At 42.4% G+C, this 107,511-nt stretch overlaps 2 protein-coding genes across 5 annotated transcripts; both read right to left on the bottom strand.

The window, feature by feature from the left end:
- Positions 1-5,090: 5,090 nt before the first annotated feature.
- DISP1 (dispatched RND transporter family member 1) lies at positions 5,091-87,909 on the bottom strand. Of its 3 annotated transcripts, XM_088666663.1 has the most exons (9): positions 87,593-87,674; positions 81,650-81,680; positions 40,334-40,875; positions 23,084-23,113; positions 20,762-20,885; positions 17,774-17,901; positions 16,684-16,781; positions 15,306-15,403; positions 5,091-8,709 (listed from the first exon to the last, which is right to left on the bottom strand). In XM_088666663.1, the coding sequence occupies exons 3-9, from the start codon at positions 40,843-40,845 to the stop codon at positions 5,800-5,802; spliced, it is 3,900 nt and encodes a 1,299-aa protein (XP_088522789.1). In that variant the 5' UTR covers positions 40,846-40,875; positions 81,650-81,680; positions 87,593-87,674; the 3' UTR covers positions 5,091-5,799. The 3 variants fall into 3 exon arrangements, with proteins under 3 accessions (XP_088522789.1, XP_088522786.1, XP_034967302.1); XM_088666660.1 differs by lacking the exon at positions 81,650-81,680 and having other exon boundaries at positions 87,593-87,909; XM_035111411.3 differs by lacking the exons at positions 81,650-81,680; positions 87,593-87,674 and adding an exon at positions 50,650-50,926.
- Positions 87,910-93,989: 6,080 nt separating this feature from the next.
- On the bottom strand, positions 93,990-104,290 carry FAM177B (family with sequence similarity 177 member B). 2 transcript variants are annotated; one of them, XM_060272983.2, is made up of 5 exons: positions 103,778-104,290; positions 102,837-102,995; positions 100,775-100,841; positions 99,703-99,800; positions 93,990-94,274 (listed from the first exon to the last, which is right to left on the bottom strand). In XM_060272983.2, exons 1-5 carry the CDS (start codon positions 103,802-103,804, stop codon positions 94,068-94,070), a joined length of 558 nt encoding a protein of 185 aa, XP_060128966.1. In that variant the 5' UTR covers positions 103,805-104,290; the 3' UTR covers positions 93,990-94,067. The 2 variants fall into 2 exon arrangements, with proteins under 2 accessions (XP_060128966.1, XP_088523501.1); XM_088667375.1 differs by having other exon boundaries at positions 102,837-103,021; positions 103,778-103,948.
- Between the last annotated feature and the right edge of the window lie 3,221 nt (positions 104,291-107,511).

A 107,511-nucleotide genomic window follows, 5' to 3' on the forward strand; every position in this document is an offset into this window, starting at 1 on the left:
TTGTTTAAACACATGACTAATAACACATGTAATTTGGCCCTAACACGGCTACTCTTCTAAACTCTTCACTTACATTGCTTGGGGCTAGTCTTTAAAAGAACAAAAATAAACACTAGTGAGATATGAACCAGCAATGTGTGACTTGCCTTTTCCTTTGCAGAAAATGATTGTCAGTCACTTCACTAAGTGAGTTAAATTAGTGGCTACAGATGCCAGCCAACAGAGATCCCTGTATTTGAGTCATATAGGACGCACTCAGTGCTCAGTTCTGATTAAAGAGAATTAGTTGAGCAAAATTACAGTATTTTCACAGTTGAATTCTTAAAGTACCTTCTCTCTCTCTCTCTCTCTCTCTCTCCCACACACCCACACCCACACACTGACCCAAGGCTGAAAAGCACATTTTTGTACTTTGAAGATAGATAAAAGGTAATGGACCCCTGGATGGTTTAAAAGTCCAGTCAAAGGCTGGAGATAACTTCGGAGATAACTGGTTTACCACCATGTTGAATGAGGCAAATTTCATGCAGCATGTTCAGTTAAAAGAAAGTTGTTCTTGAACACTGAGACACATTGTCCAGGTAATTGTTTAATTGCACTAATGTGCTCTATAGGGGGCTGCCCTAGAAGGTTGTTCATAAATTGCAATTAGTTCAGAATATAGCGGCAAAGGAACGATGTGCACAGACTTCACTTGTTGCCGATTTGTTTCTGGGCTGTGCTGCTGCTTACCTTTAAAGACCTTGATGGTCTGGACCAGCGATGCCTCCCCACTCTGAGAACCTTTCACTGGCCCCAGACTGGCGAATACTGCTGAACCATCTTTTTCAGGACTGGCTCTAAGATTCTGGAACCATGAGCCTGCCCTTTTTAAACAGGTGGCTATGTTATTTAGGCAGTCTCTCCATGTTTTAGCATTTGTTTTTGTGTCAACTCTCGTGGCTTTGATTTGGCCCTGATTTACTGTAGTATTTTAGCGCTTTCATAATTACATCCCAAGAGTTCTAAACTTTCTAAATAAAGACTCCCTGGGCATTAAAGCAAGCAACAACAGGCAAGTCACTATTATTATTATTTTAGGATGGCTATGGGTGATAAGGATCTCAAACAAGTGACAGGATTTAGTTTCCAATTGTGCCTTTCTACCTTGCTGACATACTGGAAGCAATCTGTATAACGGGAGAGTTGTATTTACAGCAGGCATCCCCAAACTTCAGCCCTCCAGATGTTTTGGACTACAATTCCCATCTTCCCCGACCACTAGTCCTGTTAACTAGGGATCATGGGAGTTGTAGGCCAAAACATCTGGAGGGCCGCAGTTTGGGGATGCCTGATTTACAGCAACACTTTAACAATTGTAATGGCTTTCTATTTCAGGCACAGTTCAATATATTGGTTGTTGTTTAGTCGTTTAGTCGTGTCCGACTCTTCGTGACCCCATGGACCATAGCATGCCAGGCACTCCTGTCTTGCACTGCCTCCCACAGTTTGGTCAAACTCATGTTCGTAGCTTCAAGAACACTGTCCAACCATCTCGTCCTCTGTCGTCCCCTTCTCCTGATCTTTCCCAACATCAGGGTCTTTTCCAGGGAGTCTTCTCTTCTCATGAGGTGGCCAAAGTATTGGAGCCTCAGCTTCACAATCTGTCCTTCCAGTGAGCACTCAGGGCTGATTTCCTTCAGAATGGACAATATATTGGTAGTCCTCTTTAAACCCCTAAATGCGGTTGCATGGAGTGCTCCTGTTCAGGGTGCCTGCCAGTGGACCATTCCAGGATACTCAATTCCATCCCATTCCAGTGAGTATGCTGTTCTTATTGAGATATATTTTGGGTGAAGGGTACCCCCCCTTAGGCTTCCCACACAAGATCTTGGTTTCCCAGAGCCTGCTGATACCTCCTCCTGTGTGTAAATCGATGCCAGTTCAACCACAGAAGATATTCAGATGGCCTGGGGGTGGGCGTGGGCAGGAGGAAGATGAAAAAGAAGTACCGTGTTTCTCCTAAAATAAGACACGTCTTATATTTATTTTTCTTTTTAAAAAATACATTGCGGCTTATTTTCGGGGGATGTCTTATTGTTACGTATGGTACGGGGCTTTCTTGCACCGCCCGCTGAGCCTGCTGCTGGGTCCCAGGGCTTCATGCGGCACGACTGTGGCTGCTGCCGGCTCCTGCCGGGTCCTGCAGCATCGCGCGCCGCCCGCTGCTGGGTCCTGGGGCTTCACGCAGCGCGGCGCGGCTGAGGCTGCTGCCGGCTCCTGTGGCTTCGCGCGCCGCCCGTTGAGCCCGCTGCCTGGTCCTGGGGCTTCGTGCGGCGCAGCTGAGGCTGCTGCTGCTGGCTCCTGCGGCTTCGCGCGCCGCCCGCTGCCAGGTCCCTGGGCTTCACGCGGTGCGGCGCGGCGTGGCTGGGACTGCTGCCGGCTCCTGCCGGGTGCTGCGGCTTCGTGCGCCGCCCGCTGAGCCCGCTGCCGGGAAACTGGGGTTCACGCGGCGCGGCTGGGACTGCTGCCGGCTCCTGCCGAGTCCTGCGGCTTTGCGCGCCGCACCGCACTGCGTGAAGCCCAGGGACCCAACAGCGGGCGGCGCGCGAAGCCGCAGGACCCGGCAGGAGCCGGCAACAGCCCCAGCCGCGCCGCACCGCACCGCGTGAAGCCCAGGGACCCGGCAGCGGGCGGCGCGCGAAGCCGCAGGACCCGGCAGGAGCCATCAGCCTCATCCGTGCCGTGCGAAGCCCCAGGACCCGCTGCTGGGTCCCTGGGGTTCACGCAGTGCAGCGCGGCGCGGCTGGGGCTGCTGCCGGCTCCTGCCGGGTCCTGCGGCTTCGCGCGCCGCCCGCTGCCGGGTCCTGGGGCCCGTTCAGCCGGAGCTCCGCGCGTCACTGTGCTGGGGCTCCCACTGTGCTGGGGCTCGGCGCAGCGCACGCTGCTGCGTTTGCCGGCTCGCTCTGGGTCGTCCCGCTGGCTCCCCCAACACGTCTTATTTTGGGGGGATGTCTTACATTTTTTGGCCTTCAAAAGATCGTGCCATGGCTTATTTTAGAGGCACGTCTTATTTTAGGAGAAACACGGTAGCAGCCCTTAACCTGTTTGGGATGTAGCCAAGTGGGACAAACATCCTACTCGTTTTCCTTCCCCTGTAGAAAACTATGGGAAAACAGATAAGGACTGTCATTGTGCTGGTGATGAAGCAGTATCGGAGGCACACATACGCTGTGCTCTCCGGAAGAGAGCAATGATAATCATGAATTTAGATCCAATTTTGCATGGGAAAATAGCAAGACTGGAATATAGCAAATAATGAATTCTTCCCGAATTCTCCAGAAAAGAGTGATTTCTCCATAATGTTTGGTATCATCTTGATTTTATGGAATAATTGGCCACAATATAGATTTGCACTACAGTGGTACCCCAGGTTAAGAACTTAATTCGTTCTGGAGATCCGTTCTTAACCTGAAACTGTTCTTAACCCGAGGTACCACTTTAGCTAATGGGGCCTCCCGCTGCCACCCAATTTCTGTTCTCATCCTGAACCAAAGTTCTTAACCCGAGGTACTATTTCTGGGTTAGTGGAGTCTGTAACCTGAAGCGTCTGTAACCCGAGGTACCACTGTATATGCTCAAAGCATCCAGCCCCATAGAGCAACCTGGCCACTGAATTCTGCACCAGCTGGAGTTTCTGAACAGTCTTCAGAGTCAGCCCTTCATATAATGTGTTGCAGTAATCTAACCTAGAGGTTACCAGAGCATAGACGACAGATCTTAGGCTACCTGTGTCCAGGTAGGGGTGTAGCTGGGACATGAGCTGAAGCTGATAGGAGGCACTTTGTGTCACACCAAAGCCACCTGAGCCTCAAGCAACAGCAATGGGTCCAGAAGTATCTCCAAGTTGCATACCTGCTCCTTCCGAGGGAGTGTAACTCATGAAGAGCGGGCTATTTTTAATTGCTATTCCAGTAGGTGCCCATGGCATTCATTTATGCCCAAAGAGCAGGAGGAAACTGCTTTTTCTGCTGGAACTCTTGGGGAATGTAAAGTGAGAAGCACACAAAAATGCAAGCATTTGTTTGAACTAATTTGCCCAACGGTACTATTCCGTGAGTTGTGAAACTGATTGGTCCATACAATTGAGTCCGTACAATTTGTGCTTCTGGTTAGGTTCAGTCTTCTTTGTGAATGTTATACAAGCAATAAATTTGGACAGATCTCATTTATGACATCATGCCAATAGCTAATGTGTGTTGGTGCCATTTTAAACATGTAAACTCTTTAGATCCAAGTCAATGTGCAACATGATACATATGGTAGAAGCAGATTATTTTTACAATGTTAAAAGCAGATGAGAGAATCTGTGTGAAGGGAATTTTGTTGTTTTATTAGCCTCCCTGATCCTTTAAGAGATGTCTCTAGCTGACCCAAAGTAAATAGATAGATAATAGGAGAGAATAGTAAGTAATGGCAGAATAATACTGCACATTGGTTCACAATCTCCACACCTACACCCACACCACTTGCAAAATGCTGAGTCTTGGCAGACTAGGAAATGTTTTTCCCACCTGTTGTTTAGGAACTGCAATGCATTCTCTTAGCTTCCTCCTCTTTTTCTTGCTGCGTCCTTCATTCCCACACATTGATTCTCTGTTCATTTCAAGTACCTTGTCTGTCTCTTTCCTCTGCTTGGGACCTTCTTGTTTCCCTGCCAGCTGCGACTTTATTCCTCTGGGGAAGGCAAGAGCCTCCATCATTTATGCAGACCACACTGCAAGAAGCCCTCAGCAGCATAATTATAACCTCAATGACTAATCTCTTGCCAAAAGGTGATTAGTAATGTTTTATTTTTCAGCTTTTGTGGATGCATTGCTGTTCTTCCACCAAGACCTAAATTAAACATGGCTTCATATTCTTGAGAACAATACCTAATTAACTTGTATGAGTTAAGAGAACACACACACATACACCTTTCTTTTTAAGGAAGCATTTAATCCAAGAGTGTTGACTTTAATGTCTTTTTGTTTGACAGCTTGGGCAGGTTGGAATATTCTAACTTTTAAAAAGAGAAAAGATCCCCCCGCAAAAAAGACAGAACCAACAAGTTTAAGATTTATTATAGTTTTTTTATTAGCAAACTTTCATTGGAAAGTTCTGGGTGTGCTAACAACAAGCAGGCACATGGGCTTCACTGTTTGGCATATGACACTCAACAGAATTGCACTTTATTGTTATGGTTCTGTTACAATACCAGGAATTTTCAGGCCACGACTCAAAACCAGCCTTGTTGATGTACTGTTTTCTATGTATTTCCATTTATTCTGGTTAGCCCTCACACCTGAAGCAGTTTTTCGTAAGTTCTGGAGGCACTCAGTTTCAGTTTGCGGATTTTGCTTTGATTCAGATGCTCTGTTTTCGTTCCCGTTTACACCCATTTGTCTCTGCAGTTATCACAAGAGTCCCTTCTGATTATTAGATACGTTTTTCCCCATTTCACAACAAGAGTGAACCCAACACCCTTGAAGATAAACAGAGAAGAACTTGCTTCCTTTGGAGGAGTTCTCAAGTTCTCCTTGGCATTTAGAAGACTTCGGGATTGAAACTGTTGCTGTAAGTGGAGGGAAAAAATATTTCGGGGGAGCAATTTTCTGAACTGGGGCTATTTTAACCTGCTTTGTAGACAATCACAGTGCAGAACTCGCTGGGACGGTATTCACATAACTATCGGAAGAATGATGCAAAGCAGTTGTGTGAACTACAGAACTCTGGCTATGCACATTCCCAGACAAAAGAGGAGAGAGGTAGCATGAAGTTTTATTTGACCCCAAATTTCAACTGCTGACATGGGTGGGGGCTCCATTTCATGCTCACATGCTTATAATCAACTGAGCAACTACACTGCTGGTTTTGACATAAGAGTTGGCAAGTGGTGTCCTGCTCACCAGAAGACAACATGCCTATCCTGAATTCATTTTTACTGCTTACATTCAGTTCACTGTTATACGCTGACTGGGGAAGGACGTGCTCATTTGCAAGCCTGCCATCTAAGAGCTCCGAGCACATGTGTGTTTCTTCATAGGTTCTCTTCTCTAATGTGCTGCAGTTGTTGGCATGGCATGCCAAAGGCTCTAATTCGTAATGCTCATGTTCCATGCCCGTTTTTTGACCTCTAGAGTCCAACTGATACTTACTGACAGGCTGAGCTTTGTTTTGTTCCCCGTCTCCTTTGTTCCCCGACAACGCCTGGGAAAAGGCGCTGCACTGCAGCCTTTTCGGCAGAGGAATCTGACCAAAAGTACCTTGAGGCCCAAGGCAACGGCACATGCACTGGAAGAAGAAGGTCGCAAAGCCCCAACTAATGCACATTATAAGCATCATGAAGGTCCCAAGCTGAGTGTATGCCAGAACGGTAGAAGGCATCATCATGGCGCCGGCTACAAATGTGGTCAGTGCAGCCATAGCAATTGCCGAACCCATGCGGCTGAGGGAGAAGACTACTTTCCCTTCTCGGTCAGGATCGGGAGCTAAGCGATAAGCAACGCCGTAATGGACTGCGAAGTCTACCGATAAGCCGACAGCAACAGAAATGGTGACAGACTCCAAAACATTTAGCTCCCAACCAAGAAGGACCAACGATCCAACTGTGACAAAAATGGTTCCTGCTATCGAAACTATTGCATAAAGGCTTAGTATGATATTCCATGTTGTGAGCAGCATTACGCTGAATGCGACAGCCACTGAAAGACCCATAGCAATCAAAGTGCCATCAGAGAGACTGTCCTGGAGATCATAGAACTCTAGATTGCTCACGAACCAACCACTGCTTAGACCCTCAGGGGCAGTGCTCAGCTCATCCGCAATCCAGGTATCTACCTCTTTGTAGAACTGATGCATCTTCTCGTAAGCCAAGGTGAAGAGGTAGGTGCTCTGGAACTCCAGTACTACTGCTCTGATGGTATCGTTTATGTCAAAGCGAGGCCCCGGGGTTTTGCTGTCTAAATGGTACCCTGTGCTCCTTTCAAGTTCCATGATGGCCCTCTTGATGCATAACTCAAAAACCTCCTGCTTATAGGGAAAGCTCCAGTGACTGCAGCATGGATAGAGCGCTGGCTCGTCGCAGTCCTGATTTTCCATCCACTGCTTAAATGTCTCAATGAAGCAGCTTGTGAAGTCCTGCTCTTCTGTTTGGTAGAAAAAGGTCTGATTTCTCAGCCTCTGGCAAAACTTCAGAATCCAGAGCTGTGAATCTGGGCTTGCAATATTGAAAGTGCTGTCCAGTTTCAGCTTCCCTTTGCTTTTGGGATTCAGGGGGTCCCCGTTATCCTCAGGAGAGACCCCCCAGATAATAGTGATTGGCATATGAAGCTCCTCTCCGTGATGGACACGTTCAAACATGAACAGCTTTTTGTACTCGGCATCATAGCGTTCAAAAGGATGAGAAGACCTGAACACTTGAAACTCGGAGAGCTCCAGGGAGGGCAGCTTCATCTTTGGATTCACACAGACGATATATGCTCCCCCCACAGTTAAGGCCAGGAACCAGACCAACCAGATGTAGCGAAACCTGATAACTATGTGTGGCAACACTTTCTCGAAAAATATCCGGGATGCTTCCGAGGCTGCGAAAGCAACCTTGCGGAACATTTGGCACAGCACTGTCCAGCAGCTTTTGTTATTGTACACACTTGCCTGAGGCTTTCTGAAGCAACTAAATATATTGAGTAGATACCGTTCGTGTAACACGACAACTGCAGGTAACCACGTTACCATTAATACATAGTTCACCAATATGGCGGTGCCAGCATAAACACCAAAACATCTGATTGCTGTAATATTGCTGACATAATTGGCATAGAAGGCAGCGGCGGTGGTAAAACTGGTGACAAACATGGAAAGGGCAGCATGTTGCAGGGTGATGCTCACCGTCTCCGAAGTGGCAGCATGAGACTTGTCAATTTTTGTGTAGTTCCACACATCGCACAATACGAAAGCATCATCCGCCCCAATACCGACGAGAATGATCAGTGCAGTGAGGTTCATAAAGGGGAAAAATTCAAAATTAAATACCACCCGATAAAGAAAATAAGAAACGATCAAGGAGCTAATTATTGCAAACATAGTCATCAGTGTGATAAACATGGACTTCGTATATATGCACATGACTAAGAGAACAATCACAATGGCTATAGCAGGATACACAGTATCCATTAAAAGGTAATCTTGGAATAAACTATGCTTTATTCCAAACTCAATCCCTGTGATGGTGGTTATTCCATCTGAAGAGTTCCAGTTCTCAAAGTTATCCAGATAGATATTCATCATGCTCTCCCCTTTTTCAGTAGGTGAAAAGAGCATGCTGTACTTTAAAGCTGGTAAGACATAGTCCGTAGTCTTTGGGCTTAGAAAATCTTTGTCTACTAGGTAGTGGAGAATCTGATAAACAGCATTGTACTTTGTACATTTACGAGGCACATTTGTACACTTGAGTTGGTCCTTCCTTCTGGCTGCCATATCCCAGCAATCTGGTCCCAGGGTCCCATTATAGTAGTATTTGGCACATGTACGGAGCTGCTTCAGAGTGTGAGAAACATCTTTCTCCACAAGCTTTTGACAGGATGATCTGTTGTTTAAAATGGCAATGTAATTGCCTAGCGTCCAGCTGGGGCAGCACGAAGCAGCAGTGGTCCTCTGGCAAAGATCACCAAACTGAGCATGGGATCGTATCTGCATAAAGAAAGACAGACAGAATTATAATAAGAAGCAGAAGTGCAAAGCTCAAACACCATTTTAGCATTTTTGTCGACCACAAGAAAACCATCTTGCCATCTCTAAAAAAATTAGTTCCAACTGTGGGATTTCTCAAGAAGCATTTGAGTGATTTGGTACCAATTCTTTATGATCACTAATTGCACACACTTTTGAGCTCTGTCCTTCCCTTATGCACATTTAAGCAAGAGCAATTTAAATTAAGCAATCAGTGGTTTTGATAGCAAATGATGAGCAAATGAGATGTAATTTTAAAGGTAACATACTTTGGAGACTAAAAATTTACTGCTCATAGATTCATTTGAACACATACCAAAAAAGTCAATATACTCCATCAGAAATATTTTTTTCTGTATACTGAAGGCAAAGGAAAATACAGGCGCCGGGAATTATCAACTGAGCACACTGCTGAAGCTACATTTATACAAATGTGAGTGCAAATTGGTTAAAACTGGTCACCTGGAAGTCTTGAGTGTATCTAACTACAGCCAAGAACAGAAAAATCAACTGATATAAAACAGACTGACTTGTGTGGACAAAACTATAATTAAATTTTGCTTCTTTCCTCGGTTCTCAGTCAGGACTGCGAATCCTTTTTTCACCAGATCAAGAAAAGGCAACAATGCAGGCAGGCAGGTAAGAGGCTTGGTTAAGTGTTTATGTGGTACTTCACTTGACAAGGCTGCCATTGCACAATGTTTCTAGGGTTATCACACATCTATTATAGTTGCTGATGAGCACAGGAAAGTCATTTTCCTAGACACATTTAGAAGTTAACTGACACAAACTGTGGCAAGGCTTCAATACGCATGTAAAGACCCTTTCAGACTAGTCTTTTGAACTGGTTCCCATGCTATCTTTTCGCATAGGGAATGTTGGAAGATATCTGAGAGAGTTCCTTGGAAAAGTTTAACAACTGCAATATGACGTGACAAAGAGGGTATGTGCATACTATATCCCATAAGAGCAACAAACCTGCTATACCCCTCCCCCAAAACCCTAGTGTTACTTTTTCCTAACCAGTCAATGCATTCAGAGAATATACTGCTATATAGACTCCTTCCTTCACTCCCAGAAATCAGAATATATATATTTATGGAAATACAGGAGGGATAGGCTCCTTAATTTGTGTTGGCACACCTATTGAGGTGTGTGGATCTTTGTGGCACTGCTATTCAGACGGCCAGGATTCTCATTAGTTAGGCCTGCAAAGCTTCAGAATTAAGTTGTGCCTAATGTACATCTGGACTCACTAGTCAAATTTCCTACTTGGAATGCATAACAAAGGACCAATCCTGGATACACTTATGTACTTTCCCAATATTATCAGAGGATTAGTTTTACTAAGTCACTTACACATGTGCTTAAGCTTTTTGAAAGCCAGGCACATTTCAGACATCCAAACATTCTGGTTTTGAGTCATATTGAAATTGCTTTGGCTGATTATGTGCAATCCTTTTATAGCAGAGGCAAAAAAGAGCAGGATTTAGGAATTCTCCCGATCGTTATAAAAGATTTAATATGGCCTTAATTTTGTCAAACAATTTCAGAACAATAATGACCTAGCATTCCATAAAAACAGGATAATTCACATTTGATTGTTTCCAGATAAAAACACTCACACATGCAAGCTCAGGAAAAAATGAACAACCTAATAAATAAAAGGAAGCACTGGAATGCCATCTCTTTATTTTTCATGGCACATGTCCAGTTGTATCAGGGAGGATACAACATGAAAGCCCTTCAGGTCAGCCAGACAAGCTGGGAGAAAAAAAACTACCATCCACTTTACTTATTCAAGTTCAGTCTGAAACTGTGAGTTTGCTTGCTATTCCTCAACACATTGCAGACCTTACATATTTGCTGTTAAAAGTAAGCCTCACAAAAGATAAAGATAAATTGGCTGTTAGAACTTGGAAAGAGAGACTTAGCCTGGAACTTATCAAAATACCTCATGAAAACATTGTTTTAGAAATACTGCTAACACATGCAAGGGTTAGGGTCTGTTTTGTTGCTACATCAAAAGGTGTTGCCAAGGCCACTTTGTGTATGCGAGATTAGATGTATCATTGTGATGTTTTCCACTTGTTCTGCAGCATCTAAAGAAAATATTGTGCTTAAATTATTTCTTCTTGGTTTTCAGATTTCTTACACTTCCAATGTGACCATGTGCTCTAGAACCCACACATTTCTTAGTAATACTATATTGTACAGCAGGAGGAACTTACCGTATTTTCCCATGTATAAGACTAGGTCCCCCCCCCTAAAAAATAATGTCCAAAATTCCAGAAAGTCTTATACATGAATAGATCTCCCCCCATTTTCTTAAATCGGAGTCCCCCAAAATAGGGGGCGTCTTATACATGGGAAAATACAGTACCTCTGCTCCTCCCGATGTTGCTGGACTGCAACTTCCATCATCTTCCATTACTTATGGTGGCGCTAGGGCTGGTGGGAGTTGGAGCCCAACAACATCAGAAGGATAGCAGTTTAGCCATCTCTGTTTTAAGGGAAGACTGGTAATGGCAGATGACCTGTCTTTTAGGGGGCTTTATCTATGTTTCACACTGAAGAATGAGGACACGTTTCCAAGAAACCCCAGAGTTCTTCAGAAAACAGTTTGAAAGCAGCTGCTACGTGTTTGTTTATTAATCCATGACTTGGCTTCCACATAAATTTTAAGCTGATTAACAATCATACAATAGAAAGATGCTGTTCCACAAAATGTGGGCAGTGCCAGTAAAAGCCCTGCTGTAGACGGGAGCTTCTGATATTTTAGAGACTTCACAGAGGGGTTCTTTTGCAGAACAAAGTGACCTCCTAGATATATAAGAGGTAAGACCTCAAGCCACCTGGTCCCCAAACTGTTTCAAGCCATGTACCAAAACCCTGAACTTGACCTAGCAGCAATTAGCAAGCATTGTAGATCCTGCAGAGAAGGTGTTGTGTGCTGGCTGCAGTTTGCCCCCCCCCCCATTGGCAGCCTAGCAGCCATATTCTGCAGCAGCTACAGCAGGGGTAGGCAACCTAAGGCCCTTCTCAATCCGGCCCGCAGATGGTCCGGGAATCAGCGTTTTTTTACATGAGTAGAATGTGTCCTTTTATTTAAAATGCATCTCTGGGATATTTGTGGGGCATAGGAATTCGTTCTTTCTTTCTGAAAATATAGTCCGGCCCCCCACAAGGTCTGAGGGACGGTGGGCCGGCCTACGGCTGAAAAAGGTTGCTGACCCCTGAGCTACAGCTTCCAGAACAATGTCAAGGGTTGCCCCCTCAGAGAGAACACTGCAGCAATTCAAACTTGAGGCTACTGCTGCATGGTCAAGCTGTCCTAATTGAGAAACTGCTGTAGAAGTCTGTAGAAGGCACTCCAAGACCATCAGTAACAGAGCTGCAGCTAGGGCAGGCATGTCAAAAGTTCGCTTCAGGGGCTTAATTTGGCCCACTGGTCGATTTAATCTGGAACCCCATGGCAGTATATGTCTGGGGGTAAAATCCTAAAAATAAAAAAAAAAGCTCAACTTTGGTCGGTCCTCATGCATGGTCACTTAATCAAATCTGGCCCTCTTTGAAAAAAGTTTGGGCACCCCTGATGTAGAAGAATCTCCAGACTACACACCTGCTTCTTCAAGAATAGTGCAACATCATACAGGGCAGGCAACTGTCCGACTTCCCTAACCTGCGAACTGCACACTCACAGCTAATACATTGCCCTGCAGCACTGCGTAACTCAAAAGCTAGGAAACTGAGAAACACTCATCCAATACTATCTTCTGGAACCTTTCCTGGAGATAAGACCAGAACCATGGAAGAACAGTGCCCCCAGTGCTAATCTCCCAAGAGGATAGCATGGCTGATAATATCAAAAGCCAATGAGAGTTCAACCAGAAGCAGCAGGGTCACACTCCCCCCTCTCCTGGCCAATTTAGTCCCAAACCCTGTTCTAAACCCAGACTGAAATAGTTCTAGACAAATCTATACATCTACTTGCAGCAAGATTTTCCTATACTGGAATCTCACTTGTGAGTCTGTTTTTAGGAAGCACCCTAGAGAAGATTTCTGGGTCAGTTAAAATCTAAAAGCATATGATCGATTTTTTTAAAGGGCTTAAACGTTAGCAATATACAAACTGGGGGCTGAATCCTGTAGCCATTCTGCATATGGCATTAACATTAAGATTATGTGGGTGCAATGTGTGAAGAATTATAGGATCTTTTCCCAGGCATAAGTAAACCAGATGGCTAAAGCTGATACAGCATGCCCAAGACAATTTGTGTATGACTGGTACACAGCTGGCAATACAATTTATAATATCCCGCCTCCTCTTATGGAAATGCTGGGAATTTAATCAAAGTTTCCATTAAAACACATAATGGCACAGAAAGGAAATATGGCAAACCTTAAACTTTCAAAACACCAAACCAGTTGGATTTGCTTCCACATGAGTTAATGGCATTGACTTCAGTACAGAAGGAGTCAGGCCTTTAAAGGAACATGAACTGGAAAGAGATACGGATAGCAGGCAACAAGAGAGAGACATTAATAAAGATGAAAGACCACAGAAGACATCAATGCCTCATTACTGGGCAAGACAGCCTCAGCTCAAAGATCCAGGGTTTGCAATAGGGTAGAGCTGTTTTCTAAATACAACACACACTTAAACACGCCACCTATTTCCATATGGCTTGAACAGCCAATGAATCTTTTAAAAAATGATTCTGTTAGAATAACTAAATGCACTTCCCATTCCCTTGGCTCATTCAGTATTGAAAGCTTTTCTAACAGGAAGTAATCATTTTAATATCTGGGTAATATTGCTACTTCTCCAAATACTCATGATACGAGTCTACAAAGATAGCAAATAACTTAGAAGCTATCATCTGGTTTAAAAGAAGCCCACGATTTCAACTCAACCCGAGTTGGGATTATGCTGGACATTGTCCTCGTCATCATGATAATAAAAATTATTAAAGTGCCTCTAAAGTAAACATCCATGCAAGTGTGCTGCAAAGCTGTCCAGCTGCTTGAATAAAATTATGTTATAAAATAAATGGCTCGTTTGCTTTATTATAATCACCTAGAACTGGAAAAATTTTTAAAGCACTATTTACAATCTCTTCATCTTGAATTCAGTTTTCTTTTGTAATTTTGTGGCACTTCAAAAGCAGGTTTTTCTTTTGTTCTTTTTTCAAAAGCAGATATTAGTATTAAGCAGTAACTGAAACATTTCCCCTTATATCTAGCATGCTGGTTGGGTTGTGAAAGCCTTGCAACAATGAATTATTACGTGAACCAGTTCCTAAAGAAGTTATTGCCCTTTCATTCCTGCACACACACCCCACAACTGAGTGCTCGTACTTCCACTTGCATGGATTCTTGCATTGTTGGGCATAATAATCCGATAACCCACAAAAATCTAGTTTTACATTTCCCCACCAGCCCGCTAAGCAGCACTGCCAGGGGCAAACTACACGTGACACCAATCATGTGGTTTGTCTGTGGCTTTTCTTTCAGAAATAGCCAGCACAGGACACCAGGCCCAGATTGGGACGGTGGTGTGAGGAGCAGGGGGACAACAGCCCTTTTGTCTCCTGCTACAGTCCCAATCTGGACTGGACCCCAGCACATGCAGTTTGCATGGTGACCCAATCCGGATCAGGACAATGAACCAACCATATTTTGAGGCTCCAGCACCTGTCAAAGTATACCAACTACTGTAGATTCAGAGAGTGACAAGCTCACATATCAGAGATATACAATATGAACATACTCTCTTCACTTTACCAAAGACCTTGCATCAGTTAAGGTCCATTAGTTAAAACCAGACTTCATTCTCAACTATATGCAATGTTAACTTCTAACACATGCAGGAGGAACTCACGAAGTCCCTGAGGCTGCCTGTTACTTTTTACATTTTGGTTCCTTGGGGGAATAAAAAAAGGCCCTAACTATTTTGATGATGGAAAACATTCTCTCCTGATCAGAGCACTCAAGACCAAAGTGTCTTCTTTCATCCCCCTGTGTTCTGAAGAGGAAGCAAACTTTGCTTTCTCAGAACACCACGATCTGGATTGAATTATTTTGGGGGGCTGCAGGGGGGTATTTACGCAAGTTACTGTATATATGTCTGAGTTCCCTATTTCCAACCTATTCCCTTTTGGACTTACAAACCTAAGCAACACACAAGAAAACTACTTTAAAGAGTATTGTAAATGGGCAAAAAATGCTTCCTCGGTAAAATGACAAAACAATTAATGAGGAAAAAACAAAGTCTTATTCTGAAAAATCCATACTAAATCTTGCTCCTCTCCTCAGATAAAGTATTCAGAATAGGAATGGGTAGGGGGGGAAATGAAACAGACAGCACTGTTAAGCTTGAGAAGGGGTCATAAATGTTGGGCAGCATTATCATCACTGTAAAAGGCAAAGTTTCTTTTGTCCTAATAGTTGCTTGCCAATAAGTACTCTGTGACAAGCAAGACTTTAGTAATTATCAAAGACAAGAACACGAAGTTTCACATTTAGTCTTATGAAAATTTGATATCTGTACTTACTCTCATATTATCCACATTGCACATTGATTTTATTGCAGGTAAATTCCACAAGTTATTTCCATCTGCTGATGTAAATACCACTCTGGAATAGCGATCACCTGAAATAAGATTGACATATCAAGAAGGTTTCTGATGTTATAGACCTTGAGAGTTAAAGTGTAGGGTATGTTCTCAGTTCAGTAGCACCCTGGGACTCTGTCTTAGTCTAACCTACCTCAAAAGGTTGTTGTGGGAATAGGATGGGTGTGGAGAAGCATTTACGCAGTCTTGAACTTCATGGAGGAAAGGCGGAATTATAACATAATGAATAAAATATATAGCCAAATACAACCTAGCTAAATCGGTGTGCCTGAAACATATTCTGTACTATATTAACATACAGAAACTAATTGCCAAGAAAAGCAGCACATATAAGCTCTGGGGGGGGGTGTGTTTTATAAAGTTACCATTCATTTTCAGAAATGTTGAGTTTGTAATAATCAGTTGCTAGAGTGAAGTGTCTTATTTTACTGCATATACTTTCAGTATCGATATACTTTGAAAAATAGCGCCAGAGTGATCAATGTGTTATTGGTGTGAGTGTGGTTGGGCTGAAAGAAGCAGCAGGAGGATTTACACCTCTCCCATTTGTTCTAGCAGCAAGGAGAAGCAAGCATTCAGCTATCCATTTACTTCCAGCGGTGAGAAAGGAGGACATGCAAAATGCCATTTCTTCCCACACCACAAACTTCACAGAGCTGCAGTTAGTAAGGAAGTAAAAAGTTGATTTCCTGGAAATATCGTGCAGGATTCATCTAATGAACCCCGATAGCAGAAGCCATGCGCAGGACTTCTGGTTGTGTGACGTCTCCTTCCCGTGTGCCCCCCACAATGGGCTTGGGGTGTGTGTATCTGGAGACTCCCCAGTGACTGCAGAGGGGAGAGAGGATTGTTCTGTCTGATATGCTTGTGTAGACCCACTGTTTCTAGTACCAGGACTGTTTCTAGTACCCATGCACATTTTCATATCTCTAATGGGGAGGGAAACAAGTGCATGTTAAATGCCAGTACAGTGGTGATAATCTCTAAATGTAGTAAGAACTTGCAGCTTGGTAATCACCCCTTGCTTTTCACAAACTGAAAAGAACATTTCCTAGGAAATTGAAAAGGCCAATAGATAGCACCAACTGTAAGCAAAAGATTAGTTCATCTTCCTCACATGCTTTAGATCAGGCATAGGCAAACACGGCCCTCCAGATGTTTTGGGATTACAACTCCCATCATCCCTAGCTAACAGGACCAGTTGTAGTCCCAAAACATCTGGAGGGCCGAGTTTGCCTATGCCTGCTTTAGATTCATTTCCTAACATTTTTTGCACACTTAACACTAATCAACTCACTTGGAATGTCGCAGAAAAAGCTGTCCTTGTGGAAATTCCAGTCTGCTTCCCTCTTCTCTCTTTCATAGTGATCATCTGAATATCGGTTATCTCGATGGCTAAGAGAGAACAATTTTTCATCTTAAAAAATATAGCATTTGAACAGCTTACACTTTTAACCAGGCACCCCCAAACTGCAGCCCTCCAGATGTTTTGGCCTACAACTCCCATGATCCCAAGCTAACAGGACCAGTGGTCAGGGAAGATGGGAACTGTAGTCCTAAACATCTGGAGGGCCGAAGTTTGGGGGTGCCTGCTTTTAACAGTTATCTTTGTTTCAATAGTAACTGCACAAAAAGGCAGCAGCAGCGGGGGGGGGGAGTGCCATGAAGATACATGTGCTCCAAGTGCCATGAAGATACATGTACTCCAATGTTTGGGAGTTCTTGAGGGTGTCACTGGTTAGAGTCAGGAAAATCTGGTTGGCAGAACAGTATTTGGCAGGGATGGGAAACTTATGTCTCCCACTACCTGCAGGATAACTCTGACAAGTGCGTGGAGCAACCCACCCACGAATCACTTAAAAATAAATAAATTAAATGGTAGCTGAATGCAGGGGCGGGTGAATACCTACCCACAACCAAACAAAGAACAAGCTGCTACTACATGATTTTCAAGAACAGTTCTATCCTTAAAAGAACACTAACATAAAACAGGGTCAACAACATCATTACTCTGTGTTCTCTGCTTTTTATACTAATATGGGCATACTGCCCCATTACACATTTTCGGCTGTGACCGCTGGAGAAAGTAAGAATTCCCTAGGAAAATAAATCAAGTTTCACATGACTTCCAGGGTTTAAGAATTCAAATATTCAAAATAGTTTTTTATATCACTGTAAATGTTTGTTAGCATGCCACCTTGTTATTAACACTGAACAGGGCTTATGATTAAGAGAGCCAGATGTTAAAAGTGTGCAGTGCTGTTTTTGTTGTATGGTGTGTGGGGAAGGGGGAAAGGAGAGGTTTAAAATAAGTTCCCACATTTCGTTTCATACGATATGTAAGTGGCAAACAACAGCAGAAGAGAACATGGTTGAAAAGCTCTTACCTCTTAGCCTGCTCATCTGCATATTTGAAAGGATAGTTTGCTAAGGTTGCTTTGTAGCCTGTGTTTTTCACCATATTATTCCAGGTAACCAGCCGCTGTCCTATTGCAGTTCCTCTTGGCTCAAAACCCTATGGCAAAACAGAGAGCTTCTTTAGCGCATGCCATCCTTTTATTTGAAAAGGATGTTAGCAAGTCCAATTGATGAGAAACCTTCATTAGAAAGCCCTCTCTCTGTAGTCCTATGCAACAAATTCCTATGCAACAAATTCACTACCACCAAGTAAACAGTCTTGCTCTTCCATAGGCCAAGGTAGACACAGATTGAGCATTCTGGGGACCAGTGGATAGAAATGTTTAATTATTCTCCACCCTTCCCTCTCGATCCCCACCATGGGCCTTGCAAAGGTCATCTTTGGGAAGCTGCACTGAAAGGGAAGCTCCCATAGGTGACAATGGAAATTTCACTTGAAACTTCAGAGGGATTATTTTTGTTGGGATTGTGGCAGAGAGAGAGAGAGAGAGAGAGAGAGAGAGAGAGAGAGAGAGAGAGAGAGAATATGAGAGTGAAACTTCTCCAGTCCAAGGTCCCTAGGCTGCTCGTTTACACCATTCATGCAATAATGGTGTGCCTAACATGGTTCTTAGTTGTTTGAGTTTTCCTACAATGTATTCAATCCCTATGGTAGTCCAAGAGGGAAAATATAGCTGCTCATGTAATAAGCCTACAAACTGTGATGTCTAGACCCTGACTGAAATATAGCTTTAGGTGTGCCTGCAATAAAATGAAACTGTCTAAAGCTTGCCAACTGTTGTTTCTTTAAAAATAAAATAAAATTAGAGGGCTTGGACTCATATCCTTGCCATACCCTTGCCTTGTTTAACCGTTTATGGATTCTTATGTCTATGCCAACAGTGGCACATTTAATGTCTAATGAGGAGCACACTACAGCCGACTTCACCTAAATAGTTCAAACAGATGGTTCCGCAACAACTTTTAATAGTGCAGTTATTCTCTCCCCCTTCTCCCAGCCTAGAAGAGTCTCAGTACCTTTGATGGCTTGTTTTTTATTGTTAGCAAAGCTGATTACAAACCAAATATTCCTCTTTCATCTTCACGCTGCCATTGTTTGCATGCTCTGTTGTCTCTGTCTCGAGAGACCACCCAATTCCCATATTGCTCACAATGGGCTTTGAAATGTATGAAGCTGTTCTCCAATAACCTAAGTATGTGTAGACGTGCTCCAAATGAAAAACAACAACCCTGAGACCATGCAAAGCCAACTCCATAATACATGCAGCGATCCATCAGTACGAAGTGCCCCACTACTGGCTGCCATCATCTGGTTTGTCTCCATGTGACTGTAAAAACACCCTATCAGAGTTTCATTGCAGTACAGAGAGAAACTGACAGCATTCAATACATGTGCAAAAATTTGTATGCAGTAGTTTGCTGCATGAGCAGCTAAGTTATGCAGTCATGGCAGGGTGGGGTGGGGATTGTGTTAAGCAGGCTGTGATTTCCACAACTCCTTGATCATTGTTGTATTGCCGCTGTGGTCCTCTTTACTGTCTCCAATTACCAAAATGCCTGACCACTGAGGCTAAATGGCAGACAAGAACAGAAGACTGCAACAATTTCTTCTTGTGTTTTTAAGATAGACTGAGAGTTGGTCCAGTGTGGTGCAGTAGTAGAGGGTGTTGGATTTGTACCTGAGAGACCAGGGATCAAATCCCCACCCAGCCATGAACCTCACTGGGTGATCTTGGGCCAGTTTAGCCTGACCTACCTCACAGGGTTGCTGTGAAGAGAAAATGTGGGGGAAGAGACGTGTACCTTCTTGAAGGAAAAGTGTGATATAAATGTAACATAAAAAACCCCACTGGGTGATGACCCCACGGGTCATCTAGTTCACCCCACTGCAATGCAGGAATCTAAACCAAAGATGTTATTGGACCAGAGTTGGAAAGATGACAAAGACAAAGTTGATGGACTATGCCGAGATGGCAAAGCTGACTGGAAAACTCAGAAACCAAGAGGATTAAAACTTTACAAAAGAATGGGGAAAATTTACAAGTTATTTAGGAGACCACTGCAAGCTGATGGAAACAAGAGCAGGATTTTGACACATTTGTAGTGTAAAAAACATTGTGGATAATATGGTTTGATATAAAAACTGGAGTACAGATTAATATGCAGTTGTAGATGTTCAAAATAAGACTCCATGGACGGGACTGGGGGAAGTCGCAAGATTCAGATAATCTCCACATACAGTATTACTCTACTGATGTGAGTCTATTTGTACTTTTCATTTGTAAAATTAATAAAATGTCTTTTAAAAACACAAAAACTAAAGATACTCAGGAGTTCTTCACAAAGCCCCCCCCCCCGCTTAAACTGCATCCTCCCAAAATTGCCTCAGGAGGGGTCAGCAAGCAGGAGGAAGGGGATTGCTCCATTGAGTGAGCTGTTATGCTTACACAGACAGAATGTTTCTAATAGTGTAATGTTGAACTCCACCCATTGACTTCAATGCGTCTGCTCCAAATATGATTACACAGTACTTTTGGTAAACTCATTTTAAAATTTAACAGGATAGATATTCCATGTACGTTTCACAACACTGATGGTGTTAGACTCTATAATCTAGTCATTACCATCTAATAAACCCATAATCTTCCTTTTACTGGAGTTGCCTTCTATACAGCACATTCAAAACTGAAATTATTTTCAGAGGTGCTGCTGGAAGAAATCTTTTCAATTTGTGTGTTATTGATTAAAACGTTCGGCAGCTGCGCAGACATATTTGAAGACATCTGGGCTCAACTACCAAACTTCATAAATATTCAGATTTGGCGTTTTGATTTGCGCACATCTGTATTTGAAAGCAATATAATACGTTCGCAGAGAATTCTTACAGCTCTCTGCTTACCATTACTGCTGGAAATAACACAACGATTTGACAGCACAAGATGATAATGTTTACTTACCAATAATGGATCAGAGAAGTCTGGAAGATCTGGGACTAGTATTCCAACCAATGCACACACCACAATTAACACAGTACACATGCCTAAAACCACCACCGGCCAGTCAGCTATCAGAGCTGCATAGCTAGAAGAAAATGGAAAATAACTATTTAAAGGGGGAAGGTTCATGTGTGAGAGAAGATAAATTTTACTTTAAATCTGCTTTTAATTCATGATGCTTACCACAATGTTTGTGGCAATTTAGAAGTGGCACTTCCAAAATACAGGACTACTTCTTCCTCTCATTCTACCTGCAGCCTCCCCTGTGTCCCCTAAATCTGCTCCAGGGGATTGTGAGATTTTTTTAAACTTCTTCCTCAAGTTCATGTTTTTGGTCTGGTCAGAATATTTCCAAATTCAATACCAAAAGTAAACCCCATACAATGTTAGAACATGAGAAGGACTGGGCTCCAGCTCCTCTGTAAAGGGTTTCAGGGATTTAATGTAATTATATTGCAAAACTTGGAAATGTAATCTTGGGCCCAGCTAACGCAAACACGGTGGCTTGGACATAAAATAAAACAGTACTGCATTACTCTGTGCTTGAAGTGTTATATCCAGTTTTAAGGCTAGCACCAACAAACTGAAGAAGATTTATCTGGTATGCAAGGCACAATTAAAAGGTAAAAGACTGGCCAAATTTACTTAAAGGAAAGAAGGCTGAAGAGGGCCAAATAAGTAGACCATTGCCATGACAAAGAGGTCACATGCTTACCAGATGTACCAAGAAAAGGACAAAAAACATGGATTCAAATTGCAGTAAAGCAGATTTAAGCTAGATATCAGAAAGGATTTTCTAACTGTAAGAATTTTAGGGCAGTTACCCAGAGACGCTGCAGCCATAAAGATTATTAGAATACCGATCAGATGTTGGTTCTGTCTAAGGAATCTTGCATTTATTGGGACTGGTGTGGGTCCATGCTGAGAGTTAATTCCAACAATATGTTCTGACAATATTGAGTTGATGTGAGATTTCAACTGCTCTTTTGTAAACTGGAACATTCCAACTTGCAAGGGGCAATCTTAGAAGAATTAGCTGCTCTGTTGCACTGCTCACAAAAGTAGGCAACTCAGACAAACCCTTATTTTATTTAACACAAAAAAATATGCCAACAGTGTATTGTTAGACATCAGTATGACTGTTTTGGGCATCTTGGGCAATGTTTGGGAATGCCTGCTCCAGCAAGTTTCTCTTTTCACTTAACATATTTCTCTTTAACATAAGCTGTAAGGCAGAATGCTTTAACTGTCTTTGCAGGCAGTTATCCTCCTCAACTAAGGAAATGTGAATTCAGCAAAAGGGGAAGAGATGCCAACTGCTACTCTCAGCAAAAGTTTGCTGCCTAAGGACATAAGCATGTGTTGTTTTGTGTCTGCTAGCAACTCTTATGGCTTCTTGCTTTTGTTTTTCTTATTAACAAACTGGGAAGAAAAAGCAAATGTTTTGAACGGTCTTCATGAGCGAGTCACTACGAAGATGCACAATCAATTTCACCAGAAAAAAGGAGATAAACTAGGAAGGATTAGAAACAGGGACAATACCACCACCACCCCTTACAAATGAGCTGAATCTATTCTGCAATCTGCTGCTGATAAATGTTTGCTACAAAAATAAAATAAAAATAAAACAACATTTAAACAAAAACTGATAAAAGGTGGGTGATGTCAACCTTTCCCTAGCATGTGTGTGAGATGAGCAGATTTGTGTATTATAACCAAGGCAGAGAAAATTAACAGTGGGAAAGGTAACGATAAAACACTTGTCAGAGGTCCCTACCTACACTGTTTGATACAAACTTTGTTTAGATTTTTTTTTATAAAAAGAAACATTTATTCAAAAGTTACAATATAGCTTTGTCCACTGCCATATCACAGAATGATCACTTCAAACTTTGTTTAGATGAGGATTGTTGGTTGAGAGGTTGTTTGATAGAAATTTAGTCTTCAGCTTATAATACAATCGTCTCTTGCTTGTGGCTTGTTTTGGATTAATTTTGTATTCTTATGATCATTAGTCACCCTGCACACCAAATTCATATATAAATTTGTCACATCAGGTGTTGATGTGGTCAAGTCTATGAAGGTATCCTCCGGGATGCCCCTCAGCCCCTGCTGCCCGCAGGATTCTTGCCAAGCTAGATCACAGTACTTACACTTATTTGGCTTCCTCATTACTTGAGTCCTGCGCTAGATTGGACTAGTACACAAAAGATGTTTCCATGAATAAAAACCACAGAAGAGAATATAAAGCATGGAAATAATTCACAGGAAACTACATCTTACCTTTTTGGCCACGTTAATGTTCTGGCTGGCCTGAAAATCAAAAAGAAAAATAATCTTAGATAGATAACATATATACCAATGCCCAATAATTCCCCTCCCCTCAACATATTTATGGAGATCAGCAAGAGGCAGCGAAGGGATTAAACTAATAAGTTTGCTTTTCAAGGATCTATACTGTGCTAGTATTTTGATGCAGATAGCTCCTGCCAACCTAGCAGTTCGAAAGCACGTCAAAATGCAAGTAGATAAATAGGAACCGCTACAGCGGGAAGGTAAACGGCGTTCCCATGTGCTGCTCTGGTTTGCCAGAAGCGGCTTTGTCATGCTGGCCACATGACCTGGAAGCTATACGCCGGCTCCCTCGGCCAATAATGCGAGATGAGCGCACAACCCCGGAGTCGGTCACGACTGGACCTAATGGTCAGTGGTCCCTTTATATCAGATGTACTTTGTCATTAAGAGCTTGCAAAACCAAGGCAAATTTTACAAGTTAAAATAGAAAAGGGGGGGAGGGGGCGATGATCCATAGTACTTCCTTTCCTTTCTACAGAATCTATTCTGGAAATGTTTCCCAAGTCGATTTCCAAAGTCAAGATCATACCTAAGACAACACTGATTTTCGTGGCTAACAGGAAAGAAACAAACAGGAAATAAAAAACCTCTATTCTTAGATGTTAGAAAGCAGCTTGCTTTTAAACTGATATGCATTAAATATGAAAATATCTCATGTACACACCAAAATACAATACACATTTTCTTTACTTGGATGCCTAAGTACAAATATGCTAATATTACTGTAGTAAGAGAATGTGGCCAAGAGTTCTGAGCTGTTTGCTCCCTTCAAACAAGCAAGCAAGCAAGAAAACAAACAAACAAGAGGTCGTGCTCTGATTTAGAAAAAGCAATTCAAGTTTTGGTTTCCAAACTCTAATCAGATGGCTAAAAAAGGGCCCCCTGGGAAAGCTGAAAATCCTCTGAAAAATGTCAGATATATGGACATGACAAACATAACAAACAGATGTTCAGAAGTAACTTAAGCCATGGCTTCAGGTAAAAAAGAAAAAAGAAAGGTTACTTCACATTCAAGGTCAACTCAAAAAGGTGCTTCTGTTTGCTCCTAAGCTACTGAGTTGGTGGATACGGTAGTTTTTTCCAATAAAAGTTCATTTGAAGGAAGGTATTATGTTTCTAGTTTTGAAAGAAGAGTTTTCAAAATTGCTATATAATAATGCTATTTATGAAACTATGAAAAGCAACTATGAATTCAAAGACCATCACAATAGACATAGTGGCCCACTTTTGACAATGCAACCAACAGCAGTGTGTTCTTAAACACATGAGCCTCAGTCTTATGCACTCCATCTTCTTCAGTCTTTAATATACACATTTCTCCAGTATGTACGGTAACAGAAAATGCCTACACTTGGATCTAGGGCAAGGCATGTGGGGACCTAGTCATGCTTTATCACTGCTTTAATTAGGCATTCTATAGAATTGATTATACTGCAATGTTGTACCAAGCCCTGCTTGGAATGCACTTTTTGATAACATTTGGATAATGTGTGGATAAATTGCATTAACCCCCAACTTATGAGGAGTCAGGAGTGTTTCCCCTTCTCCACAAAGCAGTTTGGGGAAGGTGTTCTTGACAAACCAAAAGTGGAGCATAAAAAAAAACTTTTAAAACTCTGCATATCATCCATTAACGCAGCGCGAAAATTCTATTTTGCTATGCCTTTCTATGTTTTGGCATAACAGAAAAGACTGTTGAAGTCAAAGATGGATAATGTTCCTAAACAACATAATAAAGTCGTCATAAAACAGCTGCAACGTATTGGTTACAGTGCAGGGCTTCATTTTGGTGCACAGCTTTTGGAAACAAAACAGTTTGATAGCAGGTGTGACCTTTAACATTTCATACTTGAAGGACTTAATCATCGCTTTTGTGCAGCTCGAATATGCTTAAAGCCACTGAGTTGGTAGAAAAGGGAACATAGATGCAAGCTGGGATCACTCCAGAACAATTTTGGGCATATCCAGAGAGAGAAAGGTTTGTTTTTTTAAAAAAACACTTTCAGCATGCCATGTCACCAAAAGCTTTTCAAACTTTTTTTTTAAGAGTGGCTTGCTTTGAAGTATTGCTGGGGAAAGGTAAGGGTGGTTCCTGCTTTTTGAAAACAAAATGCAGTGCTGCAATTATTCAGATTCATGTCTTTGTTTCCCAGAAAGATGTGTGAATTATTTTTAAATGCTATATCAAATAAAATCATACTCAGCATAGGCCCATTGAAATCAGTGGACTTAAGTCCATTCGTTTCAGAGGGTCTCCTCCAAGTATGGCATAAGAAATACTGTATATTCCTGCATATAAGACTATTTTTTAACCCAGGAAAATCTTCTCAAAAGTCGGGGGTCGTCTTATACGCCAGGTCGTATTTCTTATACGGCGAGTATATCCCAAACTCTATATTTTAGCTGGAAAAGTTGGGGGTCGTCATTACGCCCAGTCGTCTTATACGCCGGAATATACGGTAAATACTGGCATAGATATTCACTGATAGCTTATGGTCTCTGAAGAAATCCATTTAATTTGCTCAAGAACAGAAGTTGGGTCTCTGGCTCTGCTTAATAAATTCACTCTCTAAATTATATGCTATGAAGAGAGTTCAAGGTTAAGTTAGTAAACCAACTCAACATTCAGAATGATGAGAGAGAAGACTGCTTTGGCAAAACATCATTTTCAAGATGAAGTAAAAGGGAAATTGTATTATTTGCAGAGCAGCCATTTCCTGACCAACTTAGATGTTGGTGAAAATGAATTCAGGGTGTTTTTTTTGTGGGGGGGGGGAGAAGCTTCACATTTAAACACTTGTATTCAGACTAACCTGTCTGCCCTGTAGTAGATGTAAACAAACTGACTGATAAACTATTGGAAAAGGAAAGCAGAGCATGCCAACACAGAAAGGCTCCATGTCACAGATCTGAAAAGGATACCGAAAGAGATCACCCCCATAGAAGCATCACTCTGGGAGAACAATCCGCCAGAAGAAGATGCTAAAACTTCCCTTTCTATGGGAGCTCTATGCTTTTGATTTTGAACAGGAACTCATCCTGGACGGTAGGCAATGCAGCATTTTACAGTATTTACTGTATTATGATTTTCGATTATTTACCATATTGTATTCATCCTTTATAAATAAACCCTACAGGACATTTATTAAAACAGGAACAATCTGTATTTCCATTTGCAGATACTGAACTGACTTGCCCAGGACAGTTGGAGTAAAAAAATAAAGGTTGATACTACTATAGATATAATTTAAGTCATGAGTGCATATTAAGCTGATACATGAACTTTAAGTACTTACAGTTCAATACAGATGATTATTTCAGGATGCTGGCCTTCTGACAAATGCAGAACAAATGTTCTCTTCTAAATGTATACAGTGCCACAGTTAAAGCTTCATATGCTTGGCTAGTAGTTCTGAGAGAAAGCATCCAATTTTATTGCGCCCCTCGGCTCTGCCTAAAGGATGGACATGACTTTTCTTCTCACCTTGTGTCTTGTCACTCATAAATAGGCCTGTATTTCTTCAAGGTTCTGCTGATTGGGTTCAAGTATACATAGAGCACAAAATTGGTACAGGATGCTATAGCTTGCTTAATAATGGGTGCATATTTGGGGTGCATATTAACAGAAGCTTTCCTGTCAGTCATGTTGGCTTCAAATGATTTCTAACTTTGTCTTTTGCTCCAGTATGTTGAAGTCAGTGAAAGTAATGGAAATCCAAAATAAATTGTTATAATTGAAGCTTTATATTTATGGTCTCATGTTGGAAAGAGGTTTGGGAAGTGTCAACTCTATTATATTCCATTCGTTAACAGTGACATTCTGCAATAGTTTCAAGCTATTTTACATTTCCCTAAGCACAACACTGTTACTCACATTGCACCAGTGTTCATCAATATGATTAATTGGTTCAAAATGAGTTTCTACTGTAGCTAAGAGTTCATGGAAGGTGAACACGTAGCCTTCAAGATGTTATTGGGCTCCAACTCCCCATAAGACCCAGATAGCATGGCCAACGGAGGGGGAAAATGGGAGCTGTAGCCCAATAATATGCGGGATGGGGGGAGGTACTTCCATCTCTGGTTGAACAGAATGTGAAAAATCCCAGTATTTGAAGGTCCTTGGATATATACAGCATGGAAGAGGGAAATCTTGCTGTAATTAAAGAAAAGTAGCTCTCATTATGACAAACCTTTGGAGCAGAGGGAGCCTGACTCGCACCAAGTGGGCAATATAGATAGTCAATTGCAGGAAAGTTACAGGGAAAAGCACTCATTTTCATTTTCACCCAATAAAAACAATGAAAAACTCAAGACAAATGTGTATCAAAGTGCCATTCATTGTCAATTTGATCCTGCCACTCTGTCTTTCAATATCATTGCAAAGTCCCTAATTTTCAAGTTACGGTATTTCTTAAATTTGCCTGCCACACGGGTGGCGCTGTGGTTTAAACCACTGTACCACTTGGACTTGCTGATCAGAAGGTCAGCGGTTCGAAGCCCTACGACAGGGTGAGCACCCATTGTTTGGTCCCAGCTTCTGCCCACCTAGCAGTTCCAAAGCACGCAGTGCAAGTAGATAAATAGGTACTGCTCCGGCGGGAAGGTAAACAGCGTTTCAGTGCGCTGCTCTGGTTTCGCCAGAAGCGGCTTAGTCATGCATGACCCAGAAAAACTGTCTGTGGACAGACATCGGCTCCCTTGGCCAGTAAAGTGAGATGAGCGCCGCAACCCCAGAGTCGTTTGCAACTGGACTTAACTGCCGGGGTACCTTTAGCTTTAGCTTTACCTACGCTAATAGAAAACCACCAGTGCAGTCAAATATATAGTGAAACGTGACTACAGTAGCCTAATCTAGAAACTGGTACATTGGTTGTGCTAGTAAAAATGATACTGGGATTTGTATCTTAGACCAGCTTGCATTGCCTCTAGCCTTACCTAAGATTTTACTAATGTTCCCTTCCCTGTATCATATTTTGGTAATGGGTCTGCATTCTTTACTCTCTTAGAGACTGATGGTTAAACCAGATCCCCTTTCCCTACTCCCTCCCTAGCACTGAAGCTAAATGTTGGAGATCTATGCATTACTATATCATCCAAATACTGTAGACTGTTACAAAGTCCTGGCAGCCTTTGAACACTAGGGCTATTCGTCTCTGGCACGAAAATCAAAGGAACTGACTATAAATGGATGAGGTCTTGCTGGGATCCAAAATGGTGTTTAAGCTTTGGATTTTGGAACAAATGGAATTTACTAGAAATGATTTACAGATCGCCGTTTTTCCAGCTGTCACTACATTTCATATTTTTAAAAGGGGGGGGGGAATCAGATACTGCAATTGAAAGGATTGTGCATCTTTATTTTTCCTTGAGCATTGCCCACTGCAATTATTTTTTTCTGACATTCTCTGTCTTCAGTTTTGGAACCAGCAGGTATATATGGTATTTCAAGAGAGGTAACAGCTATTTAAAATAATGTAAGGCAAGATAAAAGTAATTAGAAGATAGAACTACCAATATCCCTCACATCTATCCCAGCACAGGAATTATACGTCAAATGCTTGGCAGAAAAGGAAGGTGTTCATCTTTTTACTTGCAACTTTTCCACCTCCTCAACTGCTTTTCCCTCTAGCAATTACAGGTGCACATTTGTGAGAGTAAATGCACACATCTGGAAGTCTGCAGGAGGAAAGCAGCCAGCGTAGAAAGAAAGGGCCTTCTTGGCTCTTCTCTCGTCCAAATCAACCCTGCCCAAATCTGCTTTACCCTAACAGACATAACACCTTTTGGTGCACACATTTCTGCATATAATGTTCTCCCCCAACCCCACTTTCAGGCCTCTCATGAAAAGATACCGTTTGCTGGGCTAGCTAAATAAAAGGTTCTGAAATATTCAAAGACAATAAAAGTTTAATATCACTGTGAGTCACAATTTGAGAACAGGCCAACATCTAATTTGGAGCAGGCATTTTACTACTAAATACTTCATAAGATGAAATTCTTTTGTGCTGCCTTGTCCACATCCTTTCCACAACCGAAATGAAATTGAATAATAGTTGGCTTAAATGATGACCAAGTGGCTTTCAGCAGCATTTTTGGCACATAGTTGCTTCCACAACACACTTTATTTTTATACTTTCATTACACCTCCTATTTCAAGCAGCATCACAAGGTTAAGGTCACTAATATCTTTGAGAGGAAACTGAAACAATTCAGCAAAAATCACACTAGACAAAAACTGCACAAGAGGAGAGACATGAAGGGTGAATATTGATAGTCATATGCATGATTATAGTTGCTCATTAAAAACACTAATTCTCTCTTTACTGTATCCAAACTACAGTTTTGAAAACTCAACGCAAGCTGCGTGTTTCCTAGTACTGTATCCCTTAAATGTTTTTATGATGATGCAGAGACCTTCCAAAAGATAACACATGCACTTACACATAAACTCTCAAGATATTTGTGAAAAAATGCCAAATATTACAAATGTTTGTCATAGCATCTAAGGCAGGCATCCCCAAACTTCGGCCCTCCAGATGTTTTGGACTACAATTCCCATCTTCCCTGACCACTGGTCCTGTTAGCTAGGGGTCATGGGAGTTGTAGGCCAAAACATCTGGAGGGCCGCAGTTTGGGGGTGCCTGGTCTAAGGCTTTCAAAAGGCCACTCATGCATTATGGATCAGTGGGGGGCGGGGTTTGATGTACAGTGGTGCCTCACTAGACGAATTTAATTCGTTCCACGGGTCTATTCTTATAACGAAAAATTTGTCTAGCGAATCCCATAGGAACGCATTGAATTTTTTTTTTAAAAAAATTGCCCATAGGAACGCATTAATTGAATTTCAATGCATTCCTATGGGAAACCGCGATTCGCTAGACGAATTTTTTGTAAAACGAATTTGTCTAGCGAGGCAACCTCTGCTAGAAAAATCCTTTCTTTAAGCGAAAATTTTGTCTTACGGGGCGTTTGTTAAGCGAGGCACCACTGTATGTACCCTGTTTCTCATATTTTAAGACATACCCATAAAATAAGCCATAGCAGGATTTCTAAGCATTCAAGGAATATAAGACATACCCCGAAAATAAGGCATAGTGATAGGCACAGCAGCAATGCCAGCCGCGGCAGGAGGAGAAGGAAAAAAATAAGACATCCCTTGAAAATAAGCCATAGTGTGTTTTTTTGAGGAAAAAATAAATATAAGACATGTCTTATAATATGAGAAACACGGTATACACATATTTTTATCCCATATTTTTCTAGTGCTCATGCACCTAACTATTAAAAACACAATATAAAAACCGAGGCAATATAACAAACCAGATGGGTACACAGGAGACAAACCAAAAGCATCAGATAAAAAGGGTACTGAATAAATAATTTAAAAAGCCTGCTTAAACAGAAAGATTTTGAACATAGAGGAGACCAACCATGCCTCATGGAGCAAAGAGTTCACATATATTAGATGCAGCCACGAAGAAGGTCTTTCTTCCATTCCCACCAGTCAAGGTTCAATAGTTGGAACATAGAGAAGGGGGCCCTCTGTAAGAGCATAGGGAATGGAAAGGGTCATGTTGGATGTGGTGATTTGCAAGGTCACCTGGATCTAAGCCAGGGGTCGCCAACCTTTTTGGGTCATTTCAAATTTTGAGAGAGTGCTTGGGGCACCAGTCACATAACAGCTGTTGGTGTGTGTGAGAGAGAGTGTGTGTGTTATGTGTGTGGTACAACACAAAATTAGAGAGGCAGCCACCCCTGGCAGCCTTATGTGAAACCATAGGAAGTCAGCTTTGCCCTACTGGTCCCAATTGTGGCGATCACGATCACACTCACTCACTCCCTGATATTATTGCTATCTAATAGCAACAGGCCACATTCCTAAGTACCAGGAAAAATATACAAGGTGGCCACAGTACTCACTCTCATTTCACAGAAATCAGTTAAATGATACCTGCACTTTTTGCCCCACAACTTTCTTTCTTCAAGGGCTAGAAATATTTTCAAAAAGAAATAATTAAAGCTTAGAGTCTGCAGCATCTGCCCAGGGGCACCAGTAAAAAGCCTTTGCAGCTGTCTATGGCACCAGCTTGCAACCCCTGACATAAGCCATTTTATAGTTTGCTGCTTTGCCTTGTCTTGGATTTTAAAAATGAATCAAGTAGTTCAGCTTTGGAACATTGCTATTTAAGAGATGGAATTTAGAAACAGCCTGAAGGATGTTAGCTAAATCTATACCTTGTACAAAGCAACTCCCCTACAAACACACATACCCCTTCAAAAGAGTTTGCAATCCTAATTTTGGACATTTTACTCTTTGGGCCTAAGTCAACAAAATCATCATAAAGTAGTATTTGTACTCTCCAAACATATCTGAATGACTTAGATGTCACTTAGGTCATTTGGAAAATTTGGGTTGTGCTGTATTTGCTCATATAATTATACATCCCTCCCTCTTTTTCTACTGCTATTTCTCTCTCAGTTTTCATAGGAACTACCGTAGGAACCCAACATCAACATTAAGGAGATCTAGATTCTACTAGTAGTTTTTACCAAGCATGTGCAATGCTTAGCCACAAACAGTATTAAAAAGTCTGTTGCTTATAAATTCAGTAATGGGGGTTGACTCACTCCTGACACACCTAGCTATTAAATTTCTTTAGCTAGTTTAGACACCTACTTTCTTTGCTTAGGGGGGAAAAACACCTCTATTTCCTTTAATCTGGTGTCTTCATTAAGACAAAAATGAAATAAAAAAATTCCTTCAGTAGCACCTTAAAGACCAACTAAGTTTTTATTTTGGTATGAGCTTTCGTGTGCATGCACACGAAAGCTCATACCAAAATAAAAACTTAGTTGGTCTTTAAGCTGCTACTGAAGGAATTTTTTTATTTTACTTCGACCCAGACCAACACGGCTACCTACCTGTAACAAAAATGAAAGAAAGATTTGAGGCTACGTCCAAAGAAAATGCCAGTTAGTTCAGCATTTGATTTTATGTGTGGGGAAAGAACCAAAATAAAATAAAAATACGGAGAGCAAGTGATCAGAAGTGGGATAAAATTCAATAGCATTAAAGTGCATACTTAGCAGTCAAATGGAAGGGAGATTTGCACACAGAATTGTTTTTAATCTTTTAAAGCAAAAGTTGAAGATTTAGAGAACTACCAGATACAAACACAGTAGTATTTATTTACATTTATTTACATTTCTGTGCCATTCCAAAAGGCTTGGGACAAAGAACACAGAAGAGAACTAAGAAAATGCCCTCAAAGGATTTTTTAAAACTACTCCAGGGACATGCTGGAGAAGCCCCCAAGTCAACAGGGCTGGGCAGTAGGACCTTGGGTTACAGGCGCTTCAGGTTACAGACTCCGCTAACCTGGAAGTAGTACCTCAGGTTAAGAACTTTGCTTCAGGATGAGAACAGAAATCACGCAGTGGCGGTGCGGTGGCAGCAGGAGGCCCCATTAGCTAAAGTGGTACCTCAGATTAATAACAGTTTCAGGTTAAGAACGGACCTCTGGAACGAATTAAGTTCTTAACCCAAGGTACCACTGTATCAGCTTTTCAACATTGGGGTATATCACCAGCCAAAACATCAGAGTCTGGCGATATACCGCGATGTTGGGGGAAAAGCTGCATTGGCCTCAGCTTGCGGGGCGCCAGGTGAAATTGCCGCAGCTCTCACTGTGGGAGCCAAGGTAGTTTCGCCCCAGCACCTAGTGGGAGCCTGTTTGTACAGTTCAGCCAGGGCACGGGAGGGTGGAAAGAAAACAAGGCCATGTTTGACATGATAGAAGGGAGTGAATGAGTTATGTTACAGATAAGACAGCATATTGGAGCCATCAGGAGATGGGAGAATGCAACAAATCATGCTACAGAAGCTTCAAAGAGAATGGAAGATTGAGCACTTATGCATAGCTGATGGTGTAAAACAGGGTAGTAACAAAGGAGACTAACAGCATATCTAATTAAGTCAGCATGGCTGAAATAATGTTTTAATTAGTCAGTGTTGCTGAAATGATGCTTTGAGACTGTGCTGAACTAGCAGTGATTTTTCTCCTGGTATGGGTTTCTTCTGGAGTCTCAGAAGAGGAACAATAGTTGGTGAATTGCGGAGTGAAATGTAGTACTAGAGAGGAGTGGAGTGTTCAGCTTTCAACTCAACTGCCCACCCCCACCCCCCAAAGTTCAAATCTCCTACATACATTTACATTTTATTTATTACATGTATATCCCACCTTTTGTCCAAGAAGCCCCCCCCTTCATTTTATCCTTGGAGTAACCCTTTGAGGTAGGTTAGTCTGAGAAACTGCAAATGGTGCAAAGTTGCCCCACGAGCTTCACAGATGAGTGGGGATTCAAACTCTGGCCTGCTGCCACCATGTCTATTTTGTCCTGAAGGCAGACCGTTGTATTTTTTAAAAACTAGAACAAGCCAACAACAGTGGCTGGGTCCTTGCATGTTCTACTCACATTTATAGTGGAACACAATTATTTCAAGCATCATAGGAACAAATTTCATAGCGCCACTGTGTTAGAAGTTCATTCGGTAAAATGCAATTGGTTTATGATTAGTTGAGAAATTAGCATGTAAACTTCTAAAATTATATGCAGTCATGCTAAGAGCCCTTAAGTAAAGGAGGGCGATCAGAGGAAGCTATAGTCTCGGAAGACTTGTAGATTATCCATTAGAGAGAGAGAAATCCTAGATCTATAGTAAAGTAATGCCTCTATTAGAACCAACCAAAATGTCATGAAGTCATGAGTAACCTTTCTAATTCCCAATATACATCTGAAACTATGCAAATATTTGACATTCATGTTCCATAAATAAACTTCAGAAAAATAAAAAGTTCAGCACTTGCACACATTCAAGAATGTTGAAAAGCAGACACCCTTGTTGAGTCTGGACTCTAATTATCCTGATTCTTTTAAAGAATTGGGGTCTTGCTGCTTAAGTGTTTTGAAAGCTATTCATCTACGTCCCAAAATAACTCAGGCTTTTTGTCCGTGAATTAAGACACTCACAGTTCATTCAGGGTACATTTTGAGCACTATCAAGCATAGCTTGTTCATAACTTGCTGCAAGCTTTAAAATGGACTGAAATAGTACTGTTCATAATTAACAGTGGGATGGAGGTAAATTCTTGTTATATGAATTATCTCATTTGCACGCTACAGTTCAAAGGACTAACAGATTACTAGGTTAAGTACTGAATATTCTTCTGTTTCTTAGAAGGTGAGGGAAGAAGGGCATGGGAAATGAGTTTTCAAACATTTTGTTGCTACCATTTGCAAATGCCAGATTCTAAAGGTCAAAAGACGTAACTACTCTGGGATTGTGGAGCAGAGGCCAAAGCAAGAATTTACAAAACCCTTTTGGAAACTGCAAAGAACTCTGGTTCTAAAAAGACAGTAATTACAACAAAGCCTTAGGTTGACTATGTAATGTGCTATCTTATTAAACTAAGAAAATTTAGCCTCTACAGACTGTATGTAGACATTAACTTGCCAGACATTAACTTTGAAATGGTTTTCAATACAGTGTGGTATATTTGCATAGAACCTAAGGCAATGGGGAACACTTTAATGAAACTACAGCATATTGCTTTCATATGCACACTAAATAAGCAAAATGGGATCTGTGGAAAGATATTAATAAAGCCTGAACAAACTTTCTAAATTAATGTTGACTGCGACTAATTTATTTGAGCAAAGAGCTAGGCAGGCCTAGCAAGTGTCACTGATGCACTGACATTCCAGAGAACCCATAGATCAGAAGTTTCTGGAGTACAAAATGTGTCATTCTGAAGGCATCTGAGATACTGGAAAACCTGTTCCAATCTTGTGTGGACAAGGGGAAACATAGGATTGTATCCAGTGTTGCCATTACACCTGTGCAATGGAACTTCCCTCTCATCTCTCTGCTGAAACTCCTTGTGCACCCTCAAAATCTGCTGAAGGGGGTTGCAGGATTCTCTGGAGTGGTTTTGGGGCACATGTGGAGAGGAGAGAGGAGAGGAGAAGTCATCCTCTCGTACAAGCAAAAACACTGCTTGCACAGCACTGCATACAAACAACCCACAGCTTTTATGGGCATTAGTTTCTTGGGCAGTCCCCTTTTTACTTTGTCCGTAGAGGGGGAGGGGAATGGCAAGACAATGTGAAATGAGAGTGGGTGTAGAAACAAATACTATTTTGCAGAACACTATACCTCCATTCCAAAGCAAGCAGCTTTTGCACTTCTTTGAATAGCATTCATGCAGTGATGTACATACTGCAACAGTGGTCAGGCTACCACAGTCCTGAAACTGCCATAGCTGTCTCACCAGCCAAATATGGTAAAAGACACTCCTGGCAACTGAGGTCACCTGGGCCTCTAGCAACAGAGATGCATCCAGAAGCACTGCCAGACTATCACCAGAAGGCAATTGACCAATTGAGTGGCCTTGAGAACCACTCACATACTCCATCTTATCAGAATTCAGAATCAGTTTGGGTTTCTACGGCCTTTCCCGCTTCAAATGTTACGGAGAAATAGAAGTTCCATTGATTACATGCTGATGACACCTCACCAGAATCTCCGAATGACCATTCCCAACACCTTCCCAACACTGCAAGCTGCGTGTGCAGTTAGTACAATTCTTTTATGACTAGAGTAACAGCTGAGGCTGTTTGGGAGAGTAGATGTGAGCTCTGAAATTTTGTTTGTTCCTGTTTGGGGGCCATTGTACCAAAGGGATTATAAGATTATATACTTTTGGTAAAAATATATGGCCAGCTTCAATGTCATGCCAGCAGATACAAAGGGACTCCCTTACCCCAATTCCCCTTGTGCCTCACCAGTCTGCTCTGGAGGGTCCTCCAACTATCTAGAGCAGATTTGGGGGGCATGGGGGGAGGAGAGGAAGGAAAAGTTCCCTTGTAAGTGGAAGTCTGTTGCAGAAGTAGAATGCCACAATTGTTGCTAGACCCATTGTTTTATTACAGGAACAAACAAATACAATTTAAAAGGGTCCCAAATCCATTACACCAATTGTTTAGCCCTTTTGTGAACTTATCAAGTATGAGCTTCTGGTTAAACACAACTAAATTACATGGGGAGAAAGAAGGCCTCAAGCAATTGTGCTGGAAGTTCTGTAGCCGAGGTGAGAACCCTAAGGAACTTAGGACAATGTGGTGTGCGTGTGTGTTTTGCACGCATGGGCAAGAAGCGGCTGCTTGAAACAGAACTGCAGTCCCTTCTCCTTCCTTTTAAAACAAACAAACAAAAAACTCATCTGGGGGACTGGTTGGAAATCCTGAAGTGCCTATAGGATGGGGAACAAAATCTTAACTCACTTTCTCCCCCCCTTCTCCTTCAGCTTCTGTGTTTGTTTTTTTGTTTGTTTGTTTTGAAAGTGTGGTGTTTTAATAAGGTATATTCCCAGCTCCTGCCAACCTAGCAGTTCGAAAGCACATCAAAATGCAAGTAGATAAATAGGAACCGCTATAGCGGGAAGGTAAACGGCGTTTCCGTGTGCTGCTCTGGTTTGCCAGAAGCAGCTTTGTCATGCTGGCCACATGACCTGGAAGCTATATGCCGGCTCCCTCGGCCAATAATGCGAGATGAGCGCGCAACCGCAGAGTCGGTCACGACTGGACCTAATGGTCAGGGGTCCCTTTACCTTTATTCCCAGCCCTAATCTGCCAAAACCTGAAGGATAAGAAACATGCAATAAACACCACCACCACCACCACCATCTTTGAAAGCGAGATGAAGAAAAAGAGAGGAAGGGGGTATTTTTATTTTTTCATTTGGGGAAAAAACCCACCCTTTCACCAGGGTTGCCTTTTTTCAAAAAACAAAGCAAAGTCAAAGTTTTTTTCTTTTGGCAAGCTGCTAGGACCTGGTAAATTGAGCTGGCATGGGGAATGTGAGCTCTGGCCAGTGGGCTGTAGAAGCGACAGTGGGCGCTTCGCATGTTGGGAATCAATGCTGCGATCGGCCACAGCTCTGGGAGCCCCTCTCCGATGCTGAGATCGGCTGTAGGTTGTCCAGGCGCAGCATCTCCAATGTTTCTGTCCCGGAACTGCGGTTAATCACAGCATCATCCACAGCATCATTGAAGACGGGTACCGGCATCTGGGCTCCAGTGGATGAGCCCGCCCCACCCCCAGCCCGCCCCATCCCCTGGTGCATGTGCCCACCCAGGGCAGCAAACAGGGACACAATGTCCCTGCTGTCTACTACTCCATAATATAACAAAGCAAAAAAGTTAGTGAGTTATTGAGATCAAGCTTTGTAGTGTCCGCTTTACTTTTCGAAACAAAACCGACTACATTTATTTGAGTGTACATAGTTATTTCAAATTCATTAGTGTTTCTGTAATTCAAAGATAAATCCTATGCCAAATTCAATTCAGCTGAAAAACAGCAAGAGCAATTCTTCACTTTTTAAAAACTGATTTAAACGAACACTTCATCAACACGAAGAATCAACACTTCATTCTTTTAATGTTAGGTCACTGACAAATGCTAAGCTCTAGAAGGTTTGAAAAACCTGCTATGACCTGCTGTGCCAAACTGGTTACTTGCCAAGTCTCAATTTTTCCTTAAATTTGTAGAGAGATCTTTCTTCTGTAATAATATTGCTCCCCGCCCCCCTTTTCAATTCCCAATTAAAGTTAACAATATGGAGATATACAGTAATGAAAGCTGCTTTCATTATACACTAAATTTAATTAATGTGTCATACAAAAATGGAAGGACACCTGCGTTTAATATTACACTGTCAGAACATGCACACTGCAGTTCTGGATGACTTCCAACTAGGGCTGTTCTACACACTTTTTAAAAAAATTGCCTTCCCAGCTTTTGTACCCAGGACAAAACCGAGGTCCGTATGCTCTGTGCAGGGCAATGTGCACATTTAAAAATGGAAATAAACATAAAAACCTTAGATTTTTTTCTATGTAAGGAACCCCCAAACTTCAGCCCTCCAGATGTTTTGGACTACAATTCCCATCTTCCCTGACCGCTGGTCCGGTTAGCTAGGGATCATGGGAGCTGTAGGCCAAAACATCTGGAGGGCCGCAGTTTGGGGATGCCTGATCTGCGTTAATGCAATGGGGGAAAGTCAATTTCATGTCCATTTTTGAAATATAGCACCATTTAATAAATCTGAGGTTTAAAAATAAGAGAAGATGGGGATATTTATAGAACAACACACAATGTTCAACTTCCAAACCAAGGATGCTTAATTTAACTATAACTTACACGGGGTGGGGGTGGGGGCACTACCAGAAAAGTAGATTCGATTCCGTCTGCATACTAAAAGAAAGCCAAGCAGGCTGGGTATAGAGAAGAAGAACAGAAACTGAGATATAGGAGAGCTTGCCAAAGTACCAGAAAAAGTTTGAAAAGGCTATGCCAGCACCAAATTATAAAATAGCTAAGCAGGTGGCAGAGCCAGATGCCACGGTGCAATGTTGGTTTGGGCTGGACCACTAAAAGAATTGGGCAGATGGATCAGAGCCTGTTGCTCAGTCCTGGTGCACCGTCTAAAGAGGAATCAAGTATTCTGCTCAAAAAACTTTCCAGTAACGTCCACAATGGAGATAAAATTTTGACATTACGTATTTCGTGTGTATTTTCTTATAGAGTTCATTCCAAAAACACCTTATACCTAATGCATGTGGGGATCAAAGTGCTGTCCATTTTGGTTATGAAAATGCCATTTCCTACCAATACCAAGTGTTTGGTGTTGTTGTTGTTGTTTTAAAAAAAAACTCTTTAGGATCGTCATACTGAAGAGTACAAAGAATCAAAAAAGTTAAAATCCACAGATCACAATCCTTGTAAACACAGATCTAACTGCATTTAGTTTAGCTCAACTCAAAAGGGTTTGACATGAAAGATGTTGCTGAAGAACAACAATTCTCATTACAATTTTATATTCTGTGTATTTTAACAAACGCCAAGAGATCGTCTGAGGCAACTAACTGTCAGCTAGTCAAGAGAAAAACCTCCACCTTGCAGTAATCTGAAAGATACATATATGCAGATAGACACAGCTTGCCTACTGTCCTGGTCAGATGTTCAATTTGATTTGTCTTCAGCCACACTATAAGATATTACATATATATGATTAACAATGAAATACTGTGTGTCTAGGGACGCGGGTGGCACTGTGGGTTAAACCACTGAGCCTTGGGCTTGCCGATCAGAAGGCCAGCGGTTTGAATCCCCGCAACAGGGTGAGCTCCCATTGCTCGGTCCCAGCTCCTGGCATGTCTTAATGTGAAAATATTTAAGATAGAAATAGTTTTAGATCATGTGTAGCAGATGTTGGGGTGATAAGTAATAAAATACTATTTTTGTAGTGAAATAATATGCTGTGTTGACTTTATTACTACAAAATTTAGTAACTTCAAAACTTTAAAACTGAAAGTGGATTGCACTTGGATTATTCCAAGATGATTAAACTTGCCTTATCAACACAAAAGAAGGCTTCATACATAAATGAGAGACTGCACTTCAGCCAGACAATTATGTACAGTAGTCTGTAGGGTTAAATAGTCTGATGATTTTAGTTTTATTCTTTATTGTAAACTGCTTTGTTTTACTACAATCAAGCTTTGTGAGATAAACAAATAGTGATCCTTATTATCCCTGTTCAGAGGGGCACCAACAATCCCAACCAACTAACTTGGGTCAATTTGGAATTCTGCTACCCCAACATCTTGCCAATCAATCATTAAGACTTACAATTTTTGGATATGCCATGACTTATGTAAGGTATCTAAAATAACCAAACCTCCTTCTCATCTATCTTTAATTCAACATGGGCTACGGGAGCATAAGTTTGCACATACTTCTAGATGAAACATGTCTGATGCACTAGAACTATAGTGGGAAGGATTCAACTCACTATAGGCTTGCTTTAAAACCTCTTATCTACATTGTGAAACAAGTAGAAAGCATATAAAAATAACAATTCATACACTATAGGAAAGAACCACTGTCCTCCTAGTGGTGCAGCAATAAAACTGCTAGCACATTTGCAAAGCTAAGCAGGGTGCGGTATGGTTTCAAATTGGATGGGAAACCATATGTTGAGATTCCTGCATTGCAGGGCGATGGACTAGACGACCCTTGTAATCCCTTCCAACTCTACAATTCGAATATACTTACCGTATATTGGCTATATGTTGTTGCACAGGCTGATGCTGAAAATGTTCAGGCCACTGATGATGTAGACAGAATGAGGGCGAGGACTGAAGACAGCAGGCAGTCTGATACAAGGGTGTATGTTTTTGGCAAGCGGATGCTGAATATTCTGTATGAAGGTTTGGGCAGCAGGAAGTTAATGGAGATGGCGCCGCATTGCCAGACAGTGAAAGGCATTCTTGCTGATTACAATGGTGATTTAGAGGCTGATGATGGTATGGGCAAGGGCGACAACACTGTGATAATACCTGTGGAGTTCTTTGGTCATCTACAGGCAGAAACGATGGTTTTAGCATGCCATTAAGTTGAAGGCACCCATTTGCACTCACTTTTCTTCTTGTGGTTTCCTTGGATGGGAGGTTTTGGACGGCAACATTGCCATCACTGGTTGCAAGGAGATCAGGACTAGTTCCATTGGTCGGGATGTTACCATTGCTCAGAACTACAAAGTCATTGCTCCCATTGCTTGTAGCCATGCTCCAAAGTTCTGGTGGTCTGCAATGCTTCTAGAAGGGAGGAAAAGAAAGAAAAAGTTTAAAATGAAAAAGGCACAATTTTGTCCATAATATACTGGTCTCAGTGTTCTACATGATCTGCCGAATAAAAATAAACCTGGATTAAGGATGCACCAAGTATCTGTACAGTTACAATTACGGCTGCGCAATAGCTGGTTTTTCACCATCTCGATATATCGCCAGGTAAACATCACGGTATACCGATATATCACAATGTCTGAAATAAGGATGGAGCTAAGTACAGTACAGGGACGTGGGTGGCACTGTGGTCTAAACCACTGAGCCTAGGGCTTGCCAATCGGAAGGTCAGCGGTTCGAATCCCTGCAACGGGATGAGCTCCCATTGCTTGGTCCCAGCTCCTGCCAACCTAGCAGTTCGAAAGCACATCAAAGTGCAAGTAGGTAGGGAAGGTAAACGGTGTTTCCGTGCGCTGCTCTAGTTTCGCCAAAAGCGGCTTAGTCATGCTGGCCACATGACCTGGAAGCTGTCTGCGGACAAATGCAGGTTCCCTCGGCTGGTAAAGCGAGAGTCGTTCGCAACTGGACTTAACTGTCAGGGGTCCTTAATCTTTTTAAGTATACAGTATAGACATTGGCTGGCTTCATGTTTTCCCCGCATCATGACTTCTGCATTGTCCTTGACCACTGACCAAGCTAACTACAAATGAATTTGTGTTCAACAACACTGGGGTGAGCGTGGGCTCAAAGGTTAGTCACCCTGATCTAGAAGAAGGGACTGCTATCAGTGATTTAACATCTTTATAATGTACATAACATTAAAGCTTTGTGATTGTTAATAGCTTGCTAAGATTCTGTTTGCTCCACAGGGACCCATAAACATTAATTTTCTCTTTCTTATCTACTACTGAGCTGTTAAGAGTGCCTGAAACTGTACAGCCAGCCAAGCTATTTAATTGGTTCATCACTAATATCGAACAGAAGGTGCTATGCACAATGGAATGCTGCCCATAGCAACCCCGGATGCTGATTCTCAGAGCCATTTGGGTTTGGAATCCTCAATGCCTAAAGCTAAAGCGGGGGGGGGGGGAAGAGTCTTGAATAATGTAACTTAAAACTATTTATTCTGTTATACTCAGACACTCTGCAAAGTTAATACCAAACGGCAACCAGTCAAAACTTGACAGCATTTTCTAGACAGGAATATTTTCCTTCAGAATCCAATTCCTCGCATTCCTATGTTTAATATTCTTTCCCGACCCACTGCACCCTAAACCAGTAGACCCCATTAAAAAGTTACTGAACACACACTTGCCAAGTTTAAATTTAAGCAGTTGAATGAAGTTGGTTGCTGTCTGAAAACATTTAATTTTTAAAATACTGTATGGCTGAAGTTAGGGTAGTTTACTCATGGATTGCATGGCAATTTCAGAATGGCTACAAAAAGTAATGTAACAATAAACACACAATTAAAAAGAAGAATATCCCCCCCTTAAAGAGACATCTGTACACTTTTCCTTTTGTGCAATAGATTCAGAAGCACGTTGACATGCTGGAGAATCACTATCTTCTGAACAGGAAATTCAAGCATCCAAGACAACCAACAGCTTCTTCCATATTTTCATTAGAATTTCTAAGGCATAAGGGGTCAGCAAACTTTTTCACCAGGGGGCTGGTCCACTGTCCCTCAGACCTTGTGGGGGGCCAGACTATATTTTTTTGGGGGGAAATGAACGAATTCCTATGCCCCACAAATAACCCAGAGATGCATTTTAAATAAAAAGACATATTCTACTCATGTAAAAACATGCTGATTCCTGGACTGTCCGTGGGCCAGATTTAGACGGTGATTGGGCCGCATTTGGCCCCCGGGCCTTAGTTTGGGGACCCCCTGGAATAAACATTTATTGATCTGAACTCTGGGCAACCCAAAAAAGTCATGACTGGGACAAGGCAGACCAATTCCTTTGCTGTTAGGATGCAAATACACAAAAAGGCAGCTGAAAAATGACTATGACCTACCAAGTCTACAGAGAACATTTTGTGGTTTCTTTGTTCTCTATGATGAGAGGGCAAAGATGAGTGGGTTCCCGGCTGCTCATGATAAGAGACAAGAGCCGCAGTACACACACACACACACACACAAAAAATCAGCAATAAAAGAGCAGCAAGCTAGCAACAAAAAGCACAGTGAAACCCATGTGAAAGGGAAAGTGTCAAACTGTGGAAGGCTATTCCACAGAACCTGGTGGCGAAAGAGGTCCTGCTTCTCATGGGGCTCCTTCAGCAAGCTGTTGTCCCAAAGAGAAGAACAGACAGCGGAGAAGGTTGAAAATTGTAGTTCTGGTGTTAAGAACGGAGAGGGGGCTGCCAGGGTACCATTTGGAGAACTGGTTTACCAGGCTTCAGCAGGCTTGTCTGAATTTGTTCTGAGTCTGGCACTATGACCAAAATAAAAGAAGCAAAGGTGTATATGGCTAAGGTAGCAGTTTATTACAGAACTCCAGAAGAAAAAAGCTCTGTTCCTTCTCTTTTTAATCCTACAACAGATTCTCCATTCTGGGGGGTTCTCTTTCTGCTAAGACAACCACTCAAGTACAGGATTTACCTTGGTATGGGATGGTTAGCACATCAGCCACGGCAATATCTTTCTCTTTTCTCCCACCCACCCCTTTTTTGTTTTCATTTGGTGTCCTCTGCTCAGGGCCAATTTTGGAGTCCAAGGATTACACACACATGAAGGCGGTGGGTGAATGGAAGGACACTGGGTGAGTGGCAGGGGAAGTAAAACCTCCCAGGATGAGAGATTGGGATAAGAAAGGAAAGTTCCCAGGTGAGAGCTGGGAGGGTCCACCACTTTCTGGGTGAGACAAGGGTTAAGAGCTACCTTTGAGACAGGACTCTGTTTTCTTCTCTCTCTGTTTTTATTTATACCAATTTCTTTTATCTTATTGTATTATGGAAAAGTTTTAATAGTTTTTTTAAAAAGAATTTTTTATCTGTAAAAATGATTCTGATATTATGTCAAGGTGCAGGAATATCGTTCATCTGAGTTTTGAGACTACAGACAGAAAACTCATGACCATCAGGTTTAATTTCAAAAGCATCAGTAATGTACTTTGGAATCAGTATTAAATGAAGGTAAAGGTAAAGGGACCCCTGACCATTAGGTCCAGTCATAACCGACTCTGGGGTTGCGGCGCTCATCTCGCGTTATTGGCCGAGGGAGCCAGCGTACAGCTTCCAGGTCATGTGGCCAACATGACTAAGCTGCTTCTGGCGAACCAGAGCAGTGCACGGAAACACCGTTTACCTTCCCGCCGGAGCGGTACCTATTTATCTACTTGCACTTTGACATACCTTCGAACTGTTAGGTTGGCAGGAGCAGGGACCGAGCAATGGAAGCTCACCCCGTTGCGGGGATTCGAACCGCCGACCTTCTGATCGGCAAGCCCTAGGCTCTGTGGTTTAACCCACAGCACTACCCGCGTCCCTCAGTATTAAATATCAAACTGCAAAAAAACAAAAAACAATAGCAACTTCAATCTCTACCGACAGTTGCACAGAAGGCAATGTGACTCCCAAAAGTTCCTCTAGATCAGGCATAGGCAAACTCGGGCCTCCAGATGTTTTGGGACTACAATTCCCATCAACCCTGACCACTGGTCCTGTTAGCTAGGGATGATGGGAGTTGTAGTCCCAAAACATCTGGAGGGCCAAGTTTGTGTATGCCTGCTCTAGATAGTCAGAACCCATACCCATATCCGCAAGCCGAACCAAGTGAAAGTGATCCCACAAACCTGGACCAGACAGTACTCAAGGAGCCTCCCTGAGATCTGCTTCAACAGTAGCATCAAATTAGGAATGGAAATGAGTGACTTTGCCCTCAAAGTGCTTCACAAAACTAATACAGTGGGCTACTCAGTGATCTGTTGCTACATCTGCTGGGCTGATACTAACCAGGCCCTTCAGCTTTAGGAAAAGTTTCCCTGGGTAGTACACAGAGTATGCAATTGTGGCTATAAAGTGAGCAGTCTCTGATGCCATCACCTTCACATAGACTCTCACCTGTGTTTGGTCCAAGACTTTGAGGAAGAACTGTAATGCTGTACTGTACTCAGACATGTGTGCAGGATTTTGTGTTCGCTCAAGTGAATATTAATTTTAGATGTGGGTAAACCTCTCCCATTCCTTCAGGCCAAGATGACGTATTTCATTACTCTGAAGAGGTTTTTTATGTTATTATTAAGAAAGGGTGCGGGGGTGGGAGAAGGAGGCTTAAAAAAACATTGGTTCAAGAAACGCCATCTGGACTAACACCACTTACTATTGAAAAAGACAAGTGCAAAATCAGGTGGGAATGAAGTACTGGAAATGTGGTTTCATTTGCTATTTAGTGCAGAGCATTATAAATCTTTAGATCGCCTTAGGAACCAGCTAATTAGCTATTGAACCATTCATCCCCAGCCTCTCCTAAATCCAACAAAAACTCAACTTAAAAAAAAGACGACAGTTCTATAACATTTAGCCTAGATTCTACTTGCACATGAAATTATTTCATATATAAGCTGAAAAAGAAAGCTCCCAAGCAAACAATCCTGGTTTAGAGGGGTTGTGCTGTTTAAATCAGGCATAGGCACACTCAGCACTCCAGATGTTTGGGGACTACAGCTCCCATCATCCCTGACCACTAGCTAGGGGTGATGGGAGTTGTAGTACCAAAACAGCTAGAGGGCCGAGTTTGCCTAGGTCTGGTTTAAATCATTGAATTCCTGCCAGATAAAGAGATTGCAGTATGCTAGTTGATGGAAATATGCATTCTCATTCTAAAGTTTCCATTAAGGTGTTTTCCTTAAATGGTGCAAGACAGACAAACTGAGCAATAATCATAGCTGTCAATTTCTCCCTTTTTTTAAGGGAAATTCCCTTATGCTGAATAGGCTTCCTCACGAGGAAAGGGAAAACTTGACAGCTATGCAATATGCAACAGAGTGACATGCAACAACCTGTATAATTATTAAAATAAATTCTATCATTTTCTACAGAATGTTTATACAGCAAGCCTGCACCCTTCTCAGTCATGACACATTCACATCCAACATCATACCAAGAGTTTCTACTTTAGTTTTACAACAAAATTATGTGGTGTGTTTGTGTGTGTGTGTGTGTGTGTGTGTGTGTGTGTGTGTGTGTGTGAGAGAGAGGGGGGGGGCGGCTCTTGATATTTGGATTTTCTATCTATCTCTCAAGCCCATATTCCTAAGGCAATTAAGGAGATTTTAAAATGCTTAATATCGTTGATCCTAGCCAGTGCTTTTTTTCTTAAAAAATGTTTTAAGTGTACAGTACTCTCATTTTCCTACTCATTTTTAAAATACTGCCCCTCAATGAGGTCAAACTTAGATTCACAGAATGTTTAGGGGTATGTGTACCCCTGCGTCCCCCAGAAAAAAAGCACTGATCTTAGCTTCTGGCTCTCAGCTAGACATTTTTGAAATTCCCTAGTACCTTTGCTATTCACAGGCCAAGGGAGTCTCCCACAGTTTCCTGGCACTTGCTTTTTATTTTGTTTATAGGCCGCTAGCTATACACTGAACATTCTTCTTTAACTATGATAACTTACTCCTCGAGGAAGCTCTGTTTCTGCAGAATGTCATTCCCTAAGCAAAGTAGTTTAGGTCTACTTTAATGTGTACAAAGAAAATGTGTGTGTGTGTGTGCGTGTGTGTGTTAAATCCAACAAGCTTGCGGTAATGAGTATTAATAAGTATTTTAACTCCTTTCCTTCAAACAAAGGTGGAGGCATATGCTTGCAAAGCCCTCTTCCCTTGATCACCACCTGACCACCTCCCTTTCCTGTCTCCTCCTAATAGGAGCTTGGAGCTGAGAGCACTCATTATGTGTTAAGAAGGATGCCCATTATCTGATTCTTCACCCCTGAAGCTTGGATGTGGATGTTTCCTCAGCAACGTTTTGCACAGGCAATGGCTTTCATTTATGTACAGGTGTAAGTATATGTTATTGCAGATACTACTTAAAATTTACATCCTTCTTAAACCTAAATCAATCATTAATGCATAGCGTTTGCTCACAATACATGAATTCAGAGGTACTGGGGTCACTCAGCTGATTGTTGCAAATATCATTTGCTAAAATCCTCTTATACTGGTACTGCCTTTCATCATTCTTGACCCTAGGGTGTGTTACAAACATATAAAGTAGATAAAGCCAATTCTCAAATCAATTATTTATTCATTTTTGGAAAATGCTATGGATGTCTTATATAATATCAACACCTATGAAGGCTGGGGAAGTATGTAATCCACCAAAAGAATGGCCGGGGAAACCCAGCCAGATGGCAGGGTGTGTTTGTTTGTTTGTTTATTGCTACTACTACTATACCACTGTAGGTGTTGTTGTTGTTTAGTCGTTTAGTCGTGTCCGACTCTTCGTGACCCCATGGACCATAGCACGCCAGGCACTCCTGTCTTGCACTGCCTCCCGCAGTTTGGTCAAACTCATGTTCGTAGCTTCGAGAACACTGTCCAACCATCTTGTCCTCTGACGTCCCCTTCTCCTAGTGCCCTCAATCTTTCCCAACATCAGGGTCTTTTCCAAGGATTCTTCTCTTCTCATGAGGTGGCCAAAGTATTGGAGCCTCAGCTTCACGATCTGTCCTTCCAGGGAGCACTCAGGGCTGATTTCCTTAAGAATGGATAGGTTTGATCTTCTTGCAGTCCATGGGACTCTCAAGAGTCTCCTCCAGCACCATAATTCAAAAGCATCAATTCTTCGGCGATCAGCCTTCTTTATGGTCCAGCTCTCACTTCCATACATCACTACTGGGAAAACCATAGCTTTAACTATACGGACCTTTGTCGGCAAGGTGATGTCTCTGCTTTTTAAGATGCTGTCTAGGTTTGTCAATGCTTTTCTCCCAAGAAGCAGGCGTCTTTTAATTTCGTGACTGCTGTCACCATCTGCAGTGATCAAGGAGCCCAAGAAGGTGAAATCTCTCACTGCCTCCATTTCTTCCCCTTCTATTTGCCAGGAGGTGATGGGACCAGTGGCCATGATCTTGGTTTTTTTGATGTTGAGCTTCAGACCATATTTTGCGCTCTTCTCTTTCACCCTCATTAAAAGGTTCTTTAATTCCTCCTCGCTTTCTGCCATCAAGGTTGTGTCATCTGCATATCTGAGGTTGTTGATATTTCTTCCGGCAATCTTAATTCCGGCTTGGGATTCATCTAGTCCAGCCTTTCGCATGATGAATTCTGCATATAAGTTAAATAAGCAGGGAGACAATATACAACCTTGTTGTACTCCTTTCCCAATTTTGAACCACTCAGTTGTTCCATATCCAGTTCTAACTGTAGCTTCTTGTCCCACATAGAGATTTCTCAGGAGACAGATGAGGTGATCAGGCACTCCCATTTCTTTAAGAACTTGCCATAGTTTGCTGTGGTCGACACAGTCAAAGGCTTTTGCATAGTCAATGAAGCAGAAGTAGACGTTTTTCTGGAACTCTCTAGCTTTCTCCATAATCCAGCGCATGTTTGCTATTTGGTCTCTGGTTCCTCTGCCCTTTCGAAATCCAGCTTGCACTTCTGGGAGTTCTCGGTCCACATACTGCCTTAGCCTGCCTTGTAGAATTTTAAGCATAACCTTGCTAGCGTGTGAAATGAGCGCAATTGTGCGGTAGGTGGAGCATTCTTTGGCACTGCCCTTCTTTGGAATTGGGATGTAGACTGATCTTCTCCAATCCACTGTAGGTGCCACTAGCCAAACATCCAAGGGGAGGATGTTTCACATTTGGGTCTCTACCGTCCTATTCTTCTCCTTCTTTGGTGATCATTTGTAGCAGAGTAAGATTGTCTTCCATGAACAGGGCCTTAAGGAGAAAGCTGGTTCTTGTGTCACAACATAATCCACCAATTCTTCATAAAGAGCTAAACTGATCCATCACATTATTCAACACCTTCCAAGTCACGAAACATTTTTAAGATTAATCTTCTCCTCTCCTATTTAAGTGTTTTGTTGCATTACTGCCAATCCACATCCCAAAAGACTTGATGTGTCTGCCCTGACCTTGAGAAATTATTGCATTTCCTGGGCTGAAGGCTGGGCTAGGAATTGCAATTCCACTGACAGGGATTTTCCAGATATCACCATGCCAAGGTAATAAAAATTGCTTTACAGATAGGCACAGAGAATGCACATTAATTCAGTATTGGCAGCAATAGAGTGAAGGAATGACTGCTGGGAATAGCAGTAAGGTTGGAGAGAAGAAATTAAAAGCCTTATTTTTTTTTTAAAAAAAATCTATCAACAGGTTAATTTACCTAAAGGTAAAGATTAAATGCAAGTGCAAGAACAATCCACTTAATGGGTTCTTGCCTTCATTGGGATGGTGCCAAACTATCTAGAAGGGACTTTAATATACAATTGTAGTTTCTGTTTAGAACAACGTATTGTGCAACTTAAAAGTAAATCGGGTTGAAATAATTAAATGTATTAGGTAACTTGAGGAACTGGCAGAACTCTTAGTTAAATATGTCAATAGCTTCTTCACCTCACAAACAGCAAAAGAGCCATTTTTAAGAGTTAGGTAAATTTACAAATAACATTTTAGACTAGAAATTACTGGTATATGCTTGCAAGACTTCCCTGTATCAAGCAAAGAAAGCTGTGCACTCTTACGGTAGCACTATGCAAAAAGGATTCTAAGAATTGTAATGCAATAAGTTTAAATCATACACTCTACAATTTTAAGCACCGTCTTTGCACTAAAACTTATATACACAGCTTAATGACTTTTCATTGCTATGTAAAGGCTAGCTTTCATTATGATAAATCCCTTATGCTTACAATAATGCTACACACACACACAGTGTGATATGCTATTTTTCAGCTGAAAACGGAAGTAACTTGAACTGAAACTTGTACAGGAACTCACAATAAATTATGTAAACAGGGAATGTCAATATTTAGAGTAACCCACAGCAGTAGAAAATCCTGTTAAGATAATGCACAACTGTAAAAGAATTGTTCTGCTACATGCATTTGAAAGGCAAATAACACAATAAGTTTGAAACCAATTTTGGATAATGTGTATTATCTAGAACCATCCAGTGTGCTGTGCTAACAGAAGTTGCAAAGCTGAATTAAATTAAACTGGCTTTGACACACAGGAATCGTTAAGGACAGCTGAGCTATAATTTTAGCATATAACTGGTTAAAAGCTTTTGTACCTAAACATGCGCACACTTTTCAAACTGACAAGATACCTTTAGACTTCTGCACTTAATAGCTGTGTTTTGTTTAAAAAAAGGGGGTCATAAAACCATACAATATTTTAGTATTCTAAATAGCCATACAATGAACATGTTATAAATGACATTCAGTGCAGGTTTCCTAATCTGTTTATCAGATAAGAAAATTGCTTGTTGTACATGCATATCCCCAAGTAAATTTAAGATACCAATCAAGTTTAATTGTTGAATGCCTTCTGCCAGTTTTGCAGGCACGTTCTGCTTCCTTAAAAACAATACCTACTTACATTTGTTCTCTTCAATCACTATAAAAGCATTTTGCCTTCTGTTGGGTCAGAACAAAACCAGGAAAATCTCTTACTTTAGACACGTTCCCTGGCAGCCTTTAAGTTTTGCCACACTTATTTTCAGGCTTCTTAAGTCTCCCCCTTCAACTGCAGTCCCATTGTAAGTCAACAATCATATGCATACTTAACACAGCTTTGCAAAAACAAATAAACAAACCCGTAAGTTCTTAATACTTGCATTAACTCACCCAATTATTCTGAAATTCCTGGCTTAAGCCGCATCAAAAAATGTAGTGCAGAAACTAGAGATAAATATTGCGGGGGGGAATCTCTCCTTGATTGCCAAATAAAAACAGTGTTGAAGAATTAAAATCGTTATCTTGAAATGAACTAAAGAAAACTCAAAGCTATATGCACGATCTTTTAAGAAGCCTCCATGGCAAAAGCTGTTGGTTAACTGCTCAGAACAGCAGAGACAAAATAGCTGCTTCAGGCTGCTCTGCAATACTGCAAAGAGCAGTCTGTATGACACGCACATGCAAATTGCCTTAAATCAGGCTTGTTGGGGGCTGGAATTTCTAGCTCTCTTTCTCCTATTGGACAGTCGAATTTCCCTCCTAATGAGCCTCAAGGGACAAGGGCTCAGTGGTAACAGCTGGTATGGCAAAGGCTTGATTTCCATGCAAGGTTAGAAAGGCAGGATATTACCATTAACATGGCTCTCTCCCTCCCCCCCCCCCTTTCTGCAGGAGACGCTCAAATACAGTATTGCTGCTAAACATATCTGTGTTTTTGCTTTTAAACTGAACTACTCGCTAGATTAAGACCCTTTCAGATGGCCTTATTTGGTTTGCTATTTTAGAGAAACTTTAAACTCCAGCGTCCAGGTACCTCATTTGTAAGATCTATCACATACTGTATATGGATTTTTCACTACACTTTGCAAACATAGGCCCACACTACACTAAGAACAGCAGAGAAGCACGGCTGGGTCAGTCCAAAAAGAATCTACCAACTCCAACATTCAGCTACCAACAGAGGCCAGGCCAGTCAAATGCATCTGGGAAGTTCACAAGCAGGGAATAAAGGCAATAACCCTCTCCCATTATTATCCAGATCCCGGCAACTGGTATGCAGAGGCATTCCGTCTCTGAACCTGGAAGGTTCTATTTAGGTATAATGTCGAATAGATCTATCCTCCACAAACTTGTCTACCCTATTAAAAGACATTTAAGTCTGGAGATGCCACTGCCGCCAAATCTTGTGGCAGTGGGTTTAATAAATGAATCACTTTCTTTTATGTCTCCTGAATCTGTGGTCAAACAATTTATGTGTCCGGAATCTGAGGTCAAAAGGTGTGCAAAAGGAGGAAAAACATAGAATTGTAGAGTTGGAAGGCATCCGTAGGATCATTTATTCCACCCCCTGCAACGCAGGAATATGCAGCTGTCCGATACGGGGATTGAACCTGCAACCTTGGCGTTATCAGCACTACGCTCTAACCAACAAAAGCTGAATGAATTTGTTGCATCTTTACTGAAGAAGATGCAGGACAGATCCCAGTCCCTGAACTAACTTTCTCAGGAAGGAAGTTTGGGAAACCGAGGTAAGCAGTTGTGACAAGAGATGAAAATCTAGGTCTTGCTGACAAAATAAAAAACAATACATCATCACATCCAGATGGCATCCACCCAAGAGATTTCAAATGTGAAATTGCTTATCTTCTAACAAAAATTTGTAACTTGAAAGATCAGCCTCCATTACGGAAGGCTGAAAATTGGACAGTGTAACAGCTATTTTTATAAAGGGATAGAGGGCAGGAAGATCTAGAAAATTACATGTCCGTTCTGGGAAAACTGAAAGAAAGCAATAATGATGATGAAGCTAGAATTACCAAGCACTTAGAAGAATAGTTCTTTGTGAAAAGAAACCCTGCCTGTATGACCTTTTTAGAGTTTATTTATTTGGATTATTTTTATAGACCACTTATATTTAAACAAATCCACTTGAAGCTGTTTTGTTCTTCGAGTGTGAAAAAGCATGTGGATAGGGGTGATCTAGATGGCACTGCATACTCTGACTTTCAAAAAGCTCTTGGCAAAGTCCCTCATCAAAGAGGAAGCTAAGCCAAGCTTGTCATGGGGTCACGAAGAGTCGGACACGACTAAACGACTAAACAACAACAACAAGCCAAGCTTACTCATAATGTAAGAGGGCAGGTCCTCTTATGGATCAGTAGTGGGTTAAAGAACAGGAAGCAGACGGTAAAAAAAACAAAAAACAAAGACAGTTCTCACAATGTAAGGATGTAAGAAGTAGGGTCTCTCAGGATCTATATTGGGAACTGAGCTTTTAAACTTGTTCATAAGTGATCTAGAGTTAGGAATGAATAGTGAGAGAGCAAAGTGTGCTGGTGACAACAAATGGTCAAAACAAAAAGGCACTGAGAGGAGTTTGAAAAGGATCTACCCAAACCTGATAAATGGGCAGTAAAATTGCAAAGGCAAAACAATCGAGCGGAAAGCAATGCACATTGGGGCAAAAATTAAAAATAAATTAAAATCTAGCCTCACATACCGGTATATATGGTGCCTGAACTGGCAGTGACCAACAAGGAAAGAAATCCTGTGGTTGTTTTGGATGGTTGGTTGAAGATGCTGACCCAGCTATGGCAAAAGCACATTGCAGGCTAGGGAGCACAAATAGGAAGAATCATACGATTGTAGAGTTGGAAGGGACTCTGAGGATCATCTAGTCCAATCCCCTGCAATGCAACTGTCCCATATGGGAATCGAACCTGCAACCTTGGTTCTATCAGCACCACACTCTAATCAACTGAGCTATCCATTCACATATTGTGCTCATGCAGACTTCCCATAGCATCACTGTGAGAACATGATGCTGGCCTAGATGGCCAGTTGGTCTGATCCAGAGGGCTCTTATGTTCTTAAATCAGCGTTTTTACTTGTTGATTTAAATCCCTGAAATAAAGTATCTCTCCACTGCGATTCATAGCATTGCAGTAATTAATCCAGAAAGGAACATACCATAGTGCTCAAATCACCATCTTCCAGGAAGGCATATTACATTTTACTTTACCTTTTTTTATTACACTATATCAGAAGAGGTGGATGACACTCCTGGGTACAACTGTCAACTAAGCATCTGGGAGCAAAGATGAGGCAGAAAGAATTCCCAAGTTATGCAATTGCTCCTTCAAAAGTAACTGGAACCACATCCTTCCACAAATGACATGTACCCTGGGAAAGCTACAATGGTCAAGGGCTGCAAAAAAGATTCTATACAGTGGAACATCATTCCTTAGGTTTTATATGCAATACTCTGGCCTTTACCTCCTTGAAGGTGTTATTCAGGCATCCCCAAACTGCGGCCCTCCAGATGTTTTGGCCTACAACTCCCATGATCCCTAGCTAACAGGACCAGTGGTCGGGGAAGATGGGAATTGTAGTCCAAAACATCTGGAGGGCTGGAGTTTGGGGATGCCTGGTGTTATTAGTGAGCAAGAGCTCGTGCAAAGGGGTTAAGTTGTATAGCCCTAGACAATACAGACCCAGACATGAATTACTGTCAAATCAGAGACTTGCACATATTACTCAGCTCAGCATTATGCAGGTTCCTAGTAGCCAGAGAAATGTTGAAGAAAGACGTAGCCAAACTCTCACAAATAAGAACAAGCATTTTGTTAGCATGTGAAGACAGGCTGAAAGCCAATGGAAGATTACAGAAATGCAACTGGCCTCTATGGCAGCCACTTCTTATTAAACACCTATGAAAAGCAGTAAGATGCCTAGTTGAAGTCACAGCAGTAAGATGCCTAGCTGTGAAGTCACAATTTATGAACAGTAGAAATCTGTCTGTTTTGTTTCTATGGCTAGTGATGATCATTTCCACAAGCATGATTTTATTGGCCAATGCCCTGCTACCTACTGCTTTTCAGACACATAAATAGGCGTGGTTGTGATAGAGACATGTAGTGAAGACAGGCATTTAAGTAAAGAAACCAAAAGGGTTCTGTACAATAGAGGCCGACTAATAACCTCAGCAGGCATGCTTTAATTTCAATTCTTTATGGATAAGCTAACCAACAATATAAGCTCTTGAGTTCAAAAGGAACACTACACACACCTGTGGAGTTTCAATCAAAGCACAAAATCTGTTAAACAGGCTGATCTCCGCTACACACAATCAGCTGGTTATAAGCAAAGGAATGTGTGACATTGGTGGAGTTGGGTCATATGTATCTTACCTTAGCAGCTTAAAAGCTCTGGTGGCGTATTATGAGGTATGATAGCTGGCCCTATGCCAACCTTAATAGCACTTATGGACCTATAAACATAAGAATGCATACATGCATATTATATTCTGCAAATATGCAAGAATAAGTCCAAAAAAATTAAATAAGTACAGTCTGACTTGCTTTTTCCCTTCTTCTGACTTTCCCTTTTTCCCTTCCCTTCAGAATAAGTATAAAAATGTAATTATTCAAATTTTAAAAGTCACAACACAAACAAATCATGCAGATCGGTTCAGTTTCCCCCCATCATACACCATAAAGGCTTGTTAAACAACTGATGTAAACAAACAATTATTGAAAGAAATCAAACAACTACAGCGTATGGTTTAAAATATTAAAAAGTGCAAAAATTTGCATGTTTCTAATAACATTCAAAATGTGTACCTTTCTCAAAATGTATAAAATTGGATGAGGAAATTAAATTGTTTCAACAGTCATAAAAGCTTGACTTTCTAAAGCAGAGTTTAACACGCCTGTTTGTAACTTCAAGTAAGTTGCATGATCTGACAAACATGCACCAATAATAAATGACTTACACTGGAGTGCAGCTGTACTAACATTTATACAAAGTTACACAGTCATATGCATTCCATTATCACAGGTGTTGGCTTTCCACTATGAGTTACAACTAATAGGAAACTTGAACAAGTATACGCAAACCCCCAGACTGGGCTATTTTTACAAGCAGCCAAGGCAGGAGATGATATGAGTCCATCACCCGTAAACATAACAAATGATGCAAAAAGCCACATGCAGCACTTCATAAATTGGACAAGGTTGGTACTTTAGAAATCCCACCATCTTGATGATATACACTGATTACATTGCTTGGCAGGCATCTAGAGAAGACACCACCTGTCCATTTGTGTACAATGCTGTTAGAACAAAAAGGAAGTATTCTCAATTCTACCTTGTGAGAATTAAGACAAGGTGAAAAGCAGAGCCACCATATTGGAGCTAGCTGTCTAACTGCACTCACCCACACCCTGGTCAACTCTTACATGTTTGGAAGCCGCACAGTATTCAAGGGAAACCATTCAATGGAAACCCAGCCAGATGGGTGGGGTATGTATTAATTATTAGTAGTATCATGAAGAATCCTGGCAATCTCTATCGTTACTCGTTTCAGGAGAATTACTAACAATAGATCTCTCAGCTTTCAGTATCATCACTCATGGAATTCTGGAGCAGCGGTCCAAGCTTGAGTGGAGACAACACTGGGTTGTAATGATTCTGCTTACATGTGGGTAGCTGGTTCCAGGTGATGCTGAACCTCATAGCATTGACGTCTCAGGGTCTTGCAGCAGTGTTCAAAATTTCCCCAGTGCCAGGCGTGTTTTGCTACTGGCACGGGTCCAATTATTATTCATTTCAACTCTATACCGCTTTACATTTTAAAGGGGGGAAAACCTCAAAGCGGTTTACAACACATTTAAGCATCAAATACCGGTACATCAAATACAGTGGTACCTCGGTTTAAGTACACAATTGGTTCTGGAAGTTTATACTTAACCTGAAGCGTACTTAAGCTGAAGTGAACTTTCCCATTGAAAGTAATGGAAAGTGGATTAATCCGTTCCAGACAGGTCTGTGGAGTACTTAAACTGAAAGTACTCAAACCGAAGCGTACTTAAACCGAGGTATGACTGTACAACAATGCAGAATAAAACAAATTCAAGCTTCAAGGAAAATATTTCAGATCCTTCTCTAAGTGACATTTTGCTTTCTTCATATTTATTTACCTACTTAATTTATATAGCTGCCCCATAGCAGAAGTACTCTAGGAAGCCAGTGTGGTGTGGTGGTTAGAGTGTTGGACTAGGCTCTGGGAAAACAGGGTTCAAATCCCCACTCAGTCATGAAGCTCACTGGGTGACCTTGCGCCAGTCGCTGCCTCTCAACCTAGCCTACCTCACAAGGGTGTTATGTGGATTAACTGAGGAGTGGAGGAACCATGTACTCCTTGTAGAAAAAGGTGGGATGTAAATACAGTAAATAAGCTCTTCTGCTTGCCTGCTTAAGAAAGCTGGAGGGGCCAGCTAGATGGAGACGTCCATTGCCAACCTGGCACCCAGAGATTTCCACATGGTTGCCAGTCGCAAAATTCACCCGGCTAATTTAGAATACTACCTTTCATTATTAACTATCATTATGCAAGACTGTTATTGATATTTTATGTCTGTTTTCATCATGGCTATGTTTTTAAGCTTCATGAGATGATATCAACTCTTCACATGGCTAGATGAATCGGAGTGCAGCCATTAATTTTTTTTAATGCTGCTCTGCATCTTATGATGGCTCGTTTGGTTTACTCGATTTGTGTTTTTTTGGCATTTAACAAATGAATATTCTATAACACTGTACAGTATTACATTCTCTGAAAGCTTCTGGAATCTGCCTGTGCTAAAGTTTTTCCATACACAAAGGGGGAGGCTGTGAATGTTCAATTAGGGACAACTATATGGCTCTCATAAATGTTTCTTTTATCAAATGAACAGTTATGGCATCAACCTGGGAGGTTGATCCTTAAGACTCTAATAGCTGCCTTTATTCAGCACTTACACTTTTTCCTGCTTAGGGTAATGAAATAAGTATTAGACTACAGGGTTTTTTTCTTTACAAAAGAGGTCCAAGTGATTTGAGTAAAAGGACATTGCAACAGCTCATACAGAAGGTTTTATCTGATCGGAGATTTGCTGACACACTAATGAAGGCTGAAGCAGACAAGGCAAGAGAAAATGTTGTTTGAGCACAAATTTAAATGTTTATTCACCAGGCTGCTTGGGTTTGAGAGCACTGCCCAAACACAGCTCTTCCAATGCGGAGACAATATTTTCTAGTTGTCTGTTGGCAAAGAGATGGGAGCCTGGGAATTCCTCTTGCATGCAGATAAATCAATGGCCGGGCTTTGAGAGAGCTAACCTTCAGTGCCTTCAGAAGCATGTGTTAAATGCCTCTGGGATGCTCCAGTTTTGCATAGCTCACACTAAATGAAAACCACCAGCTCTAATTATAAGCTGGTAACTTTTAAAAATGGATTAGTTCAACAACAAAATGGATTAGTTCAACAAATATTTGAAAATATATGTTTTCAAATATTATTCGAAAACAATGCATAAATTCAACTATTTTCTTCAAACCAGAGGCCCAAATTCAACATTTTTTGGACTGTCAGTGCAAGGGCTGTTGCAGTAGCATTAAGCACAAGAATAATGGCTGCATAATAAGAAATCCATCTCAACACTAGCGGAAACTTGTTATGCAACAAGTATCAGGGATACCATAATCTGTTGCACAACCAGCAACAATAACTGTTCTGCTTTCCTGCCCGTCTCCTGTGCAAGCCATTCCACTAGCACAACTAGTACACCACTAAGGAACTTTAACTTACTGTGACTTATTTAATAAAGTTATCATTAATTTCAGGGCAATAAGTCATAGAAATTGCTAATCATCATGTGCATTTAAGATTATTTGCACATGTGTTGGCTCACTCTCGCAAGTACACCATTTTGGGCGTAGTGGGAAACCCAGCCAGATGGGTGGGGTGGTAATAATAATAATACCCTCATACCTTCATTTTTTAAAAAAAGCACTGACATTACATCGATTTGACAGTCTCTGAAGAGACAGAAGGATCCATTGTGCCTCCTTGCCACAAATTTATCAGGGCCCCTTTCCAAACTCACCAAGGCTATATGGGAAAGGTTCAACCCATTTACTGTTGCACCAGCGTAACATTCAAAAAACCTAAATCTTGGGCAATGAAGGAGGTATATGCTCCCACTGCACAGCTTTCCGTAGCCCTTAAATTAATGCAAGATTTGTCAGCATCCTCACTGTTATTCACAAGTAAGAAACTATAGTTGAATGATGATCAATTATATATCTACAATATATATCCTAGCTGTTTTTAAGAAGCTCTATATGTGAAGGAGCTTCAGGCTCCATCTCCACCAACAGCAATGAGTGAAGAGCTGTACTTGCAGAAAAGCTAATGTTACGCATATGAGACTGGTTCGCTCCCCGCACCCATGACAACCAAGTGCGGGGGGGGGGGGGGAGAAACCCACCTGTAATTCTCAGTGTTATTTTACTTTTAAAAGTGTGTGGTAATGAGTGTTTTAACACTTCGTTCCAAATAAACTTTGTCAGCCTTTGCATTCTACAGGCTCTCAATATCTGTAATACCAGTGAAAAGGGAATCTGTTCCAAAAATTACTGATGGGGACAAATTCCACACAACATATGAGCCTGCCAATTAATTCCATGCCAACCACAGCACAGAGACAGACAGACAGACAGACAGACAGACAGTGCAAGCCTCAGACTCCGTCTTCAACAGTCTAAAACAACGTTCTTTCTTCTCACATTCCCAAGTCCCTAAAACCTGTAGCCAAGCCAGAAAGTTATGAGGACAGAGCCCACATACTGTATATGGCTGGGCAAGTTGGAACTGTTGTAAAACTAGACCTATGTAAAACTTTGAAAGTGCAGTACAGTACACCGATATTCCAATAGTGTTCATATTAATTTGTGTATAGTTTCATGGTAAGGAACAGAAAGTTAAGAATCAAGGGTTATTATATAACTGGTATAAAAAGTGTTCTCTTTTTAAGAAGACTTTTGGTATAAACCAAGAGTCTTCTTAAAAAGAGAACACTTTTAGAGCTTAGAGAAAGCTTAACTCCTCTTCAAAGTACAAAATCTCCTAACCCCTGTTTAAATACACTACACATGCACCATGACTCTTCAAAAATGGTGTGTGTGTTTTTTTAATCTTCCCTGGGGGGAAAGAGGCCTAGCTCATAATTTCTGTATTAAAACTCTGTACTATTAGCTAAGGAATGGAATTATTAGTGACAGGTTCACTGAATTACTTGAGAGGTCACTAGAGCTTCCTCAAAATCTAAAACTGCCACCATAAATTTAACTAATGACAAGTGATTTTGTAAGCTACCAGAAGGAGATGTACACAGGATAAGAACTCTTCCAAACACCAAGTTAGGCACTGCACAACAGACTTCTACAGCAATGACAGAGGCATATAAATTGAAATGCATCAACGCTAGTTTAGATGCTGCTTTCACAATTATGCTATAACTATAACATTTACAATCCACACAGTAAAGATGAGAAGCCAAGGACAAAAATATAATTGATGATGGCAATCCCATGCACTTAAACATGAACTTCCCCAATCAATCAAGAATATTTGCAGAGAAGGATCTGATTCTGAAGCCAAAAAGAGTTCACAGATGAAAAGGACAAAACTATCCCATCACCTACAGCTTTTCTTCCCAAAGTGTTTTGCCAATGCACAGCAGAAGAGTGGGGGCTGCAGGGAAGGAGGCTTTGAATTTCATCTGTATGCCCCTTTTTGTCTTAACTTGGACCCTGCTCTAAGTTCCCGGGGCAATTCTTGTTTAAGCACGTGGAAGTGCCATAATCAAATCTAGTTTGGAATCAAATCAGAAGCTGATTCCTGATCAATACACTTGAGGGCAATTTCATTTCCCCATAAGTCAACCTATGTAAAGTAACTGACCATGACACAGTCATCAATTTTGAGAAAACAGAAAGACTATTCTCCTGGTGTTGATACAAACATATCAAAGATGAAATGAAGGTGCTGCTCTCAAACAGAAAGTTTTGTCATGAACTAAACATTTGTTTAGCACCAATTAGGTGCTGGTCTGATCTCTCACTCACACACAAATAAAATTAGCCTACTAGAGGCACCTCTGCCTTGAAGTGAAAATTATCTGAAAGCCACAGGGATGAGTGTGCATTACAAAGAAGCAGCCAACTTCTCAAGTGGGTAAGAGATCCATCCCAATTTTCAAACAACCCATCTGCGAAACCCAACTTCTCCCTGAGCCTTCCCCAATGGTAGGGAAACAAAGACCGATATAATGATTCTATAGTAGGACCCTGAAAACTGTCAAAATGAAAAATCCTACAATATCTGGAAGGGCATTCCAGGGGCTGCAAGTTAGGTCAAATCTACCCCTCCAATGTCAGAGATCTGATATCACAGACTCCCTCCTTAAGGCTGGTTATTAAAAGCCAACAGATGTTAGAGTTCCATAATCTGCAGAAGCAGAAGGGGGCTATCTTGAGATGTGGCTTGGGTCCAAAGTCCTCCTGGCACTCTGACAGGCCACAAACCAGAGTGAAATTTAAATAAACTTATGAGCATGTCTAAATCTCTCCTTCCCCTTTCCTCTACCTGAGACGTCGGCAACGTTTTCTGCCCGTGGGCAGGAGGATTCCCACAGACTATCGTCCGTGGGCCTGATATGGACCGCACAGGCGCAGACGTAATTTCCGGTGCCGCGCTGCCCATATTCCAGAACACCGGAAATGGCTTCTGCGCATGTCCGCGGCTGTGCAGAAGCGATTTCTGGTGCTGGGCTGGCCATTTCCAAAATGTCCACAGCGCCAGAAATCGCTTCTGCGGCTGCGTAGATGCAGTTTTCGGCGCTGCTCAGCAAGTCCCCACGCCGCACCGGTTTACCGCAGTATGCGGGGGACTTGCTGAGCGGGCGGCTCATGGGCCGGAGGTTGCCGATGCCTGCTCTACCTCATGGTAGACCACATGTTTTGTATGGAAAAGATCCCAGGATCAATCTTTGGTATCTCCAGGTGGGGATGAGAAAGACTCCTGTCTGAAAAGCCACTGCCAGTAAAGGGCAAAGGGAAAGCATTAAGAGTACAGTTGTTGTTGGAAGCTTGCATATAGGCCCAGCCAGGTGCAGGATAAAGCAGTTCAAATGCCTTCAGTTCCGCTCCCTTGCAACCTTAGGAATGCAGCCTTAATATTGAAATAAATGTTTGGGTTGTATGATCTTAATCAAAGTGATCTCAAATAACCTTAGTAAAATTGGAGTAACTATATATAAAAAGTAACAACCAACGGTACATAAAATGCAAAATAACAAGTTTCACATTTTCCTTTAAATAGACCCTTCCTTTTCCCTCTCTCCAAGATATACTTGTTAAAGTGTCATCATGTCCAATCTCAGGGCTGAATTGCACAAGGCTTTTCTTGTATATTTGCCCCCCTTGTAAAAGCAACATGTGCAATGATCATGACATCACCCTCCAAAACCAAAGGTTTCTGACAAGCATTCTCAGTAATCTGAAGGCTAATTAAAAAAGTGTTTGGATTGGCTCCACCCCTATAATTTCTCAGAAGGGCTGGTGTGCTGTATCACACTTCTACTCAACAATACAGGCTACAGTTCAGGTCAGGGAAAATTATGCACAGTACACTGAGAATACCATCAATGGTCGTTCACTCTCTGCTCATCATCAGTTGCTCGTGAAGACCAGAAACAAAAGCACTTTAAAGTAGGCAAGTATGGAAAAAGAAAAAGAAGGCAAGCAGATACTGACATTGCTAGCTACCAAACTGTTCTGACAAAAAACATCAACTTTCATTTGGTCTAATTGAATGCAAATAGTTAAGCAATTTAGAATGTGCTAAACCCATGGACCAGTAATTTTAATGTGATTTTTAATGTGATCGTTCTTTTAACATTCACAGATATGTTAAATAAGCAGCCAGCCATACAACAGGCTCTGCTAAAATCTACTAAGAGCAGAACCATGATTTTGTACTGCTTCTCATAATTAAATACTGTAATCTGGCTAAACCTTATAGCAAATTTGTGCCGAGTCCAGAACCAAGTCCAGAGTGAAAATGAAATTCTGATAATACTTTAATGCTAACCAACTGAACAAGAACAGTATATAATCTGATGAGAAATTAACAGGGGAAGGGATGTCTTTGTTACGTCAAGCCTACAAAAGGAGGAAACTGCCTTCAGAACCACTTTCCCCTCCAACTCCTCCATTACTCAAATCTCAATCTTCCTCCTCACTCACAGCCGAAACCCAACAGACTAGAACCTCCAGCCAATTAAGTCTGCTGTCAGCCACATCAATAACAGAATTAACCTCTTAATATCCAGTTGGTCAAGCATGAGACTCTTAATCTCAGAGTTGTGGGTTTGAGCCCCGTGTTGGGCAAAAAGATTCCTGCGTTGCAAGGGGTTGGACCAGATGACCCTTGTGATCCCTTCTAACTCTACAATTCTATGATTCTATAATTCACACACTGAATGCTCTCTGCAGCTGTAGTTCCAACAAAGACTACTAAACAAAAATCAGTTTTTCGCTTGTTACAGCTGGAGATTTGAGCTACAAGGAACTAGAAATATTTGGATGCTGGAGCCTAAAATCAGCAGTCAGAAGGTCCTGCTGTATTTCCCCTGCTTGATCAAAAGGTCAGGCTCTTATTATTTAAACCAGGCATGGCCAATCTACAGGTCACTCACTATTTAATAATTTTATATCACTCCTCTCTACATCAACTATAAACCAGCTGGGCAACCTCAGAGTCCCCAGTTCAGATACTCTGCAGAACGACAAGGCCTCAGAGTTTTCACTTTATTATGGTGGTTTTTTTTAATTAAACTGCATGTTTAATTATTTTATTCTGGAGCATATTTATGTCAGGTGGAGCAGGTTTCTGATTATGTGCAGAATATACACAAATACTCCACAATATTGCACTGCTGTAATATTATACAGAGAGTTTTATTTGCTACTTCCTAATTAATTAGCAAATTAATTAATTAACAGAGGATAAATGTTTTAAGTACATTAAATAAAGGTGCAACAGCCAAGACAAATAAAACCATTTCTACACTGATCTGAATTATAAAATAAAGCTTGTGCTACACCAATGTCTTTTTAAAAAATCAAATTAAAAAGTTGAGAAACTGTTTTAAAAACAACAAAGCAAATGCTTATTTTTGCTTTCCTGGGATGCTCTAGTTCAGCCTCCCTTTTAAAAAACTAAACCAAAGAAGGCATTTTTCTCCTTCCTGAACTTCAAGTCAAATACTATTTAGGACAAGATCCCAGCACACTTTAATTTACTTCTCCTTTTGCTATTGTTACACAGCCATTTCTAAATATTTGTCCTTCCCAGATTACCAAAATGGACTGAGATGTGATTCCTTTGTAGTGCAGATGATTTGCACAGACCTCAAGCAGTAGAGAAATTCTCACGCCTTCAAGGCACAAACCGGATTTAGGAGGTGCTCTGCTCACATGGCAGGGTAAACTAATAATTAAAGTCAAAGAGAGCTTTCTAACTAACTTGCTCAGAGAAAAGGGTTGCAGTATTGTTGTTACTGCACTACGGAAGGGCTCTGGTTTCTAATTTTTTTCCACAAAAGCCAGAGGCCATCACAAAACACAGCTATCGCAAGTCAGTGTCTCATAATGAATCTCTAGTTTTACAACAGGATCTCCATGAGAGGTGAAGCTTACATATCCTCTGACACCCCTACACTAAGGTTACCAGATTTTTTTTCAATGAATCTGGGGACACTTTTCAACTTCCTATTAAATAGATGGATTTTGTCAGGGGACTGATTTGTAAATCCAGAGATTGCCCGGGAAACGGGGACATCTGGTAATCCTACCCTACACAAAACCAAAATTCTTTATAACCTTCCATGAATATAATACTGTACATAACTTACTCATGCACATAATACAAGCAGTGGCAAAACTAGCCTTTATTTCACCAGGGTCAAAGTTCCAGTTTGGCACCCTCTACCTGCATGTGTGTGTGTGTGTGTGTGTGTGTGTGTACACACACACACACACACACAGAAACAGGCAGAGAGCCTCAGGCAAAGAAATGCCAGCACACAAGGGCAGTTGGACAGGGTCCACAGACACGCACACAGGTGGGCTCTCCTTCCTCCAAGGCAGACCATCCATTGCCACCTGAGGTAGTACCTCAAAAATCACTGGCACAATCAGCCTTGCTACGCTTGTCATCACCATTTGGGGGCGACCACCTATGGCAGGCATCCCCAAACTTCGGCCCTCCAGATGTTTTGGACTACAATTCCCATCTTCCCCAACCCCTGGTCCTGTTAGCTAGGGATCATGGGAATTGTAGGCCAAAACATCTGGAGGGCCGCAGTTTGGGGGTGCCTGACTTATGGGAACCCCAACTGGAGGAAGCAGGGCAGGGAGAGGGAGGGGACAGCTGCAAATGTTTTATCTTTATTTAGCACTTTAAAACATGGTTCCCTCCCCACATAAGGGGTGCAGGAGTGGTGCGGTCCTGGTTACAGGGCTTTCTTTCCACTAGATCTTAACCTCCTCACCCTGGAGGATCTTGCTGCAGGATTTGTGCCTAGGACTTTCCCGCCCAAAATTCAACATAGTTTGTACTGGCTAATCAGTATCAAGTTTAAAGCATGCATTAAAATTCCATTTAGAAGATGTTACAACAATGTGAAAAACATATTTAAGGGAGATGACAAGGTATGCCATAAATCCTTCATGAGGCTTAATTAGTTTCAGACTAACCACTTAATGACTATCAAAAGACCAAAGCTGCTGTATATGCATGCCTTAATTTCCAAAGTCACTGTCTACTTATGCAACTAAAATAGATTCAGATCCATGCGCACATCTTTGCATAGTCCTGATTCAGCAACGGCCCCTGTGATGCAAATACCTGGATGCTCAAAGGTTAGCATATCCTTCACACTTTACATGTGTCGTGTTTTTAAGTGATGACCACAATTATCACCTGAAGTATGGAGCCACACCAGTTATAACATGTGATTTTTGTGCAAAAGAGAATAATACATTGTTACTCAACACTTATGGAAAAGTCTTTCCTAGAGAAGGGCCAACTGCAACATAGTTTTTTCCTACCTCAGTTTTAAAGCAGGTAGAAAAGGCTCAAGGAGACATCATCATCATCATCATTTATTTATTTATTCCCCGCCCATCTGGCTGGGTTTCCCCAGACACTCTGGGTGGCTTCCAACAGAACACCAATAACAGTAATAAAAAGCAACATCAAACATTAAAATATTTCCTAAACATATATTTCAAAGAGGTTACATATAACTAATACTAAATGAGCAGATCAGTTTTAGGGTGATAGGTGAAGCTGCCCAAAAGTGTAACAACAAAGATCCAGGAAAATATAAATAAAAGTTAACTTCTACATCAACTGGGGAAAGGCCATAAGCAGAGTATGGCTATCATAGGTAAAGGAACCACGGACGACTCTGGGGTTGCAGCGCTCATCTCGCTTTATTGGCCAAGGAAGCCGGCGTACAACGTCCGGGTCATGTGGCCAGCATGACTAAGCCGCTTCTGGCGAAACCAGAGCAGCGTACGGAAAACCGTTTACCTTCCCGCTGGAGTGGTACCTATTTATCTACTTGTACTTTGACGTGCTTTCGAACTGCTAGGTTGGCAGGAGCAGGGACTGAGCAATGGGGGCTCAACCCGGCACGGGGATTCGAACTGCCAACCTTCTGATTGGCGCCACCCGTGTCCCTATGGCTATCATATTCAAGTGCAAAACATTTATAAAGACTTGTGTGCATCCTCCTCAGAAGCCTGAACCAATCGGGGGTTCCAGTTCCACATATGTGGGCATTTTAAGTTGTGTACATGTATGACTGCTGTTGAAAGAGACTGGTGTAGCACCACACACACACACACACACACACACACAAATCACATTTGCCATGTTCTGTGCTTATGAATCTGCCAAAACAGGAAATCTCTTACCACCCTGCTCATTATCATAATACAGCTATGCCAAGAAAGTAAATATCCACACAGGAATATAGTCAAACATGATAAAATCCTACACCTGCCCTGCCCCACACCACGCAGTCTGTAGCATAGTAATAGCTGGTAAAAACAAAACCATTGATTTTAATCCTGTTAAAGAATCAACTCTCGTGTAATCTTTTTACAAAGCCATCTCTAGAGATGATGACCAGAACTTCAAAGCATTTTTAAAAAATTACTACCTCAAAAAATAAACACTGCTTTAAAGTCAAGAAGCTACGTGTACATACTATTGTGGTTCTTCAAAGGTCTTCAGCTGCTGCATTTTACAATGGAAATTGATGAAAGGAAAACATTAACTGAACCTCTATTTTACTAGCACACATCAATCTGTTTGATGCAACGGGTTAACCCAGCTGTTAACTTGATGTGGAACATTAAAAATAGGGGTTAAACAAAAAGTATTCTAAACAAAGAAACACAAAAATCTAAGATGCGTTTTACTGTGTCTTTATGACATAATAAATAGCCAACATTTCTTACTAGAAGTGAAGACTGATTCAGCCTTCCACAAAACGTTTGATCTACCTGAAGACAAGATCTGCTTGTCAGAGCTTCAAACTTAGTGCTTCGGCAGCTAGCAGATCTGAGGCAAACATTGTGAATTAAAGCAGCACACTCAAATACATTTACAATATAAAATGGCAAGCTTATGAAAATACAATCCATATCTACCAAGCACTGCTTGCTTTTGTAGGGATCAATCAACATTACCAAAGATAGTCATGATGTTGTTTTTTCTGTATGATTGCTTACTGAAAGCACTGAAATTTCTGAATCAGACTGAGTACACCCATCCTATCGTCTTTAAGATACAATTATTCCAACATCTCCAAATACTGCACCCACATGCATGTATGGCAATTATGTCCTTGGCTTACAATGGCTAAGATGGTCAAGGATCACTTTAACTCAGTGTCTATAATTTATCATCACTACTATCAGAGTTATATGAAAGATGGTTTTGGCAAGTGACAAACACATCTAAGTTGCACTGGAGAAAACTCCCTTACGGTAGGTATCCCATGTATTCAAAAGTAGGCCCTAGATCACGGGTGTCAAACACAAGGCCTGGGGGCCTAATCTGGCCCGCCAGACCTCGTCATGTGGCCCGCGTAGCCGCCACCGACAATAGCCGCCGACAGTAGTTCTGGAGCCTGCGATTGGCTGAGGGTCAAAACCAGGGGCGGGGCTGCAGGCGGAGGCCGGGGCGCTGGAGCCGCGCTGACGGCCTTGGCCAGGGAATTTCAATTTCGAATGAGGCTGAGGGAGGCGGTGGCACAGCCACCAGACGGGGAAGTGAGATGCAGGAGGAGGAGGAGGAAGCCCGCCAAGGAGGTAGGGAAGCCCTACAGGCGCCGCCGGCAAAGTTGGTGCCGGGACGGAGCAGCGCTGGATTTTTTTTGGGCGGGATTTGCTGTTGTCTCAGAGAGCGAGTGAGGCGGCACTGGGGAGCCGCCGCCCGCCGCTTCCCTTCCTCTCCTCGGCTGCATCCGGGAGGTGGGCGAGCGAGCGGGCGAAAGGGACGCGGAGTGAGCCTGAGGGGGAAGTAGGCGAAGCGCAACAGCCGCTCTCTTGATGGAGCCGGGTTTCTCTTCCCTCTTCCCCCGTTTTCTCCTCATAGACACTCGGGAGGGTGCCTGGCTTTTGCTCTGCCCCCCACCCCCGAGCCGCCCTTTGGCTTCTCAGTTCCGGCGGAACTGCTCCCCGGGGGGCGGCCGGGAGGGAGGCGGCGGCACGGGTTCCTGCTCTTCCCGCTCTGCCGCCGCCTCCTCTCAGCCCCTCGTGATGTAGGGCTCCAGATGGAGTCGCCTCGCGGTTTGAGTAGGTGGGAGGGGAATTTTTTTTGGGGGGGGGAGGTTTTCAAGCCTCCTCTGCCTGAAGTCCGGGTAGGGAGAGGCGGCGGCGAAGACGACAACAGCGCGGGTGGGGGAAGAGCAGCTCTGAGGCGAAGATGCACGTCCGCTGGGGCTGCCGCCGCCTTCCTCCTCGGGAAGTCCGCTGCCCTCCCTCAGCGTGAGGGGAAGGGACTATGGTGCTGAGGAGGGAGGATGCAAAAGCAAAGCAGGGAGTTGGTGCTGCACCGCATGTTCCTGCCCCTCTCCAAAGCATGGCGTGGGTTGCAGCGTGTGGCATCCTGCCTAGCGGGGTTTGGGTGTGCGGAGGGCGGGAGAGGGAAGCCCTCTTTCCATCTGCAGGTTTTTAATCCCAGCAGTGGCTTTCTCCTTCCTGCCGAAGGTTTAGTTGATCCCCACCTTTTGTTCAAATTTCCCTCGTTTACATCCCCTCCCACACACGCGCCACGACGCAGGAATGTGATCCGCGTGGGGGCGGGAATGAGCTTGCATTATTACAAAAAACAGTAATAATTGAATGCAGTGACAATAATTTATGATAATAAAGAGTGGACACATAGTCCTACAGACACAACCGGCCCTTTGAGGGTGACCAAACTGCTGAAGCGGCCCCCGATGAATTTGAGTTTGACACCCCTGCCCTAGATCCATAATGTGATGATTTCACATACTGTGCTGAGCTGTTAGGCTGTTGCTGATTTGGTGATATTGGACCACCTTGTTTGCTGGGTGTATCTGGTTTATAGAAGAACTCACCATTGTTCAATGCACTATTTGAATATATAACAACTGTAAAATTGAGTTTCATTTATCTAAAATATCTGGAACTGATATTATTTAGGCATTAGGTAAAGGGGGCCCTGACCATCAGGTCCAGTCGTGTCCGACTCTGGAGTTGCGGCGCTCATCTCGCTCTATAGGCCGAGGGAACCGAGGAGCAATTGCCGGTCGACAAAATCAATCGAAAAAATGGAGAACCATGCCTCGTAAGCCGTTCGACTTCTGAGGCACATTCAAAAATGGAAGCATTCACTTCCATGTTGTCGGCGTTCGAAAGCTGAAACGTTCGACTTCTGAAGTGTTTGACAACTGAGGTTCCACTGTATATACAATGCACTTCAAGTAAATGAGAAAACAAATCAAAACTTCTTTACTGCATACCTGACAGTTTTCTAGCAAAAGGGACACAGTGAATCTGGGTAACAATGAGAGAGTTCTGTTTTCTGATGCAGGGAAAGCTAACAGGGAAGCACTTCCTTGGATTTTTTAAAAATGCATTTCAAGAGCTATTACAACAATAACAACTCCTGGTTGTAAAAATATGTGGTGTAAGAGCAAAGAAACTCCACTGCTCCACCCCCACCCCGTGGATTATGCATAGTTTTAATAGGATCAATTGGACTAAGCCATGAGGTTATCAGAAATTTCTAACCGTATGCCAATAACTTTCTCTGCAACAGCTTAACAATCTGGAACAGTGAAGCAGAAATAATTCTGCCGGCTAATAGGAAAGTTGAGACAGAAGGCAGTAACAGCCTACTTTAATCTTTTCAGATAAAAAATAACATTAACAGGCTCTTGGAAACTTTATTTGAATTCATAATGTACACAATATCCCTAGTCCAAAAGATTATTTCTTATCAAAACTGAATATTCGACTACAGTAGAATTAAGTTCTGTGTCCTTAAATGTGTTCTTTGGCTAAGCCACTTCCTTCTATAGAGACATGGAAAGGGAATCCAGTTTCATGAAAAATACCATCTATTAGGATTTAGTCACAAGACTGTAAATGCTTGCAGAAGGATTTAACCCACTATGAGCATTCCGTCTTACTGTGTGAGGTTTAAACCATGCGAGTATAATGTGGTCTCCATATAGCTGATTTTCCATTCTGCCTGATGCAGAGTTCAAAGTACCATTTAGTAGCCCAAACGGGACCAGAAAGTATTTATTGCACCAAACAAAATCAGCAATAAGAAAAAAGAAAATATACCACCTTAACAATTCACTCATATTGCAGTCCGTAGATTTACATTCAGATAAGTAGCCGTGTTGGTCTGACACAGTTGAAATAAAAAATAAAAATAAAAAATTGACCTGTAGCACCTTAGAGACCTTGCTGATCAGCAGGTCGGCGGTTCAAATCCCCGTGACGGGGTGAGCTCCCGTTGCTCGGTCCCAGCTCCTGGCAACCTAGCAATTCGAAAGCACGTCAAAGTGCAAGTAGATAAATAGGGACCGCTCCAGCGGGAAGGTAAATGGCATTTCCGTGTGCTGCTCTGGTTCGCCAGAAGCAGCTTTGTCATGCTAGCCACATGGCCCGGAAGCTGTCTGCGGACAAACGCCAGCTCCCTCAGCCAATAACATGAGATGAGCGCTGCAACCCCAGAGTCGGTCACGACTGGACCTAATGGTCAGGGGTCCCTTTACCTTTACCTTTAAGGTGCTACTGGACAGTAGATTTACATGTTAGAGTCACTCTCTTCTGACTCTATGAAACTTTTTACTTTGACTTTTCCTTGGTTGGCTAATTTTGTGTTCTTTTGGAGATAATGTTACTTGGTCATTAACCCTCCATCAGCTGCAATGCTATGCATATTGATAAATCTTTAACATTTCTTCCTCGCCCTTTGCAAATATGTTTTCACAGCTCCATTCTCATCCAGGACTGAAACATTCTCTCAGCTTTTTATGATAGCTTCCTCTGCTTTGTCTGGAGACATCAAAATGAAATACCTTGGATACCACAGTTCACTTTAAGAAGCTCTGAGCAATGCGCTGGCAAATCACTTCTTTCTCCATTCCACAACAGCTGAAGCCTGCATACTGCAAGCATCACCTGATTGACAGGTGGGCATGGTTTGGGGGGAAATGGCATGTGTCAACTGGACCCCTTGACAGGCCAGAACAGGCCCACAGGCTGGAAGTTTCCTAACCTAAAGCAGGGTTTCCCAAACTTGGGTCTCCAGCTGTTTTTGCATTACAATTCCCATCATCCATGATGTCAGCTATGGATGATGGGAGTTGTATTCCAAAAACAGCTGGGGACCCAAGTTTGAGAAACCCTGCTCTAAAGTAAGGCAACATCCAAGCCCACAATGGAGTAGCGTTGTTCTGCTGTTCTGTTTTCTAAAAACCGGACTGGATAAGTAAGTTTTCTGTTGTAGAGGAAAAGGTAATAAGTGTTTTCTTAATGGTTCCCTAATGAAATCCATTGGCTCAGCACTGCTGAGGTAATAAAGGATACATTTTAACTAGCACTGGATGGGCACACTGGAGGTACATCAAGGAAACATACAGTAGATCATCATTGTGCTGAAGCAACAGAAAAACCCCCCAAATGAAACAGAATATTACGTTTACTGGAAAAAGTATGGTAGAAGCCATTACAACTATACGTATACTGAACTTTGTTGGCTCCTCCCACAACGTATTTGTTAAAAGGTAGTAAATACACACAAAATCTAATATTACAGTTCAGATACGTAATTTTTTTGACATTGTTTCTTTCTTAGGATGAGTTATAACAAAACACTTTTGTACCACCCCTCTCCAAAACTGGAGTTTGAATTGTTCAAAGGAAGTGCAAATAAATTGCGTAACAGAAAGAGCCACAAGAAATTCAAGAATGTATCTGAACAAATCAAAGATCTGCAATGTACTGAACTATCAAATGAACCCCCCCCCCCGCCGCCCCCCCAAAAGAGGCATGGTGCATTGACATCAGAAGTCTTCCCTGCAGTAAAAGAGAACAGTATCAGAAGTAGAGCCTGAGGGACTTGACAGTGTGAAGATTTTAATAGGCAGCTCTTCAGCAAAGGTATTCTGACCATTTCTACATTAGCTTTGGAAGCACATTTGCCCTGTTTTGGCTGGTAAAATTGCATTAGAAGCAAAACTGGATTATTTCCATCTTGAGCATCCTTAATCTGACTTCTTAAAAGAAAAAGAAAAAGCTTCAAGTTAATATTACAACCTTTTAAAGGTTGTCAGTTCCAATTTGCTACCTTAAAGAGACACCAATATACATCTTTTAAATTCTTCAGGCTTTCACATTCCTAAAAATTATTAAGCACATTACAGTTCAAAGGAAATGGAGTAAGCAAGTGGAAATCAAAGGATGGTTCAAGCATGCATGAAAATAATGAAACGACATGGAGAACAGATGGCTGTTTCTGCCTGGCAGTTACGCTCAGAACTTTGCCATTAAGGCCCAATTATTTGAAGACATTTTGACATATATTGTACTTTTAAACATCAAACTGGTATGTTCACCATGAACTTTCCAAACCTAACCTTAAATCTATGAACAGTTTTGAAAGGATCATGGCCCTTTTCCTGATGTTAAAGAAACAGCCCCCCCCCCACCACCACCACCACCGAGATAACTCTTGTTCAAGCCAAAATAGCCAATGAGCCACTATAAAGAAGAGCAGGGGGTATCTGATGCTGTGCACTTTGCTGACAGAAGACATAAGATAGGTGAAAGAGGGGGAGATTTTCTCTCTCCTCTGAAGCACCCTGCACCTTCAAAATCTGCTCTGGGCTCCACAACCCCCCAGAGCAAATTTAGGGAAGTTCAGGGACTGGTGGGGGGCAGTCACTAAAAATTGCATCCTTCCCTGTTCTTCTCACACCTTCCATCAGCAAAGCGACAGCACTGGATACTACACAATATATAAGACAGGTCCATGTTAAAATTATCATTCTTCTTCTTCTTCTTCTTCTTCTTCTTCTTCTTCTTCTTCTTCTTCTTCTTCTTCTTCTTCTTCTTCTTCTTCTTCTTCCTCCTCCTCCTCCTCCTCCTCCTCCTCCTCCTCCTCCTCCTCCTCCTCCTCTTTTAAAAATCAAGCTAAACTATTCCCTCCAAGGCATAAAATACCAATTCTGCAAGCATCCACTTACATAGCAGTTCATGTGACACCAAAATAACTTATGTGATTTGAAGAATTTGAAACCTTTGCAACAAAGCAAAGAGGTCGCTGACTCTTAAGATGCTTTCGAAATGTGCTGTGTTTCTTGCCTTCGGGCAGGAGGGAGGATTTTACTGTATTATCTGGTATTGCAGTATTTTAGTTTCATTGTTTGTACACACACACACACACAATATTCTTTTTGTAAACTGCTTAGACTGTCCTGGTGTTGTTGTTGTTGTTTAGTTGTTTAGTCGTGTCCGACTCTTCGTGACCCCATGGACCATAGCACGCCAGGCACTCCTGTCTTCCACTGCCTCCCGCAGTTTGGTCAAACTCATGTTGGTAGCTTCGAGAACACTGTCCAACCATCTCGTCCTCTGTCGTCCCCTTCTCCTAGTGCCCTCAATCTTTCCCAACATCAGGGTCTTCTCTTCTCATGAGGTGGCCAAAGTATTGGAGCCTCAGCCTCAGGATCTGTCCTTCCAGTGAGCACTCAGGGCTGATTTCCTTCAGAATGGATAGGTTTGATCTTCTTGCAGTCCATGGGACTCTCAAGAGTCTCCTCCAGCACCATAATTCAAAAGCATCAAATCAATTCTTCGGCGATCAGCCTTCTTTATGGTCCAGCTCTCACTTCCATACATCACTACTGGGAAAACCATAGCTTTAACTATACGGACCTTTGTTGGCAAGGTGATGTCTCTGCTTTTTAATATGCTGTCTAGGTTTGTCATTGCTTTTCTCCCAAGAAGCAGGCGTCTTTTAATTTTGTGACTGCTGTCACCATCTGCAGTGATCAAGGAGCCCAAGAAAGTAAAATCTCTCACTGTCTCCATTTCTTCTCCTTCTATTTGCCAGGAGGTGATGGGACCAGTGGCCATGATCTTGGTTTTTTTGATGTTGAGCTTCAGACCACATTTTGCGCTCTCCTCTTTCATCCTCATTAAAAGGTTCTTTAATTCCTCCTCACTTTCTGCCATCAAGGTTGTGTCATCTGCATATCTGAGGTTGTTGATATTTCTTCTGGCAATCTTAATTCTGGCTTGAGATTCATCTAGTCCAGCCTTTCGCATGATGAATTCTGTATATAAGTTAAATAAGCAGGGAGACAATATACGACCTTGTTGTACTCCTTTCCCAATTTTGAACCACTCAGTTGTTCCATATCCAGTTCTAACTGTAGCTTCTTGTCCCACATAGAGATTTCTCAGGAGACAGATGAGGTGATCAGGCACTCCCATTTCTTTAAGAACTTGCCATAGTTTGCTGTGGTCGACACAGTCAAAGGCTTTTGCATAGTCAATGAAGCAAAAGTAGATGTTTTTCTGGAACTCTCTAGCTTTCTCCATAATCCAGCGCATGTTTGCTATCTTTAACTTAACACAGGTATTTATGAAAATTGCAGGTGGTGGGCACCATCTTGGAAAATGCATTATCTTTCCCTCCCCCAACACTGTTATACAAGATGCCTCTTCTAAGAGGTTGCCTGCTATAACACACATATCCATCGCTATAACAAAAATAAGGTATATTTTCCCTCCAAACTATTGTTTTTAATTCATTTGCCAATTCTTGCAGATTTAATTAAAACTTTTTATCCAGCTAAGATTTCCTTAGTAAGATGATGACAATCCTAGTTCCTTTCATTTCAAACTAAATACTCCAAGTAGAATAGCAAGGACAAATCAGTCCCGAGCACATCCAGTCCCTGCTAAGGAGGACATGCAACTGGAAGTTTAGTTCTTTATTGGCAAAGCAATTGAATACATCAGCTCCTAAGTGCAAGAATCCCAAACTCTTGTTAAATAGCTAGCTGGGCATCTCCTTCCTCTGACCTGTGCTCCATCTCAGAAGTTGGGGCAACAGAGCACCATGCCTCCTCCAGACCATTTAAACCAGTGATGGCCAAACTAGGCCCTCCAGGTTTTGGGACTACAACTCCCATCATCCCTAGCTAACAGGACCAGTGGTCAGGGGTGATGGGAATTGTAGTCCCAAAACAGCTGGAGAACCAAGTTTGGCCATCACTGATTTAAACCCTCTCTTCTGATGTGGTGTGCGCAAGCAACTTCCCCTGTGAGGCATCTCCACCTGCTCCTGTCCCCGCTTTAAGCCCCTCCTTGACCTTGGAGACTGTGGGGAGGGAATGGAGGGGGTTCTAAGGATTCAACTCTCTCTCTCTCTAAAATGTCTCTTCCACCTCTGCGCCTCCCTTCAGCTCTCCCTCTGCCTGCTTTTCTTCTGTCTCTGTCTGCCCAGCTTCTTCCTCTCCCCCTGCCTCACAGGGAGCACCAAACCCCACAAACCCCACCGGCTCCTTCCCCTGGGCCACCCTCCTGCCCTCCTCTGCCCACCCTTCAGACTCCTGCCTGTCGCTGACAAAATTGCACAATGGCCAGAAGAAAGCCATCACTGCAGAAACAACTGCAAGGGTTGGTTTTGCATTTCATTATCAGTTGCCTTTTTCGCCAGTTGCTTTTGTTCTCAAGCCTCGCTTGCACCTCACCCAAATCTCTTCATACCACTACACCACACAAATGTAATCTTGTGCACGTTAAAAGTAATTTAACATCTTGCTCAGTGACAGTTTTGAGACATTGGCATGTGGCCGACTTGCAACTGATACCACGGTTTAAATACCTTCCCAGCAAAGTTGCACATTAACTTCAAAATACTCTAGGATTAAATATGTTTTTGTTTCAGTTACAAAGCTAATGAAAACCAAATGTCTGAATTTGTTTAAGCTCATGTAATACACCAGGGATTTCACTTAAAAGAGCAAGGTTTGAATAAACTTCCATTTGCTCAGATGAACACACAGAGCCAGCACTACACTATGCACAGATACGAGACATTATCGACCAAGTTTAACACAGGGAGAAATATTTGATGTTTAAGTTCCTGGCTGAAATTGCTTCAGACACATAATATTTGAATATAAGATTTACTGAATTGTACATGTATTTCAAAACTGCAAGTTGCCCACTGCAAGAAGATTCAGAGTGCAATCCTATATACATGTATTAACCAAGGTGAAACCCAATGAGTTCACTGGGTCTTACTCCAGGGTAAATGAGTATAGACAAGTCAGTCTATTAACGTCCTAGAGAAAACACTCCACATCAAGCTGTGACAACTTTAATTTTAAGAAGTTTTGAATGTGTGCCACTTGTTTTTAAGAAGTCAGCAAGAGCTGTTGAGAACAGTAAAATCAAAGTACTGTACATGCGACAGTACTTGTTCTAAGGAAGATACGCGAGGAATCTTTTATTTCAACATTTGTATCCCACTTTTCCACATCAAAAGATCTGCAAAGCAGCCTATAACAAAATTGAAACGTACCATTAGAGAGAGAGAAATCAAAACTAGCAGCATAACTAGTGAAACTCAAACAAAATTAAACCATTTAGTCAAAAACAGTAAGGAAGCAGAGCTGTTAAGACAGCAAATCCACATATTGATCAAAGTAAGTTTTAACTCTGTGCCGAACAGTAAAATCCTATACATTATTCTACTCAAAAACAAGTCATATTGGGTTCAATGGGGTTTACTCTTAAGTAAGTAGGTACAATCAGTGTCACCTTAGTCAATGTTAAGTGCCCTCCCCTCTTGTCTAAGGAAGGCATTTCACAGACATGATGCTATGTACTACATGATGGCTATGTACTACTTCCAGGAACAGAGGCTGCATCCTTCTCAATATGTTGCTGGGAAGCACATGTTCTCTCTCAGGTACCCAGAGAAGTAACTCTGCTAAAACCCATCACACATTCATATGGGAAACAGCAGTCCTTCAAATAATCAGGTCTCAAATGAATTGGGGTTTTAACATCAGAATTTTGAAATGTGTCCAGGAACAATTTGGTGCACTGCAGATCTTTCAAGAGTGACAAAATATGCTCAAACGGGCAAATTTAAAGTCAGGAACCCCAGCAGAATAGCATAATATATAGCACAATGGCTCAGCAGGGGAATAAATCAATAAAAATCTTTAGCTAGCCAAACAACTTGCTCTAAAGTTTGCCTGGAATCTCAAGGCTGAAATAGATTAACCATAGGACATGTCACTGAAAAACTCACGCAAAAGTTTTGCCAGGTTTTGTTCCTGCAATAAAATTCTGCCTTCCACAACATTTTAGGATTGGCACAGCATTCCAGGCAGCTGTTGAAGATATGGAGCAGTACATATTTGGCTCATGATCTAAGGTGATGAAGAAACACATTACGGGTTTTATCCAATTCTGATGTGTTTCCAGCCTGAGCTCTTTCAGAGCTATGGCCAACATTGGTTGTGAAGGATGATTTATAATTTTACACATGCTCTTCCACAGCAATGCTTTTATCAGTTTATACAGTGTTTCACAGTTAACCACTTGTTGTCTGAGGTTTCGGAGATGAGCAGCACTCCGATGACTGAAGCAGTCGGGATTTTCATCTGCTGCTTGAAATACTGACATCCATAAAAGTAATCTGAGCAGACTTGACTTTACCTCAGAGTAGACAGATTGTTCTAATTTTATCCTGTACATTAAAGCAATATATATATAGGTAGAGTGTACTACTGAACAACAGCAAGCACTGGTTTTCAAATGGGTAAAAAGCAGCAGAATAAAAGTACCTTATTAAGATCAGCACTGATGAAATTTCAAAATATTTTTTAAAAATTAAAATTCAATTGGGGTTATTTTATTATTGCCTTTTAGCTGGTACTGGTAGAGAGGCTAAGACACCATCCCACAGAAGAAATTAAGCTTGTAGCTCTATTTTGGTGTGCATGAAAACAGGTATGACTTTCCAACTTCAGATAAGAAGCCACCACCTCCAAAGCCAACACAAAACTGAAATAAAGAAGACTGGGGTAAGGGTGAACACTGCTGAAAAGGGAAAGGCGAAAGCAAGCACCACATGTGTTTTCTTCAGAACTGATCCAAAATAGTTTTCTTTACATCTTGCTAGTCACTTTCTAGAAGGCCATAAATAAATCACAGACATTTTTTAAGTAGTGCTTGAAGCCAGCTATCGGGGGGGGGGCAGCTTTCAAGCCATAAAAAGCACTAGAGGCAAAACAATATTCAGATGTGAATGTATGCCAAAGTGAAAACCTATATTTTAAGAACCCTTTTGGACAAAGAAGCATGCATGATGTGCAGGCATGTCTGAAGCCAATGTGACACATTAGAAAGCAAGCAGGAACAAGTTTCTCAGACATAGCAGTCTACTTCATCAGTGGCTGGTTCCAAAAACTGTAAAGCTGCAATCTTAGGGATATTTACTAGCAAGCAACCCCCACTGAACTTGGGGAGGCTTACTTCCAAGTAGTGCAAGGCTCTAAACATCCACATAAAACTGTCAATGGGACATTACATTCAATTGCAACAGAATACTGTACTTGCATTCAGTTTTTTTACAGACATCTTTTAGTTACCAATAGAAAAGTTTCAGAGGACTATTGTTTACGATAATGACAAACCTTGGGACAGCTTATCTTCTTAGGTAATTAAAGCATTGTGTAATCTAGCTAAATCTTTACTCCTGCAATTAAACTCCAACAATAGGAATTTTAAAATTTCTGGCAGTCTCAAGCAAAGCTTACCTAGCTAGTCATTAAGATACTATGGTGATGCAGAGCTTTAGATGTGAAGATATTAATTCAACCTTTCCATCTCCTAGGGCTGCAATCCTAGATGTACACTTATCCGAACATATATATACTTCCAAATAAACAAACCTGCTGACAATGTGTGTGTGTGTGTGTGTGTGTGTGTGTGTGTGTGTGTGTGTGTGTGTGTATTTACTCTCTTTTTCTTCTCATTTTCTAAGAAAGAAGCTACAAATTATGAGAACTTATTACCACACCATGGTCATGAAAAAATGGGCTGTTGCTATGTTGTTTGCTAATACCACAATTCTTAATTAAATATGCAGTTATCTGAAGTCACACATAAAAGGTAAAGGTAAAGATAAAGGACCCCTGACAGTTAAGTCCAGTCGCGAACGACTCTGGGGTTGCGGCTCTCATCTCGCTTTACTGGCCGAGGGAGCCGGCGTACAGCTTCTGGGTCATGTGGCCAGCATGACTAAGCCGCTTCAGGCGATACCAGAGCAGCGGACAGAAACACCGTTTACCGCTGGAGCGGTACCTATTTATCTACTTGCACTTTGACGTGCTTTTGAACTGCTAGGTGGGCAGGAGCTGGGACCGAACAACAGGAGCTCACCCCGTCGCAGGGATTCAAACCACCGACCTTCTGATTGGCAAGCCCTAGGTTCAGTGGTTTAGACCACAGCGCCACCCACGTCTCACATAAACCCACTGAATGAGGTGTGGGGTAAAAGATTTGGCTGGCTGGCTGGCTGCTGGGCTCCCCCACCCTGTGTGTCGTTTTGATAGGTGAGCAGGCCCACCCATCACTCAACCACCTCATCTCACCTTTTAACAAAACAACAACAACACAATCCTCTTATAATTCTAGTATTGTTAGCAAAAAAGGAACCCAACATAATCTCTCACTGGAGCAAGCTCACTCATACTGTATATCAGGGTCCCCAAACTAAGGCTCGGCGGCCAGATACGGCCCAATCGCCTTCTAAATCCGGCCCGCGGATGGTCCAGGAATCAGAATGTTTTTACATGAGTAGAATGTGTCCTTTTATTTAAAATGCATCTTTGCGTTATTTGTGGGGCCTGCCTGGTGTTTTTACATGAGTAGAATGTGTTCTTTTATTTAAAATGCATCTCTGGGTGTGTATGGGGCATAGGAATTCATTTTTCAAAATATAGTCCGGCCCCCCACAAGGTCTGAGGGACAGTGAAAAAGTTTGCTGACCCCTGCTGTATATACTCTAACCTAGATAGACAAATTTGTATGGTATTATTTTGAGGCCACTTTTCCAAAAAATAAACCCTAAAAAACCCTGAATGTCCCAACATAGTGGTTTCCTCTCTTCCATCTATAATTGATTATGCTGTTTCACCACAAGAGTAGAAGGAACACACAGTTCAGTCCTGAGAGTCACAGAATTTCTTAAAAATCCACTACCCAATTAATATGGGGCACTCTTTAAAAATTGATTAACCTAACCCATCAATCAATACACTGCAGGATATAAATGATAGTGGTGAAGAAGACCAAGAAATGTCAAGATTTTTGAAAAGAAGTTTAAATGGCCTTTTTGATGTGGGGAAAGGCACACAGTGAACAAACAAGGATTAAGAAGTGCTGTATTTTAATTCTGAGACAGTAGAGAGTTCTGAGACAATGTAGGCCACAGTGAGGAGCATCTTCGGCCAGAGGAAGGGGATATCTACCAAGCGATTTTGCAGCCTATGGCAAAGTCTTAGCTAGCAAATTTGTTTGAATAGACTAGGAAGCATTTTCTCTGTTCAGACTTAAAAACACACACCCATGCAGTGAACAATAATTTATGGTTGAGAAATAAAAGACTTCCAATGAAGCATTCTTAGTTCACACCTTTAAATCAGCCATTAACCCTGAAGCACAACTGTAATGTGAGAAATATCATTCCAGCTAAAACGGAGGCGTGTGAATTGTTCCCACAGTTAATCCTTTTTATTTTTTTAGCCCCCCAACAGTCTTGAATTTTAAAGTAAGTTTACTCTAGAACTAAATACAACAACTTAAAAAGGAACAGAAGAATTCACTTCTCCTGCTGCTCAAGGCACAAATATTTTACCATTTTAAGTGGTTATGGTTTTAAAATTGTGGATTTGTAACTACAATGTGCAATGCAATACAAAAAAAATTCCTTCAGTAGCACCTTAAAGACCAACTAAGTTTATATTTTGGTATGAGCTTTCGTGTGCATGCACACTTCTTCAGATACACAGTTTGCATGCACACGAAAGCTCATACCAAAATATAAACTTAGTTGGTCTTTAAGGTGCTACTGAAGGAATTTTTTTTGTTTTGCTTCGACTCAGACCAACACGGCTACCTACCTGTAACAATGCAATACAGTAAGCTTACAACTTGCACACATTTAACTTGTGCACATTCAACTTTACACATGTGGCAAAAAATAAAATATAAATAAAAAGGGGCCAGAAAGAGGATGAGGTTCTGGGGGAAATTACTTTGGCAATCCCACCCACCATTGAACCCAATGTGTTTTGACTATAAACAATTTTGGCTTTAGGTGTGTAAGTTGTGGGCTTACTGTACTACTTAACATTTTCACAATGTTCAAACAGTTATCTATATTTCTTTTATTTAAAGCAATTTATATTCCATCCTTCACCCCGTGGTCACAAGGCCGGTTATAATTTGTACAAATACACACACAATACAATACACACAATACAAAGCCAAATTATACAAAAACAGAATCTTAGTTAAAATTAGAATTACAGAATTCAATCCTTTATCTAATAACAATTCAATTCAACAATTCAATCCTAAGTCACTAAGTTCAAAGTCAGCATGAAACAGAAATGCCTTACCTGTCAGAATCTACCCAATGTAGGAGTCTGCCTGTTATTGGGAGAGAGAGAGCAGGGAAGAAGAGTGTTTCAGAGCCAGGGTGCCACAGTCAAAAAGACCCTGTTCCAGGTTCCCACCAAGTGTAATGATAGCACAGCCAACAGGGTCTTCTCAGCAGATCTCAACTCACAATATCAGGAGAGGCAGTCTTTCAAGTAACTGGCCCCAAACAGTCCAGAGCTTAACATCAAAGTTAACACCTTGAATGAGCCTCAGTGATGAACAGGTACCGGTAGCCGGTGCAAATGTTTCCAAATTGTGTATGTCCCTGAATATGTCAGTACCAACATAGCATTCTGCTCAAGCTGCAGTCTCCAAACCACCTTCAATGGCATCTCTACAAAGAGCATCTTACAAGCTACTACGGTAGGGCATGGATTACTGTGACTAAGCTATCTCTGTCCAGGAACCCAGAGCATGACAATTCCCATCGGCCCCAGCCACAATGGCCTATGGCAGGCACGTCCAACAGGTAGATTGTGATCTACCGGTAGATCACTGAACGTCTGTGGTAGATCACTGGTAGATCACTGGCTCCCCCCAAAGCAGCTCTACAACTTTGTCTCCCCTTTAAAAAAACTCAACATTTTTGCCATGCACTTCCCCAAAATGGGGCTTTCCTCCTCCCTAAAGAAAGCTAAACAACTTTGACCTGAACCCCCCAAAAGGGGGTAGATCACTGCCAGTTTTTAATGCTGTGTGTAGATCGCAGTCTCTTGGGAGTTGGCCACCCCTGGCCTATGGTCAGGGATGATGAAAGGTGTAGTCCAACAGCATCTGGAGGACGACACATTCCTTATTCCTGCTTTAGGGAGAGTGCAACCTCACCCAAAACAATATAGTATGTGAACAATACAGTATGTGAACCTAAGCAACTAAGCAACTACTAAACCTAGGAACTCCAGTCTGCAGCAACTCCATCTTGTCAAGGTTCAACTTTAGCTTATATAGAAACACGAAATGTTTGCAATGCATTTTCAGAGGAAATTTTTTTTAGTGACGTACTATAGTGAAGAAATTATATTGATTCAAAGGATCTCATAATAACAGTCATAGGTTTTTCAGACACAAAATTTTAAATAAGCCTTCATCTGATGAAAGTACTGTAACTTATTTAAAAATGTGTCTGTGTAGGAAGGACTTACTGGGCAAAACACTAGCAAATTTAAAATGTAAATGCAGCTCAATTATACACGCTTACTACGGTATGGTCCACTTTCAAGACTGATTTCAGATACAGAACAGATCCAAGCCACTAGTTTTGAGAAGTAATACAAACTTGGGTAAAATAACTTCTAAAAAAAACCTCAGCAGTCAGTCAGCACAAAGAGAAAAGAAGTCACAGTCAGATAATGTTGTGAGAGAAGCTTCTTCAATACTATACAATACATGCAAATAAGTGCTTAGCTTCACATGGTTTCAGCATTAATTAAAAACACCCACACATAATGGAGAAGGGAGAATTTCTAATACTACTTATATTGCGAAAAGTTACTAACCCACTTTGAAGAGCATTAAGTCACTGCCCATCAGTTCTGCTCCTCAATTTCCCCCTCCCCAGGGATTCCTCCAAAGTAGCATGTGAGCATCTTCTGGAAATGCTATTAAGGCTTTTAAAAAAAATTAGTCTGGCTTTTGGTGTCTGGGATGGTGGAAGAGTTTTAATAGTAGGTTTTATTTTCGCTGATTAGGCTTTTTAATGTTTTTAAAACACTGTTAAGCTGCCACAAATCTTCAGGATAGAGTTCTGTGTACAAACCATTAAAATCTGAAGAGGATTCCAGAATGATGAAAAATATTTATTGAAATTTTATGAACTGAGCAGTTTAGGGGGGTTCAAAACTTAGTTGTGCTTAGGCCAGGCATGTCAAACTTGCGGCCCTCCAGATGTTTTGGACTACAATTCCCATCTTCCCCAACCACTAGTCCTGCTAGCTAGGGATCATGGGAGTTGTAGGCCAAAACATCTGGAGGGCCGCAAGTTTGACATGCCTGGCTTAGGCTTTTCCCCCCATTGATTTTACAACTCTAGGCCTATTTGGGTGGTTGCTGATAAAAAATGAACACTCAGATGATCCCAGTCATGCGGGCTTGACAACAGATTTGAAATATTCCAAGATGTTGTCACCTGACATCTGTCTCTCTCTTATACACGCACAAACACACACATGCTCATTCATACACCCCTTGGCTAACACCTAGTGGAATTATCTGAAATGTTCCAAAATGTGGCTGAAAATTCAGTACAACTCATCAGACATTGCATGTGAGTGACAAACTTTATCCTTCCAGAATACCTACCCCCACCTGTTTCCCATCACTTTGTGACTTTAGGATTTAAACTACATTACCAGCAAAAAGAACAAAAAACCTTGACTCTAGTCTGTTAGCCAACTTTAAGAGGGTGACTAATCTCAAAGAAGAATACTGTACGTAGCGTTTGAAAAGAGATGCTTTATGTGGGAAACTGACACATACTGCTGTAAAATATGAAGATTTAGGAGTCAGCATTGTAAGAACTCTTACAGTATTTCTTTCCTGGAAAACCCTTTAAAACATCATCCAAGTTCCAATGTTTGACACAGTCTACATCTCCAGTGCAGAAGCAGGGGGTATGGGGGAAGAAGAAATGTTCATACTTATTCTGGGATGATCACCTTCTGTCTTTTGCCATAGATAACCCAATACAGTGGTACCTAGGTTTGGACTACAACTCCCATCAACCAATGGTCAGTAATGATGGGACCTGCAGTTCAAAGCATTTGAAAGGTACTAGGCTGGGGAAGGCTGAGTTTAAAGTGTTGCTTCTTTCCCTTCTTCCTCCACCAGATGCACTGGAAAGTATCCAGAATTCTACATCCCATTCCAAACAGGAAACCTAAGCAACTACTAAAATCAGCTGGGTAGCCGATGAGGTGCGAAGGTTTACATTAGTACTGAATAATTGTTTTGTTTCTAAATTTAGGCATGCTCTACCTTAAAAATTCATCAACTCAGGAAATTCACATGATTGTAGGTTTGCTGAGGAGCACGGATATTTTTATGATGGTCCTAACTACACGGTTGACATACATGTAATGAAATCCTATACAAGTTTACTCAGACCTAAATCCTTCTTACGTTCAGTGGGACTTACTCCCAAGTAAGTATGCAAAGGGTTGCAACTCTAGGTTCACCTCTGTTTAAGGGAAGACCAGCCAATGTTCTTCTGACATGTGGAACAATGTTTTGTTCATGTAATTAAGTGACCTTTATTTATTTCTCTTGTATTCATTTGTATCAATGGGCTATGTCTGAGTTCTTTTACGGTGGGCGGGGAGTGATAGGGAAAATTAAGGGGGAAACAAAATGTTGTCAATGTGTTTATTAAAAAAAATACCCAACTACACACACACACAAACAATGATGACCCACCTCAATGATAAAAGAAATACTGTCAAGCCTTGATATATTTGGAAGAGGGGAGATGAATATACCGGTAAGCCACGGCCGGCTCTAGGTATAGTCCCGGTGGCGCGGGACGCCAGGCCGGCATGTGGGGCGCTGCGCGGCAAAGCAGCGTGGAAGCCATGCTGCGCGCTGCGAGGGCGGGGGCGCCGGAGCGATCTCCGCGCCTCAGCGCCAGGGCGCCCAACCTGCTCGAGACTGCCCTGCGTTAAGCCTTAGCTTCCAGTACTTTAAAAATGCAATCCCTGTTGCAAACCCAAAATAAATTCTCCCCCCTCCAAGGTAAAAAACAAATAAGTGGAATAATATCTGTAGCCTCTGTTTCTAGTACAGAGTAATAAAACGACCAGAGCCTTTATTAATTCTGAACAATCCAAGACAAGCAGCAGTCGTTTTATAAATGTTATGGCTAAAGTTAAAAGAGCTTTCTTTGCTTTGAGTATGTCTTAGCACAGGAATGTAAATATTCCGATGTAGCAGATTCTTGTACACCAGATAATTAACCAAAGGATTATTGGGACTGCGGCTCACTGAACCGGCACAGAAGGTCCCATGTACACTCTCAGACACCTCCAATTAAAGGCTCTCAGATGCCAGGACTGAGAAATACATGAGACCTTGAGTCTGCTGCTAGGTGAAGTAAACAATACTTAACTAAATGGATGAATAGTCTGACCCAGCATGCAAAAACTTTATATGATAATGCATGCAAATATAATTTCAATTAACCCCAAAAGGCGGTGAAATTCCCTACTGTCTCTGACTCAAGTGTCAGAGATGGCTGTGGAACAGGATCAAATTTTAGGGCGGGCAGGCGACACTAGGTTAAAATGGCCAACAGTCATAATGATGGAAACTGAAGTCTAACAAGAACTAGAGGGCACCATATTGACTATCTTTGGACTAGACAAATCATGTAGTCCTTTCCCTCAAATTCTACCTTCCATGCTGGCCAGTCAGTCAACATGTATCTTTTATCTGTAAAAGCCCCTTTAGAAAGATACTGTATGTATGTACAGTATAAGCATCCTCTTAATACCCAATTCAAACATGCAAGAATAAAAATCCTGCACCACAGAAAATAACTAATTAAAGGAGTCTTATTTGAATCAAAGAATGCGCCCTCAGTGGAACATTTCCCATCTCCCTGCGAAGTAGAACAGGGTTCTGTCAGGTGATGTTTCTAATAATAACATGACCAGACAGCTCTATTTGTGGAGATCAGGAAGCGGCTTTTCAGCAATTCTGATCCCCAGAGTCCGGTCCTCAACCAGCAACATAGGAAGTGGCCTTATGCTGAGACCATTGGTCCATTTAGCTCTATGATGACTGGCAACATCTCTGCAGGTTCTCAAGACAGTGGCCTTTTCCAATCTTTCCTACAGATGCAAGGAAGAGAACCTGGGACCTTTTCTGTGCAAGGTATGCATGCTTTACAACTGAGCTATACTAAAGTTCCCATACAGTTGACACAGATGGAAAACAGCACAGACCATGTTGCTTTCCTAGCTCTTTTCACATATTTAGCTGAATAATAGATCCCTAAAATTCCCCACGTCACCTCCAATGTTCCTTGTTGTGCAATTCAGAATCCAAAAGGAAGCACGTCATACACAACACAGGGGTAGCCAGGGTAGTGCCTTCCAGAATCAGATGTTGTGGACTACAACTCCCATCAGCCCCAACCAGAAAGTGATCAAGTGTGACACCTAATTCAACCTTAACTATGCCTGCCGGAACATGAGTCAAGTTTCCTCCCAAAATATGCAGAACACCACATACAAAGGGCATGTTTGCATGTGAAGAGTGCAGGAAAACAAAGCCATTCTGGTGAGGAAACCTAAATTTGGGGTGAAATCTGAGGAAAGCAACATTCTACCTAAGGAAATCCTCCTCCGTTCCAGAAGATGGATACAGTACTGTACTAACAAAGAGTCGGATGTAAAGCTCAAACACAGCTCACTTGGGGTATGCTAGACCTTATGCACCATTGGAAAGGGGTTTGTGGGGAGGGTAAGAGGCAGGAAAATTCTACACACTTTGCAAACAATTGCATACGGGAGTTGTAACTAAGACCCGAAAGAGAAGGTGCTTAAGCTCCGCAAGAGGGAGGCGGTTGCAAGTAAAAACCGCAACTCTTCACTTTCAGCATTATTCAGGAGGAAGGGTACCGCAGCCAGCTGGAGAACCAGGCTTGGAGAGAACCCAAGCCCTTCGTTCGCCCCCCAGTTTGCTGGGCCAAACGCGGCTTCACTAGCAGCGGGAGCCCCTCCTCCTCCTCTCCTCAGCGGGACCTCGCGACTCCCGCCGCAGTCGCGCGCTCACCTACCCAGTCCGCCCAGGCAAGGCTGGGCCTCCTCTGCAACCAAGGCTCTCGCTACCTGTGCAAATCCCCGGGGCAGAAGCCCCCGTCCCCCCCCCGCCGCTTCCCCGAGGAGTGTAGGGCCAATTCCTACCTGGGTCCCTGCAAGGGAGGCGAGGGGGCGGTCCCTGCCCGGCTTGCTGCTGAGGGGGCGCGTGTGGAGCTCGTCGCCCTCGTCCTCCTCCTCTCCCTTTCTCTCCGCGCCGCGTCTCTCTGCGGGGCAGGAAGTGAGCAGCCCCTCTGGCGTCCCCCGCCGTGGCCCTGTTACCATGGGATGGAATCCCTCTCGCTCCGGAAATCACTGCTGGGAAGAGGTCTGGACCAGGGAGAGAGGGAGAGGGGAGGAGAGCAGCCGCCCATCTTGAGCGTGGCGCGCAGGCGGCTCCGCCATCTTGAGCGTGGCGCCACCCCGACGCGGTCTAGTCTCGCTGCAGCCGCGGCTGGTATAGGGCAGCCTTGGAGGGTGGTGTGTGTGTGTGTGTGCCGTTGCTCCTTTCTAATATGTTTACTCCTTTGAGGAGGAGAGGGATATACTACCACTTTTTTGACTCAGGGTCTCATAAAAACCTAGATCGAACTGCGAAAAGCAGCTTGGACTGTTAGATTGTATACTTGAAGTGCATGGTTTGAATGTGCCTCTGAATGCCGGATTCCGGGGTGGGTGGGATAGGCATCTAGTTTTTCCTCCATTTCTCTTTCTCCTGTCGTCGCTCTTGTGTTGAATATTAGATTGGAAGGGGGCAGGGCTCTGCTCCTTTTGTACTCTGTAAAGCGCTATGCACGCTGATGGTGTCATATGAATAATAACAACGCAGGGAGCTCTCGCGCTTCTTGTAAACTTCCAGCGCCTCTCCCAATATGAACCAGCCCTGGACCCTGCAATCACCACCTGAATCCCTTTTCTGGGTGCCCTCTCCACAGGAGATCCAGAAGGTGGAAACAAAGAAGGGGTCTTTTCAGTGGTGGCTCCTCACTTGTGGGAGACTCCTTGCTGGTGCCAACTTTTTCCATTTTAAGCACCAGGCAAAAGAAATGCCTCATTACATGCAGTTTTGCCTATGATTTGAATGGCTTAAAGTACTTGTTGCCTCTCTTGTGCGGCAGGATCTGCAAGTCCTGTCTTTTATTGGTATAGATGTGTTGTTTAAATTTTTATTGGTGGTTTGTTATAATTTGTTCTAGACTAGAGTTTATATTGTTTGCTTTGAGTCACCTGGGAAGAAAGTGAATGATGTGATGATGCACAGCAATGACAAAAAATAATGAGGAGGGGGCGACAAAGTGGAATATGGAAGGAAAGAAGGAATGAAATGATAGATTTGAAAGAGACTGAGGAAACACACACACACACACACACACACACACACATATATATATATATATATAAATTTTAAAGTTGACCATAGGGAGTATGCTGGATGTTATTGCAAATGAATTTCTCCTAAGTCTTAGCATCCAATTGGAGTCTGGAAGAAGTTCCATGAAAAGGTGGATTCACATGGCTGTGGAAGAATGATAAAGTAGCATTGCCATTTGAATTACATAGACAGTTCACATGTCTGTCATGCTAGGAGGTGATCCTGCTCGTAGAAAGGGATACAGTAGGGGAATGAGGGTCAAATTTTGTCAATTTCCCCTTCAGCCTCCTTCATTCTGAAGCATCCCCAAGACTCCTGAAGCATATTTGTGGAAGGGCCTTTACGGGGAAGGAGATGCTGGTAAAAAGCACTCTGAGCAACTTCTGCTACTAGCTGCACTTCCATAGACATTGGCAAATCCAGGAGAATCCCCAGGCTGCTATCTTGGTCCTTTGAGGGAAGTACAACCGAGTCCAAGACTGATTGCAAGCCTGCATCCAAATCAGCCTGCTGCCCTGTCCTGACTTTGCCTGAAAAAGCAAAGGTTAACTTAAAAAAAAATGTCTCTCTGTGTGAAGGAATAATGCCTTTGTTTAATGTGGTACTCTGCAGTTTATATAAGCGCTTGTTGTTCCTTAAAGTCTGCTTCGCAGTTTATTGGGGTCACATTAACAAAAGGTTTTTTTATTGATTAGCCTTATTGGTTAATTAATTAAGGATTAATTAACCAATAAGGCTAATTAAGGATTTACATAAATGCTGGAAAGGTGAAATGCTCAAGGAAAGAATATAGCTGGGGCACCTGCATGCTGTTTTCAACCACAGGCAGTCCGACCTGGGGAACAATTTGGCATATACCGCTACCACCTCCTGAGGCACAGGACGTCTAACTTTGTTCCCTTTAGCAATGAATTATTATTATTTGGGGGGGGGGGGAGATACTGAAGTGTTTTCAATTGTGTAACTTTTAAATTATGAAACTTCTGAATGGTTTTTTTTTTTTAAAAAAGGAGGAAGGTGCCATTAATAACAATGTACTGTTGATATACTTACATTATTTTCATGCTTTGCTGTGAATCTCTCTGAGTATCCAGAGATGAAATATGCCCACGAAGCGATTATGACTAATAGCTGAGGACTGTAAACAGGGCTGTCTTAAGCCTATGCAGCGCCATGGTTCAAAGATCCCTCTGGCGCCCCACCCCGTTTCCCATAGTTGCTGACCTTTTCCACTTATCTCTGTCTTGAATCTCAGAATATTCAGCTTCATGGGATGTCCGCGAGCTCGAGTGTTAGGTGAGAGAAGGAGGAAAACACTTTCCTCTACCCACTTTCTCCATGATTGCCATGATCGTGTCACTTTTCCTATGCCTTTTCCCCAAACCAAAAGAGCCCCAAACCTTTCCTCGCAGCGGAGTGGCTCCTCTGGCCCCTTTCCTCCCACCCACTACTATAATTGCAGCAATTTCTCACCGCTGGCGCGGTGGGTGCCTGCACTCTGCACCCCCTCAAGAGGCGCGCGCCCCTCGTCCGAAGAGGTTCTGGGCTCCTCTTCCGATGCCGCACATGGTACCTGCAGGGGCGGAGCAGCCTCGCAGAGCAGGCAGCTGCAGACCCCTTTGCACCTGCAGCAGCCCTCAGGCTTGCCTCCCGCTCCCCGTCCTCCAGAGGCAGAACCAGCAGCATCAGCGGCCGCCACCCATCCCAACCCCTGGTGGCCAGGCGCCCTGGCTCATTGCGCCACCCAGCCCAGGCCTAGAGACGGCCCTGACTGTAAAGCTGAAGTATAAACAAAGCAGGAAATAATCACAGCTAGACTGCTTTTTCACCATTTAAGTGAAGTATTCAAGAGTGGGGCTTAGACCTTGCTGGCTCTGGAAATCTGAAACGGTGGCCCTGACATAAAGCTCTTGTCATGGTACAGATAATCCTTCCCCTGGACACCAGGTTGTTTCTGTGCTCTCACGCCTTCTCAGAGAAGGGGAAAGAGTTGAAAGGGATGATAAGAATATTTCTGACTCAAGCCTTAACACTGTTAAAAATTCACTCTCTTGCTCTGCATAACAAACATAATTCCCTCAGGAACTGGATAACCTGTCAGTTGCCAGATTCACATACTTACATAAATATATTCCTATCTGTCGGGTTTTATGCTCAGAGAGGCTCCAATCCCCTATAACCTTTGAGTCCCAAAAACATTTTCTTTGCAGACAGCTGTGCCTTACTTACACTAGAGCTGACATCTTTTTCGCTTTTCCCCTCCCCCCGGCAAGGTTCCTATGGGTTTGGTGGGGAGGGGGCTAACACGTGAGCTTCCAAATGTCATTGGAAATACAATTCCCATCACCCCTGACCATAGCCCTTGCTGCCTTGGGCTGCCAGGAGTTGGAATCCAACATTTGGGGGAAGGGGGAGACACAGATTAGCTACCCCTGCTTTCATAACTGCTGTAATAGGAGAAAGCTGCACCCGTTGAATTTAAATTAGTACCGTAGGCAGATTTTAAAGCCATAGAGTCTCCAGCACGAAGAATAGACAGCAACCTAATTGGAGACCTTTATTCCATCTGAAATAGCAAATGTTTTCCCTGTGATAATATTCAGCTATGTTCGATGGTCAAACATCATACTTAGTTGAATAAAAAAGGCTCTGGCAACTGATGCTTCTTCTCACCTTTACAGTGGGAACCTGGGCAATAAACTGGTGTTTATATCTGTAGGACAGCGTTTCTCAACCGCTGTTCCGTGGCACACTAGTGTGCCGCGAGACGCTGGCTGGTGTGCGGCGACGAGAAGGGCGATTTGCATAGTCACGTGCCTGGCGGCCGCCAATAAACTACACTAACCCGCCGGAAAGGAAGCCGGCCGGGTCACGGCGCGGGGCGAGCGCAGCTCTCAACAGCCACCACCACGGCCTCGGACGTGAGAGGCGGCTGGCGGGTGCTGCTGCTGCTGTTTGTCTCGCTCTCGCTGCTCTTGCTGGCGGCGCCCGGGGCTTGATCGGCGCGAGGCCGCGGGCCGACAAGCAGAACAGCCTCCGGAGGGCAGTCAGCAGCGTCTACGAGGAAGTGAGCGGCCTCTTCGGCGAGGAGCACGTGCTGGCAGAGAAATCAGCGGCTTGTGAAGCCTTATTACAGGAGATTGCAACCAACACAGCAATTGGCAAGTGTTTCTTACAGTCATAATTCACTGAGATTTAGGACTTACCCCACAAACTAAACTGGGCTCGCTCTCTCTCTCTCTCTCTCTCTCTCTCTCTATATATATAGTCAATATAGGCACAGAGTTAAATTTTTTAACTTTTTTAATGGTGGTGTGCCTCGTGATTTTTTTCATGGAACAAGTGTGCCTTGGCCCAAAAAAGGTTGAGAAACACTGCTGTAGGATGCATTCAACCTTATTGCCTCTGAGCATTTGTGAAGTCTGCTCCTTTAGTATTGTATCTCCAGATGTCTGGGAAGATTTGAGGCCCAGTGTGTAACTCATAAAAAAAACAGCAACACCTTTTTCATCCTAGTGTCAAATGTATCTGAAAGTGACCTTAAGAGAATCGCACTAATTCTGGTTCATCAAATAATCCCCAAATAATCTCCTGAGGCAACCAGGAAATCGTGTAGAATGTACAATATATATTGGATGATGCAAGCAAGAGTCATACTGTGAGATCAATTTCATATAAGTGTAACTTTAAATATGCTATCCGATTCTGTTTGACTACTTTAGCATGATGACCTCATATTTGATTGGAGATGGAAGGCGGCACTGGTGTCTCATTTTGTCCAGTTGATATATCACTTGCCTGGAAACCCAACTATAGCATTGGTGGAATACCTATGGTCCTCTAGATGTTGCTGGACTACAACCCAGCATTCCTACTGGTTACGCTGGCTGGGGCAGATGAAAGCTGGAGTCCACATCTGGAGGGCTAAGAGTTGTCCCACCACTGTTTTAGAGCCTCCCCACTTCTCCTTTGCCACCTATTCCCATAGAAAATGATGTGACTACAGTTCAAGACTAGGTGCAGTTTTATTTTGGATGTCTGGTCGTTTTGGGGAGACCCGGAGGTGCTTTGAAAAGCCATCATTGTACTTTGCATGCTGTGCCACAATCTTTGGTAAAACAGGGTGTACAAGTTTCATAGCTGCACACTGAATAAAACAGAAATAGACGATGGAGCCAAAACCAACACAGCTGCACAACAGAGCTGTGCATAATTTGGTGGCAAGTGGTGTAGGCACTTAGGAAAGAATGACCAGTAACACATTTTGCTCTCCTACGCTCAGGGTATTTTCGATCCCCCCGCCCCAAACTGTTTTCAGTATAGAAAAAGGATAGCTACTCATCACCGCCAGAGAGCGTCCCTAAACAAGCTGGTCCAAAAAACCTTTGGACCAGATGGCAGCGGTAGGGACCAAGGCATATTAATAATCTGGTTTAGTGTTTTATTTCCCCTTTTAAGGGGTATGCTCCCTCTTTCCCCCTTATACTTTCTTTTGAATAAACTTAATTGGATTCTTGGGCTGTCCTGGATTCTTGTAACATTCAAAGGGCGGATTGTCCCTCCATTCTGCTTAAATTGTTAAAATCCCTCACCAAAGGCATCACACCAAAGTCATGTTTTGCTCCGCCATCTTGATTCAAAATGGTTCCCAGCAGCTGCGTGATGAAGATGGCTCCCCCCCCACCTTGGGAACCCTTGAGTCACATTTGGCAATGATATCTCACGGGGTATCCCATAGAGAACAGACAGACAGCCAAACAAACACAAGCCTTTTCCAAAATATATAGTAGAGTCTTCCTTGAATAAAACAAACATTTTGTGTCACTAAACCAAATAATTACTCCCCGACATGGTGGGCTGCTAAAGTGCCAATTCAAACCCAGATTAGAACCACCAAATTAACAGCAACCATTTTCAAGCTGAATGAATTTGTTGTGAAAACAAAAGCAGCCATGTCTCTTTTTACTAGAAGTCTGTTGCCTTGGGACAACTTGAAAAGTCAACCTCAAAATTAGAGATTGTCGTGCAGTGCCACCTTGTGGTGAAATATAACGAGACTATCCTCCAATTAAAATTGACGAGTTTATATTCTGGGCATGAATGAATTCAGCATGAAGTTCCGGTAACAGAAGGTAAAGCTGTGTGTTATTTTATTCAAAGCATGCCATATTTAGATGTGCACCAAAGGCTTATTTACAAACTTTACAGTGGCTAAAGTTCATTTTTTTTTGGTCTGGGGAGGCTACCTTCTTCAAGTTCATTGACCATTGCAACAGTGTTTTCCGGAGAATATGCAGGGGTCTCTTTAGAATCAATGGACCCATATCCACAGCTCTGCCTCTCCAGGTGCTCCTTTTCATTTGATGAAACAGTCCCCTCCATCTGCATCTCTTCACCATCTTCATCACTTTCACTTTCCTGAAACGAACCCCAGACAATAGCAAATTCAGGGCACAAAACCAAAACAATTTGGATGTCTTAAGGGAGACATGTGACAACAGCTAGACAAATGTTTTCTTACTTTACAAATGAGCATAAGAAGAGCCTACTGGATCAGGACTGTGGTCCAGGATGTCCACAGAAATCTCACATTCTCCTGTCCTGCGGTTTCCAGCTGACGAGCCAAGTGTCCCCATCTTATATTTGTGCAGCTTGTACTTCCTGCCCAAATGTTTAACCTTACATTTGTCCCTATTAAAATTCATTTTGTTAGCTCGTGCCCAGTTCTCCAATCTGTTAAGGTCATTTTGAATTCTGATTCTGTCTTCCGCGGCATTAGCTACCCCTCCCAGTTTGGTGTCATCTGCAGATTTGAAAAGCGTCACGTCAATTCCTTCATCCAAATCATTTATAAAGATGCTGAACAACAACAGGCCCTGTGGCACCCCACTTGTCACTTTTTTCCAGGATGATGAGGAACCTTTACTGAGCACTCTTTGGGTTCAGTCAGTCAACCAGCGTTCAACAGTGGAACAGACTCTGAAGATGGTGGACCCTCCTTTATTGGAGATTTCAAAGCAGAGGTTGGGTGGCCATCTGTCATGGATGCTTTAGTTGAGATTTGTGCATTACAGGGGGTTGGACTAGATCAGGCATCCCCAAACTTCAGCCCTCCAGATGTTTTGGACTACAATTCCCATCTTCCCCGACCACTGGTCCTGTTAGCTAGGGATCATGGGAGTTGTAGGCCAAAACATCTGGAGGGCTGCAGTTTGGGGATGCCTGGACTAGATGACTCCAGGTCTCTTCCAGCTCTACAATTCTATGATTCTATGACCGTGGAGGCAGAGCACGGCCATCATGGGTAATAGCCATTAATAGCCTTTACCATTTTTTTTTTACAATCGAGTGGTACATAAATTTTGTGAAATAAATAACATAAGTATTAGTGGAAGCTGAAATGTAGCAGAATGGGAACAGCACTGATTGTGATAAACGCAGAACAGGACAGCCTGCCCATATTCCTAAACCACAGCCCGCCCTATTCAGCCAAAGGAAAAGGAGCCCTCAGTAAGACACCAAGGGGGAGAAGGAGAGAGTGAAAAAGTCACCTTTCCTCCCATCTCCTTTGCTGGTGTTCAACAACATTAGAATTTAGGTATATCATCAGATGTAAAGGCAAACCTCAGACATTTTGAAAAAAAATAAGTGGTGTTTCTTCCACAGTCAGCCTCAGCACAGTTGGAAACCACTTTCAGGTTTCTACATCACAGGCCGACTTCTCACAAAACAGCAGGTGAAATGGTAAATCTGTACCTAGTTCACCTGCTGTTTTGAGAAAAATTGGCCTATGATGCAAAGTCTATAAGCAGTTTCCAGCTGTGCTGTGGCTGACCCTTGCGGGGCAGGTGAAAGAGAAGTCTTCCATATCACTCAAAATTGCATAAATTCAGGCTGGAGGTGTGAGAGAGTGATATCTTAAGAAATGCTCCCCCCATCCCACCCACCCCCGTCCAACACTAAACTAGCTGTTAGGGAAAGGGACTGCAAGTTTTCTAGGAAAAGATGAAGTCTTGTGGAGTCCCACCTGCTACAAGTAATTCTTCCCTTATCAGCTGTTTTGGAGACTTGCTTGCAGAAACACTTAAAAGGGACCAGCAGGAATACAATATGTTTGTTTTGGGAAGTGAGTGCTAACATGCCTTTAATATTCCCATGTAACCCAATTTCAAAGGGACCCTCCTTTGTTGTTGTTGTTGTTGTTGTTTAGTCGTTTAGTCGTGTCCGACTCTTCGTGACCCCATGGACCATAGCACGCCAGGCACTCCTGTCTTGCACTGCCTCCCGCAGTTTGGTCAAACTCATGTTCGTAGCTTCGAGAACACTGTCCAACCATCTTGTCCTCTGTCGTCCCCTTCTCCTAGTGCCCTCAATCTTTCCCAACATCAGGGTCTTTTCCAAGGATTCTTCTCTTCTCATGAGGTGGCCAAAGTATTGGAGCCTCAGCTTCACGATCTGTCCTTCCAGGGAGCACTCAGGGCTGATTTCCTTAAGAATGGATAGGTTTGATCTTCTAGCAGTCCATGGGACTCTCAAGAGTCTCCTCCAGCACCATAATTCAAAGGCATCAATTCTTCGACGATCAGCCTTCTTTATGGTCCAGCTCTCACTTCCATACATCACTACTGGGAAAACCATAGCTTTAACTATACGGACCTTTGTCAGCAAAGTGATGTCTCTGCTTTTTAAGATGCTGTCTAGGTTTGTCATTGCTTTTCTCCCAAGAAGCAGGCGTCTTTTAATTTCGTGACTGCTGTCACCATCTGCAGTGATCAAGGAGCCCAAGAAAGTAAAATCTCTCACTGCCTCCATTTCTTCCCCTTCTATTTGCCAGGAGGTGATGGGACCAGTGGCCATGATCTTGGTTTTTTTGATGTTGAGCTTCAGACCATATTTTGCGCTCTCCTCTTTCACCCTCATTAAAAGGTTCTTTAATTCCTCCTCGCTTTCTGCCATCAAGGTTGTGTCATCTGCATATCTGAGGTTGTTGATATTTCTTCCGGCAATCTTAATTCCGGCTTGGGATTCATCTAGTCCAGCCTTTCGCATGATGAATTCTGCATATAAGTTAAATAAGCAGGGAGACAATATACAACCTTGTCGTACTCCTTTCCCAATTTTGAACCAATCAGTTGTTCCATATCCAGTTCTAACTGTAGCTTCTTGTCCCACATAGAGATTTCTCAGGAGACAGATGAGGTGATCAGGCACTCCCATTTCTTTAAGAACTTGCCATAGTTTGCTGTGGTCGACACAGTCAAAGGCTTTTGCATAGTCAATGAAGCAGAAGTAGACGTTTTTCTGGAACTCTCTAGCTTTCTCCATAATCCAGCGCATGTTTGCTATTTGGTCTCTGGTTCCTCTGCCCTTTCGAAATCCAGCTTGCACTTCTGGGAGTTCTCGGTCCACATACTGCCTAAGCCTGCCTTGTAGAATTTTAAGCATAACCTTGCTAGCATGTGAAATGAGCGCAATTGTGCGGTAGTTGGAGCATTCTTTGGCACTGCCCTTCTTTGGAATTGGGATGTAGACTGATCTTTTCCAATCCTCTGGCCATAACTGAGTTTTCCAAACTTGCTGGCATATTGGGTGTAGCACCTTAACAGCATCATCTTTTAAAATTTTAAATAGTTCAGCTGGAATATCATCACTTCCACTGGCCTTGTTATTAGCAGTGCTTTCTAAGGCCCATTTGACTTCACTCTCCAAGATGTCTGGCTCAAGGTCAGCAACCACACTACCTGGGGTGTATGAGACCTCCATATCTTTCTGGTATAATTCCTCTGTGTATTCTTGCCACCTCTTCTTGATGTCTTCTGCTTCTGTTAGGTCCTTACCACTTTTGTCCTTGATTATGGTAATCTTTGTACAAAATGTTCCTTTCATATCTCCAATTTTCTTGAACAGATCTCTGGTTTTCCCCATTCTATTGTTTTCCTCTATTTCTTTGCATTGCTCATTTAAGAAGACCCTCTTGTCTCTCCTTGCTGTTTTTTGGAAATCTGCATTCAGTTTCCTGTATCTTTCCCTATCTCCCTTGCATTTTGCTTGCCTCCTCTCCTCCGCTATTTGTAAGGCCTCGTTGGATAGCCATTTTGCTTTCTTGCATTTCCTTTTCCTTGGGATGGTTTTCGTTGCTGCCTCCTGTATAATGTTACGAGCCTCCATCCATAGTTCTTCAGGCACTCTGTCCACCAAATCTAAATCCTTAAACCTGTTCCTCACTTCCACTGTGTATTCATAAGGGATTTGATTCAGATTGTATCTTACTGGCCCAGTGGTTTTTCCTACTTTCTTCAGTTTAAGCTGGAATTTTGCTATAAGAAGCTGATGATCTGAGTTACAGTCAGCTCCAGGTCTTGTTTTTGCTGACTGTATAGAGCTTCTCCATCTTTGGCTGCAGAGAATATAATCAATCTGATTTCGATGCTGCCCATTTGGTGATATCCATGTGTAGAGTCGTCTCTTGTGTTGTTGGAAGAGAGTGTTTGTGATGACCAGCTTGTTCTCTTGACAGAACTCTATTAGCCTTTGACCTGCTTCATTTTGAACTCCAAGGCCAAACTTGCCAGTTGTTCCTTTTATCTCTTGATTCCCTACTTTAGCATTCCAGTCCCCTGTAATGAGAAGAACATCCTTCTTTGGTGTCATTTCTAGAAGTTGTTGTAGGTCTTCATAGAATTGGTCAATTTCACTTTCTTCAGCACCGGTAGTTGGTGCATAAACTTGGATTACTGTGATGTTAAAAGGTCTGCCTTGGATTCGTATCGAGATCATTCTGTCATTTTTGAGATTGCATCCCATTACAGCTTTTGCCACTCTTTTGTTGACTATGAGGGCCACTCCATTTCTGCTACAGGATTCTTGCCCACAGTAGTAGATATGATAGTCACCCGAACTGAATTCGCCCATTCCCTTCCATTTTAGTTCACTGATGCCCAGGATGTCGATATTTATTCTTGTCATCTCATTTTTGACCACATCCAGCTTACCTCCACTCATGGTTCTTACATTCCAGGTTCCTATGCAATGTTTTTCTTTACAGCATCGGACTTTCCTTTCGCTTCCAGGCATATCCGCAACTGAGCGTCCTTTCGGCTTTGGCCCAGCCGCTTCATCAGCTCTGAATCTACTTGTACTTGTCCTCCGCTCTTCCTCAGTAGCATGTTGGACGCCTTCCGACCTGAGGGGCTCATCTTCCAGCGTCATAACTTTTATATGCCTGTTGTCTTTGTCCATGGAGTTTTCTTGGCAGGGATACTGGAGTGGCTTGCCAGTTCCTTCTCCAGGTGGATCACGTTTAGTCAAAACTCTCCACTATGACCTGTCCATCTTGGGTGGCCCTGCATGGCATAGCTCATAGCTTCTCTGAGTTATTCAAGCCCCTTCGCCACGACAAGGCATTGATCCATGAAGGGGCCCTCCTTTGTTACTTCCTGCCAAACATCACAGCCAGGCCCATTCCTCTTTGCTTTTCAGAGATCCCCACATCCATAGTTGATTGCATTCCAGCCTCATCCTTATTGTCGCTCAGCAGACTCACAAGAAAATACGAGGGCTTATACCTGAGCAGCTTCTTAACCTCCAATGAAACAGCCAGATAACCAGGCAATCCTTAAACAAACAGATTTGCTCTGAATTCTCTGAAGAGTTGCCAGAGAAAAGGAAGTCGTTCCCTGGAGATAAATTCAATAGGATTGGTGCTGTGGGCCTGGGCCGTAATCGTTCAGAGATTCAGTAGAATTGCAAACAGTCTGCAAAGCAACCCTAATTAACCAAACATAAACAATCCCAATGATCTTAATTCCTGTTGCTTTTGCTCCACTTGGAGCTATACTACACTTACCTTGCACTGTGTCCTGTAGTATTCGTCTATTGCATACTGATATTTTGATTCATTGAGCCCAAACAGCGCGGCGAACTTCCCACCAAGGAATTCGCAAGCTGTAAGGATATTGAAGAAAAACAGCAATTGGGACCTTCATCTTAAAGAGAGAGAATAGAAAATGGATAGAAGGGAAGTGGGAATCACCAGTGGATCCCAACAGGTACAACAAGCCACATCCCACCTGAGTTGAGCTCATGTTGATCTCTAGCTTGTGAGCAGAGTATAAAAAGGTAAAGGTAAAGGGACCCCTGACCATTAGGTCCAGTCGTGACCGACTCTGGGGTTGCACGCTCATCTCGCATTATTGGCCGAGGGAGCCGGCGTATAGCTTCCAGGTCATGTGGCCAGCATGACAAAGCCGCTTCTGGCAAACCAGAGCAGCACATGGAAACGCCGTTTACCTTCCCGCTGTAGCGGTTCCTATTTATCTACTTGCATTTTGATGTGCTTTCGAACTGCTAGGTTGGCAGGAGCAGGGACCGAACAATGGGAGCTCACCCCGTCACAGGGATTCGAACCGCCGACCTTCTGATCAGCAAGCCCTAGGCTCAGTGGTTTAACCACAGCGCCACCTGGGTCCCTTGTGAGCAGAGTATATGGAGACCAAAAGATGGGCCATAGTGCAACTTGGTTTATGTGGACTATGGATGCACATTAATCCTCCCACACCATATGCACTACATTTTAACTTCCATTAAAATGGCCTTCTCCAACCTGGTGCCCCTCCAGATGTTGTTGGACTACAACTCCCACCAACCTTGGCCAGCATGGTTACTGGTCATGGATGATGGGAGTTGTAGTCCAATAACATCTGGAGGGCCCTAAGCTGGGGGTGGCTATAGTAAGATAGGCTTTGTTCCTGGTTTGCTGGATGAAGATGAAGACAGATAGACCTTCTCACCCAGGAGCAGAAGACTTAACCAATGTCCACAGACCCAACATGGGCATTTTTTAAAAAGCAATTGTGAATTGATGTGGTGACTTCTCACCCTATCAATTTGACAACCATATTGAAAAGAAAAACGCTTACTAAAAAAAGTTGTTGCTGCTATTCGAAGGACCCAAAATTGCAGGTAACTAGCCCAGGAGAGGCCAACCTATGAAACAAAAGCAACATTTTACCAACGACAGTACAGAAACTCATTTTCCACTCCATTAACAGGAGGGTTATATATTTGAGATCGGGGCTGTGGATGTCTTTTTTTACCTCAGAAGACAAAATGCCTCCTTTACAACTCAAAAACCTCTTTCTTGCCCTTACAAGTGAAACTATAGAGAGCTTTCTTTTATCATGGGAGTTTAAAATTTGGTAGGGCCTTCACATCCAATTATATGTCTCCTCCGATATTTGTAATTTATTGTAGAAAACACCTCCTCGCATTCAATAAATAAAGATGCAGATTCGGCAGGAGTTGAGATGGGGAGACGAACACTTGGACCTTTGCTGTTTAGGTCACTCTCCATGACTAGAATTAAATAATCTTGTCCTTGTTCCTCCCCCTCATTACAAACTCCTATAAGGTAAAGGTAAAGGGACCCCTGACCATTAGGTCCAGTCGTGACTGACTCTGGGGTTGCGCGCTCATCTCGCATTATTGGCCGAGGGAGCCGGCGTATAGCTTCCAGGTCATGTGGCCAGCATGACTAAGCCGCTTCTGGCGAACCAGAGCAGCACATGGAAACGCCGTTTACCTTCCCGCTGTAGCGGTTCCTATTTATCTACTTGCATTTTGACGTGCTTTCGAACTGCTAGGTTGGCAGGAGCTAGGTTTAAGGTTATATACAAATTTATATATAAATTTAAGGTTATATACAAACTCCTATAATCCAAACCAAATGAAGTAGACTTGGCAATCTAAGGCAGAAGTGGGAAAACTCAATACTCTCTCTCTACCCCCCCCCCGTGTGTGTGTGTGAAGGCTAAATTGAGGCCCTCCAGGGCTTGTTATCTGGTCCTTTGAACGCTCCTCAGGCCACACCTCTTCCCAGCTGTGTGCCACCCACTCTTTGGGTGCCTCTGCTTGCCTGGATGGAGAGAGTTGTATATGAGGGTATCAAAAGACCTTTACATGGGTGGAATGTTATATGTGGTAGAAAAATCAAAGTCACACTGTTGCTTCATTTACTCTTGGCCTCTGGCCACACCCGCAACTTTTACACGGTCCCTGGAAGGTTGGCCTTGAGGCATAGCTGCCAAGTTTCCCCTTTTCTCGCGAGGAAGCCTATTCAGCATAAGGGGAAATCCCTTAAAAAAAGGGATAACTTGGCAGCTATGCCTTGAGGGACTGTGGCCCTGAAAAGGTGTTCATACCCCTGCTAAGGAGAGTTATCCGAAAGGAGCATACCTAAACAAAATTGTCAGAAGGCCTCCTCAAAACCCATCCTCCTGAAATTTCGCAGGTGAAGAGCCTTTTTTGTCGTGGCACCCAGCATATTCAAAAGCCCTCTTTAGCAAAGATTGCTTGGGCCCCAGTCATTACCAATTATATATATTAATACTGAGGCCTTCCAGCACATTAAGGCTGGCATCAACTGATGGTCATTATTATACCATACAATGGTACCTCGGGTTACATATCCCTTTGCATACTTAATCTTTGGGTTGTGAACACGGCCAACCCGGAAGTGTATACTTCCGGGTTTTGCTGCGCATGTACGCAGAAGCGCTCAATCGCGCCGCACACGTGCACAGAAGAGCGCCTCCGTTTATGGACTTTTCAGGATACAGCCAGGCTTCTGGAACGGATCCTGTCCGTAACCAGAGGTACCACTGTACTGAGATTTTAAATTACCTGATGTCATATGCTGTGCACGCATATTGCTTTCCAAGTACATTCAAAGCACATTATTTTTGTCAATGAATTATGGGCGCTGTCATTACAATTCCCAGCCACCTTGAACAAACTATAGTGCCCAGAATTCTTTGTGGGGGCTGTGTGGATTGTGCTTTCAAGGTATAGTGTGTATGCAGTGGGAAATTAGATACATTTACTGTAATTGCTTTTTGTTTTATGTTATTAGCTGCCCTGGGAGTATATTTTTTAAATTTAAGATTATATACAAATTTGCTGTTTTTTTTTAAATATTCTCACAGTGTCAGGAAGTGGATTGTGGTCGCTTTCCTCCATATCTTCTTCCTCTGTGCTGTATTCTTCCATCGTTTCACCACTTGTAAAATGAATAATCCTCCTTGGAGGTTTTTCCCCCTTTGAACATTCATCTCCTGGCTGTTTGCCACTATTTTCTTCATCCTGCTCATCAGAAAGATGGTGACCAGCTGAAACAATTTTAGGAAAATTGTAGGAGCATCCATATGCATCCTTATTTTTTTTTCACTCACGGTGTGTTGATAATAAGGTTGTGCGCTGCACATATCCTCTATGTATATATCATATACAAATATGGAAGCTACTTAACATTCCATTGCACTCTTTGCTACTTTTGGCCACACTTTTAGAGTGACCAAGAAACTAAAAACCAAGCAGAGCTATGAAGACAAGAGCAAGCTTGATTCTAGGGTACGAGTCCTCCAGATGTTGAACTACAACTGCCATCATCCCCGACTACCAGGTATAATGGCTGGGGATGATGGGAGTTGGAGTCCAACAATATCTAGAGGACACCATGTTGGCTACCCCTATTCTAGGATAACAGGGAAGAAGTTCAGGACACACAAACACACCCCATGACGTGCCCGAGTTGTTTTAAATTTGTGCTTAGCTAGGGGGGAAGTGTTTGTCTTCGCAGGCCGATAAAGTATAAAATATGATAAGTCTATATGTGTTGATTATGAAGAGCTCGGGGCTTCAGCACAGTACATAAAATCATATTGTGCACTTAAAATATTTTGCACACATATTTTACAATGCATCTGGAGCAGAGAATTTTGTTTACCGCTCCATTATCTCCCAGCTACTGTGACAAACAGCGGGGGAGTTAAAAGGTTCAAAGGATTTTCTCCGGTGCGTGTGCGAGGAATTATAATAGGCAGCTATTGCTAAAGATCTATTAAAAACCCACAATAGTCACTCACCTTCAGAATCCCTTGGCTACCTTCCATCACAGAAATGAAAATCTGACTAAAATGCTGAAGAAGTTGGGAGGAAAACAAGAAAACATAACTGGGCCTCCTCCTCTTTTGGGAACATTAGCAGCTCGCAACTGAAGACACCAGCCAGGAAAAGCAGAACTGCTTCAGGAGGGTATTGTGCTCATAAAAAGGGCTGGCTGTATTTGACTTGTGGGCTGGGCTTTTTTTCTTCCCTTTTTCTGTTATGCAGATCTAAATGATTGCAACAGAGAGGTGGATAGCCAAGAGGAGCAAGTACCTGCAAAAATGATAGATTGGGAGGCTGCCAAATCTGTAATTTCTTTTCTCCAAATCTAGTTTTAGGGATTCGTTTTCAGCACCTCCTTTTAAAAAATGTTTAACAAGGTTAAAAGTCACAGTCGTATTTGCTCTTTCAGCTAACCAGCCAGAATCAACGCCACACCTTTGTTGAATGGAGAGAAGCTGCTTGTGACCTGGGATGCCGCGCCACCTACTGCTTGTTTTGTGAAAGTGCCACGTGTTAGAAAGTTACACGTCGCAATCGCAGGTCTAGCTACGGTATGCTGCAGATTCCCGACAGAACCGACTTGAACAAGCCATTATCTCATTTTTTAATCAGAAGCTTTTGCCGTATGCATAGCAAAGAATAATGCATAATCAGACTTGGTAAGGGGATATTTATTTTGAGTTTAACTGCTCCAAAGCTTGAATGATTCTGTCGGACTCTGATTCAGTCTGGTAATAGGTTTTAATTTATAGTGTACCAAGGTATTCAAAATTATCCATAGTCAGTCGCTGTCAGTAGTCCTAACAACAGTCCTATAAAGTAGGCCCGACTTTCTCAACTTTGGGTCCCCAAATGCCGTTGGACTACAACTCCCATCATCCCTAGAGCCAGCATTCAGGGATCATGGGAGTTGTAGTCCATCAACACCTGGTTGGGGCAAGGCTGAGAAAAGCAGAGGCAGGCAATTCTTTGCATATCGCAAGGGGGCAGAGGTTAAGAGATGGGGCAGCCAGTTGCAAGGGAGACTTGTGCCGCATGGGAAACTGTGAAGGTACATTATGGGATGTGTGTGAGGGTATTCCGGTTGATATTCCGGTTTCCACATGATTGCTTTGCCTCTGACCACCCTACTGAAAGATACTGGCTTGTCTAAGTCATGTAGGGAGTTCATAGGTGAGACAAATTTAACCTCAGCTCATGCTTGTAGTCTTAAGACACTATAATATACAGGGAAGCGTCTTAGTTTAATAGCACAAGAAAAACCTGCTGGATCAGGCCAGTGGGCTATGTAGCCCACCATCCTCACAAGCAGGACCCAAGCACAAGAACATAGACATCAGGGTTAGTATCCATCGATAACCTTATCATCCATGAATTTGTCTCCTGCTTTTTAAAAGCCATTTGAATTGGCAGCCATTAACAGCTGCTATTCCATGGTTGAACTACTGTATGTGGTTTGGTACTTTGATTGGCGTTGGGTTCCTGGGATGTCATCAAGCGTTTCCAAAGGATGAATGACAGAAGAGCCTTTGCATGAAAGCTGGTTGCTTATTTTACAAGGAGACTTGACATATAAACTTTTAGGTGCCAAAAAGAGCGAACACCAGAAGGATATGGAAGAATTCACACCCACAACAGCTTGCTGTAAAAAAAGGTCTGTCCTTTTCCCCGCCTGGGATTAAGCCTTGAGAGAAGCAGAGGCTAACAGAGATTGTGAACCAATCAGGTAATAGGCAACTATGCAGGAATGATTCGACATTGGTTTGTAATCTGGCCTAGCTCGAGTAATCAGGTAGGTTACAGTTGTCAAACTTCTCTTTATAGTATCTTGACCAGTACAAGTAGCATGTGATAATCCACAAAATTATCAGCAGCATCACAATTCTTAAGTGCAGAGTTGTCTTTGCAACAATACATTAATATCCAGCTGTGTGTAAGGCTGATTCACAGGACTCATCGGAACACAAGCAGATTTTTTGAATTAAAGGAATCAAGTACCTTTGGCCTCAGTACAGGTTCTCACATGCTTAGACAAAGATGCTTAGCTATGATACATACTAATCTTTTGAGCTTGAGCACTGCACGCTCAATGAAAACTTGGGTGTAACACATGCTGCTTTAGTGTTTCTTCATTGAAAACCAATAATCCTACTGATTTGTCCGATATATCCAAAGGGGAAATTAAGCTTTTAGGGTGGCGTGTCTCTAACAAAGCTAGCTATTTCCTGTGAGTTAAAATAAAACAGGAAACAGTCCAAGGAGATTTCAGGCATACTGTTTATCATAGGATATTGTTTGCTGAAACTGCAGCTTATACAGTTCTATTTTGTTAAAGGCCATATCATACCAACAAATTTATATATTTGATTTAATGAAAAATGTTTTAACACTAGTATCCCAAGTCTCTTAAACCTTGCATTATTCTCAGTTCATTTAAATATATATAGAACTAGCTGGCCCTGCCATGCGTTACTGTGGCTCAGTCTGTTAAATGGAGCCTCAGTCCCCCTTCAGATTCCCCTCACCTTCAGAGTCCCCGTTTTACATGTGTTATGTTTACACAGGCGCATCCCTGTGACTCCCCCCACCCTGTTCCGACCCATTACCTATCCCGTCACCTCCTCCCCCCACCCTGGCAAGCCCCCACCTCCACTCAGCCTAGTCTGGAAAGTGGCCTATTCTGTAAAGCCGAACCGAGATCCTGTGGAGAGGGAAGCTTTCCTAGGTGCAGTACCAGTGTAGCCGTCGCTAGAGGGCGCTGTTTTGCAACCTCTCCTGTGCTCCCAGCATGCACTTTTGTATGATTTGTGAGTTCTGAAAACACAGGTTTTGGGGTTTTTACCTGGCGTAGATGACACATCTGACTTTGAAAACAGTATGAGGTCACTCGGGTAGTCACATTTGACTTTGTGTCCAAATTTCAACGCTATCGGTCAAGCGGTTTTGTTGAACATTGGAGACGAAGGAACATACCCAGTTTACATTTATACTGTATATAGATAGATAGATAGATAGATTTGTACAGTCCACTTTACAGTCCACTTTAACGCCCAGAGCATATCTAAAAGTGGTTTACAAGAAAATAGTGTCACGTTTAAAATCTGGTACAGGAAGTTGCTTGGCAGGGGTTGGACTGAATGGCCCTTGTGGTCTCTTCCAACTCTATGATTCTAAGTTATATAGCGTAGTGGATAGTGGTGGAATGGAAGAACGGGGTACAATTCCCACTCACCTGGGTCACCTTGGGCCACTTACTGACTCTCAGCCTATCCTACCTCACAGGGAAATTGCAAGTATAAAATGGGGAGGAGAGAGCTACGTACGCCACCTTGAACTCCTTGGAGGAAAGGTGGGATGAAAATGTAAGAACAGTAAGGAAAATCAATTATCCAGGCTGTATTTCCTGCCATAAAATAATTTATTACTTATATCCCGCCCATCTGACCAGGTTGCCCCAACCACTCTGGGTGGTTTCCAAGAAAATACAAAAAGGGACAAAATAAAATATCAAACATTAAAAGCTTCTCCATACAGGGCTGCCTTCAGAAAGTTGTATAGTTGTTTATCTGTTTGTCATCTGCAGGCCGTCTGCCTGGTTCCCTGTAACTTCACTTCTCACAGTGAGGGAACTGCCAGAAGGCCCTTGGAGCTGGACCTGAACGATGGGGGTGGACTCACTATAGCTCTGCCGGCTATAGTGTTGTCATAC

The sequence above is a fragment of the Zootoca vivipara genome, chromosome 3, assembly GCF_965207765.1.
Source record: "Zootoca vivipara chromosome 3, rZooViv2.hap1.1, whole genome shotgun sequence".
In the NCBI taxonomy this organism is placed as follows: Eukaryota; Metazoa; Chordata; class Lepidosauria; order Squamata; family Lacertidae; genus Zootoca; species Zootoca vivipara.

Excerpts from the sequence above, each read along its gene's own strand:
- DISP1 (XM_088666660.1), bottom strand. The coding sequence starts at position 87,769 with ATGGTAACAGGGCCACGGCGGGGGACGCCAGAGGGGCTGCTCACTTCC. Across the intron at positions 20,886-23,083 it reads ACATTAACGTGGCCAAAAAG|CTATGCAGCTCTGATAGCTG; the intron begins GTAAGATGTAGT and ends ATTTTCTTCTAG. Across the intron at positions 17,902-20,761 it reads ACTTCTCTGATCCATTATTG|GGTTTTGAGCCAAGAGGAAC; the intron begins GTAAGTAAACAT and ends GTTTTGCCATAG.
- FAM177B (XM_060272983.2), bottom strand. The coding sequence starts at position 103,804 with ATGGAAGGTAGCCAAGGGATTCTGAAG. Across the intron at positions 99,801-100,774 it reads AGCAGCAACAACTTTTTTTA|CTTGCGAATTCCTTGGTGGG; the intron begins GTAAGCGTTTTT and ends ATATCCTTACAG. Across the intron at positions 94,275-99,702 it reads ACTACAGGACACAGTGCAAG|GAAAGTGAAAGTGATGAAGA; the intron begins GTAAGTGTAGTA and ends GGTTCGTTTCAG.